The 144,179-nt window shown below is 41.9% G+C and overlaps 4 protein-coding genes across 6 annotated transcripts; 2 read left to right on the forward strand and 2 right to left on the reverse strand.

Annotated features, from left to right (window-relative positions):
- The first annotated feature begins 6,975 nt into the window (after positions 1-6,975).
- Positions 6,976-9,280, forward strand: rtn4rl2a (reticulon 4 receptor-like 2 a). The gene is made up of 3 exons (XM_076295804.1): positions 6,976-7,067; positions 7,631-7,857; positions 8,092-9,280. The coding sequence occupies exons 1-3, from the start codon at positions 7,010-7,012 to the stop codon at positions 9,178-9,180; spliced, it is 1,374 nt and encodes a 457-aa protein (XP_076151919.1). The 5' UTR covers positions 6,976-7,009; the 3' UTR covers positions 9,181-9,280.
- A 21,248-nt stretch (positions 9,281-30,528) lies between these two features.
- zdhhc5a (zDHHC palmitoyltransferase 5a) lies at positions 30,529-66,729 on the forward strand. 3 transcript variants are annotated; one of them, XM_076293913.1, is made up of 13 exons: positions 30,529-30,600; positions 30,898-31,008; positions 39,462-41,789; positions 44,729-44,850; positions 45,073-45,230; positions 47,351-47,523; positions 47,916-48,018; positions 53,705-53,796; positions 53,884-54,010; positions 54,206-54,323; positions 56,827-56,939; positions 60,041-61,116; positions 64,724-66,729. In XM_076293913.1, the coding sequence occupies exons 3-13, from the start codon at positions 41,632-41,634 to the stop codon at positions 64,956-64,958; spliced, it is 2,475 nt and encodes an 824-aa protein (XP_076150028.1). In that variant the 5' UTR covers positions 30,529-30,600; positions 30,898-31,008; positions 39,462-41,631; the 3' UTR covers positions 64,959-66,729. The 3 variants fall into 3 exon arrangements, with proteins under 3 accessions (XP_076150028.1, XP_076150029.1, XP_076150027.1); XM_076293912.1 differs by lacking the exon at positions 30,529-30,600 and having other exon boundaries at positions 30,607-31,008; positions 39,462-40,331; positions 40,522-41,789; XM_076293914.1 differs by lacking the exon at positions 30,898-31,008 and having other exon boundaries at positions 30,530-30,600.
- A 586-nt stretch (positions 66,730-67,315) lies between these two features.
- On the reverse strand, positions 67,316-73,630 carry tmx2b (thioredoxin-related transmembrane protein 2b). Its single transcript, XM_076293915.1, has 8 exons — positions 73,345-73,630; positions 72,326-72,386; positions 71,812-71,925; positions 71,274-71,350; positions 70,113-70,219; positions 69,217-69,282; positions 68,993-69,122; positions 67,316-68,661 (listed from the first exon to the last, which is right to left on the reverse strand). The coding sequence occupies exons 1-8, from the start codon at positions 73,531-73,533 to the stop codon at positions 68,476-68,478; spliced, it is 930 nt and encodes a 309-aa protein (XP_076150030.1). The 5' UTR covers positions 73,534-73,630; the 3' UTR covers positions 67,316-68,475.
- Positions 73,631-84,785: 11,155 nt separating this feature from the next.
- slc43a1b (solute carrier family 43 member 1b) lies at positions 84,786-99,372 on the reverse strand. Its single transcript, XM_076293916.1, has 15 exons — positions 99,217-99,372; positions 96,158-96,315; positions 95,523-95,706; positions 94,757-94,812; positions 94,458-94,534; positions 90,560-90,652; positions 89,558-89,691; positions 89,040-89,191; positions 88,611-88,757; positions 88,476-88,511; positions 88,100-88,232; positions 87,809-87,938; positions 87,585-87,658; positions 87,280-87,403; positions 84,786-86,998 (listed from the first exon to the last, which is right to left on the reverse strand). Exons 2-15 carry the CDS (start codon positions 96,309-96,311, stop codon positions 86,735-86,737), a joined length of 1,758 nt encoding a protein of 585 aa, XP_076150031.1. The 5' UTR covers positions 96,312-96,315; positions 99,217-99,372; the 3' UTR covers positions 84,786-86,734.
- Between the last annotated feature and the right edge of the window lie 44,807 nt (positions 99,373-144,179).

Here is a 144,179-nt window from a genome sequence, read left to right on the forward strand (position 1 = left end):
TTTATTTGGAGCTTCCTGATAAAGAAGGACTGTTGAAAGATTAAGAGAGGACTCATGTACCAGAACCAAACATCAGAGCAGAATTAGGTGTAACTCCATGACAGAGATAGAGATCCTCATATGTCATTCTGAAATGATGGGCAAAGTCTAAAGTCTAACTAAAGCTAATTTACAGTTTTCTCGATTGCTTTAATGCTTGTGTCAACTCATTATGTTTTCAAAACCATTATGTTTTCAACTGACATTATGTTTTCAAAACCAGAGTAGCTCTTACTCTGCTATTTCTTTCTCATTTTTCAGGTATCAACAAAAACTGTGAAAAGACTAAATGGATTGAATAAAAATGAATTGTGTTCATTCCTCCAAAGACGTAACGGTCATTGACATGTACAGTAAGACCTATACAGTAAGCACTCAGACAAGACAAATTTCATTGAACTAACTCATTTTTCATTTAAATAGACCTAGAGTAAACACCTTTTGTATTGTTTTCTTCACCAAATAGGCAATACAGTACTTAAATACAGTACAATCTCTAAATGTGCCTTGCAAATAGCAACACAGAACAGACATAGTATCTCTTATTGATAATGAATGATTGCTGATTGAAGAATTGTGTAAAGGAGTTTCACACAGGTAGAGATTCAGACTGTATGCAAGGAATCTCTACCACCTGCGAATATATGTTTTCCTTTTGTTTAGCACAGGGAAACCAGTAGAGTTTGGGGTCTTTGAATGATATCTGTGTTAACTGCAAAAGGGTGTGAGAAATGTGTGAACCCAATGAAAAAGTGTGAGCACATTTGCAAGAGAGAAAAGAAAGCTCAATATTCCCATACGCCACATGATCACTTTAGCTCACGTTAAAGCATCACCAAAGAACTTTTCCTCTGTTGCACGCACTATTTGTTTATCCAGCACCAGCTTTGCAAATAACAATGTCCACAGACAAGGTAGAATATATTGCATGATTTTATGAAAGTACGATGTATTGCGACATCAGATGCAAGTCAAATTTGTAGTTTCTCATGTCTCATTCCATCGAACTAGATCCGCTACCCGATCCGGCAAACTTACATAGTGCGGTTATAGCCAATAGAGGGCCGCGAAGCGAATGCAGAAAGTGCCGTTCACCCTGTTACGAGCTGATGAACCACTGAAACGATTTTGGAAACATTATTTTAAGGCACAAAAAACTCTTTGGTGTTGCTTTAAGCCTGTAGCCATAGAGTCATCATAAGGAGAACCAAATGTCCCATAATAATGTATATTATACAAATTCATTGAGATTCAGATTGAGTGATATGTTTAAATATGTTTTCTTTTTACAATAATGTCTAATAGTAGCCTATTACATAGCCCTGTTCTTCCCCTTTTCATGCTATCTTGATGTTGTCTATCTTATGGCCCTCCATAACTATAATTGTTATAGGAAAATAAGTCCAGATATACAGTAGTGGCCAAAGTAGCAAATTGTATTTTTTTTATTTAAAAAAGTTGGGCATGCAACATTTGCATGTTTGCTCTGCTTTCTTCTAATTTTGCCCTCTTGGATAAGCCTATGTGTGGTCAGATTACCACGGCCCAATGTGATCATGTAAACAGTATTGAAACCAAAACAACTGCACCCTAAACTAAGCTAATAAGTCTTTATTTTCTCCTTGCTCCTTTCCTCGACCATGCAATCTGCTTGGCAAATCAATAAATACTGACTAATCTCTTTTAGGCCCTGTACATAGTGCAGTGTTTTGCAGAATGACTTGCTTTGACCAAAAATGTCTGTTTTGTCTTCATGCAATGCTGCAAAAGACAGACATGCAGGGCATTACCCCATCCATATACCACGTGTGTGTGTGTGTGTGTGCGTGCGTGTGTGCGTGCATGCGTGCGAGCGAGCGTGCATGCATGCGTGCGTCTGTCTGTCTGTCTGTCTGTCTGTCTGTCTGTGTGTGTATGTGTGTGTGTGTGTGTGTGTGTGTGTGTGTGTGTGTGTGTGTGTGTGTGTGTGTTTAGTTTGTGATTTCTTCTGCAAGTGATTATTTCAGACAGCAGCGAGTGATAAGCTTTTGCAGTATACCAATTTATGTCTTTATACTGTATATTGGGGGGACATTTTGAGCATATTTGAATATTGGGGGGAACATGTCAAACAATCAAACAAAATCAAACAATAGCCTCAAAGTCGTACCTGTGGTGAAAACCAAACAATATCTTCACTTCATTCACACAGCAGTCATAACACATGGGATGGAAATAAAATGAAAACAATCAGTTCTACCAAGCTCGAGTTGCTGCAGCCAACAGCTAAAACTAGGGCTCATGAACATGCCCCCTGAATGTAGGGGAGCGTGCCTGTGTCCGACACAGCCCTATGTTCCCATAGCCCTAACCCTAACCCTAACCCTAAGAAATGTGGGAACATAGGGCTGTGGGGCCATTGGGCTGTGGGAACATAGGGCTGACCCCGAATGTAGCACTGTAGCTGCCTGGCCGTTGGCTGCAGCAACTTGAGCTTGGTAGAACTGATTGTTTTCCGTTTTTTTTCCCGTAACAACATGTATTCGGTGACCTTGAGAAACAGATCTTTGTGGAAAATCCCCAGAATTCTCCTTTAACTTATGACATCTGTGCTTTCTTTGTCTTTACTTTTTGCCACTTGTAGCTACCATTATGCATCACAAGTGCATCACAGTGCAAATGTGTTTTATTGCATGAGTTTAGAGTTTTGCAAAAAGAGTCAATGAGATCTAGCCTGGAAAATCCAGACTCTAGTAATCTAGAAAGATTAAGAGTCTGGCCATGATCAATGTCATGGCCCAACTTGAGGGGCGGCACCAAGTATGCATTTAAAAATCTCACTGCACGCAACTGGATAACATTGAGACCAATGTTTACTGACTGATTCCGGACTTCGACGCAATTGGATAACACTACGACCAATGTTTACTGACTGATTCATTGCAGCGCTGTCATCATCTGTTTAGCTTGCCTCTGGCCCGCCTATATCAGATACACCGATGTGATTGGTTCCTCTTGATGCAAGGGGTAAAAGTAACATGCATCGTTACTCATTTCCAGAGTGTCTCGCAGAGACAAATTGTGCTCTCGCGAGAACTCTGGATTTCCAGGGTAAATGAGATCTGCATATTGTGTTTTACTTGGTGAAAACTGTTTATGGTTTTGCCAAAAGAGTGATCGATTCAATGAATGTGTTTAGGCAGCAGAGTATTTGGTTCAGACAATGGGGTTTAGTGTTTTAGCAATTATGAAAAACTGTAATATAGTGCTTTTCTAGGGGGTAGTGGAAGGGGTGGGGGCGGAGGGTTCACAATACCATAGGGAATTTTTGCAATACAAATGTAAACATTTTCCAGCAGAAAAATGTACCACTGAAATGTACAAATGTTCCACACACACACACACAAAAATCAAAAGCTCAATGTTATCCAGGTTCCAGTGCTGCAGTATGAATAGAAGAGTGTGAGGCTCTCCACACCCCACATGTCTGGAGAGACAGGAAGGACTAAGACGGAGTGTGACTTGAGTCAGGAGCAAAGCAGGCGTGTGCTGGGAGGGAAGCATGGGAGACAGAGACAAAGCCGACTCAATAGAGCCTTTGTCATGTCAGAGAAGAGGCACACAGGGAAAAAAAGGCTTCGACTTCCGAAGCGTGACTTTCCCATCTCTCGCTTGATAAATGAAGCCATATTCAATCAAGACTGTTGGTTATCAGTCCTCATTGGTGTAGATAGTGGGAGCTGAGTGGGGGAGAGGTACTGTAACAGTCAAAGAACAGAGTGGGGAAAGCGCACAAAAAATGTATTGGAAAGAGGAAACATGGACCAAAAATGAGAGGTGTAGAGAGAGAGAAAGAGAGAATGAGAGAGAGAGAGAGAGAGAATGCAGATAATGCAGAAAGGAAATTCAGTGGCAGGAAGTGTGCGTAAGAGAGAAGAAAACATGAGGTGATGCAAAAAGGTGTAATTAGGATGGGAGGTGAGAAAAACATCCCAAACCAGCAGGAGGAGCTGATGCAGAAGGCGGGGAGCCACGTGAGTGTAATTAAAGAGATTCTGAATTTCCTGACAGAGAGAAGAGCCTAATGCAGAATAATGAGCCAAGCAAAGGGAAAGAGAATAGAGTTTGGTGAGGCCCGCAGACAGCAGGGGGACTGCATTTGATTGTCGTGTCGGTGCATCATTAGAGCCCATATCGGGTCTGAGGAAGGCGACGTTGCAGCAGCCGCCACTGCTGGGCTCAACATCAGACAGGCAAACAGGAACAGGCCTGTCCGACCCAGTTGCTATGGAGACGAACAGAGTACCCCTTACATTCCACTGAGATGCCCCCCCCACACACACACACACACACCTATACACTCCATCCCAAAACGTGAACATTTGTTTTAAGAAAAGGAACTCATCTCTACTTCTGTCTGCTGTGCTGTAGTTCCTTTAATCATTTTTGTGACACAGATTAGCTATACACACCCCCTCCATTTAAATCATCCTTGCTGTGAGTGACAGCCTGGGGTCACTATATCCATCCTCTTAATCTTTTTTATTCACTCTCTCTCCCTCTTTCTCTCTCTCCTCTTCCTTCCTTCCAGTCATTCTATCTTTTCAGTTGCAAGGATTTCTCTCTTTGGCAGTACCGGTGGTCCAGTACACCTGGACCTTGTTTTTTTTGCGCACATGCGGAAACAAGCCCATACATTAACACACACACACACACACACACACACACACAGCTGGTGGGAGTAGGCGTAGTAAGGGAAGCCTCTGTTGTCCAGTCATCATGGCGGAGAGGAGGAGGAGGAGGAGGAGGAGGAACAGGGCCAATGCAGCCAGAACATGAAACACCGGCGGAGGACATGAACAATAACAAACACACACTGTTTGTCTGTAAGACTGGAATACATTATACTGTTTAAAGGGACACCAGGCAAACCTGATGCTTTTTCTCTACGAAACTCCCCCTTGCTCAGTCTGAAGCTCTTTTCCTTTTCTTTGCGTCTTCCGTCAAGGGTTTTCGCTGCTTCTTCGCCGGCTCTGCCATAATACACACGTTTGCAACAATCGCTAGCGTTTTATTAGCCTGCCTCTGTGCTCTGGATGCAGGATGTAAACTGATCCTGCTTCGGTCGGTGGGTACGATACACTGAACTTGCAAGCAGGATATTCTTCCTCATTCGCCCTGTAATGAGTCATTTAACCATATACCGACTTAGGAAGATGAGTAATTAACACAAAAACGTTGCCTGGTGTCCCTTTAAACATGTTCACTGTGATTCAGGGACCATTTTATCTACCCAGCAATCTGTTTGGTTTGAATTTTTGCAATCCACACCCCATATTTCTGAAATCCACATTTTCAAATTTCTATATGTGTATCTGTCACCTTATATCCCTAAATTTCGTACTTCTGTATTTATGGATGACACATTGGACCAGTGAATACATGCTGTAGGCTACCTGTTGGAAGTGAATACATGCTGTAGGCTACCTGTTGGAAGTGAATACATGCTGTAGGCTACCTGTTGGAAGTGAATACATGCTGCAGGCTACCTGTTGGAAGTGGGAAAGAAGTGAGAGAAGGGTAGTACATGTGTTGGTGTTAGAAGAGAGAAATAGGACAGGAGTTGGAAAGTGAGAGTCTATCCCGGGTAAAAATGAAGGTGTACCTCTCCCTCAGGGTTGGAAAGTAACTGAATACATGTATTTCAGATTACGGATTTAAAATACAAAATATGAGTAACTGTATTTAAATGTGTGGTATTCAGAATACACTGATATATGTAAGGGATTACATTTTAAATAATTGTAACACGTAGGCCAAGGCTTTTCAAACTCAACGATTCTTTAACCACACCATGTAGCCTATGTCTGTATCTCTCAGGTGGCTCCTTTCTCTCCCTTGATAGTGCAAATGAAAAACCTCTTGAAAAATGTAGAATGTAAATTAGCTATATCGTAGATCAATAGGGCTTATATCCAGCCAGCATGTTTTAGGCCAATATACAGTAGGTTCTTGTTTCTTGGATGTTCTGCAATAAGGCATGTAATTCCCCATGTGATGTTGAAATTCATTACAAAGAATCTGTGTATACTTTGTTTGGGATTTTGTAGCCTTTTAGCTATACAGACAAAGCATCTCTGTCTTTGGCATAATGACATTAATTGTTTTAATAGCACATAGGTTTATATATCAATCAATCCTCACTGTAAAGCAGGTTTTGGGTTGTTGTTGACACAATGGGTCTTACAAGTTCACATAACCTCACATTCATTGCTGATAAAATATCATTCAATGATGATGTAATCCAAAGTATTTAAAATACTTACTCACTTTGAGTAATCTATCTGAATGCTTTACTACATTTTAGGGCATGTATTCAGTAATCTGTAGTGCAATACTTTTTAAAAGTAGCCTTCCCAACACTGCAATTCCTATTCCTAATAGCCCAGACTGAGTAGTTATTTGATGACTAATATGTACAATTAAAGTTTTGTTCATTAGAGCGCAATGCCCCCCAATATTATAAACTAAAGCTTTGTGTCTAACTCAGTGCCATAACTAGAAGGAAACAGGCCATACGCGTTTTGACCGTACGCCCAAAGACCGAATTAAATAATTGCCTCGTGTTTCTCTCATAGTCTCTGTAGGATGCTGTCATAAACGGGCACGGTGCCGCAGATAACCCCCTCCCAACACACGCACTTCGTGGTGAATCTCTAGTAGCTTCTATCTGCGCGCGCTCTCTAAAACTCCTTGTGCCCCTCCTTTTCCGTTTCCCACCCTCGCTTGAGCTTGACCCGGCTGATGACGAAGGAGAGATTCCGAGGTGCCTACTAACGTAGGCGCACATCGAGTTCGAGTATAAATGGGGCCCCAGAGCCCATGGTTCGGTACTCTCTCAGTCGCTCCGACTCGGGAACCAGAGCATCAGCGGAGATAGCTGCCAGTCTTTTGCCTCAGCAGGCTAACTCGCTTTCAGCTTTGGTTCAGAATGGAAACTTCTACGATCTCACGGAGCCGGCGGTGCTCCATTGCGCACAATTTTAAGAGTAAGTTTTTGGCTATTCTTCTTTCGTATCATGTTTGTTTGCTTTGTAACGGTGATGTTTTGCTCAGATAAAGTGGCGAAGTAGTTCCATGTGATTTTCAACCACTGTGATTGTGCGGAGAATGTTTGAAAGAAATGCGTAATGATGCGTTTCAGTATGTTTTGGTGCATGCCTTCTCTGAAGGTTTAACTTTAACTCTATATTTAAAAATTGAAAGATGTTGTGCAGCGTAAAGTTATCCAATGTCTTGATTTTCTGTTAATTTTCTGAGAAGCCCACTCCATTTTAATCGATTTAATGAACGTGCATTTTTTAGAATGCATCTGATTTGTTAGTCAACATATTCCCCAGTGCATTGAGACAAAATAGAGAATATTTGTGCTGTGAAATAATATGCAATACTTGTGAAAACATTTTGTACATCCTTCCAATAAGTATTTAAAAGCTAAGATAAGTATTTATCATTAATGTTAGTGAATGAATTTACTTATCTTCAGTAAGAAAAATGTCCGCAGACCAGCAGTGAAGATAATTATTTCTATAATTCCCTGCCTCTCCTCCAGGTGGTCTCTCACTGTGGCTGGTCGTCTGGTTGGTTGTGGTGAAACCTGCTCCCGCTCAGGGCTGCCCACACCACTGTGTGTGTTACCCGTCCCCCATGACGATCAGCTGCCAGGCACAGAATCTGACCATTGTACCAACTGGAGTGCCCGATGAGTCCCAGCGCGTCTTTCTGCAGAACAACCGCATTACTGAACTGAGAGTGGGCACTTTCGGCTTTGGAACTCAGGTGAGAGTGAAGCTGAAGAAGTTGGAAATAGTGAAAGAGTGAAGAGAAGCTTACGTTTTGCCTATTTGTTTTAAATGAAGTTATTAACATCAAAACTCTCTCTCTCTCTCTCTCTGTCTCTCTCTCTCTGTCTGTCTCATTTGCCTTCACCACTACTGCCCTTTCCCCCTTTCTTCTTCCTCCTCCCCCCTCCTTCCCCCCTCCTTTTCCCCACTCTTTTCATCATCCTCTCAGGTCCTCTGGCTTTTCTCCAACAACATCACCTGGATTGAGTCTGGTGCCTTCAGCGAGATGCGTGACCTGGAAGAGCTTGACCTGGGTGACAACCATCACCTGCGCCGTCTGGAAGGGGGCGCCTTCCGAGGCCTGGAGAAGCTGCAGAGCCTGCACATGCACCGCTGCAGGCTGGCGGCTCTGCCCCACGACATCTTTCACAAGCTGTACAGCCTGCAGTTCCTCTACCTGCAGGAGAACCAGCTGCACTTCCTGCAGGACGACCTGTTCTCCGACCTCATCAACCTGAGCCAGCTCTTCCTCCACGGCAACCGCATCCGCACCCTGTCCGAGAACGTGTTCCGGGGCCTGGTCAACCTGGACCGGCTGCTGATTCACGACAACCGTGTCCGGCAGGTCAACCGCCGCGCCTTCCGTGACCTGGGCCGCCTCACCATGCTCTTCCTCTTCAACAACTCCCTGGCAGAGCTGCCCGGTCAGGCAATGCGTGACATAGACTCCATCCAGTTCCTTCGGCTCAATGGCAACCCTTGGTCCTGTGGCTGCGAGGCTCAGGCTCTGTGGGACTTCTTCCGCGCCAACCGCATCTCCAGCTCCGAGCTCATCTGTGCCTCTCCTTCCCCCCGCCGCGGCCTGGACATGCGTTTCCTGCGAGAGATGGACTTCGCCCTCTGCCCGCTGCCCGACCCCGGCTCGCTGGCTGGTAGCACCACCACCACCTTCAGCACCAAGACCCGCTGGTGGTTCTCCAAGCACAAGCCTGTGTCCTCCTCCAAGGGCATCTTCGAGAAGAGTTCCGAGACCGTCAAGGCGTTCCCCTTCAATGGGGGCAAGCCCACGTCGACCAAATACGAGTTGAGCGAGGATGAGGCCCTCCTCCCCAAGCTGGACCCTGAGGAGTACTGGGCCAACTACGGTAACGAAGACGCCGGTGCCACACTGCGCTGCTTCGAGCTCGAGTGTGCGCCCGACTTCGATGTCTTGCCACCCTTCTCCTCGGCATCCTTCTCCTCTGTCACCTCTCGTTCATCCCTCCTGCTGCTCTCCCTGTCTTTACTCACTGTTTCCATCCATCTTCTTTTTGGCTGAGTCCATTTCCCCCGACGTGAACACTCCTCCTTGTCCCTTACAGGGACTCCTGTTTACACCCTCTCTCTTCTAATCACCCTCACTCTTCTCAACATCTTCTGCCAGACTGTTGTATCTCTGTTCTGTTCAGTTTGAGCCTCTAGGCCTCCAGGGCTCTAGGGGGCACTACACTGATAGAGGATACGTCTGGGGAAGGAGGGGGTTTGGGGTAGATACCCTTGCAGATTGTGCCATTGCATAGCTGCAAGGGGAAATGTATTGATTCATAATCTCAGCCAGTACTGTTAGTGAGAGTACTGTGTTTACTTTTACCTGGTGACGTGTTTATCTGCAACCAGTATGTCACCACAGTCAGTGCAGGTTATGGTTTCCTTCATGTACAGCATTTCTATCTTCAGCTATTTGTGCTAGTAGATAACCGTGATTGTGCTGTTACTGCTACTATTAGTAGTACTGCTGCTTTTGACTAGTGCCAATACTACTCATTACTGTTATTGCAAGTGCTACTATATTCTATTCCTAGGGCTGATCAGTACCATCAGAATCATCACTACTGTTACTAAAATGATTGAAGTCATTCAGATCATCTAATACTACTTTGCTGTGTTGAGTCAGCATACAAGAGAATTTGTTGCCACATTGTGCACATTACGTAGGCTAATATTAGCATAGAATTAACATGGATGCTTTGATTGATCAGAGCTGAGGTCCACAGAGAGAAGAATACCAGAGAGTGGCAGCAGGAAATATGCTCCTCTTCAGACAGTATGATGAGACGCTGTAGTGAAGAGGCAAAATACGAAAACAGAGCTCTCAGTATGGAGAGAACATTTGAGTAAAATCATCAAAAGAGTTAGGCAGAAACAGAATGTTCTAGTATGAAAAAATGTAAATGGTCAGGGAGACAAGAGACAGCAGGCCCAGGTCAGAGAAAAGAAGAGAAGACAAGGACTTATTTTTATGATTATAATGATTTTATTCATCGTTTTTTAAAGTTTTACTTTTCCTTATGTGTTTGTATGCATCTGCAATATCATTGTCAATTGTAAATACTTTGTCATGGAGAGCACACTGTATATATAGCGGTTTCCTTTCCAGTCTTCTTTGTTATGATTGTTTGTTTCTGTGAGTGATGTAATTTGTGTTGTCTGACCTAATGCAATATGATGTCTGGAGAATGCAAGACCAGAAATGTATGACCTGTCTATAAATGTATGTTTTGATTTGAAATAGATTTACACAATTATTTGAAGCCAGTCCTGTTGCTTGATTTGTAGATCCATTTTTGCCCTCTCAGAGGGCATTCTTAGCTGATTGCTTTTGTCAAAATCAGGTTTTCCTTTAAGTCAGGTCCACTTTAAACTCTTTAATAACTTCTCATGAATCCCCATAAACTTTAAAACAAAAAATAGCTTGACTTGGAAAACATAGGCTTTCAGAAGATCAGAGTTTCTTAGCTGTTGGACTGGGTAGAACCCCTGTACAATATGGAAGAAACTGGAGTCATGCTCGGATGGAAGACCTGAGATCACTGATGGCCAAGGCTCACCACAAATAACAGGACTACAGACCATTTCCTGGACTCAAACATACCTGATAATGACCTAACATTCTTATAGAACAGTATAAAATGGTGGATGAACTGTGAGAAGAGGTCGAGGTACTCACTGACATAATCGCACGGTAGTTCATGAAATAACTATCTAAACATATGGGTTTGCCACCATGAACTTGGACAGTTTTACAAACAACATGCTTAGCTAATGCCTGACATCTGTGAATCTGGGGAAAAGCAAGACCTTCATCTCATTGGTGGAGAGGAAAGCTAGTGAATATGTGATTGGTGAGCAGCCATACTGACCAAACATGGACCTCCTTCACTCCATCTCTCTCTCTCTCTCTCTCTCTCTCTCTCTCTCTCTCTCTCCCTCTCGAGTGAGGGTGGGTGTGTTGACGCATCTCCCTCACATCTCTTATTCCTTTCTTTTTCTCCTCTTTTTCGTTCACAGCACACCTGTTGTCTATCTTATTTGTTCTAATCACTTTGTCCTCCTTTGCAGCACTTCCATTTCTTTGTGATCTCGGACCTTCTCTCTCCCTCACTGCTATGTGAGTTTCATGCATTGACTAAGGGAGACATACACAGAGAGGCCTCCTCTTCCTTCAGGCAGGGCAAAGACATCCACACAGAGGAGAGGAGTGCAGATGTCAAGGGCAGACAGAATGAAGGAGGATGTGTGGGTGGCAGAGAAAAGGACAGAGCAAGAACGAAAAGGAGAGAGAGGAAAAAGAAAAACAGCTTAGAATGGACTTCAGGTACTGATTTTTGAAGGCAGGAAATTGGATGAATGGAAAGAGAGAGAGAGAGAGAGAGAGAAGAAATCAAGAGAGATAAAGACTGATAAAGGGATGACAGATGTTAATGCGTTCAGAACAGCAATTACCTTGCATTCCTCCTGGCTGTTCACACCACTGCACCTCTCATCCGGCCGTTATTTTACAAGCAATGGTTTCATCGTCAGTCAATTTTAGCAGTATTCCTTTCTTTTTTTACTATAGGGTGAAGGATGTTTTGATTTGTTTTCAGTCTTTTGTTTTGTTCCTGAAAGGTGCAAATGTAATGTTATATGGGTGATTTGTTCCTGAAAGGTGCAAATGTAATGTTATATGGGTGAGGTCAAACAGCGTACTGGTGCTCTCAAGTGACCGTTTTTTGTGAGGTTGCTTTCAGATGACCAAAGGACTAGTTATACCTTTTTACCCGATATTTTAATGTATGTGTACTTGAACAGAGAGCGAGCGAGAGAGAGAAAGAGTGTGTGTGTGTGTGTGTGTGTGTGTGTGTGTGTGTGTGTGTGTGTGTGTGTGTGAACTGCAGCACATCTCTCTCTGAGAGAATAAGTTGTCTTTTCACTTTCAAGAAAGAGATGAAGAATAAAATATTTTCTGTGGTTTTCAACTTTGAGTGGGTGCATCTTTTCATCCTTGGGAGACAGCCAAAGACTGGAGGCAAGACTGGAGGCACACACATTGTGTAATCATGACAGCAGACAAAATCTAACATGTGTGATGTTTTGGTAATTACAAAACAGCAACAAATCAGAGGAGCATATTCAGTTTTATATAATATGTAGTATCACAACTGCTCACTGATGACAACATTGATGAAGAGAAGGTAACCAGACACATTCAACTCACATTAGGAAATCCCAGGCTTTTCAATCATATCTCACCTATGAACCATATAACATGACAAAAATATGTGATAAGGGTTCCATGTTCCATTTTAATTTTCCTGACGAATTTTCCTTCTATCTATCTATCTATCTATCTATCTATCTATCTATCTATCTATCTATCTATCTCTGTCCCCTCTCTCTTTCTATCTCTCTCTATCTTTCTGGACTGTGTATGTAACACCAGATGGCGCCTGCTAAAAGTGCAGCCGAATGGCCCAGACCAGCTCTGAGAGATACCAGATGTGTCCAAGGGATGGCATGCTTTCTGGAGGCAGAAGCCAACAGCAGACAGGTTGACCTCCTTAACTGGGTCTCTTTTCCACCACGTGCTCCCGTGAGATTAGAAACGGGGCAGTGGCTCTCTGGCTCTCTGGGGTGCTGCTATTCTGCATCTCCTACATTTACTTGTCAACTCATAAATTGCCATGTGAAAGGAATGATTCTCCGTACAATTTGTACAATTTGACCAAGAGGGGCACCCTGAGTGATGCCGTGGTAAGTTACCAACATGGTATATTGATTCCCCAGCAACACAAATCAATCCAGATTGGCTATTAATGTCTTTCATTTTTCTTCAGCCTGGCGTTGGGTCTTTTTTGGGGGAGGAATGGCAGACAGTAGGAGAAAATGTGACATCAGCTTGCCGGTGCCTAATTGGACAGTGAGTGCATGTGCGCAAATTGGGCCCCTGCGTCAACACACACCCACCACCCGCACACAGACTGGCCAAAGTCTGCGTCAGTCAGTCTGACAGAGAGGTGGGAGGGCGGGGATTTTGGTGTAAACGCAACCTGCCAATTGTTGAATATTAATGCAGATAGCATGTGAGTCAGTTGGGGGGGGGGGGGGGGGGTGCGAACAGAAGTGTGAGAGTGTGAGCGAGAGGATGGGAGATCGGACCATTTAAAGTCATCCTTGGCTCCGGAAAGGCATGTGGCATTTGGCAGACGTCAGGCAGCTTACCCCTGTGAGAGGCATACGTAGAGTTTCGTGCAAATATAACACTATGTGAGAAAATCTGAAGAGGTTTTGCTGGGGAAGAGGGAGGCGGGGCAATGCAGGCACACCTATTGCATGTGAATGAGCACACACACGCACACACACACACACACACATGCACGCACGCATGCACACACGCACACACACACACACAGACAATCTGGTGAACATTCAAGCTATATTCTGAACACACAAATAGGCTTATTCATAAATATATTGGGAGTGATTTTGACACTTTTCAGCTCTCCGCATCTCACCTATGCTCCTGTAAGACGTCATCGGATATCTCTCTCTCTCTCTCATATTACCTTTATCACTTTCTCCCTCTCGCCTTTGCACAATTGTGTTTCTTCCACACCCTCCATGTTTTAACTCGTTTCGTTCTTGGCGTCATCACCTCACACCTCTCCACTTCTTGCTTTCTGTTTTTTTCTTCATTTCTCTGGAAGTAAGTTCACAGACGTAAGAACTTGAGACTCCCCTTCTCCACTTTTTGAACATTCCTCATGAATGCAGGCAAGTTATTGATGTTATTGATGAAATAAACAAATACCAGTTACCAAGTCTTCTAGTACAGCCTGTTCATATGTGTCTCTTACATAAGCACCAAAAGCAGGTGAGCATTAAAATCTCAATTCTGAATGCCCAAAGAATTAACAGAAAACTGTATTAATAGATAGATACTGTAAATACTCAGAATTTAGTAATTGATTTTCTCTTTAATGAGTATAAGTTTGCAGCTGTGCTGAGCCCTGTAAATTCGCAGAATGTATTGATTGATTTTCCCTTTAACGGCTGTTTTTGCCACTGAGACAATGGAAACAATGGATTCACGTGAACGAGAGAAGTGAAGGAGGTATGACGAGGAGAGGTGCAAATGTTGAGTCACTTTTCTTGGATCTTATCCTTTTCAGCAAACATTTGGACGGATAATGTGCGAAGCAACCAGAGAAGCACACACACACACACACACACACACACACACACAAACACACTCACACACAGAGACGCACAAGCAAATACGCACATTGCCTCATTAAGTCCCAGTCCCACACTGTCCATTTATTTGCCTGTCCTCTGGGAAGGCCAATATCTATCTACTGGGAGAGATGCAGCACGTCATAATGTTCATCACTGGAGGACTCACGTGCCACAAGAGCATGTGCTGACTGGGAAATATCATCCAGTAGTGTGGAATTATATGGTGTATATTTCATTCCTCAAGTCCTTCCACACTCTTAAAACGAATGTGTTGAAAACAACACAACTTGCGTTGTTTTTAACACATCTCTGTGTCCAGATAGGGGTAACACAGTTTGTGTTGTTTCCTTTTTTATTTGTTACACAATATGTGTTTAAAAAAACACATCATCCGTTGAAAATAACACAGCTTGTGTTGTTTTTTTAACACATCTCTGTGTCCAGATAGGGACAACACATACGTTTTAAGAGCGCTTGTTTAGAATGTGGAATCTTGCTGCAGCCCCCTAAAACCTTGCTAAAATGTTGTTCAAAGGGCTTTAGCTAATAGTAACACTTCATCTAGCCTAGCATACACCATTAGTATAATAAATTGAAATACATTATTCATTCAAAATTTCACTTGACACTCTATTAAGTTTCTTTGTCTCAACTGATTTCAATTGATATATGTCTACAAAGTAATTTTATTTTTCAACTAGAATGTAATGCCAGAGGAATTACAATAGTGGATGGAAAGCTGCTAAAGTTGGTGGGGAAATTCCTGGAAAAAAAACATTAAATCACTTAATCTTTGAGTTCATACAAACCCTCGTACCAAAAGACCTTGTGTGGCAAGGCGTTATATAACACTCAAGGTGTTTTTCACCTTGACATTTGACCTTTGACATCCAACATCAATTCACTTCATCTTTGACTCCATCCAAATACTCATACCAAAATTCAGGCACGTATGTCAAGGAATTCTTGAGACATTGCACTCAGAGTGTTCATTGACTTGACCTTTGACCTTTGACCTCCAACATCAACTCACTTCATCTTTGAGTCCATACAAACACTTGTACCAAATTTGAAGCATATGCGTCAAACCGTTCTGGAGATATAATGCATACAATCTGGTGCTCCCTAAAACTACACATCCTGTTTAAGTGTTTCCCATGTGTCAAAATAAAAGTCACAGCCGTATCTCATGCATGTGTGTGTGTGCGTGTGTGTGTGTGTGTACACGCTAAGGGCTCCTTCTGATACGGCTGTGACTTTTATTTTGACATTATGAAGTCTATGGGGGGAAAATGAGCTTTTTACCATTTTTAATCCCCTATTTCTCAAAAAGTAGAAACTTTTAAGAAAATCTGAAAAAGTTACTCTGTTGTCCAACTCCAGACCTACAAAACGGTTATTTCAACATGTCTGTACGTTAAGCGGTTAGAGTCGCATTAATTCTTGAAAAGGTAAAAAGAAAAAATGGTTATAATAATAACTAGAAAAGCATTTCCTGAAGGAAATACAGTGCATGAAAATGCAAAAAATATGATGTAAAATATCTTACAGCGTAAAAACTAACTATATTGGTTGCTAGGTAGATGAGGTTTAATATAGTTGGAATGACTGAACAGTTAAATAGGTGGATAGTTTATATAGTTAAATGATTTGCTTGGTAGATAAGGTTTAATATAGTTGGAATGATTGAACGGTTAAATAGGTGGATAATTTAAATGGTTAAATTATTTAGGTAGATAATTGACGATAACTGACAGTTGGAATGGCTCTAATGTTTGCTAGCAGTTATGCTAACTTTGTTATGACTTAGCTAACTTAGCTAATCATTTTTAGTAGGTATGCTAACTATTCTAACTAGCATGCTTACATGCTAACTATGTTAACCATGTTACTTAGCTAACCTAGCTAATCATTTTTAGCAGTTATGCTAACTATGCTAACTAGCATGCTAACATGCTAACTATGTTAACCATGTTACTTAGCTAACTTAGCTAATCATTTTTAGCTGTTTTGCTAAAAATGCTAACTAGCATGTTAACATGCTAGCATGCTAACTATGCTAACAATGTTACTTAGCTAATCATTTTTAACAGTTATGCTAACTATGCTAACTAGCATGTTAACATGCTAACTATGCTAACCATGTTACTTAGCTAACTTAGCTAATCATTTTTAGCAGTTTTGCTAAAAATGCTAACTAGCATGCTAACATGGTAGCATGCTAACTATGCTAACCATGTTACTTAGCTAACTAGCTACAGTGGGTAGGAGTCATAGTTGATGACAAGTAACAGTTACAATGGCTGAACAGTTAAAAAGTTCAGTAGTTTAAATGCTTACATTGTTTAACAGTGAGATATTGTAGTGAGGACTTTTATTTTGAAACAGTTTTTGGCAGAGGAAGCAGTTGAAGAGGATGTGTAGTCTTAATAGGGCCAGTTTGTATGCTTAAAGCCTGAGACTGGCAGTTGATGCAGGTGGCCCGAACACCTGCCATAGGATTCTAATTGCTTAACGGCTCTATTGTGATGTCATCAGCCCATGTTAAGTCTATGGGGACATTTTGAACAGTTTTTAATTAATAGTTTAAAAAGTATAAAAGTTACAAAGTTGAAAAATACATTGCCCGGGTGTCCTAAGTAAGACCTACGTAACATAGTTTGAATGAAGTTTCTACGTTAAACGGTTGAAGCTGCATTAAATGCGTTAGAAGAAGAAGAATAAGAAGCCTATAGGAAGAACAGTACAGTGCATTTTCATGCACTCTAATTATAAGAAGAAGAAGAAGAAGAAGAAGAAGAAGCCAGGAGATTTTTAAGATAATAAAGATTTTTCCAATATCGTTGCAAGATAAAAATGTGAAGCATATTTCACTGGTCAGCTATCTATTTTGTAGAGTTTAGACAACTGGAGAGGAGAGGTCTGAAAGCAGAAAAAATGAATAATATTTTCCCTTTAATGAACATATATATATACATTTGTTATCAGTCTATCTTGCTTCCATTTAGCATGTGATCTCAAATGTAATGGTAGTGCCATAAATAACTCAAGAAATGGCCAGTTGACAGCTCTGCAAATGTCGGCTGTGTGATTAGCTTTTTTATTCTGCCACTATAGACCACACACTCATTAAAAATGGAACATTTCAAAGCTCATTTGAATCACAACAGTAGTACTGTATATGTATAGACATTTTCAGCAGTGTAGAGCTAGTGTGTAAAGAAACAGAGAAAATTATGTTGAACAACATTTTCCCCTCAGTTTGATTTGTGTGTGTGTGTGAGAGAATGAGAGAGAGAGAGTCAACGTTCTTCTTGTCTTATTCTGGTTATCAGTATTCATAAAAGCATTCAAAATACCATTCAAATCGTCCAGACCCTGAGGGGGGAGTTGGACAGGGTGGGAGGACTTTGGGTCTAACTCTGAATGGGTCTGAAGTAGCATCATCAGTGTGGGCTGCGTTCCCTCCTTAAAGAAGAACTGTGGCAATCTATTAATAAACACAGACAGACTGAGAAGGGGGATGAATGAACACAACGTCAGTTGGGGCACTCACTTTGTGCTCCTGCCAATCTTTACAATTCACCCCAAAAGCAGACATTCTCCATTGAGGTAGTTGCTGCTGTCATAGCTTGAGGAAGCAGCCAGAGGATTCCTGTGTGTTTCTAGATTTAGAGTTTGTGTGTCATCATGATAGGTTACAGGAAGTAGGAAATTATGTTATATCCCTCTCAGAGTCTCTTTTAGTGGCTGAAATGAGAATATATGAATTGGCCCAGTTTTAGTCCTGGCTGTTCTCCTTCTTCTTCTTACACCTTCCTGCCCTCTTACTTTCTTTCCCCTTATGCCCACTCCGGCCACTCAGGACAGCTATAGTTCTGAGGGCTGTTTATTACGCACCAGGCGGGAGAGGACCATTCTGATGGATTAGAAACACACACCTTTCCTTGCCCCTCATATTCATTCTGTTCCTCTCTGCTCAACCACATCATGTCTTCTGTTCCTTCTCTCTTTACTTTGTATTCTACCTCATCCACCCTCCACACTCCATCTCCATCTGTCAAACTCCTTCTTTCTGCTTTCCTCACTCATTCCGTTAAGTCCTTTCCTCCTGTGAGGATTATTCCTCTCCTCTCCCCCAGCCCTCCACTCCCCTGAAGCAGGGCAGCGGAACAGGAGGACAGACTTGGGGTAAAAATAGAGCCTCTGTCTTGCCTCTGTGGCCCCCATGAGGCTCGCTGAGCTCCACCAATCGCACAACACATGGCCACTGCGTCATGACTCACGCTCCTCACACCCCTTCATTCATCTGTTTCTCAGTCTGTCCATCTCCCTCTTTACCTCTCCCTCCCTTTCTGGTCAGTTTCTCTTTCCTCATTCCACAACCCAATCAACAGTTTGGTCCATGTTACATACTGTAGGTGGCCGCGAGTGCCATCATGTGGCAAGCTAGAGAAACAGAGACTGCTTCAACAATTGGTCTGGTGTATGGAGCAGAAAACGCTTAAAGGAAAAGTCAACGATGTATGTATCACATCACCACACAGACACCTTCTGTCAGTTTATAAATATGGGGGAAAAGGGGGCGGTGCCCCCTCAAATAAAATTTGTGCCCCCTAAGTGTAACCACCACATAATATATATTATTATGTTTCTATTTGGTTACCATGTCATGTATTAGGTCATTTTTTTCATTGGTTACATGCAGCGTCAGAAAACTGATAGCCTCTCGTTGCCCTGCAAACTTATGCTACATGCTTCCATACACACTCTCTCTCACACACACACACACACACACACACACACACACACACACACACACACACACACACACACAATAGACTCACCCCTCCTCTCTGTACTTGAATGTGAATCAAAACAATCCAAGATTGTTGCTGCACAGAATACAGCTAACCGAATGGTGTTCACAAAAGGTTAGCATCTTAATCAACACCGCAGTGCAAATGAACTCTAACTTTGTTCTTATCACAACAAAGTCAATAACGGAGATAAAACTCTTTAAATAGGCAAAGTTATAAAATAAATTGGTAAAAAAGAGGTGGGTAAACTATAAATTATGTGATGAAGCGAACCATGACATGGACACCGGTGGACCACGGCATACTGGTGTGTATCCTTACCACTTCGCTATACTGTAGGCTACCATTTGATGGTACCAAGGGTATCACTGGGTGTGGGTGTTCCCTCATAGGCGACACAATCACTATTCAAACATTAATCTAAGTTAATTGTTAAAAAGATGAATAAATATGGCACTATCAATATTTTTCTGAAATTTAAAGCCACTCTTGTAATATATGTGTAGGTCTACCTTTATTTTCTTCAAATTATATAAACAGTATCTATATATAAAAAAAACTTTTACTGCTTTTATTAATGGAATCGTGATCAATTTTATTTGCCCTTTTTTACACTAATTTACAAAAAAAATCTTTAATCAATGTCAAAGTGAAAGCAGCATTGAGTAGATGCACCTTTGACTGTAATTAAAGCATGAAGTCTGCGTGGATAGGTCTCAATTAGGCTTGCACATCTGGATACTGCCATTTTACTCTTTTTGTCTTTGCAAAACTGCTCAAGCTCTGCCAGGTTGGAAGGGGATTGGGTGTGAACATCCCTATTTAAGTTCAGCCACAGATCTTCTATAGGACTGAGGTCTGGGCTTTGACTGGGCCACTCCAGAACATTCACCTTGTTGTCTTTAAACTATTTCTGAGTACACTGTATAGGCTTTGGCTCATTGTCTTGCTGGAGAGTAAATGTTCTCCCAAGCCGTAGTTCTCTTGCAGACGGAATCAGATTGTCCTCCAGGATTTCCATATAGTTTGCTGAATTCCTTTTACTTTTACCTTTACAAGCCTTCCAGGGCCTGCTGTCGAGAAGTATCCCCACAGCAGGATGCTGCGACCACAATGCTTCAAATTAGAGATGGCGCGTTTTTGGTGTGCAGTGTTTGGTGTCTGCCAAAAATAGCATCTAATCTGATGGCCAAAAAGCTCAATTTTGGTCTCATCAGACCAACAAACGTTCTTCCATTTGATCTTGAAATCTGTGTCAGGATCCATTACACCATTAATTGAACTTGACCTGTTTACCGTCTGTTTCCTCACTTCCGGTTAGTGGTTTATAGATGTGGAAGTTATTTTATCACAGTATGTTGTTTATGGAGTAGTTATCATTTTTTTTCTAAAAATATTCAGAATCAAATCATTCTAATTCCTTCATCATTTATCTACACTATGCTTTATAAGGGTTTCCAACCTGCAAGTTGCTCTTTTAATATTTCATGGCGCCATTACACTGCACAGCCTTTAGATGGTGCCATTTTACTACTTTTTTACACCCAATAAGGCCCAAAGTGCAGTGCAATGCCGCCATCTGGTGGCCATGAAATATGTTATGAAGCCCATTATTTATTAGAAAAGATTTATTAGAAAGTTCATTAGAACAACTTTTAAAACATCATTAAGATATTTATGCTGAAATGGTTGCTGGTATAAGTCAGCGGCACTAGTTTGAGCCAAGGGTGTAGGTTTGGTCTCAGCTTTGGTGAGGACACATCCCCAACTAAACCCTTGTGTAAGGTGTGTAAATGTACCAGGGGTCGTAATTCGTCCGCCGCTCACGGCCCTCGAAGCCGCCACCTCAACACACACCGGCATGGGAGTCAAACGCTCTAACCACTGAGCTAAAAGCCCAGGCTCCCAACACAGCGGTTAGAAGCGTTCTTAAGGTTATGGCTGTGAGGATTTACACGAGCAACTGTGAGGATTTACACGGGCAACAATAGTTTAGGCTACTTCTTATTGTGTGTGTGTGTGTGTATACACACACACATCTGTAGTTGTGATTTTATTTTTTATTTTAAAAAAAGTATTACATATGTTTTTTTCTGTTGTTTCAGATGGAGGATGACAAGACCTACACAGACCTTCTTGCAAGCCTAAAAAGGAAGAAGCAGACTGCTGAAGAGCTTGCGCTGAAGACCATGAGGGGATGGAGGATGAAGGTATAGATTTAGGTGGCGTGCGTAGGGCGGTGTAGACTACCACTAAAACACTGTGTGAAATAGACTTTACCCACATTATTGTCTCAGACATATGTGGTTTTACAAACCGGAAGGGTGGGAGCTTGTGCTTAGTGGGCCATTGTATGCAAACAGTGTAGGGACATGGGACGAAGTGACCCCAGAAGAGTTTCACAGATTTCTGAGGCTGATCATTTACATGGGGTTCACTTCCGTCCTGAATATCCATTGGTCCTGGGGAACTAAGTCTCTGCAGGGATCGTGGGCCAAATTGTTTATATTGCATACTTGACTTAATGCTTTGTCTGCTCTGCATGTAGTAGATCCAGCTACAGAAAACAATTGTTCAATCAATGATTGTACAATCATTTTAGGAAGCTGCATTATTTGAAAAAATAAAAATGAGGTGACATAGAATAGAAAGTAGTCTTAGCAGTACAGTGGAAGGATACTCGTGCAGTAACCTGCCTGTCCAATTTCCACAATGCGAATGATTTGACTGATGTATAGACTAAGAACAATTCGGTTTGGGACAAAAAAACCTGTACGTCAGCCTATTGTGGTAAGTCATTACAACAAATACAAATGATAAGTAGCCTACATATAAAACTAAAGTAGCTTGTATGGCCCTAAGTGTAACGGTAGGCGACTTTGTTTTACAGGTAAACGAAATTGCTTTCAGATTTGGCATTCTGCAGAAGGGGATGCATTTTGTAATGAGTCATAGGTCTTCTGTGTTCAACCTTCAGGTTCCCCCACCCTCCTTTAAACAACAGAAAAGCTCATCAAAACGCATCCAAGATGCAAAAGCATATAGGGCAGGACTTGGACCACAAGAAAAGGCCGATATTTCAAGAAATTACCGTTTATTGGCAGTGCGGATCCATGAGTTGGGTGAGGGAGACACAGTACCAAGTCCAACCATAAGCGCCCCCCTTCCTCTGATAACTTCTGGCATTATTCTCCTTTCTCCCTGGTTTTTTAATAACTTTTGGAAATCAATACCTACTCCAGATGTTTTTCTCGGTCTGACCTATTGGTACAACCTAAAACACGGCAATAATTAACCATTTTCCTTGACGACGTTAGGGATTTACTTCAGTGCTACCGTGCACCATTCCTCTGGAATAATCTCCCTCCCTCTATTCGATTAGCAGGCACCCTCCCTATTTTTAAGTATAGATTTAAAACATACCTCTTTAGTGCCTCCCATAGTTAGGTATGGTGCAGTGTGGAACTTTAACCACCTCAGGGTTTTTTGGAATGGACCACCCTGCTGTGTCCTTGTGTGACTGGCCCTCCAGTCATGCGTGTGGTGGTGGTCACTGACCTGCACTGGTGTTGACTACCCTTCACCATGCTTATGCTGCTATAGCATAGTGCTGTCATGGACTTTTCATGTGTCACGCCGTACAACCCCTCCTCTCCCCTTCCCTCTCTCTCTCTCTCTCAACTCTCACTCTGCCTATTCTCACTATGGTATAACACTACTGTATATAGTACCAATGATATACTTATTGATATTAACCATTTTCATTTATAGTAATACTAACCCACTCTATATATCTCTCTCTTCCCTCTTACCTCACTTGTGAGGTATACCATTACCAGTCATCAGCCATCCTTGTGTTTGGCCCTCATCTCACTCATCTCACCTGAAGTCCCATCCCTACGACTGCCCTATCGCTGTCCCCCTGCCCGGATTCCTGGCCCGCACAGCCGAGCGACCCGCTACTTGTCCTATGACAACTCCTAATCCCCTTGGACAATTCATTTCCTACACTGGACTATTTGAACTTTCTGACACTAAATAAGATTCATGCATTATCATACTGGATATGTAACCATCCCACCTCTTTGTAACATACACCTCAGGTGGCTTTAAACACCATGTTTTTCTCTACACCTAACTAACTTATTTATTTATCATGTAAACAGACCTTGTTCTGTACTGACCCTAGGCAGACGGGTCTCCTTGAGTCGTGGATCTGCTCGAGGGTTCTTCCTACATGTATCTCCCTCTCCCTTGTTACTCATGGGCCTTCTCTGATTGTTTAACACTCTGAAATTGAAATTGATTTATAACTGGAAGAACCTGGCAATGCCACCTGCAACCTGACTGCCTGTTATTATTATGACCGCTGCGCAGCGAAGCGGCGGTCATATAGGTTTAGTCAGATTTTATTTATTTTTTTCGCCAATTTTCCATCAAGGATTCCCGGGACACTGAAAGACCGGGGTGCACGAGACTTGCTGGGCATGTAGCCCCACAAGGATAGCATGGAACCATTGTTTTTCGTTTTGATCTAGCCCCCCTGCTGGACTGGACCCCCCGAAAGGAGGGTAGGGCGGACACAGTTTTCTGTGAATCTCTCGAGAACCGTACGGTTTAGGAGGACCACCTTTTTTGTATGTTGATCTTAAGGGGTCATGTTAACCCATTCCATAACAACTCATTTCATGTATAGCGCCACCTAGTTAAAAACGAAAAAGTAAAAATGAGGTGTTGTAATCACAGGTATCTGTGACCTAACATGGTCAAACCTGCACGAAATTGGAAGTGTAGGATCATTATGACACCCTCTGAATGCACACCAAGTTTCGTGGAATTCTGTTCATGGGGGGCCACAACTTATTTCATGTATAGCGCCACCTAGTTAAATATTAAAAAGCAAAAAATTAGGTGGGTGTTGTAATCACAATATCTCTGGCTGACATAGATAGATAGATAGATAGATAGATAGATAGATAGATAGATAGATAGATAGATATATTGATCCCCAAGGGGAAATTCAAGAAAAGAAGACATGGTCAAAACTGCACGAAATTGAAAGTGTAGGATCATTATGACACCCTCTGAATGCATGCCAAGTTTCGTGGCCTTTCGTTCATGGGGGGCCATACAATAAATTAATTTATGTGTACATTTAGTGACCATACACCAACAGAGTTTTCTGTGAATATCTTGAGAACTGTAGGACCTAGGATGACCAATTTTTGCGTATGTTTGCCTCCAGGGGTCATGTTAACCCATTCCATATGCACACAAGTGCATAAACAGATATTCACCCACACACACATGCATTCACAGTAATCATATGTATGACACATACACACACAGTAGACATATGTACGCATGCATGCACATGAACACACACAGGCACACACACAGGCACACCCACAAGCACATGCACGCACGCACGCACGCACACACACGCACAAACACACAAACATAAACACGTACACGCACACATGCACATAATTCAAGAATTACTCAGAATTATGAACAGGCAAGATGGGGGTGGGGTTATATAAAATGTATTTTACATGTGAAATCTAACTAATCATGTTTTGGTAATTGTGTGTGTGCAATTCAGTGAGACAGTTAGAATCATATATGCCTTTCACCATTTGTTTTTAGCCAGCAGCCAGACCAGCAGATACCCTGACTTTGCTGAATTACTGAAGCTAAGCAGAAGAAACCTCCTTGGAAGAGTAGGTTCCTGCTGGAAGTGGTGTTGGTGGCTGGCCAGTAGGTGGCACTCTTCCCTGAGGCCAAAAGCCACCAAACACATATAAATCCCAATGTCCTAAGTGACAGCGACACTGTACTGCAGGAGATGTTTTCCTTTGCATGAATGTTAAATTGAGGTCCTGACTCACCATGGTTGTTAAAGATCCCATGGCACTTATCGCAAAGAGTAGGTGGTTCCCTGATTTGCTTTATTTATGTACACATACATAAAGACACACACACATGCACATGCACACACACACACATATATGGCAGCCGTGGCCTACTGGTTACCGCTTTGGACTTGTAACCGGAGGGTTGCTGGTTCGAACCCCGACCAGTAGGCATGGCTGAAGTGCCCTTGAGCAAGGCACCTAACCCCTCACTGCTCCCCGAGCGCTGCTGTTGTTACAGGTAGCTCACTGCGCCGGGATTAGTGTGTGCTTCACCTCACTGTGTGTTCACTGTGTGCTGAGTGTGTTTCACTAATTCACAGATTGGGATAAATGCAGAGACCAAATTTCCCTCACGGGATCAAAAGAGTATACTTATACATACACATACACAAAAACAACCACACACTCAATTACAAATACACAAAAAAGGAACAAAGTAGGAAATTTGACACAATTTGACAAACGTGACTTATTTTTGTGGAAAAAATGTGCTGGACTGGGTGGCGGTCATATTTTGTACCGCTCTGCGGTACATCTAATTGTCCTTTGTAACAGCTTACATTTTTCAAAGCTAAAGATACCCGGTACATCGCTGACACATGGATGTAGCCTAATTAAATGCCCACATTATCTGGGGCTGTAAGCTGGAGGAAACGGCATAAGAGCTGTAAGCTCAAGTCCAGCTACTACTTTGTCTTTAGTGTTATGACTGAGGAGTGTCCAGAGTTCTGGGCTTTTTGAAAAGGTAAGTGGGCAAGTACTAACCTGACTCTCGCCAGATGAATTTCGTTCCGCCTAGCTCCACTCATCCATCTGGGATCGATCCATTGGAGTGGTGTTTCAGAAGGCTGGGCCTTATCAAAAATTGGATTGGATAAGCCACTTGTCCGTCATTTATTGACAAGCTACTTCAACTACTCACATCGAAGCCAACCCGTGACGTTGAGAACAGTCTCACAGTCGCTTCTATGCTACGTCACATCTATGAAACTCCCGCCCTGCGTCCTGATTGGCTCTACCATAAAATCTGGTACCGAAATCACACTCAACGGAAGCAATCCCAGATGGATGTGAGTGGAGCTAGGCGGAACGAAATTCATCTGGCGAGAGTCAGGTTAGGCAAGTGGGGCCGACGTGGAAACATGTTGCACTTTTAACCCTTTAATGCCGTGCGTATCAAATTTGAGACATGCATTTCTGAGACCCATTGTGTCACCATGAGTTATAAACTTTGCATAAAACCCTGTTGTATACAATCTGCTACTTGTCTTCTGCCCTCTGGTGTATACCTTTTGCATTACAACAATTCTGGCATGTGGTTTGTTAGAATTCAAAATGGCGGAAACTCATTAGCACCCTGCTGATTATGTAAAGGTCAAGGATATTGGTCATTTGATGATTTTATGGTAAGATTTACCTTTACATATTTATCAATATTTTAACATGAAAAATTACTTTGTTCAAAAAACTTAAAATTACTTAAAATTTCAAAATGTAGTTTGGTGTAAAATCGAGCAGAAAATGTTTGTATCAAAATTGATACAGCAGGTATTTAGTGGTAAATCCTTCAATAGTCATGATTATTTTTTCTGGATGTTATATGTATATTATGTCTTCCATAGTCCATAATACAGTGTTTTAAGGAATCAATTACATAATTTACAGATTGAAATGTGATATTTACAACAAATAATTCATAATTCTTATTCATAATTCATAAATATCTATGCTATGGCTAATTTATAGATGGCTAAAAGGGAAAAAGCTAAAAGGAACAGGAATAAAAGGCAGTTCTCTACTGAAGATGTCCTGAATTTTCTTGATGGCAATTTGAGTGACATACAGGGCCTTGTAGAGACAGATGATGAAGTGGAAGATAGGAATTGGACTCCTAATGCAGAGCATGATGATGAAAGTTCTAGTAGTAGCAGTGAGGAAGATGAAAGTATTGACCAGAGACCTGAAACTGGAGAGGGGGTTCCAACAGTTAGACAGGCAACAAAGAGGTGTGGAAGAGGCAAAGAAAAAAGTAAAGAGAAGAGGAGAAAGACACACACAGCTGAAAGTGTTGACAAGACGAGCTCAGAAGAAGAGAGTGCAACAGCAACACATGACACAAGTACAAAGAAATCTGCAAAGAAAAAGACGAATAGGGAGTACAAATGGAGAAAGGCCGACTTTGAATCTCCAGATGTTCAATTTGATGACAGTGTAGATGAAGCAATTGAAGATAGGTCTGAGTTTACACCATATATGTACTTCAAGCAATTTGTGACAAATGAAATGTTACAGCTAGTTGCAGACCAAACAAACCTGTATAGTGTGCAGAAAGAAGGAAAATCAGTCAACACAATTGTCAAAGAAATTGAGCAAGTTCTTGGTATGTACATGTACATGGGTTTGGTACAGATGCCCAATGTTAGAGCCTATTGGGAATTGGATACAAGGTACCCTAAAGTTGCAGATGTAATGTCACGGGACCGATTTCAGAAATTGCTGACACTGCTCCACTTCGAAGACAATCTCTGTGTGACTGAAGATGTAATGAAGGATAAAATGTGGAAACTCAGACCATGGCTTGAAAAGCTACGACAGCAATGCCTTCAAATACATCCTGAAGAACATCATGCAGTCGATGAGATCATGGTTCCTTTCAAGGGGAAATCTCAGCTGAAAGTCTACATGCCAGGAAAACCCCACAAATGGGGGTTCAAAATGTGGGGACGTGCAGGACAAAGTGGGTTCCTGTATGACTTTGACGTCTGTCAAGGGCCAACAGATCCAAAAAAGGAAAGGTCTGATGTTGGTGTGAGTGGAGATGTGGTTCTCAAATTGACATCAACCCTTCCTGCAGGAAAGAACTATAAGGTGTTCGCAGACAACTATTTTACATCAGTCCCACTGCTGGAACACCTGCGGGAGAGAGGGATTCACTATGTTGGCACCATCAGAATGAACAGGGTACACAACTGCCAGATGATGGAGGAAAAAGACCTGAAGGAACAGGGAAGAGGGTCCATGGATCATAGAGTGAACCAAAACGGCATGATAATTGTCCGGTGGTATGACAACAAATCTGTCCACCTGGTGTCCTCTTTTGTTGGCATCACTCCCCAAGGTCAGGTGAAACGCTGGGATCGGAAGACCAAGACATACGTTATGGTTCCCAGACCAGCCATTGTGGAGACCTACAACAAATTTATGGGTGGTGTAGATCTTTCCGATATGCTCTCTGCCCTGTACAAATACAACTTGAAAACCAGAAGATGGTACTTGTATATTTGGTGGCATAGTATCACAATGGCACTGATCAATGCCTGGATCCTGTACCGAAGAGACCTGCGGGCACAAGACCAGGAGAGAGACGCCATGCCCCTGAGAAGGTTTCAGGCCTCAGTTGGCTCTTGTCTGATAAGCGCAGGAAAAGGCAAAGTCAGGCTCGGTAGGCCACTGTCCTCTCCATCACATTCCCCTTCGCCACACTCCTCACCATCCCCACCACGGGGAAGGCCACTGTGCAGTGTTCCTCCAGATGTTAGGAGAGATGGGGTTGACCACTTCCCAACCTGGGCACAACGACAAAGGTGCAAGCACTGCAAAGAAACTCCTCACTTTTCCCATGTGTTTTGTGGAAAATGCAATGTCCACCTCTGCCTAAACAAGGACAGGAACTGTTTCCTTGCTTACCATTTGGCAAAGTAAAAGAAAGAAGAGACTGTTGTTTTCAACGTTCAAAGATGCAGATGTTATAAAAAGAAAGAGTTTTTGAAGTTATTATTGTTTCAAATTTCTTGTGCTGCCTGGTTATCTCCTTGCTAAACGAAAGAAAAGGATGGAAAAAGGCAGCTGTTTAAAGAAAGAAATATTTGGATGTTATGGATGTCCAAAGATCTTACAAATGGCAAAGTTCTTGTTATTGCCCAAATTGTGTGTAATGCCCAAAGTATCAAATATGATACAAACAAATATTGTATGTAATGCCCAAAGTATCAAATATGATACAAACAAAAAAACATACTTGCAAATTATTTTTCTTATTTTTTTTTTTACATTTTGTTAAAGGGCCTAATAAAGACTTCAGATTTTAAAAAATAGAATTTTCTGTCCATTATTTATTGGTTTAGGTATTAAAGGGTTAAGGGGAATTAAAATATGTGTTTTCAGACCTTCTTTTCATATTGTAACGATTTGATAGCGACACACACAGTTGTCCAATCAAAAGGTTTATTTGCTGAGAACAAAAGCAGGGACACAGACCCAGAACATAATACACAAGGGGCAGGTCAAGTACACACACACACTACACATACAGGGGGTGGACGCAACCCCCCACACAAAGAGGATCACACACGAGGGAGAACTAAAAGGGAAACATGTTACAACAAAGACGCTAACATTACACTCAAAACTAAGGAGAAACACAGACATAAACCCCAAATGTTCGCTCCCGCATCCCAGCATGCCCTGCGTGGGAGAACGCTACGCAATGTCTGTGCACCGACGTTACAATATCAACGATTTGGACTTGCCTTACTAACATTATTAATAATCATTGAACCTATTGTGCACCATACTCAATACCCGACAGTAGCACTAGCCTCCTCACTTAAACAAACCACCCAGACTTACTCAGGTATGAACAAGACCCATCTGGGCCTTCTCCATGCGTGAGGGTTTGAACACTCGAGTACGCGTGACATCCAGACCCAATTACCACGGCATTGTCTGCACGCCATGTCTGAAACAGCTCTTGGTACATCTGTGCAGTCAGTGCATGTTGAACTGGGAAGTTCTTTCTGTTTGTGTGATTTTATAGTTTGAGATTTATATCATTATGTCTGCTTGGTGGTGGTGACAGATGTCGATCAGCTTTGTAGGGATATAAAGGAGTAGAGGCCCTTTTTGGTGGGCTTATCTGCAAAAGCCTGCTGTCAGTAATCCTCTGTGGTGTAGCTTGGGCACACACACTTGTATGTCAGGTTCTCTGCCAAACTACATACATGGGAAATTAAAAGACAAACGTGATGAACATTATTCTGACATCAATAGCCCAATCATTGCTTCCCCGTGCCTAGCGATGGGAAAGTGGGGTCTTCTTTGTGGACACTATGTGTGTACTATGGGGTTCTTCTGTGGGACACTATGTGTGCACCCTGACTTTTAGGCTCTCGGCTGGCACTACCATAAATGCAGCCAATGGACACTACCCCAAGACTGCGCGTAGCCTACATTTTCCTCTAGGTTGGTTGTAAAAAGCGTAAACGCTATTCTATTGGTCGTCCGTCTTCGATTGACTTCCAACTCAGCCAATAGTGGCACAATAGGCGGGACACAAAGATCGTTCGGGCAGGCTCGTGGACCGAAGCGATTCGAAAAATGTAACTGGTTAAAAGACGAAAAGGCGTTGGAAGCTAGTCAGTCCTAACAACCTGGGTTAAGTAAACCGAAAATCATTCTTATAGGGTGAGAAACAGCTCGTTATATTCGCAGCGAGATATGGATACAGGCAGAGCTACCGAATGAAACAATAGTCCATGCTGTGTTCCTTTCACAAAGTAAATGTCATTACATTTTGATGGGAAAAGCTAAAGCTAGATGGCTAATAGCTAAAGCTAGGTGGTTAGGTATGCTATCAAAGCTAGCTAGCTTTTCAGTAAGTTAGCTTGCTAACAACCCAGATGCGCTGGTTACCAAACATTAACACAACTAAGTTAATGTTAGCTTAATGACTAAACATGCTATGTGTTTTGGTCTGACCAGATTTAATACAGAAGGTTGGTACGGACTGATACAAAATCTACATCATACCATCACAGGCAATCCGAAGAGCAATTCCTGTTTCTTTTGGACGACATAACGTGAGAAGAATCGGTGAGAACATAAACGTTAATGTACAGTTAGCTGCTACTGTAACGTTGACAGTATCTGACATTGCTGTCCTAAGTTAGTGACAACGTTAAGGTTAAATAACTTACGTTGCATGAATCTACTCACTTAACTGGCTGCTGTGCACTTTATCGTTAACGTTACCTGTCAGTTCAACCGAGATGGCTATTACTTGACCAATGTTATAACGTTAACGCTAGAATCTAGCAGCTATATCGTTAGCAAACTATCGTTAGCGTACACTATTTTCACTGGCCACAGTGTATGAGCGGTGGCTAGCTGCTAACGTTAATAGTGCACTGTTACCTAGCCTTATGGCCTTAACGTTAATAAAGCAGGATGGCAGGTTAACTGTTTATGTATAGCTAACTAATTTTATCTGTCAATCTAGCTGGTAAATTAGGGACCTGTTGCCGACTTGTTTGGTCGTAAACAAATAAGCGATATGAAATTGTTGAAACGGTGTAAAGTTAACGTTAGCCGGTTATCTCCATAACGTTACAGAGAACGTCACACTGTCGTGAAATTCTAAAATGTTTCGCTATCTTGATTAACCTTAACGTTTATGGTGATTAACTGTCCTGTTGTAAGGTAACGTTAATGACTGATATATAACGTTAAGTCTAATTATAAAACTAACAAGAGCACATGAAAGGGAAACTGGTCAGCACCGGTAACTGAAATTACTCGTAAACGTATTGATTTTTTGTTAACGTTACAGTATAAATTGCACGTAGCACAACCTGTCAACTAAGTGGTTGACGTTTGTAGGCTACTGATAACGTTAGTTGTCAAGCAATCATTTTGGTTAACGATCATGTTAATACACCCTGGTTTGCAGTAACCGCTAACGTTTCCAGTCCAAATACTGATGCGATGCATCAATTCGGTAACGCAAGAGTGATCTCTAACTGGTTGCCTTGCCCACCCTGGGCCAAGTGACACATCGGTCTTCTCCACAAGGATTGTCGAGGTGGGAACGCAACCCTGTGAGGGAGACGGATCAAGGAAATCCGAGGATTCGTCTTGTGGCCTTATGAAATGTGTAGCCGCAACGAAAACACACCCTAAATTAATAGACCGTCTAGTTCATACCAAGCAGATGATGTATGCTCATTCACTGGGAACTATAATTCTATTGGATAATTAATACGAATACGATATAACATGTATGTATATACTCGCTTAACGTTAACATACAGTTTGAAACGTTTAGTTTGTGGAGTAGTTGCACTTATCTGTATAGCATTCGTTGGAGACAAACACTAGACATTTTCATCGAAGTGTCAAGAGATAATCTGAGTCTTTACGAACAGAAGCGGTCACGGAATGTATGCTTTGGGTGAAGTTGGAGCTAACGTGGTCATCAGTGTGCTCTCTTCGTAGTCTACGTGGTAACGGTAGAGAGGTTTAGCCAAGCGTATGCTATAGCCGTAATGGTTTTGTTTGTAACAGTTAGCACAGCGAACGTTTCCAGACCTCATCAAACTTTTCGGAGACGACATTTAGAAGCGGTGCTTTGGCTTTATAGTTATGTGACGGCAACATAGCTTAGTATTGCATGAAAACGTTGTAACGCCTGCACCTTATTAAATCGTACAGTACGTATAGAGCATGATGAGATTGGATTGCCCTTTAATGGCTTCAGAGCTGTAGTTAACATTACGCCACGGTGGTTTTGGGACAGTTTTGATATGTTTTCAGGCTCAGTGGTGTAGTTAACTGTTCAGAGTCAAGAGTAAGCATCACCGTGTACTTTGTGTGATGAAAACATTATTTATTCACTTCTTACAATAATTCATGACACATCAGGGGTTCTCTGTCAGATGTCTCTGTACATGTAGAATATGGAATGATGGATAACATACAAGGCAGTGGGTGGCAGGAGAGGGTTGAAACCACTTTGATGTACTATTATTTTACAAGCAATTTTGCTTTTCATTTGCCACACCATCCTACTTCTGAATAACACACTAACAGTCTTAACATATTCCAATGCAACTTAATGCCATGTTTTGTTAGCCAAGTTTGTGAAGATCACGATTTAAGTTGGGGTGAAAATATTAGTCTTGGCCAATGTTATGGAATTCAGAAAAAGCTATGAAAATGAAAGTTAACTCTGTGATTTAGAAATAGTGATATGTATATCAGCAATTTGTCCAGGGCACTGACTAATATGTAAAATAGTGAAGCTGCAATGTGTCCATGCCTGTGTCAGTGTCACTCATTAAAATATGGGGCCAAATTGTAACAATGGAATAACACAATAGAATGTTGGATTCTTGTGACAAAGACATGTAATGTACACAGATGTTATAGGTGGGACAGAGTGAACTAAAACATTGAATTGTGAACAAGGGATTCATGAACCCCAGAAGTAATGGTGGCGTAAGGATAAGGAGATGACCTAATATTCAATTTTAATGGATGATAATTGTAATACATTTAAGTTATTGAAAAGGTATTGTAGTAGTACTGAAACTATATCAGCTAGGCCTGTTGATGCTGACATTCTCTCTATTTACAGAGACTGGTTGGAAATATTTGCAAATAATCCTTATATTTAAGAATTTAACACATTTTGTGATTGTTTTATTGTTCTGATATATTGAATTGTTGACATTTTTTATCTGGGGAATATTCTTGATAGTGCATAAAGTGTTGTCCCGCATGCTGAAAGTCCAGGCGGTAAGGCTGTGTTCAGTCTTCAGCAGTCTCTTAAAATATCCTATGAATTTTCATCCCTCTACAGTCTGATCTTTGCCAGCCTCTTGGGGTGTAACCTCCGGGTCTTCAAACAGGCTCACCAGGCTTGTTGTTGTGTCAGTCTTAGAAGATCTGTGATGGTCCGGTTCAACAACATCAGAGTCAGAAGTGCATTCAGGGCCTCCGTAGTGGCTTGTCTTGACTGCAAGATTGTATCGGTCACAATGTTGCCTAACTCAGCCTACAGAACATTTGTGAAGTGATTTGGAGAGTAGAGTTGAAAACGTGAGAAATATTGAGGTCATCTTGTTCCATACTACGAAGTTCTGCATACCCAGGTTGTCTTGTTGTTAGCTGCTTGGACAGAACAGGGTTCCGGACTGCAAACAAATGGTCTCATTTTGTTAGAATTTCTTGAGACAGTACAAGTATTTTCAGCAACTGCTCACGCATAGTGCAACCTGCAATTATCATGGTTGAGGAGGGAAAAAATCAGATGACATGATACTGTATCTTCAGTATCTTCTAGATGTCATCCAAAGCGTTGGATGTTAATCTGAACGTTCAACTACTCCATTTACTCCATTTCTTTCTCTCAATAACTTGATTCTCCAGCAACGTTCACGTCTAACAATTCAATACAAAATGCAGCCTGATTATTCACAGTAAACATTCCAAATGGGGATGTCCAGAGATATTGCCACTCATGGAATACCTCTCCTCCAACCTGATATTAATAAATAGTTTGACCGGACTTAACTGAAGTATAAAACGGCACATTGTTATTGTATGTAATATATAATTTATTAGTAGGCTATTTAATGCAGTTGGAATGGGGGGAATTGTGAATAGTTTTGTTGCAGGTCAATTGTAGGTGTGTGCCCCTAAATTTTCCGCTTGTGCTTCTAAACCTGTGGTGATCATGCATTAGGTAGCCTGGAAATCCAGACCCAAATCTGAAAGACTCGAGGGGCGGCACCAAGCATGCATCTGAAAACTCACTGCATGCAATTGGATAACACTATGACCAATTTTTACTGACTGATTCCGCACTTCAACGTAATTGATAACACTACGACCAATGTTTACTGACTGATATCGGACTTCGATGTTTAGCGATCATAGGCTACATGATAATAAGATGTCAACAAGCAGCGACATACAGTAGCCCTAGTAGTTCTACTCCACTTTAAAAAAAATACTAGAACTATTTACTGCACATAGACTAGGGCTATGCCTAGCACATACATGGGCAACATACGGCCCGCGGGCCACATCCGGCCCGTGGGCTTTCCCTGACCGGCCTGCGTTAGGTCCGTGAAAGAACAATAGTCAAGAGCCTAGCATAGAGATAATGCACGCAAATCAATGCTATTTGTACGCCCATACATTTGTGCGTGGATACATACGATGTAAACACCCTCACTGATGTGCTGGTGAATAGACTTTATGCTTCTGCGTCGACACAATGCAGTTGCCTTTAAGTCGGCGTAAACCTTTCAAAGTTTTGTGTCTCTTATGTCTGCGTCGCTCACCACCGCAAAGGTTGTAAGAACGAACTCCTGCTGTTTGTTGGCGATACGAAGTGTTAATTTCAAAACGTTACTGGCAGATAGACCGTTTACATTCGGATAACCCCGTCACTGTAACCAAAATATGTCTGAGTTTATTTGCAAAGCTTATGTTAGCGAACTAGTGTGAACAAGTGCGGAATCAGTCAGTAAAAATTGGTCATAGTGTTATCCAATTGCATGCAGTGAGTTTTCAGATGCATGCTTGGTGCCGCCCCTCGAGTCTTTCAGATTTGGGTCTGGATTTCCAGGCTACCTAATGCATGATCACCACAGGTTTAGAAGCACAAGCGGAAAATTTAGGGGCACACACCTACAATTGACCTGCAACAAAACTATTCACAATTCCCCCCATTCCAACTGCATTAAATAGCCTACTAATAAATTATATATTACATACAATAACAATGTGCCGTTTTATACTTCAGTTAAGTCCGGTCAAACTATTTATTATTATCAGGTTGGAGGAGAGGTATTCCATGAGTGGCAATATCTCTGGACATCCCCATTTGGAATGTTTACTGTGAATAATCAGGCTGCATTTTGTATTGAATTGTGAACCCACAGGTTGCTTGAAGCAGCCGGCTCAACACACAGGGCGAGTTGACCAATCACAGTTTTGTGCATAAAGTTAAAGCAAAAACATAGCCTACATTTTTAAAATAGTTTTCTTTGTGCATGTTGATTAACTAATGACAGCCTACTATTGTCTGCTCCACATTTTCATAGTCTAATTCTGCATAGAGTTAATTTAACGATATTTTGAATTTTGCTGAGTGTCGATGAAATGGTGGCACAAGCCTATGGTTGTACTGACTCTTTCACATTTTCATGGCTTAGCCTAATTATATAGATATTGTAGTACTTTTTTATATCAGTCTTTGAAAACTGAAAAAATAAAATGTCAATGTCAAAAAATCATTTTCGTGGATGAGGATTAAATACTGGACATAGATTAAATAGCCTATTGCTGTTTTTCCTTGGTCTCCCTCACATTTTCATCTGTTCTTACGAGTAGTAAACAAAACCATATGATTTACTTAATGTTATACAAGAACAGAATAGAATTAGACAGAATTGAGTTCAGACTTGAGTTCGGTATTTTGGGTCCGGCCCTCCTCAACAGTCCCAGTTTGTCATGTGGCCCCTTGGGGAAATTAGTTGCCCACCCCTGGCCTAGCAGATTGAGAAGTGGATGTCGTGAAAGTGAACAAACGATAGCCTATTAGAAAGGCAAACAAAAGTTGCTTTTGACATTGTAGCCTACAATGAAGAAAACTGATGCTCTGAATACTGAATCAGCTGAATAGCAGTTTCTATAGCCTAATTGATCCATTTAACCGGAATTTGGATTTAGGTTTTTCACAGCAAAACAGACGTGCGCTATTTTCATATATGGTGGAGCACCTAATCGCTATTAGCACTTCTCCTCCCCTGTGTTTGCGTGATAGCCTACTCCCACCTTTCCCTCGCCCTCCCATAAATTCATCAATGCATATGAAAATATGTTCCATGGTAGCATGTTCAAATGTATCATGAAAATCTTATATCTTTAGTTCGATATTGGATGTGAGAAGAAAAAAAATGGATGTTCCATAACAGTGATTTATATTAGTAGTCTGTGAAATGAATGTCCCACACTGTAGTTGGCATTATAGCATTATAGCATATGGCATTATAATTACACTGGCATTATAGTTTGATACTGCAGCTGAAGTTAGACTTGAAGAAAAATCTGTCTAATCACCGGTTCCATTTCATTATTGATATGTTGACTACATTTCCATATTAACATGTTCTATTAAAGAAAAGATAGAAAATAACTATTTGTGTGTGCTGTAAAATGGTTAGAAGAAATGAAATCGGAATCGGCTAAAATCGGTATCGGCAGGTGAAACTCTATGAAAAATCGGAACCGGCCCAAAAATTGCAATCGGTGCATCGCTAATTCATCGTTAAGTTAGAATGAACTTTCTTCTTTTTTCTCACTTCTGCTATCCAGCATTGGCAGACTCAAAAAAAAACAGGATAGCCCGTTTCAAATGAAAAGCCCCCATAACTGCAAATATGGCAATGCATGATGTTATTAAAACAAAATATAGAAAAATAGAACTGAACAAAAAATAAAGTAGACACTAATATTCTTTACATTTTCTTTCCTGTAAAAGTTGTTGCATTAGCATGTTTGTAAGGCTGCAGTGTAATGTTAGGCTACATTATGTCTAAGTTGTTAAGTACAGGACTGTGCCCAAATTTTCGTTTTTGCTCCTAAATTTGCTAACTTGGGTGCAAGTGAAAAGAAAAGTTAGTGTAGAGCCCTGCACTTTCTTTCTATGTAGCAACTCAAGCTAGGTAGCACTGATTTTCTTTTTTTTTTTCCTCTCTCTCTCGTATCGACACTATTCGTGACCTCGAGAAACAGAGATCTATGTGAAAAATCGCCAAAGTTCTCCTTCAACGCTTTGTAGTTCCAATTTCCAGAGGGGTATTTCACAAAATTTAGATAAGGGATTAAGCTGGGATATCCTGGGTGAATTTAGCCTTGACTTGGTTTCACAAAAGAGATGGCCTTAATTTACTATAGGGATTTATTCTGTGCAGCTAGCCTGGTCCCGACCAGGGGTCTGTTTCTCAAAAGCATAGTTGCTAACTATGATAGCAACTACTTAAGATTCACTTAACATTTAAGATTCATATTGTCTCACATAAAATTTTTAATCTTGGAAAATTAAGAAATAAGAACATATTTGTAAGCTCTTATACTAAAATGTGACCAAAATATGACCTAATTTTTTGCTAATTTTATGCTTCTACGTTGAATCGTTGGCCTCCGAGGCCTCCGCCGTCAAAGCGCACCTCCAAAAATATCTAACCTCACATCGAGGCGACGCAGACCATAAAGGACTGTGATTGGTTGAATTTTGGAATTTGCAACCTGGGTCCCTGCAGGCACTTGAACCCAATTGTGGCATGGATGCTGCAACCACTTGCAGCTGTCGTATGTTAATGGAATATGCGTTGCAGATTTAGATGATTCGGTGCTCGACATGTTCTTAGAAATGTTATGTCCGGAAACGGCTAATAAATTTAAATTCATTGACATTCTGAATTTCATTTACTGCTATGAAATTAAATACATGCACTGACTTCACTGAAGCTCTGTATATTGGTATTGCTGTCCGTAACCTCATGAATGACGTAACCTACTACTGACTTGTTTAATGAGGTCAAATAACAGCTCTGCTCTGTGAGTAGTTCTGCTCTCATTTTGTTTCCCCTAAATTCTGTCCATCATGCAATCTCCCTCTCTGACTGTCTGTAGGGCTATGTGGTGTAGTATAGCTATAACCTCTAGCCTAACACCAACATGGGTTTAACTAGAGTTTAGTCATAATCAATGTGGCCTTAAGCCTTCAATTTCACCATATCATCAGTCTTAAATAGTGCTAGATTGCTCATCATCCTACTCTTAATTTTTGTGAAAAGGCTTTGCCATGAGGCCATACTGACAACATAAATACCATTCTGGCAACAGGTTTTATTTTCTTAGGCAGTCATATATGTTTGGATTACTTTCATACCTTGTGAATATATGTTTTCACATTTAAAAAAGTGGGCCTACACAACAATTTAGAAATGCTATGGCGTATGGTATTTGCTGTTTTTGCTTCAGTTCCTGGGGCTCCTCTGCCAAGCCTGCCCACCCCAACCCCCTTTCCCTTCTCTGCGACTGAACTGATCTTGATTCGCTGACCTCACATAACTTGGCTAATCAAGAGTATTACTTTAGACAGGCCTGATTTCAAACAGCTGTGCCTTAAGCATGGATAGGGGTCAGAGTTCTTAATTAAGCAAATAGATAAATAAACATTAACTTTAGAACAATCTTTGACTCGCAATCACTAGTGCATCCTTAGTTTTGATAAATGGTCCATTGTAATTGTGCATTTACTGTTTTATTTATTTATTTATCAGATGCTTTTGTCCAAAGTGGTTTAAAGTAATGTAAAGTGTGTGTGCACCCAGCGGAAAACATGTTTGTCAAGTTTTGAAGTAGCCTTATTCCATATTTTTATATAACCTACTTATATAGGATATATGTAACTGTCCTGTTCATTGTTAGCTTGTTTGAGCACTAATTGCTTTTCTCGCTCTCTACAGGAGTGCCTGTCAGCAACACGACGCCTCAGTCACGGAAGAGCGTGTGTTTTCTCAGGCAGGCTGCAGTGTCCTCACAACTCCAACTGTTGGACCTGTTGGACTTATCTCCCATTTAAGGGATTAGCTCCATCTCTCTCACACACTCTTACTAACACACGGACACTCGCCAGGTCCCTAAAGCACCAGGAATCCTAAGTGCTCCCCACATTCCCACAATTTTGACCCACGGGAAGGAGGTGTCGGAATGGCTCGGGGAAGTGTATCTTATCAAGCTGATTATATAACCCTACTCCCCGCGACGTGTCCCCCCACCTTCTAAGAGACAACAGCTGGGCTTGACCTAAACACCAAGAGGAAATCCTCAACCACACCCCAGAGGACTGGCTGTGTGCCACCTTTTGTTTTGTTTGTTTTTTTTTGTTTGTTTGTTTTTAACCAAATTCAATCTGCCATCTGTCTCCATTGTGGGGGAAAAAAAACTCCTCAGCTTACGTTTGGGGACAGTGTGTGTCTGTGTGTGCATTGAGAGAGCTCTCTGTGAGGAAGGAGTGCGTTTGTCACTGAGGGTAGTGGCTGGAGGCTGCCGCCCCTTCCTTTGCCTTCCTCTCTGCCGTCTGCAGCACAAGCTATCCTAACCTGTGGGCTCAGCAGGTGTCTGCCCCCTGTGAAGGCTGAATGGGCATTGAGGATCTGTCAGGGCACCTGTGGTTCTCTGCAGAACTCTGGGGCCCTTGCCCACCACATGCGTCCCCCCCTGTGAGAGCAGCTGCTGTGGGGTTTGTTTAGTAGTCACTGCCCTGCCTGTTGGATTGGGGAATGAGTAATCTTCGGACAAGCAGAACTTGGGATCGATCCAGAAGCGAGCTAAAGGTTTCCGGGCCACTTACTTTACTGGGAGACTGAGAGACTGGAGTTGTGCTTTTTAAATCTGATTTTCATGTGTACAGATGGATAACCACCTCAACTGCTGGACCAGTTGTTGGACCAGTTGTCATTTTTTGAGTGACTGAGCTTTGTTTTAATTTTAATTTAATTTAATTTTTTTTTTTCTTACTTGTAGAAGGACTGGAGTGAAAAGCCCATCCCTGAAAAACCAAAGTCATCCATCCTGTCTGTATCTCTCTTTATCTATCTCTCTTTCTTTTCTTTTCTTTGCTCCCCCTCTTCGTCCTTATATCCATCTCCATTTCACTTTGTCTTTCGTGTACCAAATATTGGTTCCTGACGGTCAAAGCCCCATAACTACATAGGCCACGTGCTGCTGATAGCGCCACAGAAGTCTAACTCCACCAGTTTGGGTCACCCTCTACCTCTGCTCATCTTGGTACTGTAACACTGTCACTCAGCAGAACCAAATCAACTTGCTCAATATTTGTCACTCTAGGTGTGACGCTGACAATTAAGTTGTTCCATCTTACTTGCTGATTGGCATAGATTTACTAGAACTTGGAGACCTACTTCCTTGAAAGGAAGAGTGACTCCATCCAGAATTTAGGCCTATGTGATTTTTCTTACTGACGTTTTGCCTGGGTGTATCAGTTGTTTTCATTGTTTTATTTTTAAAACCAAATATTCTAATTTAAGCCATATGGCAAATCTATATTGATGAATTGCCGTTGCACTATTCTTTTATCACTAAGCCTTTTTTTGCTTTTATCTTGCATTATTTAGTGCATTTGTCACCAAAAAAATCAGTTTGTGTCAAGTATATCAGCCATTAAAGCAGCTCCACTATCTTCCACTTATCCTCTGATCAACTCCCTGTAAAGCTGTACATTTCAAAAGACAAATCCAATACCTAGCTAATCCAAGGAGAAGTGCTGCCTCATACAACTCATACATGTTTGGGGCATTTTTATTTTTCAAGTAAGTGCCCGGACCACAACTTTGATATTTAAAGAGGATAAAGTCGCCCTCCCCTCTATATTCTTCTTCATTTTCTGCTTCTTTCCACCCAGTCGTCCTGTCTCTTGACCATGCTAAAGCCCCCGAGCCGATGTAGAGGGAGACGTGTTGTGCTCCTTCTCTAACCATTTTGGGTTCTCTTTTCCCTACGCCTTGTGTTCTCCCTCTTCATCGCTTTCCAGTCCACTTGCACACCCTCTGTGTGAGTGAGTGTTTGTGTGTGTGTGTGTGTGCGGCTGTGTTGCGGTTCAGCCGGGTGTAGGTGATGGCGGGTGGCAGTAAGAGTGGAGGGGGTGTGGCCGGCCCCTCTCCCCCGCCACACGCCTCGGTTCCACACCGACCCTTCCGGCCGAGCCGCTATGTCCCCGTCTCCGCGGCGACTGCCTTCCTGGTGGGATCGACCACACTCTTCTTCTGCTTTACGTGAGTAACCGTAGCAGCTGTCCTCTCACAGACGAGCGTGCAGTTAGACCAGTCACAAACAGTGTGACTATAATCACCATTTTGTAATCAACACAGTTACATGCACATAGCACTTGAAAGTGAGATGGTAAAAACACAGGTAATTCTGGCTGTTGTTTAAAATTATGTCAATGCATAGGATAACATGTTTATTGCTGGTCATTGAATATTGGATTATGTTGGCCATGGGAGAAAATTGCTGACTTTTCTCAAAATTGTGCCTGGACTAAAGCAGCGATAGCCTGACACTACAAAATCTCATAAATTGCCTTGCCCCCATTAACAGGCACAACATAATTTTAAGTGGTGTTTATTTATTCTTGCTTTTCTTTAAATTTCTTTCTTTGTCTACCAGGAATCTAGTCTGGCTTGACTGACTTTTTTGAGTAGATTCCGCATCACTTGGTTAAAATACATCCATACAGCATATGTGTGTTGCACTTTAGCTACAAGCCGCAATAGACCACACAAATGCATGAACACATTTCCCAGTGCAACACACACACACACACAAACTAACTCTCTCTCATAACAGTAACTGCAGAGCCAGTCCCTAGTGCTCATGCAGGCACAATTTGACACTTTCCCATCTCTGTTTCTCTCTCCATTTGTTCCTGTTGATCTGTCACATCTCATTTATCCTCCAGATTAAGTGCTGAAAAAAGGAGGAAAATAGGCCAACATCTGTCACCGAAGCGGATAAAAAAAAATCTCATTCTCTGCCCTCCCTATTTTGCTTTCTCTGTATTGTCCACCTCTGTTGTCCATGGACTTTCTCTTTGCATTATGTTTTAGAATTACCAGTTTTTTGCAATCTGTTAACATACATAGTTTTTTCTTATAATGCTTCATTTTGCACGGATTTCCGTCAATTTGATTTTAGAAATGTCATATTTGAGATCGATGCAGATCCGATGAGAAAAAAAAATAGGAGGGGGGGGGGACTATCACCTTTTGCTTTCCCTTTTTTAAGGCAACTACAAATATTAGGTAAATGTTTAAAGACCTAATAGTGTTCTTGAGAACTTTCTGTCAGTGACCGCTCAAGAAGATAGCCTACGTCAGCCATGAGTTTCGCTTTGTTTATGTTGTAGCTACACACTTCTCGGGCGTTTGCTTAAAAAAACAACAACACGTATGGAGGACTATAACGGTCTAAAAGTTGGATTATAGTGACACAATCAAGACAGCTGATGAGGTTGGCCAATCCGTTTAACTTTTTTGGATATGATATTGTGAGCTCTGTGCGAATTCGGAGAAGAAGCGGCTGTGTTCTTTCCGTGCATCAATGTAGACAATTTCTTACTATCGCAAACTCTTGTCAGGGGAGGTCATTCATTTTGGGTGTCTCCTATGACTAGAACAGATAGCCTGCTATGCCACCCGATGTAGGCTACTATTATTGTTACAGTTTTTAATCAATGCAACTAACATTAGGCTATGTGTAAAGCGACGCAATATAAACCGTAGCCTATGCAATGTATTATCCCGTCTGTAATGACATGTACAACAATGTTTTTCACAATTTGCGACGGAAGGTTTTGACTGAGCGTGTTAACATAAAATAATAATAATATTGTCATCATCGCGAACTGTCGAGTAAGGGGGTCAGTCGTGTTTGTGACGCACAGACGGCCTTGTAGCCTATTTTGCTTAGGCCTCACTTTTAACGACAGTAGATTGTGAGTGTATGTTGACAAAAAATAACCATACAATTAAAATAGTCAACTTAAAACTTTGCTATAAAATATTATTAATTTATAGCACAAAACCATAACCAGTAGGCCTACCAGAACCTCGCATATTAGCGTCATGATTTGTGTGCGTCTATTTGGCAAGGCCACTAGCTGTCATGGATGCGTTGTTGCTAAAGGAAGGCAGGTGTCAAAAGTTAAAAAATAAATGGAAATATGAACAATATCTAGAATGTTCTGATTCGTTACTTTGATGAGGAAATGGGAAGTCTTGCAAACCAACTTGGTGTTGAATTGCATATTAACAAGAAAAAAATCTCCCCTTTAAACACTTTTGGCCTGAAGTAATTAAATAAGAGTGTGTTAAAGCCTTTCTACAATATTGCTGCAGTAGAAAAGAACAGCAATGGCTAATCAGCAATGGTCAGGGATGGTACTAAAATATATTTTTGTTCATCAGGAAGACTCAATCTCAATCAAGAACACTCTCAATTCGCCTTATTCACATGGCGGCCATTGGCGGTTAAAACGAGGCTACAGGGTACACAAACCATAGGATTGTTATGTTCTATGCATTCACCTGTAGGTGGCATTAATTATATAGTAAGTGTACCCTGTAGCCTCGTTTTGGTTTAAACAATGGCCGCCGTGTGAATTAGGCGAATACTCCCTTTACTTTGCTGTTTGCATCTTTTTGTACATTAAAAACCAATAGGTCGCGACGCAAAAGGGGTGCTATCTCTATAGGTAGATATGAACAACGTATGATTTATGGCCTGAAAAAAGTTCAGTCAAACGATTTTTTTTCACTTTAATCCCTGGGAATATAGCGCCTCTGTATTTGCGCCATGGTCTCCCCTCTCCCTTTGTGGTGAGTGTGAGGAGGTCTGGCGCTGGTTGGTGTTGGCCAACTAGTCTGTGCCCCCCAAGCTTTGCCCTCTGCCCAGAACAGAGCCGAAAAATGTGGGTCACGGGCCTGCTCCCATGTGACTGGCCCATTCCCTTAAACCGGTTGCCGAACTGTAACCTGGCTGCGTTAGAGGCCTCTCTCCCAAAGACAAACCTACCTGTCAGTCAGACTCTGGTTCAGCTGTTCATGTCATCATGAGCTGAGACCCAACAGGCTGATCTCTCTGTGTTGTGTGGAAAGGGCCATGCTTGTCAGTCTCAACTGCCCTCCCTTCCCTCTCTCTGTCTCCCGGGCAGGTGTCCATGGCTGTCGGAAAAGTTCTCTGTTGCAGTACCCATTTATAATGGAGTCATCTTCCTCTTTGTGCTGGCCAACTTCTGCATGGCCACCTTCATGGACCCTGGCATCTTTCCCAGAGGTAGTCAGTCGCAACTACTTGTTTATCTGTTAATTAGTTTTTTTCTGTGTACATTGTGAGTTTCTTTCTGGACTGGTTGAGATATATTGAAATATATTGAAATATATTTTGTCTTTTGTCTTTAGAGTGGAGTGATGTTTTGTCTGTAATGCGTTCTTCTCTTAATGTTCACATGGTCAGTGGGTGGAATAAGGGAAGAATGTGCTTTTTGTTTGTGTGTAGCGGAGGAGGACGAGGACAAGGAGGATGATTTCCGGGCTCCCCTCTACAAAACAGTTGAGATTCGGGGGATTCAGGTGCGCATGAAGTGGTGCTCCACCTGCCGTTTCTACAGGCCCCCACGCTGCTCTCATTGCTCCGTCTGTGACAACTGTGTGGAGGTAAACACACACACACAAACACAAACATGATGCTTTGAACCTGTGGCCAGCAGATTATCACACTCACAGGCACCCAGACTTGGATTTACTGCAATGGATTTAAAATACACGCACATATGCCACACTCTCACAGATAAGCACAAATGTGAGATATAAAATAGAGATAGATAGAATGATAGATATATCTATCTAGATCAGGGGTGGGCAACTAATTTCCCCAAGGGGCCACATGACAAACTGGGACTGTTGAGGAGGGCCGGACCCAAAATACCGAACTCAAGTCTGAACTCAATTCTGTCCAATCCTATTCTGTTCTTGTATAACATTAAGTAAATCATATGGTTTTGTTTACTACTCGTAAGAACAGATGAAAATGTGAGAGAGACAAAGGAAAAACAGCAATAGGCTATTTAATCTATGTCCAGTATTTAATCCTCATTCTCGAAAATGATTTTTTGACATTGACATTTTTTTTTCAGTTTTCAAAGACTGATATAAAAAAGTACTACAATATCTATATAATTAGGCTAGGCCATGAAAATGTGAAGGAGTCAGTACAACCATAGGCCTGTGCCACCATTTCATCAACACTCAGCAATATTTCATCATTAAATCATTACCATCATTAAATTAACTCTATGCAGAATTAGACTATGAAAATGTGGAGCAGACAATAGTAGGCTGTCATTAGTTAATCAACATGCACAAAGAAAACTATTTTAAAAATGTAGGCTATGTTTTTGCTTTAACTTTATGCAGAAAACTGTGATTGGTCAACTCGCCCTGTGTGTTGAGCCGGCTGCTTCAAGCAACCTGTAGTAGCATCATACTAGTTCGCTAACATAAGCTTTGCAAATAAACTCAGACATGTTTTGGTTACAATGACGGGGTTATCCGAATGTAAACTATCTATCTGCCAGTAACGTTTTGAAATTAACACTTCGTATCGCCAACAAACAGCAGGAGTTCGTTCTGACAACCTTTGCGGTGGTGAGCGACGCAGACATAAGACACAAAACTTTGAAAGGTTTACGCCGACTTAAAGGCAACTGCATTGTGTCGACGCAGAAGCATAAATTCTATTCACCAGCACATCAGTGAGGGTGTTTACATTGTATGCATCCATGCACAAATGTATGGGCGTACAAATAGCAATCGCTTTCAAAATAAAAGCAACGATATTGATTTGCGTGCATTATCTCTATGCTAGGCTCTTGACTATTGTTCTTTCACGGACCTTACGCGGGCCGGTCAGGGAAAGCCCACGGGCCGTATGTTGCCCATGTATGATCTAGATATATCTATCTAGATATATCTATCTAGATAGCATTAAACCTGAGTAAAAGTCTTTTTCTGGATTTTACCCCTCTGTGGTAAGTGAACAGCACACAGTGAGTAGTGAACACACACAAACCCATAGTGGGTAGCCACTTCTGTGATGCCCAGGGGGCAGTTGGGCGTTTGGTGTCTTACTCAAGGGATGTGGACATGGCAGAGCGGTGTTCCACCACTCCTCCACCCACATTTTCCCCACCAGTCAGGAATCGAACTAGCCACCCTCGGCCACAAGTCTGATTCCCTAAGCAGTAGGCCACGGCCATCCCAGAAAAGACAAACCGTCTCTTTCCACTCCCACTGCTTTTTGCACTCTCTCAGTCTTTCCGTTCCTCTCCTCTAGAATCAATCAGGCAGACCACAGAGTGCCATCTGACTTGAATTGATCACTTGAAATAATTTAGTCTCCCATCTGACATTCTAGTCACTTTGCCTTTTCTTCCTTGCATCAGCAGCACTTACCCTAACATAGCTAGGCATCGACCCTATACTGTACATCAACAGTCACACAAGCAGGGGCACACACAAGCAAGAGTTGTGTCTATTGCAGAGTCCCTCTGTAGTAAATATGTTATGTGGTGACGATATCAGGGAGGTTTCTTTTCGGACATGTTCTCAATGCAAGGTTGTTAGAGGCCCCTCAAAACAGGAAGTTGTTTTATGGCACATTCCTTTGGCAAAGTTCAGCTGCTCCTGCGTTCTTTGTCTGCCGTTTTCATGACCCTATTGTGAGGACATGATGGTAGGTAAGGCAAATAATTGCCGTGTGTGTGTGTTGTTTACAGGACTTTGACCACCACTGCCCATGGGTGAACAACTGCATTGGGCGCAGGAACTACCGCTATTTCTTCCTGTTCCTGCTGTCGCTTACCACACACATCATGGGCGTGTTTGGCTTCGGCCTGCTCTTCATCCTTTACCACACACAGGAGCTTGACCAAGCGCACTCCGCCGTCACGTATCCTTCCTGGGGCTTTGCCTCAAGCTGTGGGAGTGAGGGAAGGAGTGCTGGATCTGTGTTACTGTGAAAAAGAATGGCAGATGAATTTGGGCAGGAAGGGAGCATGAATGGTTTCTCGTGTGTGTGTGTGTGTGTGTGTGTGTGTGTGTGTGTGTGTGTGTGTGTGTGTGTGTGTGTGTGTGTGTGTGTGTGTGTGTGTGTGTGTGTGTGTGTGTGTGTGTGTGTGTGTGTGTGTGTGTGTGTGTGTGTGTGTGTGTGTGTGTGTGTGTGTGTGTGTGTAAGAGAGTGTGAGTGAGCTGGAGAGTTATGCTGTCATACTAACAGCAGGTGTGTATGTGTGCACGCATCCCACACTCACAGTTCTGTGTCCTTGACTCTTCCTGCTCCAGTATGGCAGTCATGTGTGTGGCAGGGCTGTTCTTCATCCCGGTGGCTGGCCTCACCGGCTTCCACATCGTACTGGTGGCACGGGGAAGGACCACAAATGAGCAGGTACATGCACGGGAGTCACTTGTTCGTAAAGAAAGGCATGTTCTTTTGTTTTGTTTTGTGCTTTCTTTGTGTTGTTTTTTCTTTTCTTTTCTTTTTCTGTTAAGAGAAGGTCAAGTCAACTTAGTGTGTCTTTATCCTACGGCTAGGGTTGTTTGTGAATCCATTAGAATATATAGCATAATATAACAAAGCTGTACAAACATTGAGGTTGAAGGGAATATTTTGTATTCATATTTTATGTGAATGGTTTAATGATTCAAGTCTTTATGACTTGAAGACTGTATAGTTCTTATGGTCATTTGTGATTGTGTACCCATGTGTACCCTGTGTGTGTGTCTTTGGTCTGTATGCAGTGTATCCATTGTTTATGCCTTTTGCCCATCACCAAGGTGTGAATGTTTGTAGAACAGCATGTGTCCAAGCCTCTGAAGGACTTCCCAGGAAAGGGGGTAGTTTTAATTAAAAGATAATAGAAGCTGACCAGACCTGATGAAGGCCTAATCCTCATCCTCCCTTTCTATTGCATATTCAAACTGGGTTGGACCTAGAGGTCACTCCTTCTTTGTGTGTAACTTTAAATATGGTCTCTGTTAGTCAGAGAAGTTAGAAGAGAATATTGAGAATCTGGTGAAACCCATGATGGGGTGACACAAACATGTACTTTTCTCCCTTGAGGGGCACTAGGCCCCTCATTGAAAAGAATAAAGCCTGGATACTGACTTGCATCGTCCTGATTGAGTCTCAAGAGAAATATGGTAGTAAAAAATATACCATCAGTTATGGAGGTTCCAACCGTGAGATAAAAACTTTGGATTTAAATTGGATTCAACGTTTTGCTGAAAGAGATCTTCAACATCGTGTTTTGACGGCACACTCTTAAGGTAAGGCAATTGATATTTTCTGGTGGTGAGATTGGGGAGTTGAGTCCTATATAGTTCTTGTCAGACTATCGGGCTCCAGCAGGGAGCTCTGTTGGGCGTTAGTAACAAGCTTGTTTTGTTCCTGTAAATGGCCCGTAAGTATCACTGAGAATACTTTCGTCTCTATGAGACTGGCGTTAGAACAATAGTTCTGGAAATAGCCATGTATGTTTTAGACAGAAACATATTCGGTCCTATGGACACAATCTGGAGCTTATCGGATTAGCTGCTAAGCTTTTCAGGGGTAGCCGGGGTTCTTGGCCAGTCCCCATTTTTACGGCTACATTGGGGGACTGCTTGCCTAGACTCTCACCTGAAAATGAAATTGCATAAGAGTGTTGCTGGTCATAACAGATGTATGAAACCATCTCTAGATTGTGTAACTAAGATCACAGTTTGAAGTAGCCTATAAAGATGTTGCACTGAAAGCGTAAGTTAATAGTTGGGGCGTCGAATGACGCTTTCCACCGTTTAAAGTAAAAACATTGGAGTGGATATGATACTGTGTTCTTCAAATTGATAAAATACAACTAATTTGAAATTGGATTGATAATACAACTTTTAAATTATGGAGACTTATGATGGATGATCAAACCAGGATTCATGTCGTAATAACCTTTTTCAAGTGTGCAAACATAGCATAACCTCAAGAGAGCATGGTTAGGCCTCTTTTAAGTACGCCTGAGCTAACTAGCTGCCGCTAGAGGCGCCTCGATGTCTTTGTGAGCTAATATGAGCTAACTGAAAAGGCTTGACTAAACTTCTTTTGTTCCGTTTTTTTAAGCAGGAAGTTCTTCCTGCAGCCCGTTTAAGTTGTTCCCCAGCTCCATGGAGCTGTGTGTGTCTTTGTGTGTCTTTGTGTGTCTACTAACGGTATGAATGCGCGTGTGGGCCGGCCCTGTGTGTGTGAAATTTGTTTATTTCTTTCTATGTGTCTGTTTCCATTTTTGTTTCAAGTCCTTATGTTTTGAAATGTATGGGTGAGGAATTGTTGCAAGTTTATAATCTTAGCAGGATCAAGGACTTAGTATCAAGTACCTTTTCTTTTCCTGTAACTTTTATTTCCCAGCTGAAATTGATTGCTGTTTATGATGTTTTAGGCCTACTTTATTTTAAGTCTTGAACTGTTGAAATTATGTTCTTTCTTTTGTCTGTTTTCTTGGGTCAAAAGTTTTCACACCTTTTGCTATCTTATCTCACTGCCTTTGTTTTAGCACCACTGTATTCTATAACCAACCCCCCAGCTTCTCCCCCATGGACACAAAGGAACTTCACTGGGGAGATATAAACCATTGTTGATTTCAACCATTTGTCTTTCTTTATTTTGTCTTCTGGGGTTTAACATGTTAAGACAGATTTTTATTTTTGCTTGTATGCCAATGGGAAATGTTTGCTACATGTTTACGCCTTGTTTGATGTGGGCAAATGTTCAATTGAATGGATTCATACCCACAACTTGAGTTTCTTTATGTTTGAAATGACTTTTATTTGGTTATAGTTAAGAAACTATAAAAAGGGGGAGATAGATGGTATTGACTTGAAATACTTTCTTATCTAAGTTTACTGGTTTTATTGCTCAAATTGTCATTTTGTTTTAAATGCCTAATGTTTTGTTTTACTGACCCTCAAGACCCATACTGTAGGTGTGACTGTCTCCAATTGAGAAACTGAAAACATTTGCATACTTTTGTTGACGTGTGAAACTGCAAGGCACTGCTTGACTCTGTAAGATTCTGTTGCTTTAAAGCACCTAGGCTGTACAGATGCTGGTAGTAACTAATATCATTTCTATACTTTCCTTGATTTGATTCTCTTTGACTTTGAATTTTATTTTTTGTTATTCTGTTGCACCTTTTATTTCTTTATGCTACGGTTTATTTCATTTGATTTCCTTTTCAGTTTGTCCTGACTAGGAATACTTGTTGCTCAGATGATATGGTTACAGATTTCCCAATTCCATTATAGGTGCTAAGATAACAGGAGGATAATTTTATATAATCCTCATTTGAGCCTTTTCTGGCTGTGTTGCTATTTTATTTTAATTTTATTTTTTCCTTGTTCTCATTGGTTTAATTTCTGATGGTCTGTTTGCTTGCCTTAACGGCTGATATATTTTAATTTCATTAGAAAACATATGGGTTGAATTTTCATTTTTATGTTGTTTGTTTGTTGTTTTGTAATGATTTAATTCATACATTTACAAGCTTTTCTCCTAGCCACCCATCACCGGATGATAGTTGATGTCTACAAACAGACCCTTACCATGTTGATGGTTTTTAACATTGGTGATGTGTGTAAATAGCCTGTTACATTACAGGTTGAGGACTTGAACCTTGTACTTCTCAAGAACACTGTTTATTAGATTTGGACGAGATGTTTTGTTACCCGTCATAAGAAATGTTTACATTATTACTAGGAATTCTGTTCTGAGGCATCACAAGCCTCAAAGTTCATGTACTGTATTGTTTGCGTGTTTGGAGGTATAACTGAGAGGTCAAGACAGACCTGACTGCAGCTGACGTCATCTTTGAAAAATGTTGAACTCCACTGAATAATAAATTCCTTATTAGTACTGGAATGACAGCTTAAACCTTTTGCTCCAAAGCTACATGTATTTGCAAGATCTGTTTACAGACTCAGACAGTCGCAGACCCAGAAACATCCTAACGACGCATATCTCACTTCCCCCGCTGGCTTCAGAAGTGTGACGAGACACAACTTATCGAAAGGGGGAAAGCAACCCCTGGAGACCCCAGCAGACTTCAGTGTTCCTGGGAGAGCAGCATTTGGAAGTCCTGTGTAACGTCCCACAAAAGGACCTTAGTCAGAACATCACGAGAAAGATTGGTAGAATAGTGGACCTGCTGTGGGCAGAATAACCCCCAAAAACAGCAAGGATCCGAAGGTTCCAGGTAGTCGACCCTGACCTTCAGACTAGAGAATTTTTATTTTGTTGGTATACTTTAACTGGAGAAGGAAACATTGAAGAAAAAGAAGAGGAACACAGGGTGTGGGGGAACGCCCCCTATTAATAGAGCCAAGCGCCGCCCTAAGCACATTTTGCACACACATACACATACTAAACATTGTGCACCACACGAAGAATGGAAACTGGCTTTGGTTGCATTTTCTTAGCTGTTTCTATGATAGACGATGTCAGTCTTTCTACTGTTGTTATTTTTATCTGTAACCTCCTTCCACACCCTAAAAGTCCTCTGTTGTTAATAAGCTGATTCATAATTTATGTAAGCAAGTTTAGATGTTCAAGTCTTTAAGGACTTGAAAAGGGGGAATTGAAGGGAATATTTTGTATTCATATTTTATGTGAATGGTTTAATGATTCAAGTCTTTATGACTTGAAGACTGTATAGTTCTTATGGTCATTTGTGATTGTGTACCCATGTGTACCCTGTGTGTGTGTCTTTGGTCTGTATGCAGTGTATCCATTGTTTATGCCTTTTGCCCATCACCAAGGTGTGAATGTTTGTAGAACAGCATGTGTCCAAGCCTCTGAAGGACTTCCCAGGAAAGGGGGTAGTTTTAATTAAAAGATAATAGAAGCTGACCAGACCTGATGAAGGCCTAATCCTCATCCTCCCTTTCTATTGCATATTCAAACTGGGTTGGACCTAGAGGTCACTCCTTCTTTGTGTGTAACTTTAAATATGGTCTCTGTTAGTCAGAGAAGTTAGAAGAGAATATTGAGAATCTGGTGAAACCCATGATGGGGTGACACAAACATGTACTTTTCTCCCTTGAGGGGCACTAGGCCCCTCATTGAAAAGAATAAAGCCTGGATACTGACTTGCATCGTCCTGATTGAGTCTCAAGAGAAATATGGTAGTAAAAAATATACCATCAAGGTCAATGGTGACATTACTTTGGTCGGACACGTTTAGCATGTGGTTCTAGGCAGCCTGGGATGGGCCTGTGTGACTGTTTTCCTGTATTAACTTGCCACACGGTGTAATAGGGTGTTGCGAGCCATGTGTTCCACAGGGTCCTCCGACACACTTTCTGTGTCACCACTCCTACATGTCCTGCCCAGCTGGACGTCTGCATCTCACGACTGCCCTGGCTCTCTGCCCTGGCACGTCTGCGCCGTCACTGTTTGTGGTGTTGTGTTAGAATGTCTGATCTTGTTTGTGTGAGAGTGTGTGTGTGTGTGTGTTTCTGTGGGGCGAAATGTTAATCTTCCTAGAACAGATTTATAATCCGGGAAAAATATGAGGCCTCACACCAAGCGGCGTGCTCTAGGATAAACAGACAGGGATTGTGATCTAATAAAAGACGAGGTCATCATCTTCTCCTATGCTGTTTTGATGGGTTTCTCTCCCTAACCCATCATCAGTAGTAACATGTTCAGTGGTAAACATGCTTTTTACCCACTGGGATACTTAACCGCTTATCCCAAAATACAAAGATCTCACACAGGATGGTAGTTTCATGGTTTGTTTTTCATTTTGCTATTTGATTATTTCGTTTGTGATATTATTTTACTTTAATTTCTTCTGTTGCTTTCTTTTTTTTTATCTGAGTTTCATTTCTATTTTTACCTCAGTATTTTTGCATTACAATAAAAGTGTATGAAGTGTTTTGTTATTAGTGTATTATTAATGAATACTATGAGTACTATGCACTACTGTGCTCCCATCAGATCTCCCAAAGCAATCCAGCTTACTCACACACTCCCTCCCTCTTTCTCTCCCCCTCTCCCTCTTTCTCTCCCCCACTCCCCCTCTCTTCCTCCGTGTCTGTCCCTGTAGGTAACTGGGAAGTTTAGAGGGGGTGTAAACCCTTTCACTAACGGCTGCTGGAGGAACGTTTCACATGTGCTCTGCAGCTCCCAGGCCCCAAGGTTGGTTGTCACACACACACACACACACGACACATGACACACATCCATGTTCGATCTGTGTTTATTGCTGCCTTTCCTTCTCCTCAGGTACCTGGGCAGGAAGAGAAAGTCTCTGGCAGTAGCTGTACAACCTCCCTTCCTCCGGCCACAGCTCTCGGACTCGCAGCTCACTGCCAAGGTGCTCGATAATGGTATCTTAGGCGACATGCACCGGGTAAGGAGCCTCAAGTACCCTGTGTATAGCTGAGTAAAGTCCATTAGAGAACCTGGATCAGGTCTCTGCCAAACCACAATTTTCTTCTCTTTCTCTCCCTCCCTCCCTCTCTCTCTCTCTCTCACTCTCTCTCTCTCTCTCTCCCCCTCTCTCTGTGTCTGTCTGTCTCACTCTCTCTGTTTGTTTTTCTCTCAGTCTAAGAGTAGTTTGGAGATGATGGAGAGTCAGTCAGCTGATGCTGAGCCACCACCTCCCCCCAAACCAGAGCTACGCTACCCTGGTCTCTCCAGAGGGCCCGGTAGCCACAGTGAAGGTACACACACACACACACACACACAACACACATACCGTAAAACTTCAAATAATCGCTGAGTCCCTAAGAGACGCCTGTCTCTTTTAAACGCCTGGCGTGGCTACAGGTTTGGGTTAAAGGCCGGTCTCCAGTAGAGGCCTGGTCTGTTTTTTAGTTTCGGGTTGTATTTAATCTTTTAAAACCCGTCAGATCGTCTGTTTAAAGATTCGCAATGACACGAAACCGTTACAGAAAGGAGGTTACAGCAGTGTGAATTAGATGTTGCACGTCGTTGCAAGCCGTCGCAAAGCATTCACCTTGTCTGGTCACAGTTGCAAGGTTTTAGAATGTTGCATCAAGTTGCTGCTCATCTCGTCGCGAATCTTGGGTGTGATTTGGGCTTAAGTATGGCGCAGACTCCGCACGTGATTATGGCATTAAAAGACTTCGGTGAAAAGCTAGAGTTCCAAATTGTATAGCTTTTTTTTCAATATGAACTATGCCTATATGTCCGACTTTCATCGTTCAATTCATCCCTTGTGTTTAAAATTTGCGGAAAGGCCGATGGTAAGCATGTTTTTATGCTGGCAACAAAACCAGAACGGTTCGTGAACGTTATTCTTTATTCTAAATGCCATGGCGATACAGAGAAAGAAGTCAGAAAAGGAATTTACCTTAGACTAGGCCAGGGGTCGGCAATTACGTTTGGACCCGGGCCAATTTTTTTTCAGACAATGGCATCGCGGGCCATAGCTTTTGTAATGGGGGGGGGGGGGGGGGTGTTATAGGCCTACTATTTAAATTATTAATTATTATATTATATTAAAATAAACATCATCTAACTTTTAAAATGCATTTAATTTAATTCCATTAAAAACGTTTATTTGCTTATGTGCGCTGTTTTTATGCCGCCTGCTGCATCTCCTGTCGTCTCTCATGAAACAGGCGACTTGCCTAGCAACTTGCCGTAACTAATGTGTAGGCTACAAATATTATTCTTTTGGATGACGTGTAAATGATTAGCTGAACATTGCTATATGCTAGTTATCGATGCAAAATGTCGTTGTCAAAAGCCTTGAAAAGAAAAATTGATTCAGAATGCAGGACCTACAAAGAAGAATGGAAGCAGAGGTATGTGTTGAGCCTGCCTGCATTTCTTAATGCCAAGCCTATTAATTTAACGTAACAGGCTATTTTTGACCTTGCCCACTGGAAGAGGGAGACAGGACACTGTTGTTGTTTTTTTGCACAAGATTACGCGCACTCGCGTGCCAATACCGTTCCGACCTGTGCGTCATGGATAACTGCAAGGATGTTCCACCTGTTTTGTCACTTTAGTAGGACTATCATCTATACCTCAATAAATGTTTTGAAATTGATGGGATTGCTGTAGGCCTTTTTTTCTTTTTAAAAACATGGGGTTAAAAAAAAAATTCATTCAACAGCAAATTAACGTCATCTCGCGGGCCAGATAGAATAGATGGCGGGCCAAAATTGGCCCGCGGGCCACTATTTGCCGACCCCTGGACTAGGCTATATCAGAGCCTGTCTACGGACATTCTCTGGCTATATACTGAAATAGGTTAATGATGTAAAGTCAAGTGCGGGACTGGTGTGTGCACGCAGTTTTTATTGATGAGTCGGAGTGGCAAGTGCTGCGCATAGATGCAGTGGAATGTGGCTGCCCAGGGCATTATAAAACTTCTCACTCTTAGACCTACTCATGGCGTATTTAGCTGTCTATATTCGAATCATATGCTGGGGGAGAAATCGTCGGACATCCATGATTATTTTGTTATTCAGCACCCCTGGTCAAAAATATGTTCCCGCGCGCCTGGAAGTATGATTTGAATGTAGACTGTTGGCAAATACAAAACGGGAGAAACAATATGGTTCATGCTCTCTCATGCTGTTTCATTCGTGCCGAAAAGGAGGGAGAATTAAACATTAAGCACGTTCCACTTTTGCATAAATAATTCCTGAACGGTTTTGGTCAGGGCTGATAATGCAACTGTATTTGACAAAGGACCGATATAGGCTATTTGCTAGTGACAAAATATGAGCTTTCAGTGTGATACGATCTCTTTGTAAATTACGTAATTAAAACGTGTTTCATCTGTTCTGGCTATCCATGCTATTTGGATCTTACTGTATCTCACTCAATGAACAACATCTCAACACTAAATGAATGATGATCTGTAATTGTCATCAGATAGCCTAGTCATATAGGTAGACATTCAGTGTGTTTGAAATAATTAATTCGATAATATTTTCCATCTTTGCAGAGGAAAAGTTTTGTGTAAATGGAATTAAAGGCCTGTCTCATATAGACGCCTGTCTCTAATACTAGCCGGTGCAGTTTGGCAATTTGGGAAAATAAAAGCCCGGGCTATTATTTGGAGTTTTACGGTATGCACATGTGCATTCACACATTGTATGTAAAGCCTTTAAGTGACTCTTCAGCGTGGTGGCGTCACTCCCACCCTGCAGCATACTGACTGTGCTCTCTCTGCTCTGTCCACAGAGAGCAGCCTGTTGAATAAAGCTCCCCCCACGCCAACCATGTACAAGTACAGACCTGCCTACAGCAGCCCAGGAAAGAACCACACCGCCCTCACCCACGCCTATGCCAACCAGGTACGCTTGCTCCGCTGCACAGCGAGCACTGAATCTGACAAGGGAGGAGTGAGCTGTGTTCATGTCTGTGCATAACATGTTTTTATATGTGTAAGTAAATATTCTGTGTATTTCCATTGCCATACTTGACTGAGCCATTTCTGTCCTGACCAGTGTTGCCACAGTTACCTTGAAAAAGTAATCTGATTACTGATTACTGATTACTCCTTTAAAAAGTAACTTAGTTACTTTACTGATTACTTGATTTTAAAAGTAACTAAGTTAGATTACAAGTTACTTTATTAGTTACTTTCAGCAGCTGCCGACAACACCCCCAATAAAAATGATAACGGTTTTGTCAATACTCAATATAGGAAGTGCATTTTAACAGCAATGTATAGTAGACATCCAAACCTAACCTACTTAGATACTGAAATTCAGATGTTTGTTCAATAATGTCTAAGTACACCAAATAAGGAAGGCCTATTGATAGAAACTGTTATAGTAAAATATGTAGATTTTTTTTCATGTAGCCTTGGCAACTAGCCAACTTGTAGCCTAGCCTATAGGCCTGAATAATATGCAAATGAAATTACACTTGTTAAACTCACCTCAACAAGTCTTTTGCAATCATTTAACCCGCCGTGAGCAATGCTAAAGTTGCTGTTACAAACAGTGCAGTGTGCAAGATTATCATTATGTTTTAATCTTTTGAGACAATTGGGTACACTTTTGTGTAGTCTGATGTGAAATGGGTCTTAAATCTTCCTTTTTGAGGGGCACTGACGCTGCCATGACGCTTCTGTTCCTAGATACACTGAACTGATTAATTATGTTTGGGAGAAAAGAGATATAAGCACTTACACTGAAAACGGATTGGTTGATTTAGCAAAACAGACCAGGATGCTCTCTGTCTTGGATGCGCTTCAGGCACAAACGCACCCCTCCTCTCTCTCTCCCTCTCCGTTGTGTGCGCATTAAGCTATGCACACGCGATTTGAAGCAAAGATTCTAGAATCTTTGATTTGAAGTCCGGTCTGGCTTGCGTGCTCTTGTTCGCTCTAGGTTCCGGGAGATTTTATGTAATTTGCGGGCGTCAGGAAGCCGCTATCAATATGTGGGAGACTCCCAAAACTTCGGGAGACTTGGGATGTCTAGCTAGACAGCACTTTGTCGCCAGCACAGAATGTACAATGTACCTTAATGTTGTCATGTTTAACTGACACAAACTCAAAGTAATCACTGATGAAATGTGCATCTCTCTCTCTCCCTCCATTGTTGTTTACGTTTGTGTCGCTGTGTCGTGAATTGTCCTCATGCTGAAAACGTGAGCATAGCCTCTACATGACATTAATACCCAAGACAAGAAGAAAGCAAAGAATATATCTTTTTATTAAGGAACATGACAAAAATAGTAACGCACAGTAACTTAGATAAGTAACTTTAATCTGATTACTGGTTTGTAAATAGTAGCGCGTTAGATTACTCGTTACTGAAAAAAGTAACGCGTTACTGGCATCACTGGTCCTGACTGCATGTGCATGCAATTCTTGAATTTAATTTCTTAACTTTTTATTAATTTCATTCCAGTGCATCTACCATTCATTTAATTTCTTTTTAATTCTCTTTTTTTGATCACTCAGTGGCTTTCAGTTGATCAGTATCAGTAAGTTGTCATTGGACTCATTTTAGTTTTTTTGTCATTTTCTGTGTTGTCTCCTTATTAGCTTGTGTGTGTCTAAGTGTGTCAGTGTGTGTACAGTGTGTGTCTTTTCCTCAGTAGCATTTCATGTAGCTTTTAAGTAAATCTGCTCTGTGAAAAGACAGTAACTGATATGTACTAGGAAGTGGTGCCATTCTGGTTAATGTTTTCAAATCCATCAGAAATTGATTTTGGGAAAATATTGTCAATTTCAATTCTCCTGTCTCAGTTTCTGATGCGATTACTTCTCCACCTTCTCAAGGGGAACTGTTTTGTAGGGCTATTCCATCAGAATAACAGTAGAATTTCATGACATTTTGACTCCTACCACATTATTTTCTCTCTCTCTGATTTCCACTGCTTCTCAGCCTGCTCATAGCTGTGCCTCCCTCTTAGCTTTTATCACGTCCACCCACCCACACGCCACCCTGCTGTAGTGAATCTGCTTTCACCACTCCCCAGTAGACACTGCAGATGCCAGCCTCCGCGTGTGCTGCCTAGGCCCCCTTTTACTCTCTCTCCTCCCAGCACAGCAGATCTGTCAGTCACCCTAAAGAGATTACATTTTTCCTTTTGCTCATATTAACTTTAATGGTTTCAGTCTGGTGCGTGTGTGTCTGTGTGTGTGGGGTGTGGTGGAGGATGGGTACTTCCATGCCATTACCTCTTATTGTTTGAGTGATAACACATGGTGACCCCAGGCCATCTGTCCACTTGGGAAAAGTTGAAGAGGGAGGGGATGGGATTGGGTGGGTACACTAGGTATTATGGCAGACACTCGCTAAGCTAGCGGATGGGCAGGTTGTTTGTGCTGCCTACCACTGGATTACAGGAGCATAATACCAATGCACTGCTGCAGCGCTTACGCCTCCGGGTGCCTCTGGAGGGGGGGGGGGGGCTGTTTCTGCTGCACCACAGGAGGATTAAGTGAGCGGCTCAGGGCCATCTAGTCTGGCCCAACATGTGTGCCACGTGGCCACCAGCTACACAGGTTACACAGTAATTATCCTTTGCTAGTGTTGTGTCTGAAGTGTTCCCGGCAGGGAAATTAAAAAATGTTCACATGAGCGTTTCACATAATCCCTGCCCCTCTCGGCGTAATCATCATTATGGCCTTTCATGTTTAGAACGACTCCTGATACCCTTCCCCTGTCATTGTGCTCCAGAAACCCTCTGTAGTGTACGCCTAGACTGCCCTGCTGTTTCTTCTGGCCACTTTGCTGTCAATGGGGAGGGATGGGTCATCCTGGTGTGGGTTCGAGGCTTCAAAGCGCTGTGCTGTATCTGCACTTGTTAATGTTGTTACAGCTTCTACATTAGGAAGGTGTGTGTTAATTTTGCGCTAATTTTGTCTCTGTTATGTTTATTCCCCTCTCTGTCTTTCTGCTTGTCTGTCTGTCTCTTCCTCTCCATCTTTCAGATGAGTCGTGGGGACAGTCTGAAGGAGTCATCTTCCCTGTTGCAGTCGAGCCAGCAGCCGGGCTACCGCTCCGAGCCCAGCCTGGACGGTGGGGTAGGGGAGCGGGGCGGATGCTCTGAGAGGTCAGTGGGCTCTGGTGGGGGGGCAGCGGGCCCGGGCATCCCTGGGTACTCCCTTGGCGGGCGCTCGTACCCCTCGTTCTCGGACGCCACGGCACTGTCGGTTGGCGGCGGCGGGCCTTCTCGCTCTTCGTCCAGCGTGCGCTCGGGCCAGGCGGGCGCCGGCGTGGCCTCCGAGGCCACCACCTCCGCCAGCTACAAGAGCCTGGCCAATCAGACGCCACCGGTGCCGCTCAACGGCAGCCTGTCGTACGATAGCCTCCTCACGCCCTCTGAGAGCCCTGACCTGGAACCGAGCAGCACGGCGCCGGCCAGCTCGGCCGCCGCGTCGGAGCTGTCGCCGGGCCGCCCACGCACACCCGTGGCCCTGGGCTACAGCTCGCCGTACCTGTCGGCGCAGATCGCACAGCAGCGGGAGGTGGAGCTGCACCAGCCGTCGGGGCTGCTGGGCTCTCCGCACCGCGCCGCCTACCTGCGCGCTGCCGCTTCCTCCTCTTCCTCCAGCAGTCCCCCGCCTCACGCCCCCCTGTCCCTGGACCCGCACCCCCACCACCACGCTCACCACCACCACCACTCGCACCACCACCCCCCGTCTGCGGCCCTGCCGTCTTCCACCTCCTCCAACGCTGCCTCATCAGCCTCCTCGTCAGCTGGCCCTCACCACCACCACCACCACCACCACCACCACCATCACGGCCAGCGCGCGCCCCGCTTCTCACGCCCCCCGCTGCTGTCTGATTCGGGCCCTCCCCCCGCCTACCCCTACCGCACACGCTCCACCGAGGCCCCCCCCAGCACCCACCCACCCCGCTCGCCTCACCCCCCGCCGCTGGGCAAGTCCCTGTCCTACTCCAGCGCGGCGGCCGCTGAAATGCAGTACCGCATGGTGCGCAAGGCCTCTGCCTCGGCTGGCGGTGTCGGGGCCGGAGGCGGCATGGGGGGCATCCAGGCTCCGAAGTGAGTAATCACAGCAACCAGTGCTCAACCCCGACCCCACCCCCACCCACCCACCCAACCCCGACCCACCTCTCTCTTACACACAGAGCACCCACCCCCTCCTACCCCTCTCCCCCGTCTGCAGAACGCCTCTCTTCTCCGTTGAAAGCCCGCTGCCTCCTCTTCCTCCTCCTTCCGCCTTCCTTCTCTTCCCACTACTACTACTACTACTGCTACTACTACCTACCTCCTCCCAGACTCCTGTGAGTTGTTTTGATTTCATCTCTTCTCCACTGCTTGATCCACCTGTTTGTTTGTTTGTTTGTTTTCTGATTGCATTTCAATTGATTTCACCTGACTGCCTCAGTTCTGCCCTCTGCTGTCTGTACTGGATGTAGCTGCATCGTGTATTAAACTCCTCTGTTTTTTTGTTTTTTTATTTTTTTATTTTTTTATTTATTTATGTATTTATTTATTTTTTAACTCGGAAGAGATTTGTCAAGAGTATTTAGTCAGCTTACCCCCATTGAAGCAAATTTGAGGGCAGGTAGCATTGTCCTGGTCCCTCAACGAGCTGAGTGGGGAATTGACCGATCCCAAGCCCCGTCCCCCTTTACTATGTCACAATGAGGACTTCGGAGGACCTCGTTCAACCTCGGTCAATTTTCTAGTGTCATTCTGTATGGCAATGCGCCGGTTATGCTATGCTTCTTTAATTAAATAACTAAAGAGCTCAAAAAGGTTCAAATAATATATTAATAATACAAATATATAAAAAAAAAATGCCTGGGGTAGGCTACTTGTAGAAGTGACATCCGATACCCTGACCATGTGAAACGTTAACCACACATAACTTTGCATTGAGCCTATAGGATAGGCTGCTACTTTTCAGTAAAGAAATCTGAAGTTGTACGAAAATGTTCCCTTTATTTGTGTTCATAACTACACACAAAAACTGTTGAAATGACAATGGACAACATAAGCCTACGCAAAAAATTACACTTAACCTACCTTGCAGAAACTGAACTCGCACTCTCATGGCACATACGATTGGAATCTGACGCGCTAACAAATAGGCCTAGGCTACACCTTCAATTACGTATCTCTTCATCACACAACAAGAATAGCCTACTTTAAGCTTTTAGGCACAGGCTACCTTGCCATGTTTAACATGGGATAGAAGACTGTTCACAGAAAAAAGCTAACGATAGTTTTTTCCACCAACGCAACCAACTGCGTTGTATTATCTTGATGGCTGAACGAGAGATAATGTCTTCTAAAGATCAAATCATATGCCGATTCAAAACTATTCCTTGCTGTATAGGCTATGCAGTCTCGAAATCACCAATATTAGGCCTACTACATTGCCCACATTTAAATTAAGTATAAGCGGGCACTGATGGAGTCTAGTGCAAGACATCACATCTGCAATGTTGCTCTTGATAGCGTCTGCCTGCCATGCAGATAATTATGTCGTGTGTGGTATGGGTTTAAACTCGGATAGAGTGGTTTATTTTCAATACACTTGTATATCATGTTTATTTCAACTCTTCCGTCTAAAGCAGCCATTCAAAATAATAAGTATCGGCCTACCGAAGCGAGGCTATCTCTCCACCTCCCCAACATGAGCTGCTTAACAGGCTAGCCACTCTCCCAAGTTGCATGGGAACTTGGATCTGAGCAGCACTTGGTTCCGTCTTCAATTAATCCTTGAAATATGGTTAGATTTTGTTATGGACACGTCAACACCATATATTCGCACAGACCTGTTTATTGAATCGGAGTCACATCTGCAGCAAAAAAGGTAAACTACCTGCTCGTGATAACATGTTAATTGTTTATCCCCAGTTTTGCATCCCATGAAGATCCGTGACACCGGATTGATTTGTCCTCAATTTGTGGTGTTCCAACTTGTTGATAACAGCGGACATTGTGAATGTGTCCTTCCGCATACTGAAGGCCTTTCTGGCCTCTGTTTTTTGAATATATCAATATCACTTGACGCCCAGAAATCCAGCATACACTGTTTCAACTCAGCTAAATGGGGGTGCTGCGTCCCCATGTTGGAACACGTGTTCTCACACTTTCCTGCAAACTTGTCCGACAGCAACAGTAACTATGGGACTGACAATGGGAGGTGGGGCTTGGGATTGGTCAATTGCCATAAGACTTCATGTCACCATAACCTAACAAACCAGTGCTGGAAAGAAATCTGTTAAAGCAGAGTATCATGTTCAAATTGGTGAACAATAAGTGTTATCGCAAAATGAATTGTTCATATGGAAACTTACCATTGGAATGTGTTTGCGTTCACAGACGTATTCAGATTTGCCAGTGAACAAATTATTGAACAAATTACTGACTCGTGATCTCAGGACAAATTTCATTCAGTCATACATTCACCTGTTTACTGTATATGCTTGGTCATTGCCTTTGTGGGAATGTTGCTTTCTGTGCTACATCTGTAAATAATTGAATGTGTTCATGTAGAGCATGGTGTGGTGGGCTAGTTTCCTAGATCAGATAACTCGTCGACTGGGAATCAGGGGCTGTATTCACAAAGAATTTTAAGGCTAAAAGTAGCTCCTAGGTGGCGAATTTAGGAGCAACTCCTAAAAATAATGGGCGTGTCACTCCTAACTTTAGGACTCCTATTTTTTTTTCACTAAAAGTAATTCACGAAGCATTTTAGACCTAAAAGTAGCACCTAAGTCTGGGACAGCTTAAAAGAAGTCGAGAGGACTCCTAACTCACTAAGACCTATTCACAAACAGCTTTTTGTGGTATTTCATGTTGCGTTGTTTTGAAATGCGTCGCCTATGCGGCAACAGGAGCTTATCGCGAGGGAACAATTTTGCACTCATAAAAGGGATGCAATTACGCCACCAACAACAACCAAAACTACTCATTGTTAACATGTAAATTAAATGTAACGTTTCATTGTGAATCAAATTAAAATATTCTCCTCTTTGCAAACGTAGGCATAGCCTATGGTGACAGATTAATTTAATAATGTTGCAAAGATACTGCATCAATCCGTAGGCCTATGTTTCATTAGGCTACTAGGCTATTTGTTTTGCCTTACTCTTTATTCATTTAGGCTAGGCCTTTTTATTCAGTTATTCATCATCTTCCGTCCTTCGCACTACTTGTGTAGCGCACGCATTCTCAGACCTGTCACCTGTCACTCATCATCGTAAGGGAGGTGTTTTGGAATCATTCCCGCGTTACAATCATCAGCCAGTCAAGGTGGTCACTTCAGGGAAGCTCGTGCATGAGTAATGACGTCATCCATAGCAACGAAGACTCACTCTTAGTTTAGGAGTTGTCATTTTTCCTTACTAAGAGTAGGTCTGAAAGGCTTTGTGAATAACTTTTAAGAGAAAACTCCTAGCTAAAATCTTTTAGTGCGATTTAGGAGTACTCCTAGTGGTAAGATGAAAGGCTTTGTGAATACGGCCCCTGAGCTATAATTTGACAAAAAGGCTTTATCTCAATATGGGAAAGTTGTCCTTAGTGTGTTTTATCCAGTGTGTTCTTTTAGGATGCTGTTGCTGTTTTTGAATTTATCTGGATGTCTCTCACAGTCTCCAGCTCACTTATTATTTATTTCCATGTGCTTTCCTAGGGACGAAATTCAAATGAAGTCCTACAGCCGAACTAATGGCCAGCCCAAATCATCCCTCTCCCAATCACCTGCCTCTTCGACCCCCTCCTCACCCTCCCATCCAATCAGTGTCTCCACCCGCCCTGGACAGGCCTATCCCAGCACAGCTGCCACTCAGAGTCCCGCCCACAAGCCCGGGGGCGGGGTAAAGAAAGTGACTGGTGTTGGTGGAACCACTTATGAGATTTCAGTCTGAGTGACTTGAGTGACTATGTTCCTCAGCCAGCATCAAGAACAGACTCCCTGGAGCTGCTGGAACTGTAGTGGAACTCTAATGTTAGGGGAGGGGTGGGACACAAGGATGACAGTTGGTGGACAAAAATAACCACACTTCTAGAGGAGGCCATAACTTCTCTGAATGACTTCTATCACCCTCCTCCAATCTCCCAACCCCTTCCCCAAATCCCTCACGCTGCTGTGGACTCGATCTCACCTTTCCAATGTTGTTTTCCAAAGGAGGACTTTCCACAACCAAAATGGCTGGGTTTTGCCAGCTCAGACTGTCAGCTGGAGTGTAATAATGACTAATGTTTGATGCGCCGACACTGGGAGCCAATCACAGATCGTTAGAGGCGGGTCTCCTTCATCTGTCCTCCAATGAGGTGTGACTGCTTTGACTGGGTTGCCTTTCTTAAACATTCTACAAGAAACAAAAAAACAAGAAGATTCCTTTAATATGTGTAAAATGACTCCTCGTCTGGTCTGTACAAAAATAATTGGTTTGGGGAGGGGTTGTTGTTTTTTGCTCCCTTGGTTTTCCACCAGTTACATGGGGACTTACTGGCATGCTATAGCCATTTAGGACCACTGTGATACTGGCTACTTGCCATGATGCCTCTGTGTATTGACCAATCAGTAGTGGATGAACAGAAGAGCAAGGGCACACTATTTGCATTGAGCTTTGAGATGGAACAGCCAATGTCTGCTAGTGTTTTTTGGGGCAGTTGCCTGGTGAATCAAGGAGAAATATCTTTTTATTTTATTTAATTTTTAAATGTTATTTTATATGAATTTATATAAAGCTATTGATAAGATCAATATTTCCTCTTTTTTTTTTACAATGGCTGATATGAGATTTTAATCAGCACAGGATTTTTTAGCTAATCAAAAAAAAAAAAAAAAAAAACTGTTTAAAGTACAGACCTTTGTTTAATGGACTGGACCTTTCTGTCATTTACAGAAGGTGAGCATGTTGCCTCAATCTAACAAAGGGTTTGAACACAGATCTAGATTTCAGCCAATGGGGAGGATTTCACCCTGGTGATTGATATGTAGCATTTTCATGCATTTGATACAGAAACCCATGCTGATGTTGGGTTGTATTTCCTGGATTCGGTTGTATACGTTTTGGTCTGCGCCTTGAAAGTATGCAACTTGTCTTTTCCCCTTCCCTCATTTTGCTTTTTTATCTGCTGTCTCTCCTGTTGCCTTGTAGTCTTACTAGTCAGTTGGTATTCAGCAGCTTACTACACATGCTTGCATCGCCAAGCCATAGAGAGACAAGAGAACCATATTAGCCAGTCCTGATTGGTTATGGTTAGACCACTGTAAAATACATTCTCATTTGGACTTTGAGAATACATTCTCAAACGGACTTTGAAATCAGTTTGAGGGAGTAGTTTTCTTTTTTTAATTTAAGCTCTTTTTTATTTTCTCAGTGATTTGCAGGCATTACGCAGGGCGCTATAGATCTATCCACCAATCGATAGAAAATACAGGATTTGGCGTCCACAAAGTTGGACCTTGTGCACATTGCCCCTTGAGATATCCAGGTGTTTGGACAGGTAATATGTGGCCAGTGGATGCACCTGCCAGACAAGATGGTGAAGAGAGTAGTCAGCAGGAAGGCAGGAACATGGCAAATATGGGAGGGAAGTATACTGTATAGCTCAGTGTGGGTGGATGTGTGTGTATGTGCGTGTGTGGTTGAGAATTGGTAATAAAAAATACTGTTTATAAAATGTTAATTGTTGCCTTTTGACTTGGTTATTGTCAAGAAATTCCATTGTCATTGCACAGACTTGACTATTTATGGGGGGTTTTTCTTTGCCTCACTATGCCAGTAGGCCGTTAGATCAATTCAAAAAGGTGGGTGACTTGTTTGTAGAATTACTAGTAGAAGACTAGTTATTTTGAAATTCAGTTTCAGTTCTATCCAGCGGTTTTCAGTGTCATATTTGACCTCTGACCTTACAAAATGTTGATGGAACCAGTAACTGCATCACAGCTCACTATGGTCACAATCCAGAGTTGCTTCAGTCTTTTATAAACATGTTCTCCTGCCACAGTATTTTAGAGTCTGTATTTCACACAACAGAAAGTCTGTGGTAAAACATCCTTAGCTGACTGATTTAAGGCAATCGCACAGATGTACTTGTCACATTTTCCAGTGCACTGGAAACTCAGGGCTATTACAATTGTGTAAATGTTTTCCTAAATTAGTATGTCTGTTTCAATGAACACTGAGGAATGAAACTGCTCTTTGTGGTTGAGACTATAAGGGTGGAAGTGCTCTCCTGAGATTATCAGCAAAGACAGACACAAAATAAGAAGTGGAGTTACGCATGTCGTTTTATTTGATATGAGAAACAAAACATGTTTACATCTTCAGTCACCACAGAGCAAGATGGGTGAAAGAACTGACAATGAATCAAGTTTTTTTTTTTATCTTATTTTTTTAAAGGCAAGGCTCACTTATACAAAGCACAAATAAGCACAGGTTGACCGCAGGAATTCCATCACCACAGTAACCTGTATCATAAGGGAGGGGAGTTGCAATCAGCTGTATTCAACCACCTGATATTATCCATCCTGAGGACTGTGACAGAAAAAGAAGGTTTATTTAAATAATGGTAACAATGATATAATGGCTTAATGGAAAAACATGTAAGCTAAAAACAACTCAAGACCTCAGTGTTTTCAGGTTTGGACCACCTTGGAGGAAATGTGCACAATATGACAAAAAAGAACTTTATCCTGGTTGTAGGGGAAACAGAAAGTCTGATGGCAGCCAAAAAAATATGAAACTTGCCACCTGCTTCAGGAATGACAGTCACCAGGACCCTTGTGGAATGACTGGAGTGTTAGATATCTAGGCAGAACCATGGATTCAGGGTTGATACTAAAGTACCACCCCCAATCATCTACGTCCTTGTCCCTTTTCAGTATGAGAAGAAACAATCTCAGTCTAATGCCAGTAGGCAGATGTAACAAAAAAAAAACACAAAACTTACACAAAAAAAACAAGGAACATGACCTGTGGTATCACGTAAATAATAAACAGTAGTCTTCTGCTTGTAGTCTTGTTCAACTGTGTTAAGGATTTCTTTTTTTTACAACCACAATTAATCATGCTACCAGAGGTAGAAAGCGTGAAATGTTTCATTAGATTATCTTAAATTATGCCTACTCATTAAAAAGAAAAGTTAGTTATATTATTATACAGAGGTCCAGTGAAGAAACGTTATGCACAACTGGAGTTGTCATGGAGAGTCTATTTTAAATTAATGTATTAATATACTTTAAAAAAAACTTGTTTTGCAATTAAATTGCAATTCGCAATTTATACAATGGGAAAAAAATAAGAAAAAAACACAATCTTTAGCATGTTCCCAGTATGTACCGCTAAGTTCACTCACTTCACTCAATACTTCTTGAATAATACCAGCCAGTCCTGTGGCGATTATCACAACATTCAAGAGAAGTTTGGCCTCCTATTTGTCCTTCTTGGACTCGGTCTCCACCTCCTGGGCATTGGCCTCAGCCTCAGGCTCCTCCTCCTCAGGCACAGGTGGGAACTGGGACTCGTTGGCCTTCTCGCTCTTGTCACCCTTAGTCTTGCTGAGCTTCTTGGACATCTGATAGAGTTCATTCATATTAAACTCCCTAATGATGTTCTCCTACAAAAAGAGAATGAAGACATCTTATGAGGTCCTATAGAGTGCATTAGCACTAATATAAAGTTCAGAAAAAGGTTGCTTTTGTGGGCACTGTACACGGACATCTACACTCCTACTGCCAAGACAGTCTTGACTCGTGTTAGTAATCCAGGGGTGTTTACGTGTGTCATAAACATTAAGACACTGTCAGACATTTAAGAAGGGCACCAAAATGCACCGTTCTACTGTCTATGCCTTTTTGCACAAGTTCTGGGGAATCATAAGCATCACATGAGCTCCTTGATTAATGTTTGTAAAGCATGTTTGTGTACTGTGCATTGAACTACCTCACCTCAGTAAAGCTCCAGGAAACTGCCCTTCCTTTCTTATCCACTTGAGGGCGCCTCATGACCTCTTTGCCTCCCTGGAAAAGGACCAGGGAGGGCAGCTGCTTCGATAGAGGAGATGTGCTCACCTTGTACCTGTGAGCAAGACGGTAAGTCAGGAACAGTAACATCACCCAGAATGCTTTGGATGTTTCTGGACTAAGCAGTGAGAGGAAATGGAAATACTTACTTCTTGGACACATCTCCATATCGACCAATGTCCACTTTTCCGAATTTGAGACCAGCACAACTGTACCTACACCATAAATAGGCATAAAAGGCAATTATTAAACACACACACACACACGCAATGCATGGTTCAGGCTTGCTGCTGGATACGAACTAAACTGATTAAAATATTTTTTGTTCTTGAGATCTACAATTGCTCAGACATTGAATATGCAAAACTGACTACTCAGCCCTCTCCTTTAGGTAGCTTAAAACCGAGCCATAACCGGAAATAGTACAAGAGCCACAACATTTCCATCAAAATTCAAACTGGTTACAACATCTGTCTCAAACATGAGAAGTGTCAGCCTTGATTGATTTGAATAGCACAACTTCCCTGACATCAGAATCTATTGCAGCAAAAATAAAGTGACGTTCCGTTTCCATGATGGCAGTGTCACTGGATCTAAACAAACGTAGACATGTGGCATCATTATAATAAATTGTTTTAAATGTAGGCTACAGCCATTTAAACACGTGTTTTACCTGCTAGAGAGCAGCTTAGCCATTTAACATGCCAAGACACGTCTGTGAATTTAAGGAATTTAACCGCAGGCTGTGAAGCTAAATGCTAGTCTCTTTTAGGGAGGAAACCCATGCTAAAACAAAACTCTGTAATCACAAATTGGTATGAATATGTGTTGTAGTATGTGATTCCTACAATGTAAAAAAAGATGTACTAACGTCTAAGAAAGATTAAGAAAGCCACCACTATGGTTAGATTGGTTTAACTCTATATATTTAGTGAAAGTGATGCTTTCACTGCAAACGTTGGAGGAGATAAAGGAACTTTTGGTTGCAGTGCTGTTATGAGTGGGGTTCTCAGCACAGTAGGGTTGTGAGAGGCTAGACTCTTACTTCAGTGAAAGATCTGCATAGACAGCTGCAAAGGACTGGCACTCTGGAGACCAATTGGCGAAAAACTCCACAATCCAGGTCACACGGCTGTCCTTCTCCAGCTCCTCCTGTGAAGGTCACAAGAACAAACAGAATTTAATGTGTCCTTGTCAGACATTAGAGGAGTTAGGAGAGGAGTTACATGCAGTGTTGTGTTTAACGAGTTACAAAGTAATGCATTACAGTAAAGTAACTAGTTTTTCAAGTTAAAAGTAGTGTAACACTATCTGCCAGCCTATTGATACGATTTGCACTAGCTTTGTACCAATTTCCGAGGAGCCTGCTCAATGAAAGAGTAAGGCTATAAAATTAGCCTTTATGTATTTTGTGTTCACCTATATGCCCATAAGATGTATCGAGGCTATGTTATTTGATGTTGTTTCATAGGGCTTTAGTGGTGGTGTTGAAGCCTAATAGCCCAAAGTTGTCTTGTAAAGTGCTCTGTTCGTGGCATTTTTTATAATAAAGAGCACAAAAGAAATACCTGTTATGTCCTCCATAGTACAACTTTATATAGGCTTCCACATTTAGGAACAGATATTGGGTTTTCCCCAAAGTCGAGCAACATAAAAGTAACGTAAAGGTAACGAGTAATGTAAAAGGTTACTTTCCATAGAGGGTAACTAAGTAAAGTAACGGGTTACTTTTTTAAGAAGTAACGAGTAACGAGCAAACACTACTTCTACTAAAAGTAACTTCCCCAACACTGTTACATGTGTCCTCTTTGGCTGATTGAAGACCAGGCATGCTGCAGCATTCTGAATCAGTTGTAACGATCTTACTACACAAGCAGGTAGACTAGCTAACAGTGAATTACAATAGTCCAGCTTGGAGATAACCATGGTCTGCAAGAAGTTGTGTGGAATCTTGTGTCAGATAAGGTCTGATCTTCCTAATCATGTAAAGGATAAACCGACATGATTTTGCAATTGATGCTACATGCTCAGAGAAGTTATATTCTTTATTGTTTGTTGAGGGTTTTCACCTTTATTTTTTGATAGGACAGTCAGAGACTGACAGGAAATAATTGGGTGGGGGGGGGTCTCAATCATACAAGCTTTCTGTGCACAGTTTATTTACTCACAGGACAAATATGGAGTCAAGTTTTCAGGCAATACTCACATCTATGGTCTTGTCATTGAAGTATTTAATGTACTCGGGGCCCATGTACAGTGGTGGCTTACACGTCATGAGAAACACTGTGGAACAGAGACAGAGTAACATGTTCATTCCTATAAACTGTAGTAAATCATAGTCCAGTTGAACTGGTAAAGTCCAGTTTGTTTATATCAAGGTTCAATTGAAATGCTATTAAGATGGGACGGAACAGTAATGGGACACTGGTAAGCAAAGACAGCATGGTGGTAATTCAGAACGCAAGGATCACAACGACCATTGGCAAACGGCAGATTTCATACTGTTCGCTAAAGTTCGGCAGCGGAACAGAGCAGTAGAGTTACGCTAGCATCAAACAATGAGTGTTGAACTTGGTTCAACTTTCAAAGCGCAATGCGAGCATAGACCATTCGTGTAACTTAGGAACGAGATATAACATCATTTGAATTATTATGGTTTGAGAGTTGCGTTTAGCTTTTCCGCTGCCGCTTTATTATTTCCAATGTGATCCCTGCCTAAGTGTATAGGTTGATCCAATACTGACCAATGCAGAGCGTCAGGTAGAGCAGGCCCATACGAATATCCAGCCTGAAGAACAAAAAGACATTGGCCACCTTGCTGAAGAGGATGATGTTTCCGACGTGCTGTTCCACTGTTACTAAAACACCAAACAAACACATATGAACTTATTAAAAACTACAAAGACAGATGTTAGGGACTGTTTAAAAAGTGAGATGTTACATGATTTATGAGTGACACATAGGAGTGGGCCTACAAATAACGAACATTCTGAGACCCCACAACAAATAGAAGATTGTAATCAAACCAAACATCAGCTACTAACAACAATGTGGGTGGCAATGTTAGACGTTGACTAAACAAAACTATTGTGATTCAAATTATGCAAGGCTTAAAATAAGCCCCTCTACATATTCACACTGTAAATATGTTTGTTTTGACAACAATCAGAATCCTATGCAGGCTATAAAATTGGACCTGTGAACATAGTTTGAAACAGGTAGTGCTGATGGGTCTGTTTGTGGTGAGCAAACTCTTACTTGCTCTTCTGTTCTTCAACATGACGATTGCACTGAGGAACATGAGAATCTCCACTTCTCTCTGCAAGAAAGTCACACAGCAAAACCGTTTTAGATTAATGTCAGCGAGTTACCTCTCTCCACCCCATAGCCATTTTTTGAGAAATAAAGCCTAGTGTAAACTCGATGAGGTATCAGTATCAGTTAGGGGATATGACAAAATGGTCCCCTTCACACACACAGTCCATTCACAAGTCAATTAGCTGGCAACAGCAATAGTGAAGAGTGCCCAAAACTGACCATAGCACACACATGGCGTTGTTTAATGGCAAAATAGCCCTTAGCTGTACCCAAATGGCTAAACTAGCTGCTGGGTCGGACCATCTAATAAAAATGTAATGACACTGGCTGCGGGGTTGCGATAAGTGTGTGCATTGACCCCTGACCCAACCCAACTGCCATTCATTCTACTTTGGAATTCAACCTTTGAGAAGCATACCCATTACGCACATTTCAGTCCACAACCAGCTATGTCTCAGAGCTGAAAGGACCCAAAAAGGTTCATGCGATATGTTATAATCCTCTAGCACACCTGAATGGGAGTCGACCACTGCTGTGTGTGTAGCTTAACGTTACGCACCTTGCCCGGCCCGCATCCCTGACACAAGCTCAAGCTAATGTTAGCCATCCCTTGCCAAACGTAGGCCCAACAGTCGCAACCACTACCTTAAACCTGGACCAGGACTTCAATCAAGCAAGTTAATGATTAATATTGCACTGTTTTACGTAATACATCCACAAGTCTGCCACAATATAATGTTAACGTTATTCGACTGACTGATGACAACATAACAGTATGCTAACATTAGCGAACATCATTGAAAGGCTCTGCACAATACAACAGCAATAACGTTAACGAGGCATGGGCTGTAATTGTAGCGTTAATCGTTTCCATAATAATATAAAAATGCCAATCCTGTCCTCTCCATATACAACTTGGATTTGAGTTTACATTAGTTAAACATTATAACGTTACTGACCCAGTCAAAGTCGCAGGAGTTCCCATCCTCTCGTGTAGACGATAGGTGTTCGCAGATGCCTGGGGTCTTGCGGATCATCAAGAAAGCAAGTGACATAAACAAGGAGGCGATATAATACGGCTTCAACAACCATTTGTAGACCAGTGGCAAGTGATAAAGAAACGCGAATAGAGGAGTAAGTAACGCCATTTTCAGCAACGGCGAGAGACAGCTAGTTGCTACACGGTGAAAAGGACAGACAGTGAGGACTGGAGCTAAACCCGTCGTGGTAATGGCTTTCCGTCGGCTGACATAAATTACAATTAAAGGTAGGGAAGCAGACCCAGAGGTCACTGCGGACAAAATGTTGCAAACAGTCCCGCCTCCTCTGAAAAGCGCAGACGATTGGCAACAGAGTGGCCATATGAGTCTTTATTGGTTGTTTTTTTTTAGGAAGACGCATAGATTACTGCATAGATGGGAGGACTTCTTAAAGGGAGGACAACAGGAAGTTAGCCTACTATTCCAGCATTCCAAGCATAGATCACCCTTTAAGAAAATATGAAAAATAGTGGTCTGGTTTATTTCGGATCATAACAGTCTTTTACGTTTGTTACAGGCCTAGACACTTTTTACCAAAGCGACTCACAAAGACATAAAAATTCCTTCAACATTAAAAGTAGCCTAAATTGGACAGTTTAGGCCTAAATCATGACATGACAGGGATTTACCCAGATAGCAAAATCAGATTGGCAAATAGCGGACCACTGTGTATGCCGCCGGTGGTGTGGTCCGCAGTTGTAGCCTACCACCTCTTTAAATTGAACTTGTCATGAATATTAAGAAAAGTTAATAAAATGATATATGGATTATAACTGAACAAATGAAAATTATTTTAGACCAATAGTGGCAAAATATTGGGCAATTTGTCTGCAACCCACCAGCGGACCGCCGGAGAACCGATGAGCAAAATGCCAGCCAGCTATGCCCCCAATGGACCTACAGTGGTCCGCCAGCATACCTGTCAACACTCCCGTATTTCAAGGTCATCTCCCGACACCCTCCCGTTTTGTTATTTCTCCCGGAAAACTCCCGTAATTTGCATGGCCATCAAACATTTTAAAATCATTGATCCATTCATTTTTTATATTAGTCTGACATCTCCCAGGTTGCCAGGTTTTGTATGAAATACACCCTACACGATCACTTAGTTTCAATTTCAAACGTTTTGTCATAGGCTAAAACCTGGCAACCCAAAACCCAAATAAGGAAGCGGGTGCCGACTGCGCAGCCTGAGTCTCGTCGTAAGCAAGCGGGCTAGTTGAATGGCCTACTCCAGAACTAGCTGTTGTGAAATTGTTGGAAATTTAATTGATTAACACATGACATAAACTGTTATTGAGTGTTGTTGATACACTGAACTTGTGTCCTCGGAACCAAATCAGACAGCAAGCAGCTTTGGAGTTTTGGAAGTAGGCTGCAGGCAGGCTAGCCTAGAAATCTAGACGCACCCTAGCGGCAGCAAATTAAATTTGCTGCCAGGGCTAGTCTAGCAACTCTCCGTTGGCTTGTGAGCTCGAAAAATTAAACTTCTATCAGGCCAATCAAATCGTGTATAGAGTCGTTAGGTGGGCTTAACATAATGATTGATGGCAGAGTTGCAAGGGTTTGGCTTGAATTCCCTGCTACTTGAAAACAAATAAGATAATGTTGCTGATTGCAAACAGTGTGACACGAGTTAAGCTTTTATTAAGTTGGCAAAAGTTTGAACTAGCCAACTAGCTCCGCTGGTGGGAAACGCATGGGACTCATAGCGCTGTCCTATTGCGTGCAGAGAGAATTTGAAAGACAACCGATTATCCCACCCTCGGACTGAGCACTGTGAACGGTGAGTGCCCAGACCCTACATTTTAATGTGGGTCTGGCTCGTCAGGCTACAGGCAGGCAGCTGGTGGATACAACTGGCATGCGTAAGGTAATGGTAAGGTAAAAGCAACGACCGAAATGCAGTGTTGAAACACGTGTATGAAACGTATTACATATGCAAACACAGATCCGGTATAAACACTGACCCCCCCCAACAAAATAATCTCCCGTTTTTGGAAAGCTAAATGTTGACCGTATGTCCGCCAGCCTCTTGCTATTAAGTATAAGTATATATACTTTTTTGATCCCGCGAGGGAAATTTGGTCTCTGCATTTAACCCAATCGGTGAATTAGTGAAACACAAACAGCACACAGTGAGGTGAAGCACACACTAATCCCGGCGCAGTGAGCTGCCTGCTTCAACGGCGGCGCTCGGGGAGCAGTGAGGGGTTAGGTGCCTTGCTCAAGGGCACTTCAGCAGCGGCCCACTGGTCGGGGCTTGAAACGGGAACCCTCCGGTTACAAGTCCAGAGTGCTAACCAGTGGGCCACGGCTATCTGGGTAGGGCTAGGCCTATATACCCTCAACCACACGCATTCACTGTTTTGTTTTCTTCTTCTAAAGCGTTAGGCTATTTCTCTCATCTAACCATTTGATTATGATCCCATGGCAATCATAGCATCATATTTTCACTACATGATTATTGTGTTCATTACTGTTTATTAGGCCAATATGTTGTCTCTTCCTTGGTAAATTAGTTGCCCTCAAAGTATGAGTGTAGTTGGAGCGTCAGTAGGCCTATAACCCCTTACGAAAAAGAACTATATATATTTTCTATAGTAGGCCTAGGCCAAAGTCCTTTTAGGCAAGTCCCTCCACTCGACGGCCATATACAGTAGCAACGCTTTTTGGGCACTCATCGGGCATCCTCTTCGGCAGAAATGCGCGTGAGCAAGGCTTCACGAAACCAATCTTGCTCCAGCGGCGAGTTCACAACACATGATTGGCACGATGTCTTCACAACACACCATATGATTGGCTCAATGTATTCACATCACACCACATTATTGGCTCAATGTATTCACATGTCGACGTTTTGCCGAGGAAGGGGTGTGATATGTGTAGACAACGGCCATATTGGCGTTACAAACTAACCTTATGCATTTCTATGGAGGGGGTCATTCTACGAAAACGTGCCATTTTATGTCCCTCAAACAAAAGTGTCTTGCAAAGCTGAATTAACAATATTTTTTTCATAATTATTTTATATTTTAGGAAATATAATAATGGTAAAAAAAAATTATTTACTTTTTAAGAATTCATCATTTTTTTTAAAGGATTTTAAGCACTTTTCGTATTAGGAATATTGCAAAAACTGTAAAAATGGCTTGTCCCTCGGTATGACTTGTCTAGTATCACTGGCTATTTAGGATAAAAAAAAAGTCAAATTATCACAAAAATAAATACATGTACAAAAAGCCTCAAGTGTTTGTTCATGGATCATTAAACAATTTTATTTGGAATGTTTTTAAAATTATGAAAAAATCAACATTTTACATGTGTCCCCATGTTGTCGTCAACCCTGTTACTTTTGGATAAAAACCCCTTTGGAGAAAATGAACTGTGCCAAAAGTTACATCATTTTCAGGAAGTGATATCCCCTGCCTTCCAGGAAGTCAGTGATGCCAGTAACGCGTTACTTAGTAACGCGTTAGTCTATTTTTACCACTTTTTTCAGTAACGAGTAATCTAACGCGCTACTATTTACAAACCAGTAATCAGATTAAAGTTACTTATCTAAGTTACTGTGCGTTACTATTTTTGTCATGTTCCTTAATAAAAAGATATATTCTTTGCTTTCTTCTTGTCTTGGGTATTAATGTCATGTAGAGGCTATGCTCACGTTTTCAGCATGAGGACAATTCACGACACAGCGACACAAACGTAAACAACAATGGAGGGAGAGAGAGAGATGCACATTTCATCAGTGATTACTTTGAGTTTGTGTCAGTTAAACATGACAACATTAAGGTACATTGTACATTCTGTGCTGGCGACAAAGTGCTGTCTAGCTAGACATCCCAAGTCTCCCGAAGTTTTGGGAGTCTCCCACATATTGATAGCGGCTTCCTGACGCCCGCAAATTACATAAAATCTCCCGGAACCTAGAGCGAACAAGAGCACGCAAGCCAGACCGGACTTCAAATCAAAGATTCTAGAATCTTTGCTTCAAATCGCGTGTGCATAGCTTAATGCGCACACAACGGAGAGGGAGAGAGAGAGGAGGGGTGCGTTTGTGCCTGAAGCGCATCCAAGACAGAGAGCATCCTGGTCTGTTTTGCTAAATCAACCAATCCGTTTTCAGTGTAAGTGCTTATATCTCTTTTCTCCCAAACATAATTAATCAGTTCAGTGTATCTAGGAACAGAAGCGTCATGGCAGCGTCAGTGCCCCTCAAAAAGGAAGATTTAAGACCCATTTCACATCAGACTACACAAAAGTGTACCCAATTGTCTCAAAAGATTAAAACATAATGATAATCTTGCACACTGCACTGTTTGTAACAGCAACTTTAGCATTGCTCACGGCGGGTTAAATGATTGCAAAAGACTTGTTGAGGTGAGTTTAACAAGTGTAATTTCATTTGCATATTATTCAGGCCTATAGGCTAGGCTACAAGTTGGCTAGTTGCCAAGGCTACATGAAAAAAAATCTACATATTTTACTATAACAGTTTCTATCAATAGGCCTTCCTTATTTGGTGTACTTAGACATTATTGAACAAACATCTGAATTTCAGTATCTAAGTAGGTTAGGTTTGGATGTCTACTATACATTGCTGTTAAAATGCACTTCCTATATTGAGTATTGACAAAACCGTTTTTATTGGGGGTGTTGTCGGCAGCTGCTGAAAGTAACTAATAAAGTAACTTGTAATCTAACTTAGTTACTTTTAAAATCAAGTAATCAGTAAAGTAACTAAGTTACTTTTTAAAGGAGTAATCAGTAATCAGTAATCAGATAACTTTTTCAAGGTAACTGTGGCAACACTGCAGGAAGTCAATGGTGAAAAGACCAGAAAAGTGTTGTTCTCTTTTAATGACTTTTATTACGGTTTAGCTCTGTCTGACAGAAGGGGACAAGCTCGTTTTGTCAACCCTGTTACCACAAAATCATGCATTAAAAAATAATTTGATTGAAAATTTAAATGTAAATATTTAACAGCATTTTAACCTCTCTTGAATGCACACCATGTGGTGTCATGGTGTCCACCACATGGCTAGTAATGGCTGCCAATAACAATATTTCATCAACCCTGTTACTGTCAACCCTGTTACTGTCAATCCTAAAATCGAATAATTAATGTGTTCAACACCAGAATTATTTATGTAACACATAATTATTTGTATAATATTCATGAATAGTTACAAGAGCACTCATATTATTTTATAATAATATATGGGGTTTTTTTGGTAACAGGGTTGACATAGCACACATACCTCCATTGACTATTTGTTAAAGTAAATAAATAAATAAATAAGATAGCCTGAGATGGCACCGCATGTTTTTTTGAGAGGTAAGAATCTACTTCATCCAAATAGGTGCTTCAAGATTTTAAAAACAGTACTTTGAAAATTAGATTTTTTGAAGGCAAAATGGCACGTTTTCGTAGATTGTCGGTGCCGTTTAAGTAGTATACTATAGACCAGGGCCCACTTCCCCGATAACGACGGAGACACGCTCTTAAGAGGGTTTTCTACGATTCATCTTACGATCGTTCGTTTGGTTTTTCCGACTGTTTCCCGAACATGCTCGTAGCGTGAACGCGCGTGCACTGCTCTTAAGATGCTCTTAAGGGGAGCTGTCCACGTTAATAGTTCTGAAATATCCTCTGATTTGACGGTGATGTCAGGTGACTGCACGTCACAGCTATAGGCCTACCATTTAAACTTCGGATCTACACATTAATTCACACCAATAGAAACACTTTGACATCTGCATGTAAGCATCCCAATTAGGTTGTGTACCACACAGAGACATAAATAATTGTAATTAATTTAAGATTAGATTGTTGCACCATGCAATAATTTTTCGCGGTATCACTTAAGAACACGTTTGAAGATAAGAAAGAAGTCGAGTAAGAAAGAGAGGAAATGTGTAGGCTTAGATTTTGATGCAGTAGGCTACAGACTAAACCACATGTTGCTTTCTCTGCTTTTTACCTCATAGGCCTAATAAAATATAGCCTTCACTTAGCAAAGATAATGTCAAACTATTCTGGCAACGTCTTGTTTCATAACTTGATTGCATTTTTGTCCACTTTTCATCACATTATTATGACCATTAAATGTAGGCTATTTTGCACGCTAAAATCTGATTCATCACAGGTAAACACAATAAAGAATGGGAACGTAAGTTGGATTATGTATTCTAAGTTGTAATTCCTCTGTATGTCCTGTTGGTGACCTCAGTGAGAAGTACTGTTAAGACGCTCTTAGCCGGTAAGTACTCTGGAGCACTCGTAGATCTACGAGTGTTTTCACGACGCTCTTAAGCTACGATGGTTTCGGGAAACAGTCGGCAAATCTTAAGACGTTCGTAAGAGGGACTTTACGACGCTCTTAGGCTTAAGATGCTTTCGGGGAAGTGGGCCCAGGGCCCACTTCCCCGATAACGACGGAGACACGCTCTTAAGAGGGTTTTCTACGATTCATCTTACGATCGTTCGTTTGGTTTTTCCGACTGTTTCCCGAACATGCTCGTAGCGTGAACGCGCGTGCGCTGCTCTTAAGATGCTCTTAAGGGGAGCTGTCCACGTTAATAGTTCTGAAATATCCCCTGATTTGACGGTGATGTCAGGTGACTGCACGTCACAGCTATAGGCCTACCATTTAAACTTCGGATCTACACATTAATTCACATCAATACGAAAATAGAAACACTTTGACATCTGCATGTAAGCATCCCAAGTAGGTTATATACCACACAGAGACATAAATAATTTTAATTATTTTAAGATTAGATTGTTGCACCATGCAATAATTTTTCGCGGTGTCACTTAAGAACACGTTTGAAGATAAGAAAGAAGTCGAGTAAGAAAGAGAGGAAATGTGTAGGCTTAGATTTTGATGCAGTAGGCTACAGACTAAACCACATGTTGCTTTCTCTGCTTTTTACCTCATAGGCCTAATAAAATATTCACTTAGCAAAGATAATGTCAAACTATTCTGGCAACGTCTCGTTTCATAACTTGATTGCATTTTTGTCCGCTTTTCATCACATTATTATGACCATTAAATGTAGGCTATTTTGCACGCTAAAATCTGATTCATCACAGGTAAACACAACAAAGAATGGGAACGTAAGTTGGATTATGTATTCTAAGTTGTAATTCCTCTGTATGTCCTGTTGGTGACCTCAGTGAGAAGTACTGTTAAAACGCTCTTAGCCGGTAACGAGTACTCTGGAGCACTCGTAGATCTACGAGTGTTTTCACGACGCTCTTAAGCTACGATGGTTTCGGGAAACAGTCGGCAAATCTTAAGACGTTCGTAAGAGGGACTTTACGACGCTCTTAGGCTTAAGATGCTTTCGGGGAAGTGGGCCCAGAGCCATATAAAGGTAGAGTTGCGACAATGTACCTTTATATGGCTCTGCTAAAGACAGTGTTGGGAGTAATGTTACAAAAGTAATGTAATTACTGTAATATATTGCTGTTTGCAGTAACGCGGTAATGTAAGGCATTACTAAAAAAAATGGGTAATATTTTACTCGGTACAAACTTCAGTAAGCGCGTTACAATGCATTTTAACCCGAAATTAAGTGGTGTTTTTTTTTTTTTATACATATTCGCAAACACCACCGCGAGAACAACAGAGAAGAAAAAATCGCGCATAATAGTTATCTCCTGATACTAGTTGAAGATGACTGTGGCTGCAGCAGACTCGAAGTCGGATTATTTGCTGGATAGACATAAGCCTACGCTCATTATTTTCAGCTTGTCAGAGACAAGGATATAAGAAGAACATAATAGTTAAGTAAGTGCACTCTGTGTGCGAAACCGAAAGATCTCTCTATGCCTCGCGAAATAGCACAAGTAGTTTAATGAAACATCTGAAGTGGTGCCATGCTAATCTTTTTGATTCTTGTTAAAACACAAACTATGCTCTTAGTAGTGCATGTCAGCTTTGTGCTGTGAACTTGAATTAAAGAGAATAAAGGGATAGAAATGCAGAAAAAGATTGTGTAGCATGGCAATGCCACCGCTCCCACCACGCGCATCATGCACTTTGCGTAGGGCACCAAAGGACAGAGGGGGCACCCAAATATAGCCAATGAAAAGTAGCTTTACTGCAAACAGCGTTTCACTCAATAACGTTTACAATGTCAAAATGCACTAACACCATGTTACATGCAAGTTTGATACTTTTTGGGTTCTCTCAATCTCCACCACGTAGTACTAGAAAGGAATTGGTGGGTCTTCAATAATTCGTTTTCCAAGCATTTCATGAAGCACATGATAATGCCGAGTCGACTGAAACGCATTCCATTCAGATAGCTAGGTGGCTACCAGGCACATAATTCACTTTTAATTGCAAAAAGAAATGTGAAGCAACATGTCATTGCACACTTCCATTTCCAAAGCAATGAAGGCTGCTTATAACAACTTAACATTATGCATATTATTGTTAATATTGTGCTATCAATTTAACTCAAATAAACAAGGGCTGGCAAAAGGGCATTAGCCTATAAGAACGTAAAGATAAATGTTGTTAAAGTGACAGTGCACCATTTATAAGTAAAACAGCATTTCTTCAGAAATTAATGTTTAAAAACACACAATAATGGTCTTAAATTATAAGCCTTTTTATTTTACTTTAGGTGTTTGAGTTACCATTTAAATGTCACTCACTCAAAGCCACTCACTTAGGGCACCGAAATGGCCAGCTGGCCACCATCTTTACGTAAGCTTTGATTTAGGCTCTCTGTTGATTTTAATGAGAAGGCCTAGGCCTTAAAGTTACAGTATTTCTATCACAATTTACCAGACTTTGACCTTTTGTCGGTTTTTAACAAAATTCTGACTATGATTGTTCCTTGTATTGCATCATGAGCACTGTTCCTATTGCATTCTACTGTTAGCCTTAAGCCTAGCTCAGTCATTATGCTATACCACATCTCCCTCCATTGGAAGAGCAATGAGCTGCATTGAGCGTAATAAACTGCATTTAGAATGCCAAATCCATATTTTGGTGAAAGTAATGCAATAGTAGTGTAATGCCTTACAATTCAGAGACAGTAATATTATAATGTAACAAATTACTTTGAAATGACAGTAATAAGTAATACATAATACATTACGATTTTAAAGTAACTTGCCCAACACTGGCTATAGACTATACTACTTAAACGGCAGCGACAATCAAAAAATCCAGTGGAAACTAGATGGCAGAAGTGTGTAGGCCAATCTGCCCACCAGCTTTTTCTACTTTGTCACCTACAGAGTTTGACAGGTACGATCTTTCAAAACGCCATGTTATTTCCCATAGACATTTGACGACCGAAGGTTGGATGGATACGGAAGTACGGAGGCGGGACTTATTCTGGAGAGGTTTATTAGAAAGTATCTGCCTAGGCCTAGTCTTATAGTAAGTTGCTCCGGGGACAATGTGATTCCTTGTAATATAGCTGACATGTAAGTCACTTTGGTCAACAAGTGTCTGCTAAATGTAATGTAATGTAATGTAATGAGAAAAAAAAAAAAAATAACTGCCTGTTCAGTGATCTGAAATCAGGAAGCGCATCAGTAGTTTGATAGCCAAAACTGATAGACTATGAAAGGGCCATTAGAGTCTTCATGGACATATCTGCCACTTTGATGAAAACTCAGGACTTAATTGATGTGGTTGCTCTAACTTGTTGTTTGCACTCAGTAGTAGCTAGCTATACAGTGGGTATACTTTAGTGTTGTTCTTACTGTGCCCATTATAGAGTTGACCAGGTTTACGCTTGTAAAGTAAGCTGCTAATTGTATGTTGTAACTGTGTATGTAACACATAAGACTCTCTTGAATCTCTAGAATATCAATATACCATTTTGGTAGCCTACAATGCTTATCGTCAATATCGGTAATATTGTGAAATCCTTCATCCAAGGTTGCACTTCAAAATTGTGGAAAAGTGCGCTGAAGATAGTAGGCCTACAAAATCTCTGTTGGCACTGTAACAGACCTAAGGCTTTTTTCACCATGAAGACAGATAATATCCAGAGCCACCAGAGGTCAGCAAATGATTAGGGCTCTGTCTCTCTGTCACACACACATACACACACACACACACACACACACTCTGGGTCTATGCCATGTAATCAATCACCCAAGTTACTGTTGCATCAGATAATCAGGGGCGTCATAGTGAGGATTATTGAGGGGCCCCAGTGGGAAAAGGGCTCTAGAAAAAATCATAAGAAATACTATAAATAAAATGTGGGTGTCTAGGATTGGGGGGCCCAAAATTAAATTGGTTTCATAGGGCCCCACATTTCTAGCAGTGCCCTCGTAGATAAAGACTAACTACACATAAATAAACCAAAGGGTTCATAATGGAACAAGTGAATGGGATCACTGTTTCACCATCAGTTAGTCCATGCACTGATAGAGGAAGGTATCCAGAAGGAGAAAGTTATCAGGTTACAGTTACGTATATGAAGCACACAGAGTGCACGTGTTCTCTCTCTGTGTGTGTGTGTGTGTGTGTGTGTGTGTGGGGGGGGGGGGGTTGTGCAGCCACACCTCTGCTGGATGAAATATCAGTGCTCATGAGAAAGACAAGTATAGAGAGGGAACTTTGCCAAAACCCCTCACTTGTATTTGTAACTTCCTCTGCCAGTGTCTTTCACTGCTTCAAATAGACACCACTTCAAATAAGGGAAATTAAAGAAAATTATTTCATACATGTGGTATGTTAAAGCAACACCAAAGAACTTTTCATCTGTCGCACGCACTATTTGTTTATCCAGCACCGGCTTTGCAAATAACAATGTCCACAGACAAGGTAGAATAAGTTGCATGATTTTATGAAAGTACGATGTATTGCGACATCAGATGCAAGTCAAATTTTTAGTTTCTCATGTCTCATTCCATCGAACTACAGATCCGCTACCCGATGCAGCAAACTTACATAGTGCGGTAATAGCCGATAGAGGGCCGCGAAGCGAATGCAGAAAGTGCCGTTCACCCTGTTACGAGTTGATGAACCACTGAAACGACTTGGAAACATTATTTTAAGGTACAAAAAACTCTTTGGTGTTGCTTTAAATGTGTGGCCTGTATCTAACAATATGATAAATATCCTCAAAGTCAAAAGCCAACCTTTTGGATTATTTATTATATTATTTAATTTTAAGAGGTTTCATGAAGTGAGGGGGGTAGTATTCAAAGACAACACTTGATTTTGCTGTAACTACAGTCCATAATAATATTCTTTTTACATAATATTTAATTTAGCGATGTTTTGCGGAGGTTTTATGTTTTCTACTATGTCACCTGGGTTCATGTTTTTCTTGTATCCCAGGGTTAATTAATAAATAGGACACAGTCAGGATTATGTTTTTATTTCAATTAAACAGACATACAGCAAAGCCATAAGGCATAAAGCACCAAATCATTAAATTGTCATTATCAAAATGAAACAATGCGGCCAGTATGAAATATTCACATATTCTGTACAATCGTTCCTGTGATATCCCAATATGAGTTCATACATTTAAATCACAAACACACAATTTCTACGATAGCTAAAACTCTACTCAGTGGCATACAGCTTGATCCACCAATATATCTTCTGTTATTCTCTTAAATATCTCCAACATCCTTGAAAAGAATATTGACTTTACTGTAACATATAACAGCTGTGTTATTTCCTTAAATGTAATTGAGAGCAGCAAAATGTATTAATTTATCAGTAAAATGGAGCATGCCACAGAAGATCAAAAAGCAAAATAACACATATCCAAAAACAACAAAACCATAAACTATCAAATCAATACCTCTATGTGTAGGTTTTAAAAATATATCTACATAATAATACATTTAAACATTTAGGCCTGATTTTACCCTTAAGTTTGGGTTAATTTGTTTTATATGATATCAACACTAATACAGTATACTCGTGGATACTTGTATGAAGTGAATTTCTTACCAGGCTAACAAGGTGGAAACAACACACAATATTGTGTTTACATTTGGATGAAGCCCCGCTTCATCATATTTCTTCATCATAATCATCATGATCATGTAGAAATAGCATCATCTCAAGCCCAAAAACAATCTGATTAAATAGTCCTCTTCATTCACAATGAAGATTTTTTTTTGATGGCATTAAAAACTGATGGCTATTCAACTGAACCTGCTTAATTTAATTGCAACAAGTTAAATAATATATGTTGGTTAAGCAGTAAACTAACATACAGGCTAACAGGCTAAAAAAGCATTCAAAAAGTAAATAAAAAAAAACTACTTTTTACATCATATTTTAGTGAACATGGTTGTGCCAGCACAAAACCTAACTGTGGCAAAACCTAGCGGTGAGTAATCAGATTTGGGACTCAACTGACGCAATGATGACATACTACACAGGTCAGAAAGAGGGAACATCCAAAGACAAACACATAAGAAAAAGGAATAGATGGGTCAAAGTATGAGGGGGCACTGGGTGGAAGTGAGGTGGGTAAAACACACACAGAGGGCAGAGAGAGAGAGACAGAAAACAGACTTAACAGAGTGTTTCTTAGGATTATTGACTACTGCACATTCATAATCAACAATCATGGATTGACTGTTTCACCAAAATGAACAGAACAGAGTGATGAGATTGAGAATGGACTTGAGAGGGAGGTAGTTCAAAATTAACACAGCCAATCCATCCGTTCTACCGGCTCCATATTAATGTACTGCAGATAACACTGTCATTATGTGTTTGTGAATGTGGCAGCTATAATGGCAGCTATATGGTAGTTTTGGTCATAAATGAGTATGATATTGACAGGTTGAAATTAATTGCTTCCCTGGGTCGCATGCTTAGATCTCCTTGTAGTTCATGCGAAGGGGCAAACTACTTCTTGTTTTTAAACACAAGCCATAGAGAAAGAGACACAACCAATTTTAACATTTGACATGTTAATAAATTATCAAATGTTTGAAGAGGAGCACTTTCTAGACTCAAAGCTGCATGTTTGAGGTTGTTTTTGGATGGGAAACTGATAATCCAAAACAATTATTAACATTAATAAATTGTTAATAAGTTATATCCTCGAGAGGTTAAAAAAAGTCACTTAGCTGTGTATAAGATGGCATGTGATTTGGGTTTTGTTTTATCCCATAGTGTAAGGTTTGGTACACAAACATTAGTCAGTTAGCCATCTGATGTCTGTTAAGCACATACCCTACGAACTAAAACTGTGATTTAGTTTCCTTTGTCCATGAAAAAAAATAAAATGACAACTAAAATGACCATTATGACTGAAATATTATCAATATAATATTTTCTTAAACTTCATGGCTGTCTACATGGCCCTTGCCAAAATGTCCATTGCTTTTGTGCCCATTGCCTGTGTGTCCTTTGCCTGTTTGCCCATTGCTCTGAAGCTTGGAGAGGCCATTGCTGGTGAGCCGTTTCCTTTCCTCTGCTGAATGGTCAGTAGCCTCGCATTCAAGCTCTTTCTTCCTATGGACCAGTTGTCTGCGGTGGTACAGCAAGTATCCTGGCAACAGGAAGCCAACCATTGACAATGCAAGGAGTCCGACGTTGATCTGTTGATAACAGGAAAATCAGAGGAATACTTAACCCAATTTCGCATGGGTTTATAAATTATATAGGAATTCTTTTTCACAGATGAACACATACTGCAGTGTACTAACACCACAAACACAAGTGTAAATTACTAAACCAGCAACTAAGCACTAGAAGTGATTTAACTCTGGCACATTCCAAAAATAATGGCACTCATTAATTTGTCAGGCAAACAGCTGCATCAGAGGCAATATCCTGTGGGCTGATAACAGGCTAGTGTGTCTGTGACCAGTGGTCTTACCCAGTAAGGGTCGCCCTTCAGGGGTCCCAGCATGGCCATGAAGAGAGGCTGCTGGAGCAGGGCGAACAGGGCACTCATCAGAGACTGCATCCCCGTTAGGGTCCCAAAGTGATTAGAAGGGTACCTGCAAGAGAACATGTGCACCCTCAGAACATGAAATCATAACCATCTGATCCAACATGATGTTACATGGGATTCTATACAGTCAGTGATTTTTAAGTATTGTCAGTTACAACAGGTTGACACTCCTAACTTTCAAATGACACTGACTAAGTCAAAATTCAAACTGGAGGTGAAGCACTCACACAGCGGCATAGAGACCTCCACAGCAAGAGTGAATGAAACCGCGCACCACAGTGTGCAGGACGTACGCCACCAGCTGGGAAAGAATGAGAGAGAGACAACATACTTGATAGATTAACATACTTGACTTTGGTAGCCATTTTGGACCATATATCTTATTTGTATCTTCTTTGTTTAATTTCTAAAAGTATCAATTATTGTTTGATTCAGATGATAGTGATGAAACCTGTATGGGCAGGTAGTCTATGAGGGAGATGATGCCAAAGATCACCAGCAGCAGGTTAGTGAAGATGAAGGCTCTGATGGCATTAGTAAGTTTCTGGATCTTTCTGTCCCGTTTTGGAGGCCCAGGAAGACTATGAAAAAAACGTTATGAACAGTCATAAAGAATGTCCCAAATGTACAGTATTTATCTATGTCAAACAATGCATACATAGGACATTTTATCCACTTATTTATCCAATATGTTGTACTCATTCTCAGCAGTGGTCTTTGGCTGTCCAGTGTCCTCTCTTACCTCTTCTCCCCCTCAGGGGGATTAGCATCCTCCTCACACTCCTTCATCCTCCAGTCCATGATGTAACCAATCAGGGGACAGGTGAGCAGACACAGCAGCTGCATGGTGCCAAAGATGGACGAGTAAAAGTTAACTGTGGAAAGACAGAAGGCAAAAATTTCATGAGTCAGTCTGCACCTACTATCGTGCTTGATTGTATCCATCATGATACCTATCATATCATGGTTGCTATATTAATATGACCGTAGCCTACTAGGGTCATATAGCACAAGACACAATGTTGTACTAATCCTTAAACTTGTAAAGTAAACAGAAAACAGCTGTGCTGATGCAACACCATAACAGTGAACAAGGCGAGTCAGAGCTTTGCTGATACCTTGTTCTTCTGCTTCCAGTACCATGTCCTCAGTGGCTGCAAGAGAAATAGAAAATGTAGGTGTAAGTATGTAACAATGTTTAACAGTGTTACAGTCACACTCAGATTCAAGTCACAAAGCATACAGATACTTACGGTTAGGGTCGCCGTGGGTTACCAGGAACTCAATCATTTTGTTCATGGCGCCCATGAAGAAAATGAGACGCAGCTGCGTCATTGCCATGGTGATCATGCTCCAGAGAAAGATTGGCGAACAGAACGAGCGGCGGAATGGAGGTGAACCTGAGGTCAAAGGTCAGATAGTCATGTCACTCTAAAGGTATATAAAGTACATAGGCTTAACACAATTACATGGACACAGCTGGGTTGCAGTGCACTTGAGTCTACCATTGGCTGGTTTTGGATCCTTATGTTCATAACTTCGTAATAAATGATTACTGCACTGGAAGTACTGACAATGTACTCTATGCCGATTTGTGTTAGCCCTGTGTGTGTGTGTGTGTGAGAGATGTATGTGTGTGTGTGTGTGTGTGTGTGTGTGTGTTGAATCAGTAAATGTCTTACTTTGGCTGTCTTGTGGAGCCTCATTGCTGTACAGATTGGAGGGGCAGTCCTTCTTCTCACTGAGGGTCTGGCCCACAGTGGTCACATGAGTGTAGCAGCGGTCTCCGGTCACTTTGTGTTCCAGAACCAGCCCCGTCAGTTTGACCTTCTTACTGTGTGTGTGTGTGTGTGTACATGTGTGTGTGTGTGTGTGTGTGTATGTGTGTGTGTATGAAATACAGAGAAAGACATGGAGAGAATGGCAGTTATTATTCAAGACGAAGTAAATCTCACCAAACAGTAGTTGTGTCATCCAGTCTATGAAAAGCTTATTACAATGTTATACAACAAGACAGCCATGACTCAAGACTACAGAAAAGCGTAGCCACATTTCTGGCCCCACATATCTCTGATGCCATATCTCTGTCTTCTATTCTAGTGTTGCACCCATATGTCTGAGGGCTTGCACAGCTGCTGGTTCAGCACTTCAGTTCCCTGCACTGACGTGAATGTGATCACCACACTGGTCATTCACTCACGTGTAGCGAGGGTCTTCGGGGGCAGGGAAGGACTCAGCGGGCCAATTGACGAGGCAGTTGAAGAAGACGAGGCATGCAAAACCCGCCCATCCCCAGAAGATCCCTTTGAAGGGCACCCCCAGATCGTAAATCATCTGAAGAGAGAGGGGTCAGAGAGAAAAAAATAGACCAGTCACATTAAACCAAACCATAGGTCTAATAGACCAAACTCATATTAGGTAGTGGGCCGAATTTGTTGGAATAAGACCTCGTGGGGGGGTGTCATTGTCATGGTCATTATCATTTTTCTGCATGGGTATCAGAGTGTTGTTTGATTATATCACTTATGAGCAAACAAGTACACAATAATGTACTGCTGTCATATACTGCTCTTTCTCTCTTGAAATACTCTACTTCCATGTTAGTTTTTCTGCTTCTTCCTTCCTGAGGATCGTTTGTAGTGCTAGGTTTTATCAATTTATCATATAGAAATATTGCTTATAACACGTTGTTGGATGTGAATATCTTTTTTCTAATTTTCCCTTCCTACCCAAAACATCTGGGGGGCCATATAAAACCTGCTGGCGGGCCTGATCTGACCCCGGACCGTATGTTTGACACCCCTGGTCTAAAGCTATGTGCTGAGAAAAAAGTGTAGGTTAGTAGGTGCAACTGTATTATAATGAATAATTGCAAGCAATCAACACGTATTGAAATCTAGATTTGGGTTAGAATTAGTTAAAATATCAACAGACATGACATCATCCAGAATCACTTATGGAACCTTTAATTTCATCACATCTGACCATAGCAATACATTCAAACATTTGAGACTGAAGTCTATTCATTTATAAAATTATTTAATTGTATTATTTAATTGTTTATAATAATTAAAATTATTATAAAATTAATGTATAACTGTTGAAAGGTGACCAATATTATACATCTCAGGCAGAAAAGAACCATATCAGAAGACTGGTGAATAACATTGTCATCATACCGGAAGATTCTGTAACCACTCACCTTGACCCCTGGAAATGTGACTGCAGAGGAAGCATAGGAACCAAACATAATGGAGAGGATGGTGGATCGTACATTGCCAAACATGTTTGGCAACTGGCAGGACAGAAAGGAAAATACACAGAGAAAATGAGAGGGAGGGAGGGAGTAAGACTGTTGACTGCATTGGCAGGAAATCAAAGCAAACACACAATTGCTAATGACACTCATTTTGAAGGGGATAGGGTCAACTTGAGTTGGCCCAGGGTGAGATTCAGAGAAGGCAACACTTTGTAACACTACTCTGTGTTCAGTGACAGTTGACAATTGTATTGACTATTGCTGTATTGTATATAATATTTGCAGTGCTATAAATGTATCAGCAGGAGGCGTATTGAAGCATGTATTGCCCAGAGAACAGCTGGGAACTGATGCAAGACACAGGAACATAACTGACTCCATATTCTGGCACACAGTGGATAGCCTGGGGCATTGGGGTAGACACAACGGCAGCCTAGTCTCTTAACATAAGCTAACTGCTGCAGTATATGTATGTACACTATCTCCAGATGGGTTACATGCAGATGACAAATTTCCTTCAAGGACAAATAAAGTAACTTAATTTAACTAAACTTAACTTAACTTAACATCTGGCTCAAATCTAGCTTTTTGTAAGATCCATTATTAATTAAGTGGAATCGAGCAGAATAAGACATACAGATTCCTTCTGTGTCTCTTTCTTCCCCTTTCCTGTGCCACCCTTTTTCTCACTCTCCCTTCCTCTTTTTTCTATGGCTTATCTTTCGTTCCATCCCCTGGACTCTGTTTGGAGACTGGAAAGAGAGAGTGTGTGTGACAATCTGCAGGTGGCAACTGTGCTGGTAAGCACTGCAGCTGTGAGCATGTCTTTGCATCCCTGCCAATGACCAAGTGCCAGGTCACTGTGAGAGAGGACACAGATATCCTATCAAGACACAACAAAAGCAAACCTAGCACAAGATGCACAGTAAACAGTCAGGGACAAACATCACCACTGTGTGGCATAACATGTGATGGTAAATAGCAAGTCAGCACAGATGACACGATCTTCCAACAAAAATCAAACAACATTCTGGAACCAGTCTACGATTATACTGTTAGAAAATTGTACTTGCAGTTCAACAAAATGTAAATACAAAATACCATTCAGTTGGCGTAAACAGGTATGGCCCTTGTACCATTCCATACAACAAAACTGACTGACAGATCTACAGTATGTGATTTTTTTACAAGGTCTCATATCAATCACTCACAATTAATGAGTAATGAATTCAGTCCTGTTGGTTAGCTGGACATGTGCTGTGGCCTATCCCAAACCTGGTCCTCTCCTTACACCACCTGTCTTCATGGATTGGGGTGACATGCAGGGATACTGTCTGACTCCTGCCAGTACAGTTGACACCTGCATGATCCCTACAAAGCATTTCAGGATGTTTGCCAATCAGAGACTGCCAAATTCGCTCTTCGGCTTACATATCAAAGTCAAATTCACTCTAAATAGCATATAGTCTGGAATAGTCCAAGATTCCTAAACAGCTGAATCATACCAAACTTTGATCATACACAGCATGCTTTGTTTATTAAGGTCGCAATCAAATAGCCCACACCCACCGCCACATCCACTCAAATCTACTCACACACCCACCGCGTGTGAAATGGTTTCCTCATGTAACTCATAGCTAAACTTTCCAAGTTCACCTTAGGACATGTCCCTCCAGTCCCTAGCCCCCCTCCTTCTGCCACCCTCCATCCCATTTGTCAATGACCTCTACAAAGTCATGCCCCCCACCACTACTTTTCCCCCTGTCTCTTTTCCACAGCATGCTCCTTTCCACATATTGTTTAGTGTTTACTGGACGATCATATGCTTCTGCAAATGCAGTTGCTAGCCTACCTGGGGTTTGTGAAAGCAAACATACACAAACACAAAGCATTAAAGTTCCACAGAGGCCAAGCCTAGAATATATATACAGTAAACCATTCTCTCTCTCGCCGGGTAAATACAAGTCAAGACATTCCAAAGTCAACTGATTAGAGTACGTGATCAGACATGAAACTTCATAGGACTCAAACATTAATAAGAAAAGCAGTATGGAAAGAAAAGGACCATATGCAAACATTGCTGCATTCTGCTATTCAACTCTAAAATAAAGCCTCTGGCTTTGGTTTTGTAAAAACAGCTCTTCCATTTTGACATTTTTGGTCACATATTCATGATTGGTATGTATGTTCACTATCTCTTGAAAAGAATGTTAGTTTTCCATAGTTTTCCAGGGAGAAAAGGCGCAATGGCAAAGTGAATGTCACAACTGAAAGCCATCTTGTCCAACTCGTCCGTCAGAATGTCCACCGCCAATGTAAGTCCATTTCTCTATCCCTGACTTTGTGGTCTCGCCATGTATCACGTTTTCAACCCAGCGCCCTCCCCCGCCACCCTCTACCCCCTCTCTCCCTCTGTTATACCCGGACAGTGAGTGCTGCCAGTTTGTCCAGTCATGGAGGTGATATTAAGAGGCTTGGTAACACGCAAACCAAACAACACATCAGCCAAATAGATGGAATGATGGGCGTCAAGGGTGAGGGGAAAAAGGGAAGGGCAAAGCAAAGAGAACGAAAGATAGCCGTTGGAAAAGTTACACTAGAAGTGTAGATATGGCCAGTGCTCAAGCACGTGACCATATGCTCGGAGTCACAGACTATTTCTCTTTGTTCTCAGCCTCTGTGCCAGGAAGGCTGCAGTGAGCCTAGAGCATGTGAAAAAACGTGCTGTAACCTGATCTGTGGCATCTGTGAGCGTTTACTTGCTATAACGGATATCTTCATTTTCATAAATTAATTGTTGTGGTGCATTCCAGGTAATATAAATCAAATATAATTTCAATCAAGTTGTTTTGATTTATTTTTTTACTCCAAACCTAACTGCAGTTTGACTGTTTTACCTGCAATACACCATAAACAGATTCATGAATATGTGTGGACATTCTTCATATCCAGATGCGGAAGAAAGAAAGAGAGAGAGAGAGCGAAAGAGAGAGAGAGAGGTGAATGAGACTTGTGTCCTTGTGTGTTTTGACTCATGAAGTGGGAGGGACAGACAGAGGGGAGGGCGTGCTGGAGGGTCTGTGCTGTGATTGGTTGGGGCAGGCGTGCCAAATTTTAAGGCTGGGATGTGGAACACCATGTGCAGCACTAAGAGCAGCCAAAACACACTTACATCTTGAACAAATATGCACGCACGCACGCACACACACATGCACACACACACGCACTCACACACACAGACTCACATGTATGGAAATGGTTATGAATATAGATTTACAGTAATAGAGCACAAAAAGCCTTTACATAAAAGGAATATCTACACACACACAATACACACATAAATAAACATGGCAGACATGAATGAGCTACTTAGATCAAACACAGACACTCACAACAAATATGAAATTTTCACAGGGCACACAAACACACACACACACGCACACACACGCGCACACACACAAAACACTAAAAAAAGACCTGTGTCATTCAATGCAAACACAAAATAAACTCTGTCCTTAATGTACTGAAGTAATACTTGAATTCTGGGAAAAGATTCAGGCCAAATAAAGGAACTCCTACTTTGAAAGCTTGTAATACCAGATGATATATGTATCTATTTTGACCACACTTCCATGTGCTATATATGTTTAGAAGTATCTTGTTTACTTGGACATGTTGGTGTATCATGCATCACACCATGTATAGAGTATGTTTTTATTTCTTGTCATCTATTGCATATGTATGCTTGTGTGTGTGTGTGTGTGTGTGTGTGTGTGCGTGTGCGTGTGTGTGTGTGTGTGTGTGTGTGTGTGTGTGTTCTTGTGTGTGTGCTCAATCTTACCGTAAGGGAGGTAAAAGTGAGACAGATTCCGCCGAACCCGTTGAAAGAAACGGCAACAAATATAAGGATGGACAACACTGTAAGAGAGAGATGTGACAGTCTTCAGCTGTGTGAGCAACAGGTTCTTCAAGCAGCCTACACAACCTACTCAAATATGGTTGCTGGATGGATGTACAACATCCTGCTGGGGGTTCAGGGTTCACATGGTGATGTTATTCATAACTATGTATGAAGGTGCAAATTCTGACAGTATTTCCTGAGCTGAATCATTTTGTCATATACCAACTTTGCACACTCACCAGCAGGATTATATGAAGCTATGGCGATCAGGGCACAGGAGAAAGCAAAACAGGCACTGAGAGGGAGAGAGACATACAGAGAGAGGGGAGAGATAAAGATAGAGGGAGCAGTGGTGAATATGGATAACCCTGCAGGAATTGAAACATTTTCAGAATCTGTAGGAATGTTTTATAATAATGTCTGCTAATGTCAGTTATGGACAGTGTTTGTGACAGAACAGTGTATGACATGTCATGTATGTTATGATACTGTTGGTCTCTGTTTGCCTGTCTTTGTTTCTCTGTGTTGCAGGGCGGAGTCAATGCACAGGTTCTCAGTGCACAGGTTTGGTAGTCAGCTGATCAGGGCATCCAGCTATATAAAAGGCTACCTGGCTGGGTTCGAGGTTCCCTCTCTCCAGGAGAACATGCGTTGCCTTTATCTTTAGACTGCAATTTACATTTTACCCTGATTTACACTACACTTTTATTTTCTCACCATTTTATGGATACTGACTGTTCACGTTTGGCATACATTATTACTTTAATAAACATATTTTGATAACGCTTATCTACGTGTGGTCTCCTATATGTTAAATCACCACAAACGAGCCTGGTGGTCTTAACATGTATCATGCTGAACTGCAGTCCATATTCATTATTGGTGTAGTGATTATGAAAATGATGAAGATGACAAAGATGACGATGATGATGATGAGGCCCCTAAGGATGCAACCACAGGATGAGTTGGCACTGCCAGAGCACAGCCCTGGGGCTTTGGTCTCACCTGCCCAGCAGACGCAGCGGGCGCGGGCCATAATTGTCCATTAGTATGCCCAGGGGCAGCGTGGCGCCGCTGATGATGAAGGAGCCGATGGTGAAGCCCAGGTTGAGCACCTCCTCCTGCTCCACACAGCTGGGCCAGTCCAGGTCCTCCAGCAGTGTCTCGTTGGCATGGTGCGTATCGTTCTCTGGGTGGAGGGAGAGCAAGAAAGAGAGAGAGAGAGAGATACGAGATGGCCGGGTCAAAGGGGCGAGGGAATAGGATGGAAGGGTTGGGGTAGAGAGGAGGGCCAGGAATCAAAGTGGGTGCAATGAGTTTTTAAAAATTACAAAATAAGTGCTTTTGGCTGTTTTCTTTCAGTGAACCAGACTATATACTGTGTATATGGCCTGTCTCTGCAACCCCTGTTCTCATATATTCCTTCCACATCAGGAAGAATGAGAGGGATTTTACTTCCAAGCTTTCATGATCTGATCTCAAAGCCATGATTTACCGAACACATCAAAAAAGATGAGCTGGCCCTTTAGGTGCAAGCCGAGACTTGTGAAGGATTGGCTACCATGGAAACCTACTTTGGGTGAATTTCGGGTTGCATAAGCTTCACTTTGGTGTTACCTGGATATGGAGCGGTTACTCACCTGTACACAGGTGTGAATAAAAGCCCTCATTCTTAAGCATGATGAGGAGGGAGGCCCAGCCCAGTAAGACCGCAGAAAACAGCAGGTTCTCAATGACCGCTGTCACTGCCATCCACCAGCGCCTCTTATAGGCCTGAGACAGGGAGGGAGCCATTTTCCTGATGGAAGAGAAATAGGTAGTGGAGGAAGAGGAGGAAAGAGAGAGAGAGAGAGAGGACAGAAGAGATAAAGGGGAAGGGGGGTGAAAACAGATGATGATAAAGGACTAGAGCCACTTACATACATTACTCTTGTATCTTCCTCCAACAGACTGACTGTTTTGTTGGGGTGAAGAATACATTCTCATAAATTATAAATCATTGATAAGAGGCATGAAAATAAAAAAAGCCTTTCATTTGGAAAGAGGAGAATACTCATATATAACTGATGTGCTTGGGGTGGACTATTTAATGAGAGTCACAACATAAACACACCATCCGAGAGCAGAGAAAGATTATTAGACATCAAATACACAAAGTTAGCACCATGGAATATAAGTTATTAGGGTCCTTATGAGCGTTAACACCACTGCAGGTCACAGAATGTAGTGCTGGAATTACAGACATCTCAGCGCCTTCAGTACCCGCCACCCTAAAGTACACACTCTAATATGGATATGCAAACACATATTTTCCAAGGGTAACTGAGGGTCTGTGTGTCCTCTCTGTTGAAATGCTTTTTCCATTCAGTCACAACTCTGGAAACTGAACATCTTCTATAGGTGTGAGTTAAGTATGTTGTGCATATGCATATGTACTATTTGTGGCATTCGGGCTGCAAATTTGCATATATGTATATTTATTGTATTGTAACATTCACAGTAAACATATGGATGTTCACCATAAAGTATACTGCTAGTTGCAAACAAAGCCTATATTGGTGTGTGTGTGCAGTCTAGGGAATGTTTATTGCCCCGGGGGCCACATGCTTGTGGATGAGGATCCCTGCTGATGACTGAAATAGCCACACTGGCCCAGGACCAGTGCAGCAACATAACCACCCATGAATGCCCACCCAGCAGTACCCACTAAGCGTACACCCCACTGTGACTCAAACCCAATATCTAAACTAGACATTCAACCAGGTTTGCAATGTTGTCGCTGAACTAAATAGTTAGGCAAACAGTGCATGAGGTTAAAACAACTCTCTGGTATGAAAGAATATTACATGAAATGTAAAAAACATTTGTAAAAACTTTTACTTAGAGCTGTAAAGATATCAACATTCTACACAGAAAAAACAATTCCTAAATTACATTTCAAATATTAACAACCATTATAATTTAAAGGTCCAGTATGTAGGAAATTAAACTGTAACCATTCCAAAAATGATCACCATATGTTGTCAGAGAGTAAGGAAACACGATGAATTGAAGTAATGGCTTATTTGACAACACTACTCTAACCCGTAAAACCCCGTAAAACCTATGAAAAAAAATGAGTTACGGGGCGGAATCTCTTGGAATTTTCGTTTATGTTTTGAACGATTAATTCTAGAATAGCGTATTAATAATGGGCTAGCGTGTCCTCCTATTTGGGTTGCCAAATTAGCAAAGGCCAACTGTCAACAGCTGTCAGTTGTAGTCATGAACGCCTACGAGAGGCAGGCAAATTTCCAAAATTAAAACAAGAAACAAATTAAGTGCACATCGGAGGAGCTTCCTGAGATGGTGACGTCTTCGTCAAACGAAGAATATCAAGTCTGACCCAGAGCTGGCCATATTTCTCCACGACAGGTAGCCTAGGGTAAAATTCATCTGCATCGCTAACTTCAGCAAAATATGTTACGTTGGTTAGAGAGGTATGTTTTGTTTTCATGGTTTCCGTAATGTGTAGCTGGGTCATGGTTGGAGAAACGTTAAAGCAGCTGCAGGTCAACTAACGTTAGCTAAGTCTTCATTACATCTGGCAACCCAGAAGAGGCTCGCGTCTGGTAGTCTTGAGAACGTTCACCAGTGTTTTGATTTTGGCCTACAGAACGTTCGGTAACAATCCTACAAATCGCACCTTTAATAGTCAAGGCCGAACTTAAACAATGTAGGTAGCACTGAGGCAATACAGCCACCTGTTAGGGGTGGGTTGCTCAAGATGTTCCGGAGCTGTTTCCTTTGTTTAGGCATTCCCTGGCTTCTTTTACACCCTGTTTAGCCATTGTCATTTATATACCAGTGGTGAAGTCTACAAGCAAGCCCACCAGAACATAACTAACCACTGTGATATTGTATGCACAATAGGACACTGGAACAATATTTGTGGATAACATTCTATTTGGTGATTATGACTGTTTGACATGGCACAGTTGTTGCTATGACCACCTTCTGTATTCCATACCACAAAAAGTAATACAACATAAGAATTTACTATATACATATATCTACTACTACAACTATTATGATTGTTGTTGTTGTTGTTGTTATTATTATTATTATTACGACTACTATTATTATTAGGCCTAGTAGTAGCAGCAGTAGCCTACAGTAGGCTAGGCCTAGTTTTTATGGGCCTTTTCAGTCTTTTATATTATATATATAAAAAATAATTTCTAGCCTATTGCAGGCCTGTATTAACAGTCCTCCTTCTCTCCCTCTCTCAGCTGTTTCCTGTTACAAAGACGCGCAAACTTCCGATGCGCTCGCTCATTGACCTAAACATGTTTCCGCTGCCGTCAGTGATAAGAAAAACGATACGAAACCAATATATGCCTGGCAGTATTCTATGATTATTCGTTTCCTTGCCGTGCGTCCGTCAACCTACATATTTAATTAATATTAGGTTAAACTCGTTAAAACAAACTGATAACATATCAAATGTGATCTGACAACAGCTTTGATAAATAAACGTCACGAAAACTAGTAGGCCAAGTTGTCTAGGCATATTAAGCCAATCAATAATGTAAAAATATGTTATAAAGTAAATAGACTAGATAGAAAATAAATTGGACACAAAAATGCTTTGCAAGTTCTCAACTTGCAAACACACAAGAGAAGAGGAAGTTGTAACAGAGCGTATGAAATAACTTACTTTGATGAATTCTTTCGTAGATGGAATTAATTTTTCAGGGGTACAGTGTAGTGTTCTCCTTACGAATAGCCTATTCTAACAGCCCACTGATAGTTCAAGCCTCCTCCCCTTCAAATACTCTTCTTCAAGCTCTGACACGTTTGGGAGGCGAATCATCGGTGTCTGATTCTCAAATAATGCTACAAGTTCTAAACTCTCTCTCTCTCTCTCTCTCACTCCCTCTCCCTGTGGCTAAAAATGGAACATCAGTTCCAACCACTACTGAGGGCTAAACGAGGGTTCTCTCTTCTCTTGAGTTCAGCAACCCACTCTTGCCTTGAGTTCATCAACCCACTCTTCCCTCTGATCATGAAGGTATCTTGCACTTGCACGCCACCTATCAAAGAACATGTGCTATTACATATTTGTATTAGCCTACAGATGGCAAACTGGTATTTTTCTGACTGGCACTCTCCTTTAGGGTCTCTTCCCTGCTCTGCATTAAGCTATGATCTCATGAACCATTTCCATCTTATTTTAGACCAACATAACTTAACTACACAAGAGATACCCAAAGAAGCATGCAAACACCAAACCACAAAAATACGAGATCTACAACTTACAGTAATCAATACTAGGACCTTTCTGCCCTCCAGCAGCTGGTTATGATGTACAGTATGACTATCAGGTTCAGGTTAATAAGTGTGTGCATGTGTGCGTTTGCTTTTTGTGTGTGTGTGTGTGTGTGTGTGTGTGTGTGTGTTTATCGTGTGTTTGTTTATGTGTGTGTGTGCATGCGTGTGTGTGTGTGTGTGTGTGTGTGAGTGTGTGCATACCTGTGTGTGTGTGTGTGTGTGTGTGTGTGTGTGTGTGTATTTATTCATTTATTGTATGGCCCCCTATGGAAATTCCACGAATATTGGCATGCAGGGTAGGTTTCCGATGAGTAGGCTATAGGTTTTGGTACCACTCTGTACTTGGGTGATTCTCCAACTATGGTACTTTTTGGACCTGAACATTTTCAGAAAATGAAACATTTTTAATTAAAATATTACTGGCATAATTTGTTTCCCCAGTATGCCTAGATACCTGCCCTGAAGTTGGCTGTGCTGATTTTTATGGAATAATATGTATTTTTTGACATTTTTCCAGACAATGGCAAAAGCAATGGTCATTTCCACAACCGAACAAAAACAAGCCATCCTGTCTACCTATCACTACCATGGAGACAGATGTGGAAAAGACGGTCGTGGAAATGACATTTTCCCACTTTCCCTCTAATATCTCATGTTTGACTAGCCTGTTAGTGTTAGTTTTAGAGTTAGCATTAAATAATCTCAAATTACACCTAATGAAATGGTAAAAATCCAGAATTTTTCCCATCGGAATGAATTATGAGCGGTTCAGAAATGACGTACAATAAACATACTCGCGGTATTTCTCATATTTACCTTGATATATCTCCTATGTATTAACCTCTGCTGGGATCATTCTTTCATTCAGCCATGTGGATCCCTCTGGAGTGTCAGTTGCTATGGTTAATGAGTATACAAATCTAGAATACTGAGCCTGGGATTGCATTTTATGCAGAGGTGTGGAAATGACGGTGAACCCAAGGGACAAGTGTTTAACATGTTTAAAATATGCCAAATCGAAAAGAAATATAAAAACAAATAGTAGATTTGAATGAATTGGGTTATAATGCATACTTTCTGTTTGAATTTAAAATTATATCAGTATTAGATTTTAAGTGAGATAAGGTCGAAGACCCAAAGTCTGGCCTAGGGACAGAGGCAAAATAGTAAAAAACGCATATAAAATGTCTTATATTTTATAAAAAACAACATAATTGAACAATGATTTTTTATATATAGGTTCCCCTAAATATGTAGTAAGTGTGAAAAAAATAAAAAAGTAGAAATGTTATTTATTTTTTTAAATATATGTCAAGGACAGAAAAAGTACCATAGTTGGAGAATCACCCACTTACGCACTTCTTACAGAAGAATATGATTTATGAATTTATGACATTTTGGTAGGCCTACATCAATGCTCGAGATTCACAATTTTTTTCTCTCTCTTTTCTTTTTATTGTTCTTCTTTCTAGTTGTCAGATTTTCATGCACGCTGCCCCATTTTAGTATAATTTAAGGGGGTGCATAGCCTGGAAAATCCAGACCCTGATAATCTAGAAAAATTATTATAAAGTTATTATAGGCTAATTTCTAAAGTTCTCTCGCGAGAACTCTGGATTTCCAGGGTAGGGGGTGCATGTAACGGAGTGTATAACTAGTTGCTAGTTAAAGGTATACTATGCAGGTTTAGGAATTTTTGTCGAGTTTAGAGCTTTCTCTAGAGTCGCGATGTATTTATGTTACTCTGCTATTGTAAACAGAGACTTTCTAATGAGGAGACATCACTCAAAAAATCCTCCATAGAAATGCATGGGGTTAGTTTGTAACACCAATATGGCAGCTGTCTACACTTATCACACCCCTTTCGCGGCAAAACGTCGACATGTGAATACATTAAGCCAATCATGTGCTGTGCTGTGAATACATTGAGCCAATCATGCTGTGCTCTGCTGTGAAGACATCGTGCCAATCATGTGTTGTGATCTCGCTGATGGAGCAAGATTGGTGTCATGAAGCCTTGCGCACGTGCAATTCTGCTGATAAGATGCCCGATAAGTGCCCAAAAAGCATTGCAATATGGCCGCCAAGAGGGACTTGCCTAAAAGGATTTTGTTGTAAATAGCAAACTTCTCGCGACTTATCTCCCCTGTATACAATGCAAATGCTTTTGTTGTGGAGGTGAAGAATTAACAACAGGCAAAAACTCTCTCCAAAGAACTACTGACAAGGTAATGTTTCAGATTCTGAGAATTTTGGCGGGCGCCACTCTTGGAAGTTGCATGGCTGGTTTTCTCCGTAGGGACTCGCTACATCTATGCTGTGTATAGCTATGATTCGCCTATTACAAGTTCGTTCACCATCAAATTGGCTTCATAAAGGTGAAAGTCTTGCATAGTGCATTTAAATTATCACTAAAAGTGATGCAATTACGCCATTTACAGTAGCGGTAGGTGGATACAGTGTGATAGTGAGATTCGCGTTGCATTTACCCAGACTGGAGTTTAATAGATAATGGGTAAGTCACGCAATTTGGGAGGTCCGGGATAAACACGTTTTTCTTAGAATTCTAGTACTTGTCTCATATTTTGTAACACAATGTACAGTTAACTATTTTGAGTTTAGTTGATAATTTATGACTCTTGTAAAGTTTTTTTAGAGACTTGCAACAAAGCATGTTTTCATGTGAATTAGCAATTAGTTTGATTGTTGTCCCGAGATCTAAATGCTGAAAACCCACGAATCCACACTTGTAGCCTATTTTATTCCAGGTAATATTCTAAAATGTCCTTATGTTGCGTTTAAGTACATTTAAGTTGAAGAAAACATAGCCTACGCTATACTGTTACAACTGTACCGCACTTTTGTATGGCTCCGTCAAGGTTGTAACAAAGGTACATGTCGCTGTTAAGTTAAATTATTGACAAACTATAACATATTTTTTCAATTCTGTTTCAACTTTCATGGAGTAGACATGTACGACTCTGTTCTGGTCAAATTTCACATCTCTCAAGTCTATCGTCTTTGTGTAAATCCAGTTTGAATTGGAAAAATAAAAAAGTGTTACAATTGTGCCGGTTCTCCCCTATGTTATTATCATAGACTGTAAAAAATAATGGACAAAGCGTCTGTGACGTCACCCATAGATTTTCTGAAGAACGGTTTATATGTTATGAAGCCATTTATTATGGGGGGTATGGGCATAGACCAAGGGGGCAGGTGAATTCCCGGAAGTAGAATAATCGACGTAGGCTGGAGGGACCACCTCTCTGCTAACTCCCATATAAGCCCATTCATTCTAGGATTTTTTTGAAATACCATAACTTCATATAACATATATCCTGTGCCGATATTCTAGCTTCTGTGTAATCCACATAAACACTAGGCAAAACAGACTCCACTACCTCGTCCGTAACGTTGGTTACCCGTAAGAAGAATGGTTAGCTTGTTCGGTTGGAGGGAAGCTAGCTTTGACGTAATCTCTCTTTCGCGCCGTAGGGAGATAACCGTATTGTTTGGATAAGAAGCTCAGTCCACCTTACTGTCTATGACGGTAACTCATAAGCAAAACCTATTTACACGACCGTATGTTAAGGTAAAGCATTACACAGAGGCAACCTAATAACAAAGATCATTGATTACTAGCTCCGCTTTAACCCTCTCTGCTAATAATAATAAAAAAAGTAAACCTAATTTAAAAAAAAAACTGCACTAATCATTTCAGAGGTTTTCGATGGATTGACCGTAGGTCGGAAAAGTGGAAAGAAGATTAGCTGCAAGGCTATAACTTTTTTGTTTTGTTTTAGCATGACTGTTTTTGAAGATGATCATGTGTGGTAGCTTCAACATTAACACAACTTGGTGAGGATGATATTAATAATAATACATAAATAAATGTTTAACTTTGATGACTTTGAAGGCGAAGGAAGTGTGAGAAGAATTTTTGTGTATCTATCATACATATAGTTACAAGATTCAGTTCGATGGCTAACGTCACAAAGTTAAGTGTGAGTCTGCGCAGTACTGGGGGGACCAACTGAAAAATCGTTCTATTTGACTCAGTGCCCTTCCATTGAAAACGACGGAGTCTGTTCGTCCATTTCTTTTACTGTCTATGGCATAGACCAAGGGGGCAGGCGAATTCCCGGAAGTAGAAGAATCGACGTAGGCTGGAGGGACCACCTCTCTGCTAACTCCCATAGAAGTCCATTCATTGTAGGATTTTTTTGAAATACCATAACTTCATATAACATATATCCTGTGCCGATATTGTAGCTTCTGTGTAATCCACATAAACACTACAAAGGCAAAACAGACTCCACTACCTCGTCCGTAACGTTGGTTACCCGTAAGAAGAACGGTTAGCTTGTTCGGTTGGAGGGAAGCTAGCTTTGACATAATCTCTCTTTCGCGCCATAGGGAGATAACCGTATTGTTTGGATAAGAAGCTCAGTCCACCTTACTGTCTGACGGTAACTCATAAGCAAAACCTAGCATACACAACCGTATGTTAAGGTAAAGCATTACACAGAGGGAACCTAATAATAATAAAAAAGTAAACCTATTTTTTTTTAAAAAGGGCACTAATCATTTCAGAGGTTTTCGATTGATTGACCGTAGGTCGGAAAAGTGGAAAGAAGATTAGCTTCAAGGCTATAACTTTGTTTTGTTTTAGCATGACTGTTTTTGAAGATGATCATGTGTGGTAGCTTCAACATTAACTCGACTTGCTGAGGATGATAATACATAAATAAATGTTTAACTTTGATGACTTTGAAGGCGAAGGAAGTGTGAGAAGAATTTCTGTGTATCTATCATATGAGTTACAAGATTCAGTTCGATGGCTAACGTCACGAAGTTAAGTGTGAGTCTGCGCAGTACTGGGGGGACCAACTGAAAAACCGTTCTATTTGACTCAGTGCCCTCCCATTGAAAACGACGGAGTCTGTTCGTCCATTTCTTTTACTGTCTATGGCATAGGCGGGTGTCACTCCCCGATGTGAGTCACTACCGGATGTGAGTCGCGCATGCGTCACTTTGCTACTTTGCGACTACCAGTGCTGTTAGCCACAGAATAATGACATTAGCCTACACAGCAGTAATGTATTATTTAGCGTAAGGCATCACATTTTCACGGCATGATCTCTAATGTCAGTTCTAGATTAGAGGCTGAAGTAGACTGCTAGCGAGAGACTTCTGTAATATCAATAAAAATTGACCTATAACTAAGTTTGTTCACTGCTGGCAAGTAAGTAAGCAATCAAGCACAACAAAGGCGGTCACTTGAATGGCGTTTGCTAACGTTAGCAATTAAACAATCTTAGATAGCTAAAACGTTTTTTAAACAGAAAAGTTAATTATTTTATGGATTTCAGTCGGATCCCTTGGCGTTATGCCGTAAAACCTATCAATCTGAGCATGCGTGACTCACATTAGGTAGCATCTCACATCGGGGAGTGACAACGGGTATGGGCGGCGCCATCTTGGAAAACCTTGGGAAATCCTAACCCCGCCTACCTCCTAGCCAATCCATATATGGGTAAAAGGGCGGGGCTTTGTATGAGACTGAGCAAGCCGGTGAACCCGCCTTGTTGTCAACCGAGCAGCCTCAGCTAACGTTAGGCCTACAAGATTGACTGGCACAGACGTTGCTGTAACATTGCTGGTAAGTTTGATCTGCTAACGTGAAGTTCATGTATGTTTCTTAATGCCATGTTCAGACACTTTTTAATGTTGTATGCTGAAAGGTTATATTCGGGTGAACGGTTGAAAAGTTGAGAATGAAGAGTTGAGTTTGCAGATTCTAGCTTCTAGGTAAAATAAACTAACGTTAGCTATCCCTCCCTTGCTGAAGTTACGGTCAAATAATGTAGAGTAATTTAGCGTTACAGGTTCACCAACTCATACTGACAAAAATTTATCTTTGCCTTTATTGTTTTGTAATTAACGTTATCCATCTCATATCCTCAGTGGCAGCCATCATTGTAGCAGCTAACGTTAATTAATTCACGATAACATCAGCCAGCTCGCTGTATTCTGTCAACGTATGGTGTAAATTGATAACAAAATCGTAGGGTATTAATTAACTTGTACATCATTAATTATTTTTGATTAACTCTTAATATCACGTTTTGAAATCGCTATATTGCTCTAAAGTTGTCAGTGGTAGTTTGGTCTAAGATGACATTGAAATTTCTCATAGGTGGCCATTTCACGATCCAGTGTTCATGTTCGGTTAGCTTGCCTTATTTCCCCTTGTCAGGCTATTATCAAAACGTTAAATCCAGTTACAGTGTCCTGTGTTTGGCATAACAATGGCAATATTAGTGTACTTTGTCACTGAAGACCCATTTCAAATCGCACAATAGTACTACAGCATTGTACAACAACTGTACTTTTGTTGATTACAACAAGTGGTGTTGGTTTGCATTATTGTAAGTAGGTATGACTAATAAAATGTTTACCTTTCTGTTTTGGCAGTTCACCATGGGGAGGAGGCGGCAAGGAGGTCCATGGGCTTAACCTGGGACTAGAGGTCCAGGTGAAGTGGTTTGGCTGGGGTGTGGTGATATTGAACCCATTGAGACTATACAGTACATTTCACTTTTTGTCTATTGATGAATGTTACACCTACCCTTTACTTATGCCAAACCCATTTCTGTTCTTTAAATATCAGAAAGCAAACTTACTGTTGATGGCACTGAACTTGAACTTGGAAATGTTTATGGAACTTTTCTGAACTGTGAATTACATTAAAACTCATGCCAGTATTTAGTTTTGTTAGTTTTTCTTATCTTCAACTGTCTATTGTACAGTGGAGTTTTGTTATATGTTTATACTTATATTTACCATTTCTGCTGTAAGTGCATGTTGTGTGTGATGTCTGTATGCTACTGAGACCTTGAATTTCCCCTTGGAGATTAATAAAGTATCTATCTATCTATCTATCTATCTATCAAACCAATTTGCCTGTGCTCTCAAAAACATTTATACAAATCTGTCAGCTTCAGTCAGTAGGTTGAATTGAAGACCCAGATGCAGAAGTTAAGGTGATTTTTTACTTGTATATCTTGAGCATTACAGGTAACCACTGAATTTGTGAAACTAAAATAACAAAAACTAATATGTACTAAGCTAGTACATAGTCAATACATATTAGATCACTTTAAAGACTGACAGATGCAAATGCTGTAAATAAAGGTGATCAAGGGGTCTGCTGGTGAACAAAGTCTTTGAAGTCAGAAGTCAGAAGCTGCCACTGCTCAATGACTTGTGCCCCATCTGGTAGGATTTCAAAATGTTCCAGATCTGAAAACAGAAATATTGGTATATGTCACATCCTTGAACTTACTGCAAACTTTGAACAAGTGCTCACAAATTAAGCTACTCCCAATATGTTTAATGAATAAACTCACAGAACACCTAGCTGAATGGGGACAGGACAGGCGTATTCAACTATTTGCACATGTCCTGTTTATGCAGGCAATAAGCAAAACCAAATTTGGTGTATTCAAAGTTCTGTAGAACAACCATTTCTTGTATTTTAATGTTTTCAGTGGAACAGTATAAGCTCATATCTACACCCCATTGAGGTAGTTATTAACAGTTAGGCCAAGGTCCAGTCAAACAATAGCCAGTCACTGATGCCATATTCTTTAATTATCCAATCTGTATCCAACCAAAACCTGCTGGTTTAAAGGCTACTTTCCATGTGTGACTTATCAAAAGAGGTCATGATAATTATTGCACAGATGTGCCCCGGACTGCTCACAATAAAAGGCCACTCTAAATGTCTGAAATGCATTCATGTTTGTTCAGTATGCTTGTTAGATTTTAGTGGTTTTCTGTATGTCATTCTTTTGGTTCTTTGTTTAATACTGCAGAAACTGGACAGGATGTTTATTGTAAGCAGACAGAATGCTGTCACCTTACAATAGCAAATGGTGTACCTAACTAATTGTTCCCCCACAAGACGTCTTAATTGAATAAGGCTATATCACTGCCTGTTCCCCCCCCCCACCCCCCCCTCCAATTTGACCCCAGACATGAATGTATATTCTGGTATTATAATTAGCCAGAAGTTTCCCAGATCTTTGCTTCAGTTTCTTACCTTGGCTTCACCTTGCAACATTGTGCTGTGCTGTGCGTACAACAGGGTTACCAGAACTCTGTTGTTACATCCAGAATAAAGAACTATTCTTTCGCAAGCCAGCCTCAAGTTTTTACCTGCTCTTAACTACACTGGAATCTACTCGGTCAACTGTGTCTCCATTTGGAATTAAGAAGACAATTTTAATAGCATTCTTCAGTATGCTAACCATGTCTGAAATAGACAGCTATGCCTATTGAATCCAGTAGGTTGCTCCATTTAAATGTATCAAAGTACCACGGATTCAGTACTGAAGTGATGCTTCTGAGTCGACTGCACAGACGAGAAGTGAAGTTAGGAGTCCAGAGCCCTCTCCAGCACCCAGCCTGTCTGGATCACCTACAGTGAAACTTTGCATAGACAAGAAGTGTTGTTTCAAATTTGTGTTTAACAAATAAACGGCATCAATAAGAGTATTAGACGGTAACTAACAACAGTTATGGTGACTAGCTAACGTTATCGCTCGTTATCAGCTCCATGTTCAACGTATAGTCAATGGTTCATAGTGGTTCACAATTTTACCTCCACTAGCTAATGCTTCGGCTGAAGTTATCATCTGAACGAACGCTTTTCTATCTTAAATGTGACAACCCAAAGACTATATAAATTGACAACGGACTAAGCATTCACACAGAGAGTATTTACAAAAGGTTTTTTGACGAGAAAACATGCTTTGTTACCCCAGTATGTTTGTGAACTAACTGTAATCAGTATTGGCTTGGGCAAATTCCATCTGGGGCAGTAGTACAGGATTACATGTGGGCCTTTTTGTTTTCTGTTGAAGTTGTTTCCTTCCTTTTGCCGTGCCCCTTATTTGGTGAATTGGTTTTGTATTTAATTTGTTGTGTGTATGCCGGGTCATGGCCCTTGTATGGTTTGCCGTGCTGTGAAGAACCAACTGTTGAGTGTCCATATTGCACTGCTGCACTTTCGCCTCTGGGCCCATTCGCTGTTATACTGATTATGTGAGTTTCTTTTAACTAAATGTTTGTTTTACCTGGTCATGAGCATTTAATAAAATTAATGTATTTTGAGGAATCCTGCATCTCTTGCCCTCATTCATTCATTTGAGTGACCTGTGGTGGGGGACTAGGTAGAGTGCTCGGGGAAGCTAAGTAGGATCCAAATTCTAGTATTAGGGACTTCGTCCTGCCACATTTGGCGCTGCGAGCAGGGTCAAGAGATGCATGATTCTCTGATTGCTTTGTAACAAATCTAATGCTCTGTCTTGGTTGAGGGGTGTGTCTTAATCTGTTTTCTTGTTGTGTGGTTGGCTGGTGAGTGTATGTGTTGCACAGGTGCCTGTGTGAGTTAAGAGTGTGTGCAGGTGGGTTCTGATAACAATACATTTAGGGTTAAAATGAATAATAATTTAATTGCCATGTGGCCCTTCTTGGTTTAAAACAAAGACACCCTCCCCTCCCCCAATCAAATGCTAATGTAGTGGTTCAAGGCCTATCAGTTACACAGGACAAAGGATGTTACCTTGATATAATGTATCCATCTGTCATGAAATGTAAATGTATTCCTGTTTGGTATCATTCTGATAGTCTCAGTACAAGGATTGTAATGATTTGATTGTGAGAATGTTTGGAACATTCTATAAGGGATATTTCTGATATATATGATGTCTCTCCTCATGCTATTCTGATAAGAATGAATAGGTGTGAAGTGGGTGTGAGTAGGTGTGTCTGATGCCAAGTGGAGAGCCAACCAAGTGGGCTTGTTTTTGGCGCCATTTTCTTCTTTGTTTAAAGCATTTAAAAGTAACTAAAATGCAATGTTTGTCAGAATTTGGATTTTTAGAACATGGAGAACTGAGAGAGAGAGGGTGATCCAACAGAGGGGCTAGGCCCTGCATAGACCATAGACCATTTTTTGTACCCTCTCTGCTTGTAACAGAATAAACTTGATTCCTGAGTTTTTCCTGAAGTTTGCCAGTCTAAGATTAATATTAAGTAATTATTCACCACAATTACTTTCAGTTCCAGCAGCAAAGCAGCAGCTGACACGGAGTAAGATATGCACAATTGCAGCAGCAGGCTAATACCGCTGCTAGCTCCAATACTGCTGGCAATGCTCAGGCTTCTACCAGCATTGGTGATGCAGCTAACGCAGGAGTTGTCCCTCGCCCACCTGAGCGCATAGTCCTCTTGCCAAGAGAACGGCTGTGCCCCACCTTTAGCGGTGGAGCTGATGAAGATGTATTGGAGTGGATTGAGGATGTTAGAGCTAGTTTAAGGACACGTCATCTGAGTCCCGTAGAGGAGGCTTTGTTTATATTGGATCATTTGGGAGGTTCAGCTAGGAGGGAGGTCCGTTACAGACCTAGAGCAGAACGTGAAAACCCAGAAATTGTGTTTTCCATTTTGCAACAGCTGTATGGGTCTTCACAGTCTTACATTTCCCTGCAGGAAAAGTTTTTTTCCCGAAAACAGCACTAAGCAGAATCTTTACAGGAGTTTTCATATGCTCTCCTGGCATTGATGAAGCAGATCACACAACACGCCCCAGCTGGCCTATTGAACTCTACCACTTTGTTGCGTGACCAGTTCACAGAACATGTTTTTAAAAGTGGCCTGCGTCGGGAACTCAAACGTTTTGTTCGTCAGAATCCTGGGTTCACTTTATTAGAAGTAAGAGCAGAAGCCATTCGTTGGGTGGATGACGGCAGGTGCTTAGTCGAACAGAGAGGGAGAAGTAATTCAGTCCCTGCTGCTTTTGCCACTCAATATCAGATGCAAAGTCATAATTCCATAGCTTCAGCCCCAAGAGCAGAAAATACTGAGCTGTCTGAACTGAAGGAGATGTTAAAGGCCCAACAAGCACAGCTCAGCCAATTGGCTCAAGGTTTGCAGCACTTACAATCTCACCCAGCTTTGGGCCATCCTCGGCATACTAACCCACTTACTTGTAGGCGTTGCAACCAACCAGGCCACATTGCCCGGAATTGTACTAGGGCCTATAGCCGGTCAGTGGAGTGAATAGTGGTAACACCTGGAGATTCACAAGAACCAAATAGGCTGGCGGAAAACTCACCACTCAGACAGATGGATAACCAGACACCATCAAATTTGTTAGGCAATTGCCCTTTGGTTTCGATTATGATGGGTGGGGTTGAGGTCCCATGTCTCCTAGACACTGGGTCCATGGTCACCACTCTTTCGGAGAGTTTTTTTTAGGCAGTATTTAGAGCCCTTGGGCAAAGAAAAGTTGCATCAGTGAGGATGGCTACAACTTCGTGCTGCAAATGGTCTACAGATCCCCTATGTGGGGTACATAGAGCTAGACTTTGTGGTCCTGGGGAAGTTGATCCAGAATAAAGGGGTGCTGATTGTTAAGGATTTGGCGGCTCCAGCATCAGATACAAGGCTACCAGGGTTGCTGGGGATGAACGTTATCCAGGACTATATATACAGAACTGTTTAGTCAACATGGCACTAACTTGTTTGACCTTCCAAGTGTTCAAGCGGCTCCTGCATGGCATTGTGCACTACAGTTTTGTGGCCAGACAGGGAATCAAGTGTCATGGCCAGGGACTGGGGAGAGGCAGGCCAGAATTGGAGGTAGGTCCGCAGTTTGCATTCCAGCAGCATCTTTGCGTTTTGTTAGTGTTACATGTGCTATCTCAGCTGGAGCTAACTCCATGCTGCTGTTTGAGCCCCTTCAGGGGGAAAACAGATTACCAGCAGGACTGTTAGCTTCTGTCTCTTTAGTACCAGTTTATAACGGAGTTGCTCAAGTACCATTAGTCAATGTGGGCGAGAAAGACGCCCTTATACAACCACATGTGGCGGTGGGGACTCTCTGCCCTGTACAAGCAGTGGATTGGCCTGATGGTGTTATTACAAGTCCAGCAGAAACATGCAATGGCAGCAACATGGTGACAACAGCCATCCAGGATATGGACATGTCTCAGATACCAGCTGAACAGGCACAGGCAAAGGCGCTCTTACAGAGGTATAGTTCAGTCTTTGCAGCCAACGAGGGCGATTTGGGTTGCACTGGGCTCATCACCCATGAGATTCCGCTATTGGAAAATACCCCTATTCGCCAAAGATATCTGCGTATTCCTCCAGCGGACTATGAGGCAGTCAAACAACATGTCCATCAGCTGTTACAGAGTCAGGTGATACGGGAGAGTAGCAGTCCATATGCCTCACCAATAGTGATTGTGAAAAAGAAAACTGGACAAATCCGTCTATGTGTGGATTATAGGCTTCTGAATAGTAAAACACGTAAAGATGCTTTCCCTCTGCCCTGCATTGAGGAATCGTTGGATGCGTTGTGCGGTGCTGAGTGGTTTTCCACACTAGATCTTGCCTCAGGTTATAACCAGGTTCCAGTTGCGGAGGAGGACAAACACAAAACGGCCTTCTGTACTCCATTTGGCTTGTTTGAATTTAACCGCATGGCATTTGGTTTATGCAATGCTCCTAGTACCTTCCAACGTTTGATGGAGCGCATGTTCAGAGATCAGCGCTTCCAAACGTTGTTACTGTACCTGGATGATATAATTATCTTTTCGTCCACTGTCCAGCAGCATTTGGAGAGGCTTGAGATGGTACTTGCCAGACTCCAACAACAGTGCCTAAAAGCCAAATTAGAGAAGTGTTGTTTTTTCCAACAGCACGTTAACTACTTAGGTCATGTTGTCTCTAGGAAGGGGGTATCCACAGACCCTGCTAAAATCAATGCGGTGTTCGAATGGAGACGACCAGCTAATGTCACCGAGCTGCGGTCTTTTATCGGATTTGCAAGCTACTACAGACGGTTTGTGCAGGGCTTTGCCAAACTTGCTGCTCCACTGCACCGCCTGGTTTCTGAGGTAGGGGGAACTAAGAGAAAGCGGGGCTCTAAAGAGCCATTAGAGAGTGCTTGGACTGAGGAGTGTGAAGATAGTTTCCAGGGGTTGAGGCAAAGCTTAATAACTGCACCTGTGTTGGCTTATGCCGATTTTTCTAGGCCATTTGTGGTAGAAATCGATGCAAGCCACCTTGGACTGGGAGCGGTACTCAGTCAAGAATATGACGGTAAACTCCGGCCTGTGGCTTATGCAAGTCGGGGTTTGAGGCCCACCGAGAGAAACATGCAGAACTATAGCTCAATGAAGCTAGAAATGTTGGCATTGAAGTGGGCCCTGACGGATAAATTCAGGGATTATCTATTGGGGCAGAAATGCACAGTGTACACAGACAATAACCCTTTGAGCTATATACGAACAGCAAAGCTAGGTTCCCTAGAACAACACTGGGTTTCCCAATTGGCTGCATTTGATTACGAGATTCGTTATCGCCCAGGCCGTGTCAATGGCAATGCAGATTCTTTGTCCCACCAGTATTGCACAATGGCAGACCCAAAACCTGACTATGGGACGGCCTTGCAGGCAACTCTTCAGGACTGTCTAGAGGTGCAGAGGCCCTTGCAGGCAACACAACACACAGTGTCTGTTTTCCCCACTACCAGTAAAACTGAACTTAGGCAGTTGCATGGCCAGGACCCTGTTGTTGGGAAAGTCCTGGAGTTCTTTGTGCAGCAGTGTTATCCTAGGAAATCAGAGAGGGAGGCAATGCCAAGGGCAGTTTGGAATTACTTCGACAGTGGGGGAGGTTAGTGCTAAAAGAAGGGGTGCTTTATCGTCACATTACTCTGCCGAGTGGTGGAGAAGAGGTGGATCAGGTAGTGCTCCCAAAGGTTTTGCAGGGAGTAGTGTTTCGGCAGTTGCACGATGACCAGGGACATCCAGGTAGAGACCGAACATATGACCTAATTTCGGAAGCGGTGTTATTGGCCGGGGATGAGTGAGGAGATCGAGCGTCGATGCCGCAATTGCAGCCAATGTGCAGTGGCTAAATCCACCGGACCCGCAGCTCGGGCCCAAATGGCTCATCTAATGGACTCCGCTCCTAACCAAATCCTTGCTATTGATTTTACCTTGTTAGAGCCATCTAGTGACGGGCGGGAGAATGTCTTGATTATGACCGATGTGTTTTCCAAGTACACACAGGCAATCCCCACTCGGGATCAAAAGTCAACAACTGTTGCCAACATCTTGGTCCATGAATGGTTCTATAGGTTTGGAGTACCCGTCCGGATACATTCAGATCAGCCGTAGTTTTGAGAGTGCCTTAATAGCCCAGCTTTGCCAGATGTATGGGGTGCAGAAGACTCACACTGTCCCTTACCACCCACAAGGGAATGGGCAGTGTGAGCGCTTCAATCGAACGCTCCACGACCTTCTTAGAGCGTTGTTGCCTGAACAAAAGAGGTCTTGGACCCAACACATTGCCCGGGTAGTGTTTGCATATAACACCACCTGCCATAGTGTGACGGGGGAGTCCCCTCACTTCTTGATGTTTGGGCAGGTCCCAAGGCTCCCAGTGGATTTTTTATTGGCGGGAGTGGAGGAGCCCATAGGAGGATGGGTAGATAACTGGGTGGCCAGACACCAACAGGAGTTGCAGGAAAGCTATTCTAGAGTTGGAATGGAATGGAATGGAATGGAAATCTATTTATTTGAAGCAGGGACAATGCACAGAATAACATTTATCCTGGGATCCAGGAAAATATGTCTTGGGCCAGGTTTTAGCAGCAATTGCTAATTTGCACCTGTAGTCGCTGGGCAAGTATAAAAACATAAAATAAAATAACAGTAACATAAATAAATTACATAGGACTAAAGATGATGTGATGGCCATAGTATTTAACAAACAAGCAGTCTTAGAATAGAAAACATGGACGCCAGCAGCCCACTCTCTTACCCCCCTCCCCAGCATACACATATAACTAAAGCCTGTTTAGTACTAGCCAGCTCCACACACAGACACACACACACAACCCCCCCCCCCCCCACACACACACACACACATACAACATCTTAAAAATGTGTGCAAACTTGTCTACTTAACATCCACCTCTTAGTCAAGCATGAAAAAGTATGAGAATTTGTACATAATATGTATTCTGTGGGGAGGGCATTCCACTGTCTCATGGCCACACATGAGAAAGAGGAACTCCCAAATTTGGTTATACGACGAGGGATGCTACACTCCCCCCTTGTGACACGTCGTGTAGTTCGCTCAGAATTTTCAGAGCAGAGTGTTACAAACTTTTTCAAAGGGGGAGCAGTAGCACTGTAAACTATTTTATGTAATAAAGACACATTTGAGTGTTTCATTAGGTTTTCAAAACTCAATAAACTATATTTGGCCAGTATATGACAGTGATGATAATGGCGTGTCTTTTTGTCATGGATTTTATGGCAGTTTTTGTATAAAGATTCTAAAGGTTTTATCACTGTTTTACTTGCCTGAGACCAGGATGTGATGCAGTATAGAAGGTGAGGGATGATCATTGCTTGTAAGTATGTACTAGATGCCTCAGTGCTAAGAGAATTTCTTATATATTTAAAATTTGCTAAATTAAATTTCAGTGTGTTGCACAATTTTTTAACATGATCTTTAAAAGTAAGATTAGAATCAAGATTTACTCCCAAATATTTAAATTTCTCTACATGTTTTATGTTTTGTTGATTTACTGAAATTTTGGGATAGGTCTTGGGTTTAGATCCAATGGTAAAGAACATAGATCCAGTCTTTTCAACATTCAATGTAAGGCATGAATCCTGTAACCAGTCAGTAACCCTGCTCATAACACTTGTTAGCTTATTTGCCACATCTGTTGCACTTCTCCCATGGACATACAAAACAGTGTCATCAGCATACATAATAATAGTTCAAGCCAGACTGATAAAGGCTGCTGAACTTCGTAAGTCGAATTATGATCAGTCTGTGAGGGATGAGGCCCTACAGGAAAGCTGTTTAGTGTACCTGCGCGACCACACTGGCCGTGGCCGCCAGAAGATTCAGAACCATTGGTCCCCTGTTGTGTTTAAGGTGGTTAGGACCCCTAGAGGGGATGGCGGCGTATACACCATCGCCAGTCTCCAGACACCCACCCTGGTGAAACACGTGCATAGGTCACAGTTGAAACAGGCCCCAACTTTGACAGAACCAGATGTGGTGGACCCAGGGTTGGGAGAACTGGAAGTAGAGAGGGGCCTAGAGTATTTTCCAGCACTGGTAGTAGAGGGTGACTTGGGTCCTTTGACTGAACCATTGGGTATGAGTGATAGCCATGATCAGTTGCCTCAGTCATCCCACCCTATAGACATCACCAGAGTTAGCCTTGCGAGTCCAGAGGTCTCTCATAACAGGCTGCCAGAGGATGATTTTCCATCCACAGGTGCTATCCCTCCACTCTCCCCAAGAGGGCGTACTACAGACCCTCAGCCACATCCTCCAACACTACCATGTTCACTGGAGCAAACTGACGGGCTGCGACGAAGCACCCGGACAACGGCTGGCCAGCACTCTAATCCACACCACCTGCCAAGAACCACTAGTGAGGTACAGAGTATTCATTCTCTCCCAGACCGGGGTGGCCAGTTGGGCTCAACATCTGAGCCGTCCATTGCTGGCCCTTTTAGACCTTGGCTGTAGGTGCTGGTTTGAGGAGAGATCATCGGGACGATGATAAAAAAAGTGGGAGGTAGATTGTGATAGGGTGAGAACAAATGGCGACACGATTGGGGGTGTGGCACCAATTGATCCATCAGGTGTTCACCATTGACGAACATACATGCCCTTTATAAGCAGCGGTGTTGTGGGCTTGGAGTTAGACGGCAGCTCACGTTTGTGGCAGATGCATTGTTTGGCCATTTTTTTCGGAAAGAGTTTGTAAAGAACGGCAAGAGTGGAAACTTGGCTTGGTGATCGTTTCACTGTGTTTCCTCCATATTTCCTTGTTTCCTCCTGTAGTGAAGGAAAGTGCATTCTGGAGGCGTAAGGGAAAGTTTTATATGAATGGATGTAGTACTAAGCTTCGCCACTTTGATGTATTGTTTAGGGTGTCGGAGGGTGCATTGGAGGATCGTAGTACTTCATAGTACTTCCGGGTTGTGGGCTCAACGCATCACCACAGGTTTTTTGCGGAGACAAGTTGGTAGGTAATTTTATTGCTATTTTAGTATGTAATCATGTCTCTCATTAGCAGGTAGTCTGTCGGTTGCTGCTTTGCTGCTTGGCTGTCTATCCGCCGCTTTGCTCGGTGTCGGTCGGAATTTCAGGCTGCATGGCCTTTCTTGCTGCGTGCTAACCTTGAGGGCTGGGATATTGGTCTCGGCCGCGCATCTCCACCGTGCCTGCTGCTATCTCGCTGCTCATACTACTGCTACTGCTTTCCTACTGCTGGGCGATCGTGTGCTTGCTGTTTGCAGTGTGTCTGTTGACTGGGTGAGTTTGTGTGTGTGCATGGTTAAAAGTTCATTGAAGATGGAGTGCGTGGGTTTGTGTTTGACTGTGTAGCGTGTGTGTGTGAGCGTGTGTGTGTGTGGCATAATCTACGTGTCTGCCTGTTTGTCTGTTGGTTTGTCTTGTATTGTCACTGATTGTTTCTGTAAGTTGGGGTTATTGTGGGTTTTGTTTTCCTGTTTCTTTCCTTTTATTAATTTGGGGAATATGTAATCAGTATTGGCTTGGGCAAATTCCATCTGGGGCAGTAGTACAGGATTACTTGTGGGCCTTTTTGTTTTCTGTTGAAGTTGTTTCCTTCCTTTTGCCGTGCCCCTTATTTGGTGAATTGGTTTTGTATTTAATTTGTTGTGTGTGTGCCGGGTCATGGCCCTTGTATGGTTTGCCGTGCTGTGAAGAACTGATAGCAATAAATGTATGGTTAAAATGGATAATAATTTAACTTCAAGACTACTTTTAGTTAGCCATGTAACCCTTCATGGTTTTAAACAAAGACCCCATCCCCTCCCCCAATGGAATGCTAATGTGCTGGTTTAAGGCCTATCACTTACACAAGACAAAGGATGCTACCTTGATATAATGTATCCATGTATCATGAAATGTAAATGTATTCATGTCTGGTATCATTCTGATAGTCTCATTACAAGGATTTTAATGATGTGATTGTGAGAATGTTTGGAACATTCTATAAGTGATATTTCTGATATATATAAGATATCTCTCCTCATGCTATTCATATAGGTGTGAAGTGGGTGTGAGTAGGTGTGTCTGATACCAAGTGGAGAGCCAACCAAGTGGGATTGTTCTTGGCGCCATTTTGTTCTTTGTTTAAAACATTTAAAAGTAACTAAACTGCAAGGTTTGTCAGATTTAGATTGAGATTTTGGATTTCTAGACTTGGACTAAGGATGTAGCGAAAGAGATAATAAGTTGGCTACAGGCCAACCTAGGCCTTTCAGGCCTGGGCTAGGCCTACATAGACCATAGACCTTTTTTTGTACTCTCTCTCAGCTTGTAACATAATAAACCTGATTCCTGAGTTTTTCCTGAAGTTCGCCAGTCTAAGATCAATATTAAGTAATTATTCACCACAATTACTTTCAGAACCAACTGTTCATATTGTCCATATTGCACTGCTGCACTTTCGCCTCTGGGCCCATTCGCTGTTATACTGATTACGTGAGTTTCTTTTAACTAAATGTTTGTTTTACCTGGTCATGAGCATTTAATAAAATTAATGTATTTTGAGGAATCCTGCATCTCTTGCCCTCATTCATTTGGACTAGGTAGAGTGCTTGGGGAAGCTAAGTAGGATCCAAATTCTAGTATTAGGGACTTCGTCCTGCCACATAAAGTTAACGTGCTTAATGTTACAGCTGTCTGATCATTGACTCAAACACCTGGCTAGTATGGCAAACGTTAAGCTAACTCGGGGCACAATCGGTTTTCACTAACGTTAACTTTATTCAAGTTAACTAAATTTATGTGTGTGCTTCAGCCATTCGGTCATCATTTTCGACATAAACTGTAACAATCAGCCCTTTAACGTTCTTTGTAAACAGCTGTGTTACTATAAACGCACAAGGGGTTCTTGGGAATGAAGGTAGTAATCGACCATAAGAAACACTGCAATACTGTCCCAAATACTTAATGCCTTATTACACAAACACATGTGCATAAGAGCAGGTATACTGCTGTTAATAAAGCACACAGCAACCAACAAATATTCAGACGGCGCTGAACACAAACAAGAAAAGACGCACCAAACAGTTCAATTGAATGACGCGCTTAGCGCAGTATATTCGTATTGCACCAATTATCCTGTGCAACCACACAATACTTGAATCCCCCCCCCCCTTTGTCTCAGTCCACAAAATTAAACTAAAAGTCCAAACTAAAGAAAACTTCAAGTCCTTCCCAGGATCGCGCTACAGTCTTAAGATTCCAACCAGGAAACAGGTAGGCCGCGAGTATAATCCACTGTCGGAACGCAACGGAAAAAATATGTAATCCACAACAAAAAGGCAAAAAGTCAAGCGCTGATTCAGTGGTATACCACGCCAAAAAAATACTAAAACGAGATAGATCTCACCAGATCCGTAGAACGTCGGGCAACGTTAACAAGTGAAGTTGACGTTTGGGGTCCGGGCACGTCCTCTTGCTGGAGACGCGCGTAAGAGTCACAGTCTATGCAGCTGCACAATGTTCTCTCCTCTCCCCCATAAAGCAGTCGCCTAAGAAGAGTTTGAAGCGCTATCAAACCCAAGGGACTAGCTTTAACTCTCTGTAGCTGCAGCAAACAATACTGGTGCCACGTATACAAACACATCCGCACTTGCTGAATCTCTCCACGGCCCCCCTAAGTAAGCTTGGGTGCGCGGTCATAGGAATCGTGGGCGGCCGAAGCCTTAAAGAGACACCCCACATTTTTACCAAAACCACAGTGGACAATAAATATATAACACAGGTATACATATGAATATCATTCCTCATACATAAACATTATATGAAATCGAGGCAATATGTACTGTGCAATACTAAACTATAAGGAACACTTATGTGACGGTGTCACAGATCCCCCCCCCCCCAGCCGGAGGCATCGGGGCCTGAACCCCGAAGTAGGGCTTCAGGTTGACCACATTAACAGTGTCAATCTTTTTGTTCTGGTCATTCCACTGTATACGGTAATTGATGGGGCCTAGTTTTCTCATCACAGTAGCTGGACCTGACCACTTGGGCGCAAGCTTCGATGAGAAGTTTTCTGATGCTTTAGAGATCGGGTGAGTACGGACCCAGACCAGTTCTCCCGGCAGGAGTTGTGCACCTCTCCTGTGGGTATTGTAATACCTGGCTTGTCTGGACTGACACGCCTCAACTCTCTTCTTGATTTGTTCATTCATTTGTTTTTGCCTCTCCAGGAGGGTGTATGGCGACTGGTGTGGCGTAGGAGGTGAACTGATGAGTCTCTCCAGTGGACCCTTCAGGGTCCTTCCGAGCGCCAGCTCTGCAGGTGTGCGGCCTGTGTTTTCATGATGGGCAGCATTGATGGCGAAACGGAACTCCCTGATCCACTGGTCCCAGTTCTTATGTTGGTCCCCCACGTAAGACGCAATCATTGTCTTGATGGACCGGTTGGACCGCTCAGTGAGGTTGGCTTGGGGGTGATAACTGGTGGTGAATTTCTGCGTCACTTCCCAGGTCTTGCAGAGGTTAGCCATTTCATGTCCAGTGAACTGCGGCCCCCGGTCAGAAACCAACTCCCGTGGGACACCAAAGCGGGTGAAGATTTCATCTTTCAAGATGGACACAATGCGGTGTGCCTTGCCATCTTTTAACCCTTAGAACCCGATTGATGCAAAGTGCGTCAAAAAACACACCCTTTCTTCTCTGTTACATTGCTCCGGAACGGTTCATCGCAGCGAGATGAAACCTTTATTGCACGACAGAGCAGAAGTGGGGCTTTCCAACGAGACTACACACTTGTCTGTACGATCAAGTATGAAAATTAAAAAAAATCATGAAATTAAATCAAATTGCATCATATTTACAGTCTATACTTCTCTGCATTCACCTGCACACACATTACTCTAGTTTGAATTACTCGCGAACCCGTGATCGCATCGATATGGCAAGCATATCAGATTCATTGGTACCATGTTTATCGATCCTTCTGGCTTATAAAATCAGACGAAGTGACTGCAAAATAATAACGTCATGTACACAAACCAACGCTGCACACTCATTACTCTCGTTTGAATTACTCGCGGACCCGTGATCGCATAGATATGCCACGAAAGAGGAGACTCAGAGCTATCATTTGATACCAAGTACATCCTTCTGGGTTATAAAACAGATGAAGTGACAGCAAAATAATAACTTCATATAGCTGGACTTACCCCACGTTTTTGTCTGTTCTTGTGGCAAAGCATGTTTATAATCCAATGCTATCATGTGTTTCTCTATGGCAAAGCATGTTCATATTCCGGTTTTGAGATCCTAGCAAATTCCTGCATGGCATCCAATTCAAGGCTCACATTGCATCCCAATTTGTTCAACAAATAAACACCTTTTTTGCCTTTACTTTGTTCATGGCAATGCAGTAAAGAGTTGAGAATTATTATGACTGCATACACACAGGCACGCAGGCTAACACGCAACCTCGGGTGAAGTCAGGTCAGATCAGTTCGTGTCACAGATATGGAGCGCAGAAAGGTCATTTTTCATCACTAAATAAAAAATGGCATTTATTTCCGTAAATCACACAGCAAATATTTCTGTAAATTGCTCAGCCCCAGAGTATCCCTCCAACATGGCAATTATATTGCCCGATTCAGGACAGTCTGCCCTACACACACATGAAATGCATGTAGAGCTGTGAGCTTGCAGTGGTGAGATACATGTCGAAATATAAGAATTTTTATAATACACTTTTTATATTTTAATTCTTTAAAAATCAAAATAAAATCAATGCTAGTATTAATACATGAAATGATGGCAGATCTGAATAGCCCAAACTCTCCTGAAAAAAACAATATATAATATATGTGTGTGGCACTTACAATGACCAGAATAAATCCTTATGAATAAAGGTAGTGAAAATGCCCTAAAAACAGCTTAGGGTTCTAAGGGTTAAAGGAAACACCTCCACCCATTTGGTGAAATAATCCACCAGGACGAGAAGGAAGGTGTTGCCTTTTTTGCTGCGGGGAAAGGGCTCCATGAGGTCCATCCCCAGCTTTTCCCAAGGGTCCTCCACTGGAGTAGGCTGCATGAGGCCAGCCGGCTTCTGATTTTCAGCCTTGTATACTTGGCAGATGGTACAGACCTTGACGTGATTCCAAACGTCTTTGCGAATGGATGGCCACCAGGCTACCTCAAGGATCCTCAGGAGTGTTTTCAGCCTGCCCAGATGCCCACTCAGAGGATGATCATGGAAGTAGGCCAGAAAGACAGGCACAAGAGACTTTGGGACGACCAGCTGATATTTTCCCCCCCCTTCCTTCACAGGCGACCGTCGATACAGGAGGCCTTGCAACTTTGTGAAGCCTATCCTTTCCGGCCTACTAAGGGTGTCTGCCTCTTTGGCTAGGTCTGTGACCTCTGAATCCTCTTCTTGTGCCTTCCCTATTTCAGTCAGGGAAGAGGGCAGATCGGAGGAGTCGGAGGCATTTGCCAAAACACAGACTGCAGCTGAAGAGGGAGGTGTAACAGCTCGGGACAGGGCATCAGGCACGATGTTATGGAGGCCTTTCCTGTACTGGACTTTGAATTTAAACTGTTGGAGTCGCAGGATCCAGCGAGTCAGGCGAGAGGAGGTTTTCGGACAATTGAAGGCCCAGGTCAAGGCGGCATGGTCGGTGTGTATGGTGAACTCCACCCCCTCAAGGTAGTGCCTCCACTTCTCAACCGCCCAGACGACTGCAAGACACTCCTTTTCAGAGGTGGAGTAATTGCACTCTGCATCACGCAACCCCCTGGATGCGTAGGCGATCACCATCTCCCCTTCAGCGGTTTTCTGCACCAGCACAGCTCCCAAACCCACATCACTGGCATCCGTGTGGACTTCAAACGGCAGGGAGGTGTCAGGCTGCATGAGGATAGGTGCGTCCACCAGTGCCTTCTTCAGCTGATCAAAACTGTGCTGACATTCCTCTGACCAGACCCACTCCACATCCTTTATCTTCAGCCGATTCAATGGGGCAGCCAGGTCTGCAAAATGGTCAATAAACTTGTGATACCACCCCACAAGGCCTAAGAAACGCTGGAGAGTCTTGATGTTAGTGGGTGGTGGATACATGGTCACTGCCAGAGTCTTTTCTGGATCCACCTGCACGCCCTTGTCCAAGACTACATGGCCCAAGAACTTCAACTCCTGCCGGAAAAAGGCACACTTTTTAAGGTTAAGGGTCAGTCCAGCCTTATGAAGCTTCCCTAGGATGCCCAATAATGCCATCCTTGAGCATCTGCTCCACATGGTCAGCGATGATCTGCCGCTTGAAGGGCGACACCCTGTATGCCCTGCAGCGGACCGGCACCTCGTCAGTGGTGAAGATCCGGTGTTCCTCAACTCTGGTCTTGCCTAGTGTCCCAGAGCATACCATGGGCCAGGCCTGGAACAGTTCCCTGACCTCTGGAGGGTGGTTTGGAAAAACAGGAGGCGCCACTTCCAATGATGGGAATGGACCCAATGAGCCTGGGCCGGGAACAGCTACATATAGGCTGGCATTGGAACGAGCTTCAGGCTCCTGCCTCAATGTTCCCTCTAGCGGGTGAGACAGAATGGAAACGGGATGGAAAGTATAGGCCCTGGGTCCCTTCACTCCATAGGTCTGGTCTCCCATATTGATGATGGTGGAGGTTTTGCTGAGAAAGTCCAAGCCTAGGATGATCGGGAAAGCCAGGTGGTCGTCAGCCATGATAAACGTCTCCAGAGACCATATCACCTCATGCCAGGTGTACAAAATCTGTGTCTTCCCCACAGCACCATAAGTCTTTCCATCGGCCAGGGCAAAGCTTTGGTTATCACTCGGCTTCAGTCGCTCACCGTCACGAGCCAGCTCCAGCCAGACACTCTGCTGCATGAGTGAGTAGGTGCATCCAGTGTCGAACACAGCATGGCACTGCTTTCCCCTCACTCCAATTGGGACATGGAGGAGTACCACTGGAGGCTTCCGTCCCAGCTGCACTACCGTCACCACATCAGCAGGTTTCCTGGCATCCTTAGAAGGCCCCTTGTCCTGGGTCTTCTTTAAGCCCTTCTCCTTGGCCTTTTGCTGGTCCACCTTTCCCCAGTACTCTTTAGATGAGCTGCAGTCTTTCTCCACCAGGGTGCCAATCTGAACCAGCTGGTCCACGTTTGTGACGGTGCCCCGGAGACAGCCAGCTATTCGAGGGTTGCAGTTGTTTAGGATCTTGCGCACCAACTCGGTCTCTGTGATGTCCGGTTTCCACCGCAGACAAAGAGCACGGTAGTCGTAAGCAAAATCCCTCAGACACTGATCTGGCAACTGTACCATGTCCCGTAGCTTTTCTTCTACCTCGGTGAGGTAATCAGGAGGGAGGAAGGCATCCTTAAAGGCATTCTTAAACTCAGGCCAGTTGTGCACATGGTTTTTCGCCACCATCCACCAGCTATGTGCTGGCCCTTTAAGCGTGTTGGACAGGGCGCCTATCAGCTCTGCATCAGACAATGGCCGCACTGCAAAAAACGTTTCGCAGCGATCGATCAACAAAATTAAGAACATCGGCCACTTCCCTGGACCCACTAAAAGAAGGAAACTCCATCTGTATAGCCGGCCTGGAATAAACCACAGCAGGTCTGAGGGTGGGTTGGCTACCTGAAGCACTCAAAATAGGTGAGAGGCTCGTGCTTAGTGTAAAAGGCTGTGTAGGTGGCTGAGACAGTGCTCCCATGAAGGGCATCTGAAGCTGGGCACCTACCACACCATGAGCTGGTTGGCTTGGAATGAGCTCTTGAACATGAGTAGAGGGCTGCACAGCACTGTCAGAACTAGCTGCCACGTCAGGAGTGGTCATGTTGGTGAGAAGAGGAGTTATGCCACTGATAGACGGGGTCATAATAGGCCCTGCCGTGCTAAGAGAAGCATGTGTTTGTGTGAATGCACTGGAGGAACTAGGTGCCAATGGAACACCATAGGAAACTTGAGCAGGAGTGGAGCGGCTATGAGGTGGAAGAATAGTAGCTCCCGTGCGTGGATAAGGCCTCGGGAGAGCAACAAGGCTGGCGCGCTTCAGCCGTTCAATTTCTGCTTTCCATTTTTCATCACGCCTTTGTAAGCACTCCACTAATTTTTCCTCAAACTGCTTCAGTGTTGTTATCATGCATTGCTCAAGCGCCTCAACACTTCAGTCCCCATAACTCCTTATACCTGCTTCTCTGTTCAAGGCACTATTAACAGAATCTCTGAAGTCAGTCTCAAGAGTATTTAGTCTGTCCATGACTGAACCTAAGTCGGTGGTAATGGTTGTGAGAGCAGGAAGTGTGAGGTAAGATGTGTTTCCCTCATCTCCAATGCTTTGTTCATTCTCTTCTGGGTCTGATAGGTAAAGTGAACTAATTAGTGATGTTACTTCCCCCACAGGATTTCTTCTAGTGACCCATGCATCTCCCCTTGGTTCATGCTGCGGTTCACTAGGCCCATGCCCTGATGCAGGTGTAGAAGCCCTGGTGCCATGCTCAGAGATTTCGTCCTGGAATTCGTCAAGCTCAATTAGAGCTGGACCACTTCCTTGATACATATCTCCTTTTCCGTAATAAACAGTGCTTAAATTCAATGCAAAGCAGTGTAGTGTGTATACAATTATTGCTTTTTGTGTGTTCAGCAAGATACAGGATATAATTACAAGTTAACAACAGCAGACAATATTCACAGTACTATAGTAACAATAAAGCAAGGTCAAAAAATTACATTTCATTCCCCGTACGGGCCACCATCTGTAACAATCAGCCCTTTAACGTTCTTTGTAAACAGCTGTGTTACTATAAACGCACAAGGGGTTCTTGGGAATGAAGGTAGTAATCGACCATAAGAAACACTGCAATACTGTCCCAAATACTAAATGCCTTATTACACAAACACATGTGCATAAGAGCAGGTATACTGCCGTTAATAAAGCACACAGCAACCAACAAATATTCAGACGGCGCTGAACACAAACAAGAAAAGACGCACCAAACAGTTCAATTGAATGACGCGCTTAGCGCAGTATAGTCGTATTGCACCAATTATCCCGTGCAACCACACAATACTTGAATCCCCCCCCCCACTTTGTCTCAGTCCACAAAATTAAACTAAAAGTCCAAACTAAAGAAAACTTCAAGTCCTTCCCAGGATCGCGCTACAGTCTTAAGATTCCAACCAGGAAACAGGTAGGCCGCGAGTATAATCCACTGTCGGAACGCAACGGAAAAAATATGTAATCCACAACAAAAAGGCAAAAAGTCAAGCGCTGATTCAGTGGTATACCACGCCAAAAAAATACTAAAACGAGATAGATCTCACCAGATCCGTAGAACGTCGGGCAACGTTAACAAGTGAAGTTGACGTTTGGGGTCCGGGCACGTCCTCTTGCTGGAGACGCGCGTAAGAGTCACAGTCTATGCAGCTGCACAATGTTCTCTCCTCTCCCCCATAAAGCAGTCGCCTAAGAAGAGTTTGAAGCGCTATCAAACCCAAGGGACTAGCTTTAACTCTCTGTAGCTGCAGCAAACAATACTGGCGCCACGTATACAAACACATCCGCACTTGCTGAATCTCCCCACGGCCCCCCTAAGTAAGCTTGGGTGCGCGGTCATAGGAATTGCGGGCGGCCGAAGCCTTAAAGAGACACCCCACATTTTTACCAAAACCACAGTGGACAATAAATATATAACACAGGTATACATATGAATATCATTCCTCATACATAAACATTATATGAAATCGAGGCAATATGTACTGTGCAATACTAAACTATAAGGAACACTTAAATTAATGTGACGGTGTCACAAAACTTATTTGAAATGATTTGACGCTAACGTAGCCTATAGCTGCTACAGTGCCCACTAACATAGATGCTATAATGCTAACATCTACGTGAAATAGTAGTGGAATGTCACTTACCTGAAAAACTGGAGCGAAGTCTTCTTAAAGTGTCGGTTAGTAGGCTTCAGTTAATAGCAACCCATTTTATGTAAATATTTGAATAAACATTTTCAGAAAGGATGTGGTGTGTAGGATCACAGCCAAGACATAATTTCGGAGTTTCCTCCACTCAGCTAATGACGTCGTCTGCTGCCTCGACACCAGCCGTCAATCAAGTTGACCACGCCCTTAATTATTCATACATTTTAACATGGGGGTCTATGGACATTTGCTCCCTTTTGGGACCTGCCCCTAGCGGATTTTCGATGTATTGCAATTTTTCGCATTTCCGGGTAGGCTTCATTGTTCAAATTAGAATGTTGCCGCTTGGTTATTATACTTCATCCTTAAAGGAGTGATTTGTAGGATTGTTACTGAACGTTCTGTAGGCCAAAATCAAAACACTGGTAAACGTTCTCAAGACTACCAGACGCGAGCCTCTTCTGGGTTGCCAGATGTAATATTAGCTAACGTTAGTTGACCTGCAGCTTAACGTTTCTTCAACCATGACCCAGCTACACATTACGGAAACAGTGAAAACAAAAAATACCTCTCTAACCAACGTAACATATTTAGCTGAAGTTAGCAATACAGATGAAGTTTAGCCTAGGCTACCTGTTGTGGAGAAATATGGCCAGCTCTGCGTCAGACTTGACATTCTTCGTTTGACGAAGACGTCGCTATCTCAGGAAGCTCCTCCGATGTCCACTTAATTTGTTTCTTGTTTTAATTTTGGAAATTTGCCTGCCTCTCGTAGGCGTTCATGACTACAACTGACAGCAAGTTGACAGTTGGCCTTTGCTAATTTGGCAACACAAATAGGAGGACACGCTAGCCCATTATTAATACGCTATTCTAGAATTATTCATTCAAAACATAAACGAAAATTTCAAGAGATTCCGCCCCGTAACTCATTTTTTTTCATGGGTTTTACGGGGTTTTCTGGGTTATAGTAATGTTGTCAAAAAGCCATTACTTTAATTCATCGTGTTTCCTTACTCTCTGACAAAATATGGTGATCATTTTTGAAATGGTTACAGTTTATTTTCCATTATTTCCTACATGCTGGTCCTTTAAAAGAAGCACTTTTGGTTAGAGAAGAGAAAAAAACAAGTTTGATAAACTTTTTTATTTTTGTACTTCCAAAAACATTCACAAAAAATAAAATGCACATGTTTTTGTATGAAAGGAGAATAAATAGTAATTTGGGAATGTTTCAAGAAATAAACATAATAGACAAACGTTTTTCCACTCCCTGCATTTTCAATTTTCAAATTCACTCCCTTAAATTTGGGGATCAATAAAGTATCTATCTATCTTAGTTAGTTAGTTCGTTTATTTGTCCTTACATAGGAAATTTGTTTTCACATACCATACAAGCCTCACAGACATGAAATACAGGTACATGTACACACGGTTCTTCACCCACCACCCTGTCACCACATACCCCACCCACATAGATGTTAACAGCCCTTATACAGCACATATATCACAACAGCACATATACATCACATTACACAGACCATCACCAGCTGGCAATTACACAAGGAATGAGGGCGGCACAGTGATCCATCACCGCTGTGACCTCTATCTTCAAAGGAGAAAATAGTCAGGACTCTGATAGATCTAAACAAAACAAAGAAATCTAGCAAGGCTCATAACAGTCCTTTACACCAGAAACATTGTGAACTAGTATTCAGCACCCAATATTGTTTACAGTGCATTTCTAATGGCATGATGCTGCTGCTGTGCATACACCTGTTCCTGAGGCCCCTCATCTTCTCCCTCCTCTGTCATTTGTCCATCTCCCTGAAATTCTTCATTATGTTCTTCACAATAGTTATGCAACACACAGCCAGCAGACACTATGCGGTTAACAAAAGTAATGTGGGCATCATTTTCTTTCAGAAGGCATTGCCAACGCCAGGCGCGCCTGCAGGTGTACGTCCGTACGCACTGTGCGTACCATCAAGCTACTCAACAACAGAACATTTCCCTTGTGTGTGTGTATTCACACCAAATTGGCCTACCATACCTTCCCAAATATGCACAGTATCCCTTTAGCTGCATGCCATTGGGCTATTTACCATCTATTACGTAAAGTTAGTGAACACGTTATCAAAACTAGATGTACCGCGTAGCGGTACAAAATATGACCGCCGCTCAGTCCTGCACATCCATTCCGCGAAAATAAATCATATTAATGAATTTGTCTCCATCTTCTACTCCATCCCCCACTCTTGAAACATTTGTGTATGCTTGTTTGGAATGTGTGTTTGCACACATTCCGCACACAAAGTAGCCTACTGGCGCTGCAAAGGTGAATACATTTGTTTCTGGGCCAAAAAATCTGTAACATTGTTATAAAACCTTTAAAATCTCTAAACAATCACAAGTAGGGCAGTTCATCACAGTCCACCCATTGCAACTGGACTGATAAAAGGTACACCTGTAGGCTACATTGTATTTGGGAAAAGCAGAAGGTAGCAGCATAATGTATTTATTTACTTATTATTAAACAAAACAATCCCTGTCAGTTCCATGCAGTTTTCAACAGCTATCAAGAAGAGAGGTCATGTCATGGATTTTTGTGATGTGAATGTTTCTTCTTCTACATATGCATAAGTTTAGTCATCTAGTTCAAATGATATTCAGCTGCATTGTCAATGCACAAATTAAATACCAGTAGTCTAAAACAAAATGCCGTTTTACCCAGTGGTGCAAATAACTGACATACAAAAGGACCTTCATGAAATGCGTTGCGAGACTGTTCATACACATTTTAACGGGCAAAGTTGAAGAGCTACTGTCCGTTATTGTTTGTGCAAATAATATGCTGATTCATGTTCCCTTGCATTTTGCAACCATGAGGTCCATGGTTAAGCTCAATCTTTTGACGCAATCTTTTGATTTTCACCTAGTCCATAGTAGGCGCCCGATAGAAATATTGTTTAATTTTGCGATTGAGATATCCACGCACTGGCGCCCCCCCTGCGATGTGTTCGCCCCCCGGTTTTCGAGCTATTCTAAATGCAAAAATGCATAGAGGGAGTTATGACAAAACCGTGACTGTTAACAAACTATAAGCTATATAAGGTAGGCCCTATGCTAGGCCTATTACACAACACAAATTGTCACTAGGCTATGCTGGCGACCCAAATAAAATCTCCTTTGGAACCAATGGCTTACACCTTACAGTATCAAGCTGCCACCTCTTGGCGAAAAGTTAATAGTTTTGCATATCAGTAGTAACATTTCACGTAGCTGTGAATCACGGAAAGGGCGAATGAAGTGGACACTTCTAAATGGGACCCAACCCACTGTACAGTAGCTCAAGCAGCCATAATGAAAGCGTTATCATTGTTTGGATACTTCACACACACGTGTTTTTTAATCGCATAGACTACAACTACCAAGCTGGAATCAAAGCACATCGACTCCCCTCTCACACCCTAAACACGCACTTCGAACAAACAAAAAGCGCCTCAGTCTCACGGAATAGCCATAGGCAAAACTGTATCTGACCGGTGTAACGTTGGTACTAAATCATCCATCGCAAAGAATGATTTTTGTAGCACGTGCAAAAAATATGTGTAGGTACAGCCCTGCCCTGAATACATCTCAACGTGCGCTCTAAAACATCTGGTATAAATGGAGATGTAGATCATCACGGGTGCGTTAATAAATCTACATTGCGGCGAGTTGACACAAATTATTCACTTTGACGAATTTATGTAGTTTCAGTTACTTTACTTTGAGCCGTGCTCTTCCTTACTTGAATCACCTTTGAAAATAGAGGATTGAAGTAGCCTATATGGGTGTTTGGGAATGAACGTTGACTCTGAGACCTTGAGCAGAAATGTCCCAGCCCGGTGTTTAGGGTGCATCATAGACAGGTTATCTTTCAGGTAGCCTATATATTTTCCATTAAAAAACCATCACGTAGCGAACGTGTTGTGGCTAACTCACTTAGCTCCTGTTAGTAGCCTAGGTTATGGTCATAAGCAAATGAGATGACAGTCGAAAGATACAATTAGTGCTGTTATCGATTTGCTTGGTAGCCTATAAACGCATTTATGGTTTTCTACAAATACATCAATAATCAAATTGGTCTCCATCACTCAACCATGCTAACGGTAACATTATTTTACCTACGTTCTGCTATTGATAGGATTAACGTAGCCTACCTGCAGTAAAAAACAAGCATGTCCGATAAACATTCTCAGATTTATTTCGGCTTCAAGAGGAAATGGGAATTACATGTCATGCAGAAATCATCCTACCCTTAGACGTTCTCTGCGGTAAACTACTGTAGCCTACAGTCTTGTCCTTGTAGGAAGCGTAGTGTCTTTCCAACCCACTTTAGATTAACTTCCAACAAAATTACGTCTCACTGCAACGATGCGCCATCTAGTGGACAAACGACTACTTATCGCCAATACTGGAAATGCAGCCATGATGATGATGATGAATATTTATTTTAGCTTTCTTTTAATCCTACTGAATTTGTAATTATGTATCGGCCGTTCTAATACCGATAGTATGTGGGTGCCTGTGTGTGTGTGTGCATGTGTATATGTGTGCACCACCATCTACAGGCCAATGAGTGTACAGTCACTAAATGTACACATAACTTAATTTTTTAGACCCCCCCCATGGATGAAATTCTACGAAACTTGGCATACCCCAAGAGAATGTCAGGTTAATCATACACATAAAATTTGGTGCAGTTCTGAACGTCTTTACTGAAGAGAGGGGCGATTAAAGCAGAATGATATTGCATTTTCATTTTTTACCGGGGGGGTGCAAATCACAAATGAGTGATTATGGGCTAGGTTGATGTGGGCCCTTGAGACCAACATACCATAAACATGTCTTCATCCTCGGTGCCACGGTTCAGGTAGTTATTTAGGAAAAACTGCATTTTTTGGGTTTCGGGGGGCCCAGCGCAGAGGGGGAGTGGCCCCCGGGGACCAAACGAAAGTCTAGTGGGGCTAGTGTGGCTACTAGCTACTTCACTAGTGTGAAGTCTAGTGGGGCTACATACCCACCAAATGTCATGTGCCCCAGTGTTTCGGTGCCCCGGGTATCGTTGACCAAAATTTCAGGAAGTAGATGAGGAAAAAAAAAAAAAAAACTTTGACAATCCCTATATGACCGCTTCGCTAGCGGCGGTCATAATTAACGTGCACGCATTTTGTTTGAGCAGGAGAGAGAATACGCACGCAGACATGCAATAGGCTACTAGTTGTTTTCTTTTACTCGGCTATCTATATATGGTTATCAGCACCAAGGGCGTCGTAGTGGGGGGACAAGTGGGAATAAATTACCCGGGCCCCAAGTGGGGGGAGGGCCCCTAAGGAGTTGAATTTTATTGTCCTTAATAATAAATAATTTCCTTAATTTAAAGATCTTAATAAATGTTATTAACTAATATAGATGCAAATATTTCGGGTAAATGCATCAGTTGATTGATGTATTAAATTGTGTCCAAGCCAACATTGTTTCAGGGCAGGCACCCTCTCCCTTGCACGAAATGGTTCAGTTCGCCTTGCCCTGCTAGGTGCATTTTTGAAGTAGGCCTAGCCTTGATTCTGCCGAAGCGGCAATGCAGACTGTCACGTTGTCTAAGAAAGCTAAATCCGGTTCCCAGAAAAGAAGAGAGGCAAGAAAGGGAGAAAAAAAGAAATGAGGGAAAACAAGTGTTAACAGCCTTCTTTCCCGAGAAAGGTGAGCCCAATGTGAAAGCAATAGTCTACAAATGAAATGAACTCCTGAAGGTTACAAAACACTTCAATACCACCGCGAATCCGCGATTATCAGTGCTAAAACAGCATTAACACAAAATTAGAAATAACATGATGCCTGGTTTATAGCCTACCACAACATTTCAATAGCCTACTAATCCGAAAATTATTATGAGCTAATAGCTTAACTTAGTGGGCTCAATGTTATATAGGTTCATGAGGAAAGGCTGTCAAATTAGTAGCAAAGCTAACTTGTGAAACGCATCACACTCAGCTATAGATAGCTGTTATCTCAGCCAAAAGTGTTCAATTTGTATAGATAGCTGTTCTCTCAGCCAAAAGTGTTTTCATTGTCTAGCTTTTAAACATTCTTTAAACATAAGAAATTCAGTTAAGTCTTGGGTAATAAGATTATTTTCTGTTATACAGTACATATAAGAGTTGTTAGATTAATTCAATGTGTGATTAGATAGTAGGCCTAGTTAGTTGTGAACCTCATGCTTCATGCTTACAGCCGGTGGTTGGTTGTTTGGTTGGTTGGGGGGGCCCATGGCCACCACTTGTGCATAGGGCCCAGAATTTGGTGCTACGCCCCTGATCAGCACACAATGTTGAGCTAATTCACTAACTCAGTACTCATCATGGATATCACAAGTTTAAACAACGAAAACAGAAAGGATGGAGGCAGCAAAGCTAGGAGTTATTCCAGATGGGCAAGGTAGGCAATTGGTGTGCTTGTCAGAACGGTACTGCGCTAAAGCCAGACGTCACGTTACGCTAGAACAAAACTAAAGGTAACTTTAGCCTGTATAGGGCTGTATCAAGTTGTCCAAATGAATAGGTCATTGTAGACATTGTCGTTGTATTATTGCATGTGGATGTTGTTATGCTATGTAGGCTACTTTTTTGCTGACCAATGCACGGACCTAAAACGGACAAATATTGTTCACGAGTGATTTTTTTTTGCGGGGGGGGGGAGGGGGGGGCGATGATGGGTGTGCGTACCATAGCATTAATTCCAAGGTTGTCCTCTAAGTCCTCTTTTATTCGCAATTGCCATTGAACTTCTTGCTGTGGCACTTCGTTGTGACCATAATATCTCTGGCATATACAGAAACGGTATTGAGTTAAGGTTTCTCTGTATGCCGACGACCTACTCCTCTTTCTTTCCAACCTCTCTGTTTCTATACCTGCCTCTATGGTCTGTCTTCAGTCCTTTGGTCAAATATCTGGCTATAAATTAAATCTTACTAAGAGCAAGATATTCCCTGTCAGTGCTGCTGCTCAGACATTCCCTTTACACAACTTCCCTTTCAAGGTAGCCCACCATAGTTTTAAATATCTTGGAATTCATGTCACTCATAAATTCAAAGACCTTTTCAAGGCAAATTTTGCTCCTTTGCTATCTAAAACTCAAGAGGACTTTGAACGTTGGTCTCTTCTCAACTTGTCTTTGGCCGGTCGTGTAAATTCTGTGAAGATGACTACTCTCCCACGTTTTTCTTATCTGTTCCAATCTGTCCCCATTTTCCTCCCTCAATCTTTTTTCCGTAAACTGGATAGTCTAATTTTAGAATTCATTTGGAATAAAAAGGTTCCTAGGTTGCGTAAACAATATTTACAGAGACCCAAACCACTTGGGGGGTTGGCTCTTCCGAATATGACATTCTATTACTGGGCTGCTAATATTAGAATTATAAAATTCTGGCTCCAATATGAAACTTTAGATCCCGCGCCCACTTGGGTAACCATGGAGGCATTCTCTACTAAACCGGTTTCATTGAAGGCTGTGGTGCATTCTTCTACTTTATCCTCCACTTCTCCGTACAGTAAGAATGTGCTTGTGAGAACTTCTCTTAGAATTTGGGCTCAATTGAAACGCTGCTTTGGTTTACAATCTTTCTCCATCCAAGCTCCAATAGCCAATAATCATACTTTCCCTCCATCACTTGTAGACAATGCTTTTTCAATTTGGTCTAATCAAGGCATAGTATCTTTTCAGGATTTATACATTAACAATACCTTTGCGTCCTTCCAACAGCTCTCAGAGCAGTTCTCACTCACTTAACATCACTTTTTTAGATACCTACAAGTTCGTAGTTTCGCTCGCACAGCCTTCCCAAACTTCCCCAATTTGCCCAACGAGGCACGTCTTGATAAGTTTTTCAAATCTACAGTAGTTATTCACTGAAAGGGTTAATTTCGGATATTTATAATCAAATTCTCTCTTCGTCCAGATCCACTGGATAATATAAGAGCCTTGTGGCAAGAGGATTTGGGAGAAGAGTTATCTGAAGTTTTGTGGGATGAAATTCTTAGTCGTGTGCATAAATCTTCAATATGTGCGCGGCATGGCCTTATTCAGTGCAAAATTCAAGAGAGGCTGGCTAAGATCTACAAAGATATATCTCCAGAATGCGATAGATGTAAGCAAACCCCAGCCAATTTAATTTATATGTTATGGCTCTGCCCATCTCTGTAACTATTGGACGGACATTTTTTTAAACTATTTCAGACATAGTTGAAGAGAGGATTGAGCCGAATGCTCTCACCGTCTCCTTTGTACCTTCCCTATCACACTCGAATAGAGATGTTATTGCCTTTGTTACCTTATTAGTGTGACCCCTAGGGGGGTCTTTAAACCAATTACAGTTTGTAACCAACAATCTGAGTTTTAGATGTGTACAAGCAGGCTACCCCAATAAAGGGAAATAAATGGAGAGAGGGACTGGAGTATTATAAAAGTAAAAAAACAGTTTATTTTATTATCCACGTAGATGCATACATTAAAACAGACACTAGGCCTCTGGGCAGCAAACCTCACAGGGACAACAATGTGCAAAATTAAGGTGTTTGGATAAGTAACACTCAAAGATTTCAGCAAGTTTCAATCAGCAAACACAGAATATAGGGCACGTCACAGGACACACACACAGCAATTAATTTACTATACACAGCAATTAATTTACTATACACAGCAATCCGTGACCACACAACAAGATTGTTACCCCTCCCGAATATTGCAGTAACCCAATGGCCTAGAATACAACATACAACAGACAAACATGAAACATACAGCAACACATACAAGAGGCTGATGGGCAGCACGGTGGGCCTCCCTCCCTCACACACGCTCGCTCTCTCACACACACACACACACACACACACACACACACACACACACACACACACACACACACACAACTGAATACTAAAACAGGGCACAGGGAAAACAGTGGCCAAGGTGGCGTACAACGGTCCTCCTGCAAAGAAAACATGGCTACGATATCACACAAGTAATTATATAGGTCAAATCAAAGCTATGCCTAATTTGCAGCCTATGCATCAATGGGCTTAAGCCGCAAAGGTCCTCATTTGGGTATAAGCAGTCGGAACAGGGCAAGATGCTAAAGTAGCCTACATTACCAACCTGTATGAACGCAGGCCACAGCGTCTAGTCAGGAGCTTGTTAAGTTGTAATTATGACTGCCACGCAGCGAAGTCCATAACCACTCATTTCATGTATAGCGCCACCTAGTTAAACACAAAAAAGTAAAAATGAGGTGTTTTTTAGGCCACACAATAAATTAATTTATGTTACTATACACCAACTGGCCTGTAGGTGGCCGGAGACAGTTTTCTGTGAATATCTCGAGAACCGTAAGGCCTAGGTCCACCTTTTTTATGTATGTTGGTCTTAAGGGGGCATGTCAACCCATCCCATTACCACTTATTTCATGTATAGCGCCACCTAGTTAAAAATTAAAAAAGCAAAAAATTAGGTGTTTTCATCACAATATCTCTGGCTGACAAGGTAAAAACTGCACGAAATTAAAAGTGTAGGATCATTATGACACCCTCCGAATGCATGCCAAGTTTTGTGTACTTTCGTTCATGGGGGGCCTTACAATAAAATAATGTATGTGTACATTTAGTGACGTACACCAACAAGGATTCCCGGGACACTGAAAGACCGGGGTACACAAAACTTGGTGGGCATGTAACCCCACATGGATAGCATGGAACCGTCATTTTTCGTTTTGATCTTTAGCCCCCCCGCTGGACTGGACCCCCCAAAAGGAGGGTAGGGCAGACACAGTTCTCTGTGAATATCTTGAGAACCGTAGGGACTAGGATGACCATTTTTCCCCGTACGTTTGACTCCAGGGGTCATGTTAACCCATTTCATGTGCACCCATGTGCACAAACAGATACACACACACACACATACATTCACAGTAATCATACGTATGACACATACTCACACAGTAGACATATGTACGCTTGCATGCACAGGCACATACACACACACACACATACATTCACAGTAATCATACGTATGACACATACTCACACAGTAGACATATGTACGCTTGCATGCACAGGCACATACGCAGGCACACACACAAGAACAGGCAAGATGGAGGTGGGGTTGTATAAAATGAATTTTACATGTGAAATCTATGAACTAATCATGTTTTGGTACTTGTTGTCTAGCAGATATCAGTGAGAATTGAGTGTGAATAATGCAATTTAGTGATACAGTTAGAATCATATAGGCCTTTCAGCGTGATTTATTTTTGTGGAAAAAATGTGCTGGACTGGGCGGCGGTCATATTTTGTACCGCTCTGCGGTACATCTAGTTCCGTAGCGATCAGTTTAAGCCGTCTGGTATACATGCATACCCAGGCCAAACTATAATACAGACGTGGCGAGTCAACACTGCTACATACATATGAACAAGCTTTCTGTGACAGATGTACACACGTGAGGGAGAAAGGAAGCCAGTGAACTTACACTCTCAGCACAAAACAGCACTCAGCATGTTAGCGATCACACTCTAAACAGGTGACTGTAATATAAACAGAACGCAAATTAATGTGAATTCATTACAGTCAGTGCCTAAGGATAAAAGGCTGAGCGTTGCTCATATGTAAAAGCAGAGAACTTACATTTTCATTGAAACACGCAGACACAATTTGTAGCCGGCGAGGGCTTGTGGAGACAAGGAGCTGGACGCAGGGTGGGTGGCTTAGGAGGCTTAAGCCCCAAATCTTTTTTCAAAAGCCCCGAATCTTTTTTTAGTGTTTTAAATTCCCGGCAACTCATATTTCCAATATAACTTCCCCTCGGTTTCTCTATAAATGTCACAAAATGTCCTATTACTGAGGAAATATATCCCTTATTTTCAAAGCCCAATATTGAAAAATAATTTGACTTGCTACACGATCTATGCCAGGTCTCTGGGCTATCCGCTATGGTGATTTCAATGGTTAGATTGATTTGTTTAGATCCAGTGAAAATGCTGCCTTGACAACGCTACGTCATGGCTTCGGTGTTCCAAAAAGCCTGTCAGAAGTCTGTCACTTTTACAGTCTGTGATAAAACACTTTTTGTACATGTTGTTGAAACGTTATGGATATTAGAAAGTTTTTCAAAATACCACCCAGCTCCGTTCAAGCAACAGCATCGCCCAGTGAACTGACGGATGGTGTTGTCTCAGGTTGGTGAGAGCTTTCAGGTTGGTCAAGAGCTTTCAGTCAGTTAGGCAGGCTAACGTTAGACTGCTTGGCTAGCTCCCTAAATGCTTAACGTTAACCTTAAATGTCCTCGTTAGTCGGCGGAAAAGGCAAATTCAGTACTCTCATAGGCTAGCTAAGCCTACTGCAGAATAAGAAATTCCAGCTCCCAAAACAAAGTGATCCTCGTCTTGTAATAAATTAGGCTACACTGTTTTGAAATGTCAGAAAACCCCATTAACAGTTATCAGCCCATGTCAACTTTTCAGTGTCATATGTTGCACAAAATAATGTTAACTGTTAGCCTACCTTAAAACCTTGTTGATATCCTATCCACCACCACAGATCTTATAATCCAAGAGTCCACATAAATATAAAAGTCATGTTATGTTGTTTTGGCTGCCTAACTAATTATTAACTAAAAAAAAAAACATTACAATGATATATTGAGAGGAAAATGCCCTTTCCATAAGTGTGTTAATCAAGCACCATGCAGTCTGCATTCATAATCTAGGTGCTTGATTTTATGCACCTGTGTAAAGGGACCTGATGAAACCTATGAATAATCTTGCTAAATTACAAAATTAATATAATTTATAAACGCCTATGTCAAGATGATAATGCATTCCTTCTAAAATACCCTTGTATCATGATGACTGGCCATACTGTAATTATATCATGATATTATGTATATTATAGTATAAGATATTCTATATATTTGTCACACAGAATATTATCATCCATCAGCCATCCATCAGCACCAAAGTTTGTTGACCAATTTTCAAAACAGCACCCGCCCACCATCCGTTGGTTGTTTTAATGTAGGCTATATGGGTGATGCAGCGCTGCTGACGTGAGGCTAGAAAGCCCTTGCCTGTTCTAGAAAGACTGATCTAATGCAGCAAATATATTAAAAGGCTAAAGTCGTACATTGGCTAGGCCTATCCCCAGAATATCAGCAGCAAACTCAGTCTCTGTCGCGCAAAACAGTCTCCAAATAAAACGCACATCGGCCTGTTGCCTATTCTGCCAGCTTGTGACAATATATCGTCCAAAATGCTTGATTGCATTGCATTCTCCACATTTTTAGCTAAATTTTCATGTACCACATCAGCATTTTTGTTCAGTGAATCTTTTGTAAATTGCTTTACAATTTACCATTTTTTCTTTATTTTGAGAGTACTAGTTTCTCACATATTCCTGACTAAGTCTAGACTGGCCTTGACCTAGCAATTTGTTGTATTATATGCTCTGTTGGGGTAACTACCTATTGTGAGATTTTGCTGAATCTGGATAAATAGAAATAAACTCGGGGGGGGGGGAAAGAGAGGGAGAAAACATGTGCATCGTGTACCTTGCCTGGTCGCTCCCTGTCCACCACACCCTGCAAGACAATGGAATAGTCTCCCTTTCTATTGTAGAGACTGAATTGTCAGATGGAGCTCAAATCTTTACGGTATATGGGTTCCATCTATTGCACCTGCTACTTGTGGGAATCTCAAAAACCCTGTACAATTAGCCGGAACTCTGTGGCTGAAGGATGCTTGAGGTACTGAGGCTTCATTACTACATTGACAGTCGTCACAACCTCTTGGGTGATAGTGCAACATGTTGACAACCCAATACCAAAGAGATGCGAGATCGACCTATAGTCTAGGTTAGTGGCCAACCTCCAAATACAAATTGCCACACGAAGCTCTTCAGGCACAGCCTATAGAGCTAAATTTGTCTCAATAATATTTGAATATGCACAGAGGGGGATCCACAAATATTTCTTGATTTGCATGGGTGTTTTGATACCTACAAATAAAAAAATCATATTTGTAACTCTTATATTGATTTTTACAAATATAGATGTGCATTTGTTAATAAAATGCCATTTGTAAAACTGAAAATTTAATTTGTGAAATGTGATTCTGCATTTGTGGATCACCAGCACACGCATTCTTCGCTTTCCAAAGCTACGTGTTTTTGAGGCGTTCTTCGCATGGAAGTCGCACAAATCCACACGTGAAAAAATCATATTTGTAACTTGTAAATTCGTTTTCACAATTGTAGATGTGCATTTGTCAATAAAATGGCATTTGTAAAACTGAAAATTGCCTTTGTGAAATCTAATTTTGAATTTGTTGATCACCAGCACAGGCAGTTTTCTTTTTCGCATTTGTGGATCAGCACAGGTGTTTTTGAGACAATCTTTGCGCAGAGGAGCCACCCAGATCCACAAATAGCCTGCCTCTAATTCGCCTGCTGTAAGACTTTCTAATCCAGTAGATGGCAGTGTTGTTCTATGGGACTCATAATGCACAGAGCTAGCAAAGCAGAGAGGATTCAAGCAGAGCTAGTAATCAAGGATCTTTGCTGTAACCAAAACCAAAGATTCTAGAACAGAGCTCCGCAGTGTTTAGAGAGTTCAAATCCAGGATTAATCAATGTTAGTTGGCTAGGCCTACTTTTACAACTTTTGTGTTGGCATGTAAATATCCTGTCCAAAACTAACATTGGCAGAATGATTACTTCTAGATAGACCTCTCCGGAATAAGTCCTGCCTCCGAAACATCCGGATCCACCCAACTTCCGGGCGTTGAATGTCTATGGGAAATAACATGGCGTTTCGAAATATCATACCTGTCAAACATCTGTAGGTGGCGAAGTAGAAAAAAATGGTGGGCCGATTGGCCTACACACTTCTGCCATCTAGTTTCCACTGGATTTTTTGATTGTCGGTGCCGGTAAAGTAGAAATATATCAGTAAGAAGCACTAAGCTAACGCACACTTCGGACGCCGCGACTCCCCCAGTCAAGGTTGCATAGCAACGGCAATGTTTCATAGTTTGTCTTCACCGACATCTACTTCATCTACGGAGGTGGCACTAACCCTGCGTGAAATCATCATGTTTGATAGGTTGTTAATACATTCTGAAAATGTTACTGTTCTGATCAAGGTCATGCAAAATAAAGCTATCGACTCAATATGACTCTGCCTCTGATTCCTAGTCTGCTTATCATTATCTGTTTTTCGTGAATAAAAAAAAATCTCATCTCGTCATGTCTTTAGTGTCTTTGTCTCAATAACAGCCAACAAACTCTCAGCACAGTCAAACCAAAGTTAAGTCGTGTTGAAAAGAGGCTGAACCTTGCAAACGATTTACATTTATAGACCACTGAAATCACGCATGAATCACACGTGAAAATGACCATCACGTTAGGTTGTGACTGGGTTGTGAGCAAGATCTAACGCCCTCTTCCGCCCGCGTACATCGGAACTAGCTCCCAGTTGGCATTAATAATCGTTTACTACTTTAACGGCACCGACAATCAAAAAATCCAGTGGAAACCAGAAAATAAGTCCCGACAGGGAGAACAGAACGGTTTTTGCTTGCGATAAGTTTTAACCAAAGATTCTAGAACAAAGCCTCGGTTTCTAGGTAACGCTAAACAAACTCAAAGATCGTAATTCTTGATTTCGCTTACAAACTGACGGTAGCACAAGGAGTTGGACTTGTGCTTTTCTTTGAAAGTAGAGCAACACAATGCACTTAAGTCATTCCTTTCGAAGAAGGATGTATTTGCCGTTTTGCCGACCGGATACGGATATGGTCGTAGCGCTGGCCTATTGCATGCCTAGGCAGTTTGAAAGACAATTCTCTGCCCGCCCCTTGGATTAAGCAGGTGAATGATTCGATTCCAGACTATACATTTCAATGATATAGGATGGCCCGCCAGGCTAACGGTTTTATGCGTTCACTAAACAAAGATTATGGAAATTAAACACCACTTTTCCATCAAAAAGCTTGTTGTAAAAGACATAACTTGTTACATTTAAGAACTAGGTTCGCTAGCTCTGTGTGTTATGAGTCCCATAGAACAACACTGCCATCTATTGGATTAGAAAGTCTGTCAGCAGGCGAATTAAAGGTAGGCTATCTGGGTGGCTCCTCTGCGCAAAGATTGTCTCAAAATCACAAATGCGAAAACGAAAACTGCGTGAACGTCTCAAAAACACGTAGCTTTGGAAAGCAAAGAATGCGTGTGCTGGTGATTCACAAATGCAGAATCACATTTCACAAATGAAATTTTAGGTTTTACAAATGGCATTTTATTAACAAATGCACATCTATATTTGTAAAAATCAATATAAGAGTTACAAATATGATTTTTTTATTTGTAGGTATCAAAACACCCATGCAAATCAAGAAATATTTGTGGATCCCCCTCTGTGCATACAAATATTATTGAGACAAATTTAGCTCTACAGCCTGCCTATAATTGGTGTTCTGGCATGTCAGCCAAGGCCGGAGAATGTTGCACATCATTAAACTTGCTCTTCACATTCTGAAATGTTCCACCCATTCCTTGTCCGTCCAGGTGTTGTTGATGTACTGTAAGGCCACCAACTATCACTTCGTGAGTACACCCATGTGCTCCTGTGGAACAGAAACACAATACAGTGTATTGGTATCTAAACTTTATGACAATCCTATAATATTGTCCACTCACAAAACATCATTCATACAAAAATGAATTAGGCCATACAATTTTCCCATTGTAAATAATGTAGCCTACATTGTCATATTTTTGGTTTATATAAAAAGAGGCAGACAACACACACACACACATTGTAATGACTAGCAAGATAGATATTCATAATAAGCCTAATTGTGTTCTTGTAAAGTAATGTGTAATGTGTAAATAGCACTAACTCAAGTAATGTGTTATTAGCACTTACTCAAGACTCATCATGGTATATCCATGATGAGTCTTGAGTAAGTGCTAATAACACATTACTTGAGTTAGTGCTATTTACACATTACACATTTAACACAGAAAGGATGGAGACAGCAAAGCTAGAGGAGTTATTTCAGATATTCAAGCTGCAAGAACAAAGTAGGCAAAATGTGTGTGCTTGTCAAAACATTACAGCTGTTTAAAGCCATACAGTAGGCTACTAGAACAAAACTAAAGGAAGGATAACTTTAGCCGGTAACACTTTATTTGAAGGGGTCTACATAAGAGTGACATGTAACCGTCATAAAAATGACATGACACATGTCATGCACATTAATGACACATTATTGATGTTTATGACTGTTGTCATAATGTGTCATTCGGTTTTTGGAATGTCAAGTTGACATTGTTTGGGTGTCATCATTATAACAACTTGACATTAGCCAAGATGACATTATTTGAGGGTGTCCCTGTCATGACATTAACTTGACATTAGCCTATGCAAAATTGCCATATAACTGTGTTTGGCCTGACTCATCTTCTAGGTTTGTGAAGTGGTGGGCCGGAATAATTGATTGTCACGACACCATTATAATTGTGTCATGAATACTTTCCTTGGAATGATATTGTCATGACAACTTGACATATAACTGTGTTTGGCCTGACTTATCTTCTAGGTTTATGAAGTGATGAGCCTTAACAATTGGCTGTCATGACACCATTATAAACTAGATGTACCGCATAGCGGTACAAAATATGACCGCCACTCAGTCCTGTACATCCATTCCGCGAAAATAAATCATGTAAATTAATTTGTCTCCATCTTCTACTCCATCCCCCACTCTTGAAACTTTTGTGTATGCTTGTTTGGAATGTGTGTTTGCGGGCCGCACACAAAGTAGCCTACTGGCGCTGCAAAGGTGAATAGATTTGTAGCACTTGCCAAAAAATTTGTAGCATTGTTATAAAACCTTTAAAATATCTAAACAATCACAAGTAGGGCAGTTCATCACAGTCCATCCATTGCAACTGGACTGATAAAAGGTACACCTTGAGGCTACATTGTATTTGGGAAAAGCAGAAGGTAGCAGCATAATGTATTTATTTATTTATTTATTATTATTATAACAAAACAATCCCTGTCAGTTCCATGCAGTTTTCAACAGCTATGTAGAAGAATGTTTCTTCTTCTACGTATGCATAAGTTTAGTCATCTAGTTCATATGATATTCAGCTTTATTGTCAATGCACAA

The sequence above is a fragment of the Alosa pseudoharengus genome, unplaced genomic scaffold (assembly GCF_046254945.1).
Source record: "Alosa pseudoharengus isolate Yale_2024_CS ecotype anadromous, Long Island Sound unplaced genomic scaffold, YU_APseudo_1.1 YU_APseudo_1.1_scf_2, whole genome shotgun sequence".
NCBI classification, from domain to species: Eukaryota; Metazoa; Chordata; class Actinopteri; order Clupeiformes; family Clupeidae; genus Alosa; species Alosa pseudoharengus.

What these genes read in the sequence shown, in the direction of transcription:
- rtn4rl2a (XM_076295804.1), top strand. Translation starts at nt 7,010, where the DNA reads ATGGAAACTTCTACGATCTCACGGAGCCGGCGGTGCTCCATTGCGCAC. An exon ending in CATTGCGCACAATTTTAAGA is followed by an intron (nt 7,068 to 7,630) that starts GTAAGTTTTTGG and finishes CCTCTCCTCCAG; the next exon opens with GTGGTCTCTCACTGTGGCTG. An exon ending in CTTTCGGCTTTGGAACTCAG is followed by an intron (nt 7,858 to 8,091) that starts GTGAGAGTGAAG and finishes TCATCCTCTCAG; the next exon opens with GTCCTCTGGCTTTTCTCCAA.
- zdhhc5a (XM_076293913.1), top strand. Translation starts at nt 41,632, where the DNA reads ATGGCGGGTGGCAGTAAGAGTGGAGGGGGTGTGGCCGGCCCCTCTCCC. An exon ending in GAAGGACCACAAATGAGCAG is followed by an intron (nt 48,019 to 53,704) that starts GTACATGCACGG and finishes CTGTCCCTGTAG; the next exon opens with GTAACTGGGAAGTTTAGAGG. An exon ending in CCCACGCCTATGCCAACCAG is followed by an intron (nt 56,940 to 60,040) that starts GTACGCTTGCTC and finishes TCCATCTTTCAG; the next exon opens with ATGAGTCGTGGGGACAGTCT.
- tmx2b (XM_076293915.1), bottom strand. Translation starts at nt 73,533, where the DNA reads ATGGCGTTACTTACTCCTCTATTCGCGTTTCTTTATCACTTGCCACTG. An exon ending in GTTGAAGAACAGAAGAGCAA is followed by an intron (nt 71,926 to 72,325) that starts GTAAGAGTTTGC and finishes TTGGTGTTTTAG; the next exon opens with TAACAGTGGAACAGCACGTC. An exon ending in CTACCTGACGCTCTGCATTG is followed by an intron (nt 71,351 to 71,811) that starts GTCAGTATTGGA and finishes TCTGTTCCACAG; the next exon opens with TGTTTCTCATGACGTGTAAG.
- slc43a1b (XM_076293916.1), bottom strand. Translation starts at nt 96,311, where the DNA reads ATGGCTCCCTCCCTGTCTCAGGCCTATAAGAGGCGCTGGTGGATGGCA. An exon ending in GGCTCCACAAGACAGCCAAA is followed by an intron (nt 88,758 to 89,039) that starts GTAAGACATTTA and finishes CTTTGACCTCAG; the next exon opens with GTTCACCTCCATTCCGCCGC. An exon ending in AACCCACGGCGACCCTAACC is followed by an intron (nt 88,512 to 88,610) that starts GTAAGTATCTGT and finishes TTTCTCTTGCAG; the next exon opens with CCACTGAGGACATGGTACTG.